Source organism: Mustela nivalis (assembly GCF_964662115.1).
Source record: "Mustela nivalis genome assembly, chromosome: 10".
NCBI lineage: Eukaryota > Metazoa > Chordata > Mammalia > Carnivora > Mustelidae > Mustela > Mustela nivalis.
In genome coordinates this window covers 82639308-82782953 of record NC_139029.1, presented here as the reverse complement: position 1 = coordinate 82782953, position 143646 = coordinate 82639308, and the positions used below count along the sequence as shown (strand labels likewise).

The following is a 143646-nucleotide window of genomic DNA, read 5'->3' as shown; positions in this document are numbered from 1 at the left end:
CCCGCCCCCACGCCACCGGCAGCCTCTAGCGCCCCGGCCGGCCGCTGCCGCAGCAGCCTGCTTGCTGCCCTGCGCCCGCCTCCCCCCAGGGGCGCCCCACGCTCACCTCCCGCGCAGCTCCACCGGCTGCGCGCACCCCGGGCGGCGACTCGGCTCCGCCCGGCACCCGAGGCTGGCCAGCCCGCTGGGTCCCCCGCGACCCTTGACGCCCTGAGCCGCCGGCTCCAGCCGCCTCAGCCGCCGCGAGCCTGGTGCGGCCCAGGCGTTTCCGGGTTCCCGCGGTCCCGTCCCCCAAATGCTCCGGCTTCCGCCTCGGCCCGGGCAAACGCGGTTCCCGGCTCGGCTGCGGCGGCCCCAGCTTGGCGCTTGCCAGCTCGGTCCCGGAAGGCGAGGCACTTGGGCGACTCGGCGGGCAGCCCCCGGTGTAGCCTTCACCGTCGCGTCGCCGCCTGGGGCACTGCCTCCCGCTAGTTCTGTCCCGGGTGGGAGAGTCGGATAGAGTGGCTCCCGCCGAGGGCTTCTGCGGGGCTGTCCGGTCCGGTCGTGCCGGGTGCCAGGGTGTCCGACTGCGAAAAGAAAGGCAAAGTCCTTTGGGGCAAAGGACCCTGAGAAGGGAGTGAAGAGGAGGATCCAGGAAAACAACCCCAACTGGATATAGCTGTTACTGTCCCTGAAAACAACGTTAGCCCTGGCACAGGCTGCCACCCAGGAGTCCAAAAGAACGCTTCTTGAGTTGGAAATAACCACTTTCCCATCCTGGCCGAGACCTTGAGTTTGAGGAGAGCCCCTTAATGCTATTAACCGGGGCCGGGGAAGGAACAATCAGCAAGAAAAAGCAAACGGGGCTAGAGGATCTCAGAGTTCTAAGAGACTTAACCCCTTCCTGGCTTCATGGATCCCTTGGGCAACACTAACTTTAGAAGGCCGTCTGATTTCTTTGTTGGAAATCCTCCAACCACCAAAGCCCAGTCGGATGATGGACAAGCTAAAATTATTATTCTAGGTCCAGTTTGATCATCAAATTGCATTTTAAGGGTTTCCCTTTCTTCTTACACAGTGCCGCTGTAGATGAAGCCTACATCTGTTTATATTGCACGTGATTAAAACTACCTCCATAGAGACAGAGAGCAGGAAAATAAAATTAAATAACTGTGTTAGAAAATAACTGGCTTTGGGCGCCTGGGTGGCTCAGTGGGTTAAGCCGCTGCCTTCGGCTCAGGTCATGATCTTGGGGTCCTGGGACTGAGCCCCCCATCGGGCTCTCTGCTCAGCAGTGAGCCTGCTTCCCCCCCCCCCCTGCCTGCCTCTCCATCTACTTGTGATTTCTCTCTGTCCAATAAATAAATAAATAATCTTTAAAAAAGAAAAAAGAAAAATAACTGGCTTTAAATTTTTCTGTGTTGTGACCTTGAGAAAACCCCTGGATGTGGAAATTTATATTAGATCTTAATGTTTGTCCAAATATTTTGGAAACAAAATACGGCTGGTACAAAATAATAATAGCTAGGCACTATTCTAACATATCTACTTTTTTTTAAATTCAAAAATAGTAGGTATTCAGTAAACATGTGTGGTTGTAAGGGGAAAGAAAGATAAAATGTTTTAAAAATTAACCAGCAGCAAAAATATACCTTAAGACATGAAAACATTTTTTTAAAGAAAAGCCTTCAGTTCTCTCAGAAAGCTTTAAAATGAGAAAAATGAGAAGTGGAAGCACTTATAATTATGAAACAGTAACGTGGACATCTGGGACAGGCATGAAATTGAAAATAATCAAAACTCTATACAAAAACAACAACAACAACTTGGGGCGCCTGGGTGGCTCAGTGGGTTAAAGCCTCTGCCTTCAGCTCAGGTCATGGTCCCAGGGTCCTGGGATTGAGTCCCGCATGAGGCTCTCTGTTCAGCAGGGAGCCTGCTTCCTCCTCTCTCTGCCTGCCTCTCTGCTTACTTGTGATCTCTGTCTGTCAAATAAATAAATGAAATCTTAAAAAAAAAAAAACCTCTGTACAAACAAAAGCAGTGATGAAAATAGAGGGCCAAATAAAAAAGAAAGAAAAAATAGAGGACCAAATATATGAAACTCACAATTGCTGCAAAGTTATGCTCCCTAACACTGATGACCAAAAGAAAGTAATAACTTTCATTAGCCTTTTCTAGGTTTACAATTTATACTCATACCTACTGAATTGCTTTGAGCTTCCCTGTGTATACCACCCATAGGACATGTTGCTATTTCTCATGCTGTTCACTAAGTGTAGAATATGTTTCTACTACTCCCACATATATATATATATATTTTTATAGCAAGCCCATTCCACTTTTAATTCTCTGCTCAGGGATTACCACAAACTTGAAGGCTTTTCCAGCCTCCTTCCTCCCAGGGGTCTGATTTCCTTCTCTGAGGTCTCAGTGTCTTGAGGCACTCTGTGCATACCTAGGTAATTTTACTTCATTGTACTGTGATCTGTTTTCATATCAATTCTTTCTGCCTAACTCTTTCCTTGAGATCTGTGCTATCTCATTTATCTCTGGATCTTCAGCATTTAGCACACTGGTGAGCCCATGGTAGAAACTCAATACATATTTCCTAAACTGAACTGTTTTTGGAATGATGTCAAAGACAAGCCAGATAGTATAAAAGCTTGCCAGGGAAGAATGTGAGCAGAGCCTGAACTGCAAGTCTAGGCACCCAACACCTTCAAAACAGTTAAATCAGTACCCAACATCTAAAAGTCTTCTAATAATAACAATAAAGATTGTCCCTTTGAGTAGCTTGCCTGTATCATCTCATCTAACCTTCAGAACAGCCCTGTAAAGTAGGCATTCGTGTCTCTCTTTTGCAGAAAGTGAAACTGAGGCTTAGTGACACTCAGTAACTTACTGAAGTTCCCAGACTTACTGAAAGATAAACTGGGATTCAAATCCTGATTTGTCTGCTTTGAAAGTCCATGCTCACTCTAAAACACTACATTTAGTTGTTATAGAAAGAAAAAGTGGTATAGGAAAAGAAAGAGCCAGAATAGTAAAAAGGTGGCAGACAGCAAAAGTGCCAATAGAGTTAATAAATGTCAGTAAAGGGACGCCTAGGTGGCTCAGTCTGTTGAGTGTCTGTCATCAGCTCAGGTCATGATCCCGGAGTCCTGGGATGGAGTCTCATATTGGGCTCCTTGCTCAGTGAGGAGCCTCCTTCCCCTTTTGCCTCTCTCTCTCTCTCTCTCTCTCCCTCTCTCTGAAAAATAAATAAATAAATAAATATATATATATATATATATACATATATATATATATATATATATTTTTTTTTTTTTAAGTGTCAGTGAAGAACAGAGATGGCCATGAAGGAAGGGAGAAAAACAGCAACCCGGGACGGAGGACTAGCTTTGGCATCCCTATCATAACAGCTCTGAGAGGCAAAATTTTGGCTACTTAAAGATAAAAAAATTTGAACAACATATGGGCCTGAGAGTAGCCAGTCAAACAGGACTAGGTAACTCAACAGAACTTCATTAGAGTTGCCAAATGAAATACAGGACACTTAGTTAAATTTGAATTTCAAATAAACAATGAATAATTATTTAATATATGCAATATTGGGGATATACTTGTACTAAAAAAATCATCAGTCTATCAGAAATTCAAATTTAGGACAGCTGGGTGGCTCAGTGGGTTAAGCCTCCGCCTTCAGCTCAGGTCATGATCTCATCTCAGGTTCCTGGGCAGCAGGGAGCCTGCTTCCCTTCCTCTCTCTCTGCCTGCTTCTCTGCCTACTTGTGATTCCTCTCTGTCAAATAAATTTAAAAAATCTTAAATAAAAGAAGAGAAATTCAAATTTACCTGGGTATCCTGTATTCTTATTTGTTAAATCTAAGAATCTGATTGAAAGCATGAGTGGTTCCCAGGGGTTCCCCACAGAAATTAGGACCACATCAAACTATATTTGGTGCTGTTGACATTGCAAGCATTATGCACACAAAGTGACAGTACCCAGATCAGTGTCTTTAGGCAGAATTAGTAGTTTAGGGACTCTTTTTCTTTTTAAGTTTATTTATGTGCTTATTTATTTTAAGATTTTATTTATTTATTTGACAGAGAGAGAGAAAACACAGGCAGGGTGAGCAGGAGAGGGAGAAGGGGAAGGAGGCTCCCTGCTGGGGGTCATGACCTGAGCCAAAGGCAGACACTTAAACAACTGAGTCACCCAGGTGACCCTATTTATTTATTTTTTTTTTTAGTAATTTCTACACCTACCATGGGGCTCAAACTCATGATGCTAAGATCAAGAGTCATGTGCTCTTCCCACTGAGCCAGTGAGGCATCCTGATAAGATTCAGTAGGGAAAAAAGGGAAGGAAAGACAACAAATAAGAAAGAAAGAACAAAGATTATGGTGATATATGTTTCTAATGGGTATCTGTCCAAACAGTTAAAAAACAAAACATTGCAGTGCTTAGAGATAAACCTGGGGTTTCCAGGTGTCACTCGTAGTCTGTTCCTATGCTATTTTAACTCTTAAAATTATTGAATTGAAATCACAGCTCATGAGTAGGAAAAACTAGTTCATTCTTTTAAGTTGCCAAATTAGTTGAATCTGGCATGTTCTTAGTTCTTCAGGTCAAACAACATATATGCAAAGAAAGCTGGAGAGGATAGCCAAATAGCCAAAGGCTATTTACTTGTCCACCATTTACCTCAAAGAGGAGTTGAAGGAGGTCACTTGCATATCATTAATAGCTCAATGGACATGTGATCCGTTTGCTCTGGGATGGATCTCTAGAGTTTAATACTTTATAGAACATCTATCAGGGTGGTTTGAAATGAATTTACTTTCCGTGTCCTCCGTTAGCCAAGAGGGGTTCTCCAGTGGCTTCTGCTTGGCTTTTCCTATTATAACAGACTTAATCTTTGAGTCAGGGTTCAGGGAATGGTTTTATGAAAGTAAGCCCATCTGCCCTACCTATACATTTAAAAACTCGGGAAATTACCCTAGATCGCTGCCCCATGAAGCTTATTAACTCTGGCCAAAGCTTCAGTTATGACCTGATACTCTTAAGTTCCTAACTGGTGGAAAACATAGTGGTCTGGCCATCAAAGAATTGGTTTCATCTCAAAGTCAAGGCCAATTGTAAATAGAAGTTTTGGGGACTTCCCCTTTACGTGGCATAGTTACCTGCCGAAATCACCAGAATCCTTTGTGGAGGAATGGGACAGAGTATGTACTTATACTTGTGCTATTAAAGCTGGTCAGGGGGCGCCTGGGTGGCTCAGTGAGTTAAAGCCTCTACCTTCAAGCCCTGCATTGAGCTCCCTGCTCAGCAGGGAGCCTGCTTTCCCCCTCTCTGTCTGCCTCTATGCCTACTAGTGATCTCTCTCTCTCTGTCAAATAAATAAGTAAATAAAATCTTTAAAAAAGAAAAAGCTGGTCAGGAGCCTCTTAAGCCTGGAAATGGGTGAGGGGTTGCAAATCTAGTGAAGTTGAACCTCTATTCAGCAGTCCTTGAGTGCATCGATGATACAGAATTAATATGCAGTTGGATTATGCTGTTCACCAAATTTTGCTGCTCTCTACCTTCAGGACATGTGATAAGTTGCACTTCCCGGCTCTCTTGTGGTTGTGTGAGACTATATGATTAGTCTGGTCAATCAGTTAAAAATATATTATGTGTGTCATTCAGGTCCATAACACTGAATTGTCAATTTGTGACCTTCCAAAACCTTGCTCTCAGCTTCTGAGTCTGGCAACACTCACTTCATCAGTCTGTGTCCTAGAATGACAAGATGAAAAGTGAAAGCCCCAGCAACCTGCAGTAGACCCAGAGCATGAACCAGAAATAAATCTTTGTTATTATACTAAGATATTATTTTATATTATATTATATTATATTATATTATATTATATTATAATTTCAACAAAACGTAACATATATTGATTGATACAAATATTGATGCCCTGAGATGAAGTGTGGCGTGTGTTAACAAAACCAAACTTTTGCGGCATTGACTTAGAGTGAAATAAGCTTATTTTAGAAGCTGGAGGAATGACAATCTTGGCTATGCACTGGAATATTTGATACAACTGTCACCTACAATAACTTGATAGGTAAATAATGGACCTCATATGTTTATAGCTCTAGAAGAGACTAGAAAACAAATGTCAGGGGCACCTGGGTGGCTCAGTGGGTTAAGCCGCTGCCTTCGGCTCAGGTCATGATCTCAGGGTCCTGGGATCGAGTCCCACATTGGGCTCTCTGCTCGGCAGGGAGCCTGCTTCCCTCTCTCTCTCTCTCTCTCTCTGCCTGCCTCTCCATCTACTTGTAATCTCTCTCTGTCAAATAAATAAATAAAATCTAAAAACAAACAAACAAACAAAAAAAAAAAAACAAATGTCAGTAACACGTGTTGGTTAATGTTGGCTGTTTGACAAGATACTTCATAAAAGAGAAGTACTCAAACAATAATTGATTAATTTATAAGCAGAAATGGAAAGGAATAAAGAGAACATAAACATTTGGGAACTTGCTATGTTGGGAGTAAGTAGTAAATGTCTTTCATCCCCAACTGGTAAACTATAAAACTGAGTAGGCTTTTAAACAACAACAACAACAAAAAGCCATCAGAACTAGGCCTATAGGCAAGGATAAAAAATAGCCTATCTCTGTCATGCCCATCTTTAAAATTTCTGAACAGATTGCAATGCCACTCAGTAAATCCTTTCTTTTCTTTCTTTTCTCTTTTCTTTTTCTTTCTCTTTTCTCAAAGATTCTTTTGTCTTTTCTTTTCCTTTCTTTTCTTTTCTTTCTCTCTTTCTTTCTAAATTATTTGACAGAAAGAGACACAGCAAGAGAGGGAACACAAGCAGGGGAGTGGGAGAGGCAGAAGCCCACCGAGCAGGGAGCCCGATGAGGGGCTCAATCCCAAGACCCTGGGATCACCACCTGAGCTGAAGGCAGACGCTTGATGACTGAGCCACCCAGGCACCCCTCAGTAAATCCTTTCAATGGGTGAAATGGCTCAGGAAGAAGGGAATAAAGGTGTTGCTTTCCCACTAAACTTGATGGACAAAAGAACCTAGAATTAAATAGATAAACAAATGGAGATGTGTCAAGAAAAGAACTGTGGTATGACTATTAACAAAAGAAAATCACGGGAATCAAATAGAAAAGAAGTCTGTTGTGCTGATGAAATAATTGTGCCACCAAAGCAATCAAGAGCATGGACAAGACTTAAAATACCTCTTTGGGTGGGGGGTGATGGCGGCTGCCTTGGCGGCTCAGTCAGTTAAGTATCGACTCTTGATACTGACTCAGGTCATGATCTCAGGGTCATGACATGGATTCCCCGCTTCAGCTCCCTACTCGGCGGGGAATCTACTTGAGATTCTCTCTTTCTCCCTCTGCCCCTCCCCCTGCTCTCTAAAATTAATAAATAAATCTTTAAGAAAAAAAAAATACCTCTTTGCCTCTAGTCTTCTATAACCAAGAAATGAGTTCAAAACACTGCTCAGCCTCCAAAGAGTGTGTACTCTCAAGACTACTTCAGATATGACCAAGGAAGATAATAGAAAAGGAAGGACCCTCCCCTATGTTGAAGGACTTAGAAAACAATGAATTAGGCAGCCTCTCTCTGCAGAATTAGCATCAAGTCAAGAAATAAGCCCTACACCCATGGTGGCAGGACTTGATAACATTCTTATCATGAAACAGTGTCAGCTCTGTATTTCAATTGGTTCTCCTCCCCCATGTCTTTTTTTTCTAATGACTCTCTCTCCCACCCCACCTACCTCAACTCGTAAGGTACTTTCTGCACTCTGTCTATTCTAAATACTTCAAAAAATGTTATAAAATATTTGTCCTTTTTTATTTGGCTTATTACACTTAGCATGATACTTTCAAAGGTCATTCATGTTATCGTATGCATAAGAACTTCATTCTTTTTTACTTATCCATTCATCCATTAAAAGACGTTTGGGTTATTTCTGCCTTTCAGCTATTGTAAATAACACTGCTGTGAACATTCATGTACAACTATCTGTTTGAGTCTCTGTTCTCAGTTCTTTTGAGTAGATACCTAGCAGTGAAATTGCAGGATCATATGGTAATACCATGTTTGATTACCCAAGGAACTGCCATATTGTTACAAAATAGCCGCACCATTTTATATTCCTACCAGCAATGTAGAAGAGTTGCAATTTCTGCACATCCTCATCTCACCACTTTTCTGTTATTGATTATACTATTCTACTCGGTGGGAAGTAGTATCTCATTATGCTTTGGATTTGCATTTCCCTAATGACTAATAATTTTGAGCATCCTTTCCTGTGCTCATGGGACATTCATATACCTTCTTTGAAGAAATGTCTTTCACCCACTATTTTTACTTATTTATTTATTTGAGATAGAGATAGAACAAGAGAGAGAGTGAGATCATAAGTGGGGGAAGGAGGCAAGCAGAGGGGTGAGGGAGAAACAGTCTTCCCCATGAGCAGGAAGCCCAATGAGGGGCTTGATCCCAGGACCTCAGGTACCCAGGATCATGACCTAAGCTGAAGGCAGACGCTTAACTAAGCTTAACTAAGCCACCTAGGTGCCCCAAATTTAAGCACCTTTCCATAAGACTTGTAAAAATTACATTGCCCATTAACACAAAAGATATTTACTTTCAAGTTAGATAAATTCTGATTCAAATATGAATACCGCCTGTGGAAAACAAAACTTGTGAAAGTATATCTCAATAGGTCACACCAACATATCAAAGTTTCTTGAACTATTACAAAAGGTATAGGGTCCAACTCTGGTTAGATGGCATAAGGATATTCTATATTATTTCTTGTTTCAATAAAACCCTAGAGAATTTATGTGAAGCAACCAACTGAGGACTCTGAAAAATAAATAATAGCAGACAAATATGGAAAGAAATTAATACTCAAAGACCAACAAATGGTGAGTCCCATATTTTTTTCCTTCTTTCATCCCTTGGTTTAGTCTCAAGGCATCCCAAATTCTGGAACATTGCAATGGGCATGGCCAAGAGAATATCTCTCTCTAATCAGAGGAAGGAGATGAGGTACACCCGAAGATTGCAGAGAATGAGGGAAATATCCTGTTTTTCTTTCCTTCCGTGGCTTTGCAGGACTCCAGTTCCAAAGCTGCTCTCTCCATGGGCAGCCAGTTGCATCAGCAGCTGAGCCTCCTGATGTGCCTTGAAGGGAGATCCAGTTGTGGGAGACGTCTGACAGCATAGGAAGACTGAAAGCCAGGCATTCTTGCCGGGAGGATCAGGAAAAGGAACCCCGGGAGCCAAAGAGTGTTGTAGAGATTTTGGACAGGAGAGAACTTAAGAAGGGAATTTTATGGATTTGTGTTTGAAGTTCTAGGATCACCTTGAGGGACTCATGTGTGAAACTAACCTGACATAGAAAACCAAAGGTTTTGAACACTACTGTATGGTGTAGACCACCACCCACACCTCTTTAGCCCCTGAGAAAACACACACAGACCAGATCCAAATACTGCCAGGGTCCAAAAACTGATTATTTTGGAACCATGACCCACAGAAGGCAGGCCAAGACTTTTGGCCTAAACCTAACTAGGACAACTAGCTGCTAAAACAAGACAAAGAAAACTCTAACATTCTCCAGTGGATTTTGACAGGATTGAGTCTCATAACATAGCAGTTAAAACATCCAGGAGACAGGGGCATTCTAAGAGGGCAATCTAAGAGGGGACCCATGACCTCCACCCCTAGAGTCACGCCCATGATTAAGTTATGTTATATAACAACATCGAACGTTATTTAAGCCTGCAAAATAGTGATGCTTAAGAAATCTCCCAACCGTTCGTCTTCCAAAATTCCTTTACTCTTTTATGTTCTGAGAAATAGTTTGCCCTAGAGAACCACTTTTTCTGACTTAAATAAGATTTGCTGTCCAACTTGTTCATGGTTCTCCTAAGACTTCCAGATGTCTCCGTTGTTTATCTACAATAAGCCCCTTTTCTATGAACCTGACCATGTGGGCAGACTCAGAACATCTAATTTCCATTCTCTGTCTCATGGTTGATTAGCTGAGATTCGAAGTATTTGTCTGCCTGAAACTCGCTGTCCACAGAGCAAAACATTTCCTGTTCAGCTGAGCAAGTGAGACCTCCCTCCACCTGCAAAACATCTCCAACTATAAACTATGCCCTATGCTACTTGGTTAATCTCATTGTTTAATCAGTTCAGGCTGCTATGACAAAATACTATAGCCCAGGTGGATTATAAACAAGAGAAATTTATTACTCACTGTTCTGGAGTCTGGGAAGTAAAAGGTCAAAGAGCTGGCAGATTAGGTGTCTTTTGAGAGCCTGCTTTTTGATTCATAGATTGCACCTTCCAGCCCTACTATGGTTTGGGAGTACTGTGAAGTCTTTTTTGTAAAAGCCCTAATCTCATGCATGTGGATTCCATCTTCAGGACCTAAGCACCTTCCAAAGGCTCCAGCTCAACTGGGTATTAGGACTTCAACATATGAATTGGGGGTGGGGAGGACCAAAATAGTCAGGCCAGGACAGCTCTCCTAGAAGCTTGAAGCCAAAACCACCCCCTCAGACACTCTGATCTTTACTTAATAGAACTGAAAGATTGTGTTCACACAAGATCCTGTGTGTGAATATTAGGCTCTTCCTAATATTGTCCCTCATTTTATTTTAATTAATTAATTAATCAATTTTATTTTCCTTGAATAAAATCAATATCCTCATCTGTCCAGGGTTTGATTTCGATGGGGGTGGTGCAGTGAATCAGATAGGATTGCATCTCACCTTCAGTCCGTCTTTGTTCCCCCCAGGCGAGGAGGACTCCTCAAGCCTTTGTGGTCACTCCACTCTTCATGGGCAGTTCAGGGAACCCGTTGGCAAGTCCAGCTTTTGGTCCCGTGTCGCAGTCCCCTGTCCATCAGTGTGGCACAGTGAGGATTTTATGGGCTTTATTCCTGGTGCTGGCTACTTTTGGGTCTGACCTTTTGATGAGCTCCAGAAGTGATTTAAATGATTTATGGAAATCTCACCACTGTGGGTGAAAAATAGAGAATCTGGTTTATTACTCTTTTCTGTATCTATTTTGTCTGTTTTAAACTCAAATCAATTAAGGATTCGTGCAATGGGCACAGAACCCCTCTTTTATATGAGCCAGTGAGTTTTGTATTTCTGCTTGGCTGAAATACAAAAGTGGATGCAATTTTTAAAAAGGATTTTATTTAAGGGTGCCTGGGTGGCTTAGTCATTAAGTGTCTGCCATCGGCTCAAGTCATGATCCCAGTGTCCTGGGATAGAGCCCCGCATCCAGCTCCCTGCTCCAAGGGAGGCCTCCTTCTCCTGCTCCCACTCTCTCTCCTTGTGTTCCTACTTTCACTGTCTCAATCTCTGTCAAATAAATAAATAACATCTTTCTTCTTAAAGATGTTATTTATTTATTTGAGAGAGAGAGAAAGCATGCCCATGAAGGGGGGAGGGGCAGAGGGAATCTTAAGACCACTCTGTGCCCAGCATGGAGCCCAGCCCCAGGCCCCTAAGATCATGACTTGAGCCAAAATCAAGAGTCAGATGCTCAACCAACTGAAGCTATAACCTCTCTATTTGCGTCTATATGTGTATTTTTGTGTCTGTCATTGTATAGTCTTTCCTTTTCCTTCATGGTACTACCAGGTTAGATTATAAAATTTCTTAGAAGAGTGCTTTTGGGATTGATTTAGAGGTAAGTAAGCCTTATATAATTTCTAGAATTCCCAGAAATGAAGGAAATTGATCCTTTAATAATTTCAATGTATGTATATACTAACTCAAATGGTTTAAAAATTCAAGTTCATATGATTTGGGTAAATTTTTGGCAAATGAGACTAGTTTAGTCCTATTGCTTTAATGAAAACACCTACATTTTTGAGTTACTAGCATTAATTATAAGACAAGCATATACTTTTTTCTAATTGGGTATGCTTTTCCTAGACTTGTGCAAGTTTATTGATCAAATAAACTAACATTACATCCGCTAGGTGTTTAAGATGTTTTAAAATGCAAATTGCGTTTAACCAAATTGAATCATCATTCTGACAAACTTTATCTCAACAATATTGAGGTTTGTAGTATGTCAGCTTGAAAATGATTTCCCAGATCTTTAGGTAACTTAAACTCTTGGACTGATGCTCGGTTGAGATAGTGGATACTCATTAGATGCCTAGATCATTTCTAAATAGGATAAGATACTGAAACATTCATTGCAAAGCAAAATTTTTAGCTTATGTAAGCTTTATGTACTTTTTGCCTCTCATTTTTATATGATACAGAGAGGTCATATATTTGGATCTGTTAATGAATGTGTTGATTTTTGCAGCTTTGGGCTGTGTATGGCTATGAAAATAGTCATAAGCTCTGTTGGCCTGCTAAAAATGCTAATGTATTGCAGTCAAAATTATCTAACGTCTTCATAGTCTCTGTAAAATAGAAATGACTGTAGGTTTTTTTTTATATATTTTAATTTTTATTTTTTTGATCTGTGATTTTGTTTTTAATTATCTTAAGCCTTATCACATAATTTACAAATTTGTGCTGATGATGTTTCTCCTCTATTTTAACCCTACTAATGAGTTTGCAAAAGGACCACTACCAATCATACATATATGGTATTTCCACAGATATTTTTATTTTTTAAAGATTTTCCTTATTTATGACAGAGGGGGGGGGGACACAAGCAGAGAGAGCTAGAGAGAGAGAAGGAGAGCAGGAAGCCCGATATGGGGCTGATATGGGGCTCCAACCTAGGGCCCTGGGATCCCAGATGCTTAAGGACTGAGCTACCCAGGTGCCCAGGGACTGTGGTTTAAAGTCATAGTCAGTGTATGTGAATGAGTCTCAACTCAGCAATAGGGACACAGAGAAAAAACTATGCAGGGCTTGCATGATGAGTTTTGTTAAGCAAAATGAGAGTAGTTTTGTCCCAAGGTAATATGACTGTACCATTATGGGAAGGAAGGAAGTATAGGAAAAAATCTGAATGGATATGTAAAGTTGTAGAAGGTTCTCAGAAAGGAAGTTTTATTTGTGGTGAAGGTGGATAAAGCTTTATTTACAAGATTCCCAGGAGCTGCTGGGTGGCTCAGTAGATCGGGTGTCTGATTTCAGCTCAGGTCGTGATTTTGAGCTCCTTATCAAACCCCACATAGAGTGCCCTGTACTGGCTCCCTGATTTCAGGGAGTCTACTTGTCCCCCTGCCGCTCCCCCTGCTTGGGCTCTCTCTCTCTCTCTCTCAAACAAATAAATAAAATATTTTTTAAAAAGATTATCTAAGTTTTAGTAATAAATAAACTGATGTAAAACTAGAAACTGGTTTTCTCTCTGTTCAAATGATAGTCTTCTTGTATTATTTGCCTGATTTATTTAGTAAAAGATTGTCAGGGATTTTTCTTTTTCTTTTTTTTAGATTTATTTATTTATTTATTTATTTGAGAAAAAGAGAGAGAGAAAGAGAGAACACAGGGGGAGAGGAAAAAGCAGGGAGCCCGACATGGCGCTTGATTCCAGGGCTCTGGGATCATGACCTAAGCTGAAGGCAGTTGCCTAATGACTGTGTCACCCAGGCACCCCGAGATTTTTCTTTACCTTCTGAATACTTTGTCTATATAACAAAGATTCTATATCTTATTAGAATTTTTTCCTGTGCTGTATGTTAATTTTATCATGTTCTTGGTTATTTAAGAGAACAAAGTCTTCCTACTTTTGAAAGTGCTAAGGTTTTTTATAATCATAACTATCTCCTATGTATATCTTTTAAATCTTTTATTGCCATTTTGGTTGGATAGGTAGTCAAGCATTTCCCAGTCACCTATGATCGATCCTATTTTTTAGAAAAAGATTTTATTTATTTATTTGACAGACAGAGATCACCAGTAGGCAGAGAGAAAGTGAGAGGAAGAGAAACAGGCTCCCTGCTGAGCAGAGGGCCCGATGCAGGGCTCCATGCGGGGCTCCATGTGGGGCTCGATATGGGGCTTGATCCCAGGACCTTGGGACCTTGACCTGAGCAGAAGGCAGAGACTTTAATCTACGGAGCCACCCAGGTGCCCCTGATTGATCCTATTTAAACAAATGTTAAAACATCCTGATAACTTTTGATATTCTGCCTTCCAAAATCAAATCCTAAATGATATGATTTGCACCTAAAACGTATTTCCTGGGGCGACTGGGTGGCTTAGTTGTTAAGCATCTGCCTTTAGCTCAGGTCATAATCCCAGGGTCCTGGGATCAAGCCCCGAATGGGGCTCCCTGCTCAGTGGGAAGCCTGCTTCCCTTTCTCCCTCTCCCCCTCCCCCTGCTCACATTCCCTCTCTCGCTGTCTCTCTCTCTCAAATAAACAAAAAATTAACAACAACAACAACAAAACGCATTTCCCAAAGGACCCCTGAAAAAAATCACAAAAAATTTGTTCTTTTGCCTTATAAAAATAGAGGTTCTAGAAATACTTACTTACTTGATATGTTACTATTGATGAGTTGCATAGGAAGAGTTCTCAAATCAGAAGAAATGCTTAACCTTCCCTAGGCTATATTTGTATCGGTAAAATGTTATTAATATAAATATTTTAGAAATTGTATGTTCTCTGGGGCTCCAGTCAGTAAAGCATGCAACTCTTGATATAGGGGGTTGTAAGTTTGAGCCCCATGTTAGGTGTAGAGATTAATTAAAAATAAAATCTTAAAAAAATTGTATGCTATTTGGAAGTTCCTAGAGATTTGCCAATATCTCCATTGTCCATGGTATATGAATTATATCCTGTTTATCAGAGCCCATGGCTGCTTTGCTTGATATTTAGCAACTAATGTACAATGAATACAATAATAATTTCAGTCATTTTTTTGAACATTAAATTGGTCATAACTTTATTTTTTTAATATGGCTCTAGCATCTTCTAGTCCAAAAGTTTTAATCTGGGGATTCGTATCATTTAGCTATGGAGTCTTATGAATATATAAATGTTCAGGATTTACTCCATTCTTTTTTTTTTTTTTAAGGACTCACTACATTCCTGCTAAATTTCTTTACTTGACAAATTTGATATATCCTTGGTATAATCTAACTATATACTTGGTATATCAATGGTATATTATGTCCCAGGATTATTACATGTTAAATCTGAAGAAAGTTTTTTCTCTATAAATATTTTCATAAAGTAAATATAAAATTCACTCCTTTTTTTAAAAGGTTATTTATTTATTTTTTTAAGTATCTCTATATCCATCGTGGGGCTTGAACTCACAACCCTGAGATCAAGAGTCCCATGCTCTTCCAACTGAACAGCCAAGTGCCGCACACTCTCCTTGAAAACAAAATTAATCATGATGTTTATAGAGATGTTGTCTAAACCTTTTTTGGATTGACTTTATTTTGTTTTGCATGTCACAGAAACAGCCTTCTTTGCCAGTTTCATCATTCTTATAATGAACATACCCAATCTTTTCCTTCTGAAAACCATCAGTAATAAGTTAACTGTAGCTATTTTTAATCTTCTGTCATCTATCTGTGATGTGGGAAACAAAAGCAGAAGAAAAATTATTAAATTTCCTTACTATCTACAGCCCACTGACAAGCCCTTGAAACAGGCAGAGTGACTTTCCTCTTGGTACTCAGCTGCCTTGATGCTGATACTTTGTCAAGGGCAAAAGGCAACCTTAGCTGGACCCCCAGGACCCTGTAAGTCTACTTTAATATATACAAATTCTTTTGGAAACTTCCTTTATCTCTACCCCCCAAGGTACATGCTGGGGGCACCTGGAGGCTCCCATCATGATCCAGCCCCACCTTAAGGTCCCTGCTCAGCAGGGAGCCTGCTTCTCCCTCTCCCAGACCCCTGCTTTTGGGTTCTCTTCCTCTCTCCCTCTCTGTCAAATAAATAAATAACGTCTTTTAAAGAAAGATACATTTGGTAATCCTCCTCCAAGTTATGACCCACTGATCCACATCTGAAGGGTCTCATGGCTGAGGGTTTACTGAACAATAATAAATGACTTTTCCCAATAATAGCTAGCCCCCTCAGGATCCTGAAAACATTGTTTCCAAAATACCAGGGAGGCTTTTGCTATCCTTAACCCTCTCCCCACTGGAACGTATATAATGGGCCACTCATGACCCCAGTGCAGCTCTTTCTGCCCACAGGTCCTGTCCCTGTGCTTTAATAAGACCACCTTTTTGCCCTAAAGCTGTTTCAAGAATTGGCTCTTGGCATCAGCTTCAAACCCTAATGTCTTTCCTATATCAATCTACAGATAGTTTTTTGTTTTACCCTGATGCTTCCCAGGCCACAGGCCAGAGTGCATCACCAAAGATGGACAGTCTCAGAGCTCTGTGCCCAGATACTCTGGGGACAGACTTCTGATGGGGTTGCTTAAACTTGAGTCCATACCAGTGGGTTGAGCTCAGAAACAAGTGGGGTCCTGAGACTGTTAACCCAAGATGGAGTGGTATAAGAATTAATTATATGGGACTGAACAAATTGTGGGTTTTGTTTGGAATATTGTTGATATCAACGTTATATTTTCTGGGTATAAGGAACCCTTTTCTCTGTCCTCTTAAGCTATCTATAACTCAAAATAATTTAGTACACCCAGCTTTTGTAAACAGAAGCATTTATCTTTTTCTCCCTGCCAGACCCCTCCAAAATTTGAAAATTTATTGTGTTTTCTTGTTTTCATGACAATATAGTACTTGCACAATTTCAGTAAGAGTTTGTCCTCTTCATTGATCAGACTTAATTGAAAACATTAGTTATGCAACCAAGGCCTTGTCTGGAATGTCCTATTTGAGAATAACGCACATTTAGTCAGATATGACCACTTTTAAGGAACTATGGGTAATTTCCTGACATTAACCCTTACAAAACGTGCTTAGGAAAACTAGACTGGTATCTGGCTTCAGGGTGAGTAACAAAGGTCACTTCCTTGCAGCTTAGGAGCCTTGGGATATTTTAGGGAATCTGAGACATTACCCGAATTTACAGTTACCACAGGTGGCCTGGCTCAAGAGGCTTTTATTTATTTTTTTAAAGATTTTTAAAAATTTTATTAATTTATTTTTGAGAGAGAGGGAGAGAGAGGAAGAGAGAGCACAGGAGTGTGGGAGAGGCAGAGAGCGAGGGAGAAGCAGACTCCCCACTGAGCAGGAAGCCTGATGTGGGACTCCATCCCAGGACCCCGGGGTTAACGAGCTGAACTGAAGGCAGATGTTTAACCGACTGAGCCACCCAGGTGCCCCTCTTTGTGATTTTCTTTGATTAGAAGGAGAATGATTGTAGAGAGAAATTTTGCGTTCGTGGAAAACTATAGCACACTCTCCTAACTGTAAGCCCAAGTGAGCGATAGTTGGAGTTATCAGACTCTAGCCCTGTTCATTGTCTTGACACTGCTGGCACACTTCCTAAACTGCATGTAATTGACAGATTTGCAGACTGTCTTCTCTGGTGGAGAGTTAAATGAATTCTCCCTGCCCGTGGAAGAAGCCTTTTGGGTACCCACCTGCAATTTTGACTGGATGGATCTTGTTGGCTTGCACAAAGATCATGAACCCTCACCAACTGCTCAGTTCTTCCAGATTCCTTTACTATCTGGCTACGACTCTCTAAACGAAGCTTCCCAAATTTTCTGCATCCTGCCTGACTCAGTGTACTCAAGAACTAAAACCTGACTGCCCGTAGCCCTTTTTTGTGCTGCAAAGGCCTTTCCCTTCAGGATCCCAAGAAGCCCTATGGGTGGGCTGAAGTCCAAGTGGCTTCATTTAAACCTTGAAGGGCTCAAGGACTTATATGCGTAACAGACCAAGCAGGGTTAGATTTTTCCCTGGACAAGCCACTGTCTGGGCCAATAAGGAAGCTTGGCAAGATACTGAGTTACGCCTGCCCTTACATAAGAGGTAAGCAAAATCGTGGACAACATGATCAAGATTATGAACACCTTAGCCTCAGGGAACTCAGTAAGTTGTGCTCCACCAGCTTCATGGAACCCACTGAACTGGTCTACCCTTGGGTCTGGCTCCCGAGGCTATTTCCTTTGGTGCAGATTTTCACCTTGTTTCCCTTTTTCATTCCAGGCATTCCTCTTTCAAAGATATCTGATGTCCAGGACTTTAAAACAACTGATTCTTTCTATGACCTCTACACTGATGGCTCAACTGATTTTATAGAAACATTACCAAATAGAGATTTTAAGAGATTATTTCTTGGATCCTACTTGGCCTCGTTTAGGAATTTCTTCACACATCTGAGTTGTTGAGCAAAAACTGATATTCATTCATCTTGAACAAGAGACTGAGTGCGTTGAACTTCCCCGGAGCCTTCTGCCCTTGGAGAACAGCAAGCGTTAAGACCGCCCCTCCTCCCCGCACACAGATCTTTTGTGTTCCAGGAAAGGGCTGATGGCAAAGAAATATCCTTTTCCATGTGACTTGGATAAGACTCAGAGTCCACACTTTCTCATGATCCCTATAAGACTTGAGTGTAACTCTAGTATTTATCTATGACAAGGCCAAATTCACACCTTTCCCTTTTTTTCCCACAAACTTGCTGAGAAAGCCAAACTAGATCTTCCTATGTCTTGTTCTTTGTCTCATGATTGATTGGCTGAGATTTGAATTGCTTACCCCTGTAACCAGCTATGCTGGTGAATTTCACGTGTCACCCGGACTGGGCTGAAATGCTCAGAGAGCTGGTAAAGCATTTCTCTGTCTGTGAGGGCGTTTCCAGAAAAGATTAGCGTTTGAATCGGTGAACTGAGCAAAACCGGGTGGGCTGGGTTGGTGGGAGTCACCTAATTCTTTGAGGGCACAATCGAACAAAAAGGAGAAAGGAGGGAATTAACTCTCTGCTTGAGTTGAGAGATCCATCTCCTTCAGTCCTCTGACCTCACAGCTCCTGATTCTCACAGGCTTTTAGACTCAGGTCGGCTTTTACATCATCTCCATGGTTCTGAGGTCTTTGGACTCAGACTAAATTATATCGCCAGCTTCCCTGATTCTTGAGACTGCAGATGGCAGACTGTGGGTCTTCTCGGCCTCTGTAACCGTGTGAGCCAATTCCTTTATTTTATTTTATTTATTTATTTGACAGAGAGAGTGCAAGAGAGCATAAACAGGGGGAGCAGCAGAGGGAGAAAGAGAAGCAGGCTCCCCACTGAGCAAGGAGCTCAGGGTTTGATCCCAGGACCCTGGGATCATGACTTGAGCTGAAGGACAATGCTTACTGACTGAGCCCCCCAGAAGACCCAAGTGTGAGCCAATTCTTCTTTTTTTTTTAAAGATTTTATTTATTTATTTGACAGAGAGAGATCACAAATAGGCAAAGAGGCAGGCAGAGAGAGAGAGAGGAGGAAGCAGGCTCCCTGCTGAGCAGAGAGCCCGATGCGGGACTCGATCCCAGGACCCTGAGATCATGACCTCAGCCGAAGGCAGCAGTTTAACCCACTGAGCCACCCAGGCGCCCCCAATTCTTCTAATTAACCTCCTCTTATCCTGTTCTTTCTTTCTGTCTCTCTCTCTCTCTCTTTTCTCTCTCTCTATGCGCTATTGGTTCTGTTTTTCTGGAGAGCCCCCACTGATACACTAGCATAGACTCACAGGGAAATAAAACATCCTGTTCGGCTACCTGACAGACTATCCCTGCTTGCAAAACCAGTTGAACCAGAAACCGCTCCATCTACAACTTGTTTACTCTTCTTTAGGAAACTCTAAGGCAGGGGCGCCTGGGTGGCTCAGGTGGTTAAGTATCCTTGTCATAGACCTGCCTGGGGGGTCCACTCTGGCATGGAACTGCAGAAGGCCTCTTGTTGGCCGAGTACCAGCGGGAGAGTGGGGACTTCAGCGGTACCCAGCGGGAGAGTGGGGACTTCAGGCCTTCAGCTGCTAGGAACTGAATTGTGCCAACAAGGTGATAGTCTTGGAAAAGTTCCTCAAGCCCCAGGTGAGAACTGCAATCTCGCCAACACCCTGATACCCACCTAGAGGCCAGCCAGAGATCCCGACCACATCATGTCGGACTTCTGACATACAGAATTGTGAGTGAAGAAATGTGTGTTGTTTTAAGTTGCTACATTTGTGGTAGTTTATTACATAGCAATGGAAAACAAATACAACCCTTTAAAAACCATTCTTTGTCTTCATTGATCTATACCTCTTTTCCTTTCTCTGTGGTTAGTACCTCTATGCTACGGCCCCTCCCCTTTCTGCACCCTCAGAAATGTCTTAATCTACTGATTGCTCATGTTGTAACTCTTCTGTGCTTCATTCCTCTCAACGTTTAAATATGCTCAAATCTCTACTGTAAAAGCAAAACCAAAAACCTTCATTTGACCTCATCCTATACCGATCTCTTCTTTTGTTGTTGTTGTTGTTGTTGTTTTTAAGACTTTCTTTTATTTATTTGAGAGACTGAGAGAGCACAAGCCAATGGGGGTGGGGGGAGGCTTACCAACCCGATCTTATAGTGGGGCTTTTTTTTTTTTTAAAGATTTTATTTATTTATTTGACAGACAGAGATCACAAGTAGGCAGAGAAGCAGGCAGAGGGAGAAGAGGAAGCAGGCTCCCCGCTGAGCAGAGAGCCCGATGTGGGGCTCGATCCCAGGACCCTGGGATCATGACCTGAGCCGAAGGCAGAGGCTTTAACCCACTGAGCCACCCAGGCGCCCCTTATAGTGGGGCTTTTAACCAAACATACTACCAAAATTGTTCTCAGCCAGATCACCAGTGACCTCAATTTTGTTAAATTCCGTGAATGCTCATCACACCTTTTTTCATCATCACTCTCTTTTTCCCCTTGTGGAGGGGCAGAGTTAGGTCTCAAGCAGGAGCCCAGAAACTGTCCGCTGAGTCACTTCCAGACCAGGCGCCCCCAGACACAAGTTATCTTAAAGGAGGTTTCCAAAAGTGAGGCCCTGGGGCCAGATTAGCTCTATGTACATTCCACTGGGTGAGAGGTCAGGCTGAATCTCCATCTGTTCTAGCTCTTCACCATCCTGTTTATGTGTGGACTGGGACAAGCCAGACATCCCTTCTCCTCCTTTGCTGAATGCTCCTTTATCCATACTCTCCTGGTTTCCACAACACCACTCTCTTATCTTTCCCCTTATTTCTCTGATGATTCCTTTGCTCCTTCTCATTGCCTCTAGAGGGGGGCTCTCTTTCACCCACCTGCTCCACGTCTTAGGATCGCTCAGATGTTTAGGGGTTTTGCACTCCCTTGGGACTGCAAGCTCGGCAGACAGCTACACACCTCGCACACACATTTGTGCCTGCACCCTGCCCCTGCACACGCACACCCCCCTTGCAGCCTTGTCTCTCCCTGGGACTCAGACTTACAGTCCCATGGAGAAAAATGGAAATAGAGCCCATTGACGATCGCTGAAATGTTCTCAAAATGCTGCTCCCCTCTAATGGGGAGGTTCTTCTCAATTCTTACTGAGTCAAGTTCATTAAACGAGTTCCTCAACTTTTAGGAAGAGTCTGTTCCTAGGGCCCACCTAAGACCCCGAAGGCAGAGAGCTGTTGGGCCTCTCCTACCATCACATTAGGTAAGTCCTGATACTTCTGAACTTCCTCTCTAGTGGAGACCAGGGAAGAGCTTCTCAGATGATCCCAAAGAAGGACCAGTCCCTTTCCCCCCAAATCATTTTGGACTGATGCTCTTGGTAAAATAAAATAAAAAGGAACTGCCAGAAAATGTGATGGAAATCCATCTGATGAGGGGTACCTGGGTGGCTCAGTTGGTTGTGTCAGACTCTTGATTTCAGCTCAGGTCTCCATCTCAGGGTCGTGAGATTGAGCTCTGCGTTGGACTCCACACTCAGTGCAGAGACTTGTCCCTTTCCTTCCTTGAATACACTCTTTGCTTCTCTCTCAAATAAATAAATAAGCAAATAAATAAAATCTTTAAAAAAAATCAATCTGATCAGGCAGTTTCAGACTGCTATGAAATTTTCTAAGTGTCTGTACTCAATTTTTGTATTTCTTTACTTGAAGACCTGTAAAATACAGTTTGTTTGCCTACAATTATAGTTTATGAAGCATTTTGAGTAGTCCTGGTCTCTGGAGAGAAGAAAGGCCAAGAGACAAATGTTGTCTGCCATTTTTTTAAAATTTATTTTTTTATTGTGTTATATTAGGCACCATACAGTACATCATTAGTTTTTGATGTAGTGTTCAATGAGTCATTATTTGCATAGAACTCCCAGTGCTCATTACAACACATGCCCTCCTTAGTACCCATCACTGGGCTACCCCATGCCCCGCTCCGAAACTTTCAGATTGTTTCCTGGAGTCCATAATCTCTCATGGTTCATCTCCCCCTCTGAATTCCCCCTCTTCAGTCTTCCCTTCCTTTCCCTAATGTCCTGCATGCTATTCCTTATGTGCCACATATGAGTGAAACCATACGAAAATTGTCTTTCTCTGCCTGACTTACTTCACTCAGCATAATCTCCTCCAGTTCTATACATGTCAGTGCGAATGGTGCGTATTCATCCTTTCTGATGGCTGAGTAATATTCCATTGTATGTATGAATCACATCTTCTTTATCCATTCATCTGTTGAAAGACATCTTGGCTTCATCTTGGCTACTGTGGACATAGCTGCTATGAACACTGGGGTACATGTGCCCCTTCTTCTCATTATATCTGTATCTTTGTGGTAAATACCCAGTGTTGTCTGCCATCTTGAACCATATCCTGGTTACTGTTTTCCAGGATTTATTTTTTCTTCCAGCTTCTGGTGAGCTGGGAAGATGATTACCATCTTTCCTTCGTTTGAACTCTCGGCTCTCTGTGTGTGCCAAGCTTTCTACTTTCCAAATTATTATTATTTTTTTTTAAATTTTATTTATTTATTTGAAAGACGGAGATCACAAGTAGGCAGAGAGGCAGGCAGAGAGAGAGAGAGAGGGAAGCAGGCTTCCTGCGGAGCAGGGAGCCCGATGCGGGGCTCGATCCCAGGACCCTGAGATCATGACCCGAGCCAAAGGCAGCAGCCCAAACCACTGAGCCACCCAGGCGCCCCTCCAAATTATTTTTTTAACATAAACGTTGCTCAAGGTCTCCTCCCTTTAGTTGATTGCTCCTTGGTAATGCTAACATCTCCACTGGAGAGTATGAGAGGTATTTTGTAGGGAGTTAAACTGAATTGTCAGCATTTTTTTTTTTTTTTTTTAATAGCAGCGCTTGCTAGAAGTTAGGGTTAAGCACAAGTTTGAACATAACTTGTGAATTTTATCTCACTTTAGAGATAATATGGTCCTTGATCTGAAGGACCATCCTTCAGAGCAAGACTCAGTTGAGGGAGGACAGAAATAGTCACCTAAGCAGGTAACAGATGCAGGGCTGGTGGACACTGGATCCCTTTTCATTGACTCTCCAAAGGTTCTCTTTCCTTTCCCAATTTTCTCCAAGTCTTTATTGTGTACATCAGCTTAGCCTCTAGAGCTTCTCTTTTTGCCATGCTCTGGATTTTAAATCATAACGATATGAGATCCCCAATTCAGAAGAAATGACAAGGAGGGAAATGTCTGGAGAAGCCAAGCCATATTCACAATTGTTTTCTTTTATTTTTTTATATTTATTTATTTATTTATTTTTAAAAGATTTTATTTATTTATTTGACAGAGAGAAATCACAAGTAGATGGAGAGGTAGGCAGAGAGAGAGAGAAGCAGGCTCCCTGCCGAGCAGAGAGCACGATGCAGGACTCGATCCCAGGACCCTGAGATCATGACCTGAGCCGAAGGCAGTGGCTTAACCCACTGAGCCACCCGGTCGCCCACAATTGTTTTCTTTTACATATGAATCTCTGGGTCATGAGTGTGAAAGTAATGCTAGACCTGAAGCTTCTTCACTTTTACTATTCAAAAACACCAACTTTGACTAGAAACTAGAACACTCAAGAGGGATTTGTGATCATTTTGAGGAGAAAACAAATCAACAAAACCCCTTCAAACACATCCAGGATCTTTTTCTTCTCTTCCAATACAAAACCAATGGATGATATCCAAATTCTCCCTGTACAACTTGTTTGAAGAGGTTTAAAATGCCAGTTTTAAGAATGCTTCCAGGAGGGGTGCCTGGGTGGCTCAGTGGGTTAAACCGCAGCCTTCCGCTCAGGTCATGATCTCAGCGTCCTGGGATCGAGTCCCGCATCGGGCTCTCTGCTCGGCAGGGAGCCTGCTTCCCTCTCTCTCTCTCTCTGCCTGCCTCTTCATCTACTTGTGATTTCTCTCTGTCAAATAAATAAATAAAATCTTAAAAAAAAAAAAAAAAGAATGCTTCCAGGAAAGAAAGGACTGGGGTTATGGATCTCTCTTCTTAATAATAAATTGTCATATTTTGGGGCGCCTGGGTGGCTCAGTGGGTTAAAGCCTCTGCCTTCGGCTCAGGTCATGATTCCGGGGTCCTGGGATCGAGCCCCGCATCGGGCTCTCTGCTGAGCAGGGAGCCTGCTTCCTCCTCCCTCTCTCTCTGCCTGCCTCTCTGCCTACTTGTGATCTCTATCTGTCAAATAAAATAAATAAAATCTTTAAAAAAATAAATAAATAAATTGTCATATTTTATGTATGGTCATGTCTCATATTTAAAAAAAAATTCTGTAGACACTTGTGCCCTGAAAGTTTCTGAGTTTAGTAGGAGAGACATTAATCAAAATTGGCTGAGAATGAAACAGGACATGATTGAATTACCTTGTCAACTAAAGGGAAAAGATTAAGAGTCATCAAGCTGCTGAGACATTTTAGAGTCTAGAGAAAACAGAACTTGCCTTTTAACCTCTCCAGCTTCCAACACTTTGCAATGAGGAAATGTCTCCCACGACTGTACTCGATTTCCTATACACCCTTAATTATAGGAAATAACTTGAAGGCAGTGGGAATCTCATCTTCCTGACCCAAATTGGCTACATAGAAATACCTCACCTCTTAATACTATAGTAGACATTGTTATCCAAAGAGGCTTTCCACAAAGATGTTCCTTATTTCTCCCACACTGTTACTAAAGTGAAATTAAAATCTCTTTACTGGTTAAAAAAGAAAAAAACTTCAATTTTCTCATGAATTAAAATGTCAAACTATCTATTGTTAAAATAGATAGTATTTAATTTTGGATTTGGGGCCTAGGTTTCATTTTTTCCCCCAGCCTTATTCTGATATAATTTAAAAAAATTTTTGTTTATTTATTTGACAGAGAAACAGTGAGATAGGGAACACAAGCAGGGAGAGTGGGAGAGGGAGAAGCAGGCTCCCCACCGAGCAGGGAGCCCTATGTGGGCCTGGACCCTGGAGCCTGGGATTATGACCTGAGCCAAAAGCAGACATTTAACAACTGAGTCCCCCCAACCCGCCCAGCAGTCCCTATTCTGACATAGTTGACATATAACATTGTATAAGCTTAGGGTGGACAATGTGATGCTTTGCTATACATATATATTGAGGAATGATTACTACAATAAGGGATTTCTTTTCTATAAAGATGCACTAATGAACGTACTGATAAAGAGACGACACAATTGCAGAAATTACCATGACATCATGAACGTAAACGTGAAGATTTTGTAATTTCAGAGCTTTCATAACTGGCCCTCTTACCGAGTGACCTGCTAAAAGAGCCATCTCATTTCCTTTAAAATCAGTTAACTCCTTTCCAGGGCTCCTGTCACCAATCACAATGGGCAAGTCTGATCGGGAGTGTTTGGAAAGGCTTATGTAAAGCGGGATAAGACAGAGCAGAAATTATTATTATTATTTTTTTAAAGATTTTATTTATTTATTTGACAGAGAGAGATCACAAGTAGGCAGAGAGGCAGGCAGAGAGAGAGAGGAGGAAGCAGGCTCCCCGCTGAGCAGAGAGCCCGATGCGGGACTCGATCCCACAACTCCGAGATCATGACCCGAGCAGAAGGCAGCGGCTTAACCCACTGAGCCACCCAGGCACCCCAGAGCAGAAATTATTATGCTCACTATTGATCCAAAAAGTTCCCATATTTTCATTTATATTAAACTTACTATAAAGTTAGATTTATTATGTACTTTAAGGAAAGCATATATATACACCCTGATTTCGGCAAGCGAAGGTCCGAGTTAGGGTAATTGATGTGGTTTCTTCTGCCAGAAAGAAAGGCTCAGACTTTGCCGCGCTGTCCAGGTGAGTCTGGCGGTGAACTGAGCACACACTGCCCTCTGGTGGCGAGAACGTGCCCAGCCTCCAGGGCAGCCTTCAGAGGTCCGCCGCAGTGACCGGCGCACTCCTGCATCGTGTACACTATTCCTGGCTTTTTTTTTTTTTTTTTTTTTTAAGATTGTATTCATTTATTTGACTCAGAGAGAGAGATCACAAGTAGGTGGAGAGGCAAGCAGAGAGAGAGAGAGAGAGAGAGAGAGAGAGAAGGAGGAACAGGCTCCCTGCAAAGCAGAGAGCCCGATGTGGGGCTCCATTCCAGGACGCTGGGATCATGACCGGAGCGGAAGGCAGAGGCTTTAACCCACTGAGCCACCCAGGTGCCCCCTATTCCTGGCTCTTATGTGAGCTTGCAGAATGGCCTTTGGAAGCCCTTCTTTTTACAGTGAAACCGTAAGTTTAAGAATCTGGCAAAAATAAATGAATGAATGAATGAATGAATGAATGAATAAATAAATAAATAATAAAAGGGAAAGCACCAGGGTATCTCAGTTAGTTGGGTGTCTGCCTTCAGCTCAGGTCATGATCTCTGCTCAGTGGGGAGCCTGTTTCTCCTCTGCCTGCTTTTCCCCTCTGCCTGTGCTCTCTGACAAGTAAATAAAATCTTAAAACAACAACAACAACAACAACAACAACAACAAAGTATGTGAGTACTGCACACATCTAGGAGACAATGAGCTCACTTAAAAAAAAATTATACCCCGGGAAGTGGTAAGAATATTCTTTGTCCATTAGTAGCTCCCTTGGTTCCTGATGACCGTGGAACCAGTGTATCAGCCTTGGTTCACACACTTCTGCAGTCTCACTTAGACCACTGTTCTTTGGGTTCTGTCACATGCCATCAAACTTAACCCTGATACACTATGGGTAAACTTCATGAATGTTTACTGCCCTGAAGAGTATGTATTTATTATTATTCTTGTTTTTTACAGTTGAAGAAACATGCTCAGAGGGGCAAGGAATCAGCTTGGGAAAGAGTGAAGTGTCATCGTACCAAGACTGGAGAGAGAATGGGCCAGATTATAGGGGGTCCCAAATGTCTTCTGAGTGGTGATGCGATAGAATCAGTGTTCAAGAGAGGTTTTCCTCATAGTTCTATGGGGAATGAAGTTGTGACCAACTAAGAAATCATTTTGTTAGTCTAATGACAAGAGTGTAAAGAGAAAGATGGGGAATAGGTGAGAACCTAGCCAGGTAAAAGTGAGACTTTGTGATCTATCAAATGTGATGTGGTAGTCAAGATAAATAATTTTTTAAAAAAGATTTTATTTATTTGACAGACAGAGATCACAAGTAGGCAAAGAGAGAGAGAGAGAGAGAGAGAGAGAGAGAGAGAAGGAAGCAGGCTCCCCGCTGAGCAGAGAGCTGGATGCGGGGCTCAATCCCAGGACCCTGGGATCATGACTTGAGCCGAAGGCAGAGGCTTTAACCCATTGAGCCACCCAGGCGCCCCAAGATAAATCATTTTTTTGAATGTTATGATTATGTCTAAAAAGACTTAGTGCTTAGTTTTGCACTTTCAAAAATCTGTCAGTTATAATAAATGTTAACAGTAAACATTTGCAGAATGGAGTGCCATATGTTAGTGAAGCACTAACTGTAACTTGGTTCCTTTGGTATTCTCCCTGCCTGGGGGTGAATCTTCTAGGTTTTTTGTTTTGTTTTGTTTTTGAGTCTTAACTTCTTACTAAAGTTCTCATGTAGCAACTTTGACAGCTGGCCATCTCTTAACATTCTTTTTTTTTTTTTTTCCTTTTTAAGATTTTATTTATTCATGAGAAAGAGAGAACACAAGCAAGAGGGGAGAGGGAAAGGAAGAAGCAGGCTCCCTGAAAAGCAGGGAGCTCAACACAGGGGCCCTATTCTAGGACCCTGGGAGGATCATGACCTGAGATGAAGGCAGACACTTAACCAACCAACCCAGGTGCTCCTCTCTTAATCATTCTTATCCTTGTTGTCTCTGACTTTTTTCTGCCTCAACTTGATAAGACACATATATATGTGAATGTAATCAAAGTTGTGTAACCTAACCCATGCTTGGCACTTGGGGTCTGAATATTTAGCCAAGAGATCGGTTAGTTACCTTATTAAGGCAGATGGGTGCAGACACAGCATTTTGACCAGGTGATACCGGATTATGCTTAGACCCAAGCAGAACAAGATCTAATGTTCTTTGTAATCAGACGGCAACTACTAATAGCCATGCTTGACTTATGGATGGATGGTGGTAAGAAATGTGAGGACAAGGACAGAAAATTGCAATTTTGAGGGTCTTCGGAGAGATGATTTCTAGTAAGAAGACGGTGAATCTTGGTTCTATAATTTATGTGTTGTGTGACTTAGGGCAAGACACTTCAGCAATGTTCTCGTTTATAAAATGGGTATAAAACATTTAGTGTAAAATTGACTGTTACATGGTAGGGGCTCATAAATGTTTATGAAGTCTGAATTTTTTATTCCAACTAATTGGCTATTAAGTTGGACCAAAATGGATTACATACATAATAGCAGCCAAAAACATAAGAATTAGGAAGAATTTCAGCAAGCTAAAAACTGTTTTGAATAAATTGAGACAGCCTATGTTCCTAGATGAGATTAAATATGGTTAGTGTCAGTTCTTACACATTAACTTACAGTGTGAACAAAAGTTTAGTAAAAACAGTTAAGGGAATACTTTTTGGATATGTAAAAGTACTTAAGAAGAACAAAGGGAGGATATATAAAACAGGATTCTAAAGAAGGAGAGTAGGAGATTGGTAAGAAATAGCTCTAAAAATATTAAAACACAATTATTATAATAGTTAGGTGAGTAACTTCAATAGTATAGCACAGAAATTAGATAATTAAGAAATGTAATCACTATAAGTCATATTCAATTCACGAGTTTGGAATGTAACAGTTTGGAAAAAACCTAAGTAATGTCTTACCTCATTGCTGGTTACTGTTATAAAAAACAACTATTAAATCAGAAAAATTTTTATTAAATTATTGAATGAGGTCGCTTAAATTTTGAAGAGATAGAAGAGTTCACAAAGATAAACATGAAGAGATTTGATTGAAGAAAAATTAAAAGCTTTTGTAAGTTAAAAAAAAAAAAGCCTCTGACCAAAAATAACAAGGCAAATATTAGGGGAAAAACGGTAGCCAAAAGGATATAGTATCAGTATTAATAATTCAAGGCCTGTACAAATGGAAAAAACAAACAACTTGCTTGACTTTATTATTTTGGCACATTGAGGATCTATATAAATAAGTTTGTCAAGTTTAACAAATAAAAACTGATAAAAGTTTGGATTTCTACGTAATTCTTATCTGAAGATAGAGATAATTATCTGCAGTAAAAATGAACCAACAGTAATTAAAGGCAAAGACAAAATAGATTAACTTTGGTCATTTGATGTTATTTTGTTTTATATTATAATTGAAAACAACAACAAAGAAAGTGGAATGGAGCATGTGGGTGGCTTAGTCAGTTAAGCATCCAGCTCAGGTCATGATCTCAGGGTCCTGGGATCAACCCCCACTTTGGGCTCCATGTTCAGCGGGGCATGTGCTTGAATTTTCTTTCTCCCTCTCCCTTTGCCCTTCCCCCAGCTCACTCACTCTTAAGTAAATAAATATTAAAAAAAAAAAGACACATAAAACAATCTTATGGCCACTTTTAGGAGGTACACATCTGTTCTGGCCTAGAGTATTAGCCTTTAGCAAGTTGATAAAAGGCAAATGAAAAATTTATGGAGGAGTACAAGGTTTCAAGAAATACTAGAGCCTAAAATTCTTCCTTCTCTTTTTGCCCTCCCACATCCCACAAAAAAAATAAGTACTCCAAATAAGCAAGCCCTAAGTGGTAGTGGTCAACAGATTAGTTAATTATTAAATAATGGAATGAAATAAAATATGGTCCTTTAGAAAAGATTTTTATTTTCTTGGCACACAGACATAAAAATGACTTTTTTTTTTTACTAGATATAGCAGTTGAAGACATATTGGAAATGAATTACAGTTCACTAGGTTATAATGTCCACAAATATGATGACAGGTCTCATGTTTCCTCAACTATCTTTGAAACATTAAATTATTACAGCATACTGGTTATACTGGTAAACATACTTCTCCTGTTAAAGAGGAAGGTTGATCTGGATTACTGAAAAACCAAGGCACAGAACCATCACCAAAATGTAATATAATTGTACCTCATCCAACATCACTCAGGAATGAAGCATTTTATTTAGGTGTTCTTCAAATGACATTTATCCCTCTAAAGTCTAAAACTGTTATTTTAACTACTTTTGATGGAATAATGTCTAACATGCTTTCTTAAACTTTAAAATAGACCATGCAGATAATCACAATGTTCTTTCCCTAATAGTACTTATTGGAATATCAACCACTTAATTTTCTAGTATAACATGATACCCTTAAAAATTACTAAGGTGGCTAATTGCCTTTCAACCCAATATGGCTATGTCTTAGAAATTATCAACTTTTTTCTATCTATCTATCTGTTTATCTATCCATCCATCCATCCCATTTAACAGCTATTACTTAATTTCATTAAATACATTGGTTTTCAGTTATTTTTCTTACCACCTTTAATATAAGAGGTTAAGGTAGAGCAACATAATTGCAAAAAACCTTTGACGACTAATGGTTCACTCTTTCAAGGTAGGTCATTCCTTGTAACTGCAAAGGTTAGAAAATTTATACATTGAACAATGAAGAAGGAAGGCACATTTGGAAACTGATGCGTTTATAGATAGTGACCAGACAACTAAATTTGTAGGATTTAATCTGCTTTAGGTTGGGAAACCAAAAAAGCAAGCTGTTAAAACTATTTCTAAAGTAGGGCCAGCTTTGAAGAAGGGTGTGCAGGACACATTAAGTTGCAAGAGCTTTTGAATGTGGGAATCTGACATCTTAAAGTATTCACATATTTTTGCGACCTAGAAGTTTAAGTTACTTGCTTTTCTTATTTTTATTTCTTAGTCATACTGAAGATGGTTGGGTATGTGACCTTTAACCAAGAAAAGTGTTACAGTACCATATTTTATTAACTATAAATATACGACTGAATAATATTAAATAGTAATGAAAGGATTTTTGCAACTATTTTCTTTCAACTTAAAGTACAGTGGTCTTATTTAAGTGTTTTCTTGAGATAAGAACAGTAAAACGATAAAAATTCCATCTGGAGAATAAAGTATTATTCAGAAATATCAACTCATATAAATGTTAAAAACCTATTTCCTTTTATGACTTCAGAATTACGGTCATGAAAAACTTTTTAAATGATTCTACTGAATTCAAGATAACTACTAAATTCATATATTTTTACTATATTAAGATTGTTCTCAATGCTAAGCTTATGTAGCTTTCAGTTAATAGGAAACTAGCATCTACTCTGACCCATCAATACACTCTTACACACAAACCAAAAATAAGTTTTAGAAAAATTAATTTAGCATGTTTTTCTTCAAAGTTCTCATAAATATGACCAACAAATGCATTTTGAGAATGTAAACCATCTCATAGTAGGAAACAGGAACTCAAGATTAATTTTATAAAACTTTATAGGAAATAAATTCCTAAATGCTTGTCTTTTTCCATACATCCTATGTATGCATTATTAAAATAAAATTATGGCATTCATTATATTAAAAACATTAATATATTAGTGAAATAAAAACACACAGTGAACATCTGTGCTCCATTTCTGAACATAACATTGTAGATAGGTACTTCCGTGATTCAATATTTGGTTACTATTTATCAAATGCAGTGTGGAAGGTGCTAGGAATAATACAGTAAAAGGTGAGAGAACATTATTTAACTATAGCATATTCTGCATGTATTATTACTAAAGAAAATATAATACCACAATTTGAAGATACTTTTCCATTTCTTTCATTATTACATTCTCATATTTCATTTTTACTTATGTACAGTAGATTACATGATTTTTCTTTTTCAAACTCCAGATCAAACTCTTTATTCCTAGGCATTTCAAGAATTCTTTCTGAATTCAAAATAAAAACATCCTTTTGTTTATGATAGTTTTTGTTTCTGATTCAAATCAAAAGATACCTCTGTACATTAAAAAAAAAAAAAAAAAAAAAAAAGAACAACAACAAAAGAAAGACCAGAGCTTTTGAAGTCTTACCTAACTGGGTATCAATATCCTGTGAGTAATATTTTTTTAAATGATTCAAGCTTGTGCATATAAAACATTTACATTATATTTTGACCTTGCACTCCATAACATACTTAATACATATCCACGAATCAACTATAAGTCATAAAGTGTTTCAAGAACAGTAGCAATTGACCAGGCTTGTGTTTCACAGCTGAATGGACAGTACTGGCCATTCTCATTGGTCAGTTCAGGAAGTCCTTTCCAAGGGGATCTTAAAAAAAGAAAAGACATTTCATGAGCTATAACACATAAATTGTTTGTATCAATGAAATAGGCAATACACTTGGTGCTTTTTCCTTCTAGTATAGTTAAACAATCATAGGTAGTCATTTGCTACAAAATAAAACAGATATCCTTATGATCTATGTATAAAGAATTTAGATTGAAATTATTCTTTAAGGGTTGCCTGCGTGGTTCAGTCATCTAAGCGTCTGCCTTTGGCTCCGGTCAAGATCCTAGGACTGACTCCTATCAGGCTCCCTGCTCAGCAGGAAGTCTGCTTCTCCCTCTCCCTCTGCCTGTCGCTCCCCCTGCTTGTGATCTCTCTCTGGCTATCTCTCTCTCTCTGTGTCAAATAAATAAATAAAATAAAATAAAATAAATTTTTTTTTTAAGATTTTATTTATTTAGTCATAGAGAGAGAGTGAGAGTGAGCACAGGCAGACAGAGTGGCAGGCAGAGTCAGAGGGAGAAGCAGGCTCCCCGCGGAGCAAGGAGCCCGATGTGGGACTCGATCCCAGGACGCCGGGATCATGACCTGAGCCGAAGGCAGCTGCTTAACCAACTGAGCCACCCAGGCGTCCCAAAAAAAAATTTTTTTTTTTTTTTTAAGTAATCTCAACCCCTTGGGCTTAGACTCAACCCCAAGACTAAGAGTCACATACTCTATGGACTGAGCCAGCCAAATGTCCCTGGATCTGGGCTTTTAAATAACATTCTTCATAAATACAACAAACAAACAAAAAAGTAAACAAACCAGGGATAGAGAATTGCCCAACTAGACTGGGGCAGGAAAAGTAAAAGATGAGTTTAAGACATTTTATTGGGCCAGAAAGCAAAGTTCTTCCACTTCTGACAAACATCAAATAGCAGAGACAGTATTTCCCTCCTGCCTGAAACAATCAAAATACTGGACAAGGAATATGAAGCAATAATCTTTAAGATACTGGATATTAGGCAACAAAGAACAGTGAGCCCTAAGAAATGAGAAAAAAAATGAAGGAAGCCCTATGACTACCATACCTTACAGCCTGGAGGGAGTTTCCAGGACTTGGCACAGGGAAGGGAACACAGGTAGAGCCTTGCAGACTCCTTGAGAGTCCAGGAAAAACACTAGAATTTTCAGGACAGAGTACAAAAAAGGAGAGAACTCTGGAGATATGCAGAGGGTCCCACTCAAGTACTCACCTACCAATCAGTCAACACATATGAGGAAACTAATGAAAGACAGGGAAGGAAACTAACAAAAGATGGGGAAAGAACCTCCTGAAAGAATTAAAGTAGTACCTGACATTTAAACAGGGTCAGCAACAGTGCTTATTTCCACCAGCCAGGTTTAAAAACTTAATAATTTTAGGGATATGGGATAGAGAACTCAGATGGGCCATGACTCATTAGTGGAGAATAATTAGCCCTCGACTAAATGCTGCTCTAGGCAGGCCCAACAAAGCTTAAAATCAGGGGTGCCTGGGTGGTTCAGTCAGTCATGCATCTGCCCTCGGCTCGGCTCATGATCCCAGATTCCTGGGATAAGGCCCTTCATGAGGCTCCCTACTAAGTGGAGAGCTGCTTCCTCCTCTCCCTTTGCCACTGCCCCTGCTTGTATGCTCTTTCTCTCCCTCTGTTGAAGAAATGAAATTTTAAAAAAGTTTTTTTTTAAAAAAGCTTAAAGTCAAAACCTGAAAGGATCAAACTGTTTCCAAATAATTTAACTGCATTCCAAAACAAAGTTAAGATTATTTATAGAAATACAAAAAAATCTAATACCAAGCAAGGTAAAATTCATAGCTGGAATCCAATAAAACACCAGCAGGTGATAAGTAGGATAATACAACCCATAAGAAGAGAATAATCATAAGTGAAACTAACCCAGATATCAATTACCAGACAAAGACATTAAAATAGTTATTGGAACTGTATTCTATATGTTAAAAATATTAAGCAGAGACATGGAAGATAGAAAAAATGACTGAAATCAAACTTCAAAAGATAAAACTACAATGTATAAAATAAAAAATATACTTAATGGAAATAGTGGCAGATTAGATATAAGGATGATAGATTACCAGTCAAAACAATGCAAGATTTCAATGCACTGAAAGAAAAAAACTTGTCAACATTTAATTCTAAGCACAACAAAAATATCTTTCAAAAATAAAGGCAAGGGGTGCCTGGGTGGTTCAGTGGGTTAAAGCCTCTGCCTTCGGCTCGGGTCATGATGCCAGGGTTGGATCAAGCCCCACATCGGGCTCTCTGCTCAGCAGGGAGACTGCTTCCTCCTCTCTCTCTCTCTCTCTTTCTGCCTGCCTCTCTGCCTACTTGTGATCTCTAGCTGTTGAATAAATAAATAAATAAATGATCTTTTTTTAAAAAAAAAAGGCAAAATAAAGACTTTTCTGGCAATATAAGAGCTTAAAGAATTTATCATGAGCAGGCTTGCACTATAAGACATGACAGAGGAGGGCGCCTGGGTGGCTCAGGTGGTTGAGCTGCTGCCTTCGGCTCAGGTCATGATCTCAGGGTCCTGGGATCGAGTCCCACATCGGGCTCTCTGCTCAGCAGGGGGTCTGCTTCCCTTCCTCTCTCTGTGATCTCTTCCCTTCCTCTCTCCTACTGTGATCTCTCTCTGTCAAATAAATAAATAAAATCTTAAAAAAAAAAAAAGACATGACAGAGGAATTCCTTAGGCAAAAGAAAATTATACCAGATGGAAACAGAGATATTCACAAACAGATGAACACTGGAAATGGCAACTATGTGAGTAGTTGTATAAGACCTCTTTCTGTATTATTTAAATATCTTTAAAAAATAACTGATGACATAAACAAAAAGTAGTAACAATGTTGTGGGGGAACTATAACACTATAATAACTATATGTGCAACTATATATATAACTATAATATGCAAAGCAAAATAGATTACAATAATAGCACAAAAGCCTGAAAGGGAGAAGAGGAACTATACTATTTTAAGATTCTTATACTATACCTGAAGATAAACCATGATAAGTTAAAGATGTATATATAAACCTAACGCAACCATTTTAAAAAGTAGCAAATTAGCCAACAAAGGAGATAAAATGGAATAAATATATACTGAATAATAAGTATCCAGTCCAAAAGAAGCAGAAAAGAGGAAAAAGCTAACAAAAATGAAAATAAACAGAAAAAAATAGATTTATACTTAACCATATAAATAATCACATAAAGTGTAAAGGGTCTAAACTTTCCAGCTAAAAGTCAGAGATTATCAATCTGCATTAAAAAAAGCAAGACTGCCATTATATGCTGTTATGTACAAGAAACCTACCTTAAACATAAAGACACAAATAGGTCAAAATTAAAGAATGAAAAAATATATACCATGGTAACAATCAAAAGAAATCTGAAGTGCTTATATTAATATAAAACAAAGTAAATTCTGAAGCAAAGATATATTACCAGTGATAAAGATGGTCATTTCATAATAAGAGGGTCAATTCATGAAACAAACAAAATAACCCTAAGCACTTACACATCTAATAATAAATTTTCAAAATACATGAAGCAAAATATGATACAGATGCAAGGAAAAATAGACATCTGTAATTACAGTAGGAGATGTCAATACTATTCTTTAGGTAATTCATAGAACAAGTAGATGGAAATGCGTAAGTACATTGTACAACACTATCAAAAAACTTGACCTAGTTGACATTTATAGAACATTCCACCCAAGGACAGCAGAATACACATTCCTCTCCCCCCTGCCCACTGGAAAATGGATTAGTAACCTAGACAGAACATATCCTGAGCCTCAGAACAAGTATCAGTAAGTTTAGAAGGATTAGCATCATATAAAGTATATACTCTGACTAAAATGGAATTAACTTTGAAACCAGTAACAGAAACACTTCTGGAAAATTCCTCAATATCTGAAAGCTAAATAACACCATTCTAAATAACCCATGGGTCAAAGAAGAATCAAAAGGTAAAGTAGAAAGTATTTTCAACTGAATGAAAATAAGAACACAACAAACCAGAATTTTTGGGATACTGTTGATTTAGTATTTAATGGGAAGTTTATAGCATTAAGTCCCTTATTAGATAAGAAGAAAGGTCTTTAAGTCAATGACCTCAACTTTTACCTTACATTAGAGAAAGACTAACAAATTAAACCTAAAGTAAGCAGAAGAAGAGAATAATAAAGAGCAGGGTAGAAATCAATAAAACAAAATCCAGAAACAATTGAAAAAGATCAATAAAGCCAAAAATTGGTTCTTTAAGAAGAGCAATAAAATGAATAAACTTTCTAGCTAGGCAGAACAGGAAAAAAAGAGAGAAAATACAACTTACCAGTATCAAGAATGAGAATGTTGGTATTGCTACAGATTCCATAGATAATTAAAAGAATAATAATTCACTTTAGATAAAATCACTTCTTAAATTGTAACAAGTATTTTTGAACTATCTTTTTGAACTATGTATTTAATCATGACAGCAAATAATGAGCTATTACCATAATACAGAGGAAGAAATTTATTTCAGAGTGGTTAAGTAATTTGCTCCAAGTTATATGTAAAGTAAGTAACAAGGACAAATTTGAAATCCAGTCTTGACCCAAAGCTCACACCTGAAGCTAGTATGCTATCAAATGTAGCTATTAGGAAATAGTAAGATATAAAAAAGCAAAGGTAGTTTGAGAAAAAACTGTGGAAAGTAAGGAATTTGCATTTCATTTTGTAGGCAATAGGGAATTACTGAATAAACATAAGACTAAAATTGTGAGAGTTATATTTCAAGCAAATTAATCTTGTTTGAGGTAATATGACAAGATGGAGAGAGGGGGAGACTGGAAGTGTGGAGGCTACTGCCTAGTTCAGAGAAAAGGCTCTGAGTTACAAGTTAGGCAGCAGCAAGAGCAAAGAAGATGGGCTGTTAGAAAGCAGAATATAGCAGAATCAAGTCTTGGCAACTAACTGGATGTTCTGGAGAAGTAATGGGGTAAAATTCAAAAGTAACTGGGATATTTGAGCTTGCAGATCATGCATAATGGTAATACCCTAACAGCAGTGGGAAAAAAATCATGTGTGTGGGAGAAGATGAGTGAGGGCAGAAAGATATCCAAGGTAAGAAGTGTATCAGGTAGTTTAAAAGTAGTAGTGAACCTTATGAGAGAATTCAAAATTTGCTAGAGAATGAAGACATGGGATAGATGAAATATAACAGGAGAAAATGTAGATTTAAAAAAAAGGAAGATTAAGGACAGATTTTTGGAGAGTGAACATAGGTGCCAGGAAGAAAAGCCATTAACAACAGTAAATCGAGATAATAGTGTAGTAGTTAAGAGCACAACCTATAAAGCAGGTTGTTTAGAGTTTAGTAACAGCTCTAGCAGATTACTTGCCATTTTACTTTGTAGAAATTACTTAGCTTTCTTAGCTTCATTTATAAAATGGAAATAACTAATAATAGCTCATAGCTAAGTTAGTATCCTGTCCACATGACAAGTACTAACTAACATATTAATCCTCAAAACAATCATGGTACATCCATTATATGAGGAATCAGGCCCAGAGAAGTCAAGTAACCTGCCCATGGTGACACACCTAGAGAGTGGAGAAGTGAATAATAATAATAATAATAATAGGATAATCAGAATGATAATAGCTATTTTATATAGTTTCTGGATTAAATGAGTGGTATCATATAAATGCATTTAGAACAATGCCTGGAACACAGTAAGTACTCGGTAAGTATTATTTCCTATTATTATAATTGTTATTAGCGTGAGGTAAACAAGGGCAACTTAATACAGATGGCATAAGGTTTTTTATGAAAAGAAGAAAGCAACAACTTTAAATAGTATAGGCAGGTCAAAGAAGAGAACTTGGAAGGAAGTCATGGGATCTGGGAATGAGAAAGGATCTTGTTGAAGGGGCGCCTTCGTGGCTCAGTCAGTTAAGCATCTAACTCTTGGTTTTGGCTCAGGTCAAGATCCCAGGGTTGTGAGATTGAGCCCTGCTTTGAGCTCTGGAGAGTCTGCTTGTCACTCTCTGACTCCCTGCTCCTCCCCTACCTAATGTAAATAGAATCTTTAAAAAAAAAAAAAAAGAAGAAGCAGCGAAGCAAAGGAAGGATCTTGTTGAGTGGTCACAGAAAGCAAAAGGAATGAGGCTACTCCTATAGGAAGTGTGCTGAGAAGGAAACAGAATGCTAGGACACAGAAGTAGGAACGGTATGAATGGACTTTATTTAGGATGGGATGACGAATTTCTTTCTAGCTTAAGAAGAAAGAATCAAGTGGAATACCAAGAGAGGATAATTAGTAGAGCGAGATCAGGGAACAGGTGGGAGGAATGGGATCATGGGTAAAGTAGAAGAATGATCCTGGCAGTGCAAGATGATTTTACTTCTCACAGACAAAAGAAAGAAAAATAAATGCAAACAAAAATAAATACTGTGGGGCAATAAAGATAGGTTATAAGAATGTTCACATCACATACAATCAGACTCAATTTCTAGATGAGGAACAAGAATTATGAAAGGGTTGGGTTTTCTGTGACTACATTCAAGTGAATAAAATCAAATTTTGAAAAAAATAGAAAACAACATTCATAGTGATGGATGGCAGCCCTTTGTATTCATATAATCAAGGAGATAAAATTTATGCTGTTTATGCATAATTATTCTGAGCAATAAGCTGTACATATACAGGCATGCCTTGTTTTATTGTCCCTTGCTTTACTGCACTTTGTAGACACTGTGTTTTTTACAAACTGAAGGTCTGTAGCAACCCAGCATCAAGCAAGTCTATTATAGGCCCATTTTTCCAACAGCATTTGCTCACTTTGTCTATGTAATATTTTGGTATTTCTCACAGTATTTCAAACTTCATTATTATTTTATTTGTTATGATGATCTGTGGTCAGTGATTATGATTTGCTGAAGGCTCAGATGATAGCACTTTTTAGCAATAAAACACTTTTAAACTAAGGTATGTACATTGGTTTCTTTAGACATAATGCTATGGCATATTAAAATAGATCACAGTACAGTGTAAATGTAATTTTGACATGCACTGGGAAACCGAATAGTTTATTTGACTCACTTTACTGTGATTTTTGCTATACTGCAGTGGTCTGGAACTGAACCCACACTATCTCCAAGGCATGCCTATATTTAGGTTTAATCTAGATTTGGGAAATTAGGATAGCTTTTGACTATATACATATATATCATCTTACAAAGACATATAACTCTGACACTATCTCTAATAATTATGACAAAGGAGGTGACAAATGGATTTGAAATAATAGCAAAAACCAAACCTGATATTTTAATTATAGTAAAACATTTCTGAAAATTATTCATTGATATATCTTTATTTTTAATTTAGTTTTAAATTAGTCTAAATAAAAAATTAACATACAGTATTATATTAGTTTCAGTTATACAATAGAATGAACCAGCATTCTATACATTACTCAGTGCTTATTAAAGTAAGTGCATTTCTAACCCTTTTCACCTATTTCACTCATCCTTCCCCTGCACCTCCCCCATGACGACCACATATGTCTTTAAATCATTTAACTCAAAGGGCCCGGCCTGAATACTTTTAGTTTTTGTATTTATTCTGTTTTAGTCACACCCCCAAATATCCACTGTATTTAAAAAATCAGACTATTCCACATGTATAAATCATGCAATATCATCTTCAAATTAAAATAAATAGTAACCTAAAATAATTAAAGGAAGGTGACAATTATATCATTGAACTTGTCATACTAAAAGAGTAAAGCTTTCAAATTTCACTGGGATACCTAGAGTATATGGAAATGAATTTTAAGGAATTGTTATTTACCTAATATCTAATAAACTGACTAAACACTAGTTATGGAAATTACATGACCCCTGATGACTTACCTCTCAAGATGAACGTAGTGTCGGGAAAGAATGTTTTTAACCAAAAACACAGTCTTGGCATTAGCCTCAGGACCCATCAATTTGGAAAAATATAATTTTGCACGAAGAAAATACCCAACGGGCCACAGCCACTCCTAAAAAAGGGTGATTTAAAAGTAAAGAAAAAAAATAAAAACTGTGAATACCTTTAAAGCTATTTGAAAAATAACTTCAACCGAAAACTCTGAAAAGAGAATGAAATTCTTACAGGTCCTTGGTGATAATTGAAACCTTTAGCAAGATTGTAGTTGTCATTGTCTAAGGCATTGTCATAAATTCCACAGTAAACCATATCACTGCAAAATGATTGAAATTTAGGTTAGAAAAAGATCAGTTATTACACAAGAAGCATTAGAAAGATTTTTCAATAGCAAAAGTAAGAGAAATAATAAAATTATTTTGCCTTCCAAATCTATAGAATAAGCTCATCATCTATCTAACCTTAAATTAGTATATACTGAGTTTAGAATACTTTGGGGTTTTTTTACAACCCATTTAAAAAATTAATTAAATAGCTAATTAACTAGTTTCTAAGTAAGCTCTACACCCAATGTGGGACTTGAACTCATGACCCTGAAATCAAGAGTCACATGCCCTACTGACTGAGCCAGCCCAGCACCTCCAGAATACTTTAACAATGTGTTAGGAAATGATTAACAAATAGATACTGGCTAATAAAAAAAAGATATAAATATGAAATAAAATAAAAAATATAAAATATATATAGTATTCAGGTATCTTGCCTTCAAGGAGTTAGTCCGACACTAAATATTAGTTAAAGTCAATTATTTTACTAAGCTTCTCATATACTGATGATGACTAAAATACACACAAAATAACTTTAATTAGTAAACATTAAAGATACATTTTTATTAATTATTATATATGAAAGGTTTTTTTCAAAAAATATTTTATTTATTTATTTTACAGACAGAGATCACAAGTAGGCAGAGAGGCAGGCAGAGAGAGAGCCGGGGAAACAGGCTCCCTACTGAGCAGATAGCCTGATGTGGGGCTTGATCCCAGGACCCTGAGATCATGACCTGATCCGAAGGCAGAGGCTTTAACTCACTGAGCCACCCAGGTGCCCTAGGTTTTTGTTTTTTGTTTTTTTTTTTTAAAGATTTTATTTATTTGATACATAGAGAGAGATCCCATGTAGGCAGAGAGGCAGGCAGAGAGAGAGGGAAGCTGGCTCCCCACTGAGCAGAGAGCCCGATGCGGAACTCAATCCCAGGACCCTGAGATCAGGACCTGAACCGAAAACAGAGGCTTAACCCACTGAGCCACCCAGATGCCCAGAAAGGTTGTTTTTTAAACTTTTCCATGAAGTTGTTTTAAAACTAACTAAAATTGGAATAAGTTTTTTAAAAAAAACCTAATTAAAATAGATACTTATCAAATTACAAATAGCAACCAAATAGACATAGAAAATTTATATACTTAGAAACTTAAACTATTACAAACTTATAAAGACACATAATACAGATATGTTTTTGTAGACATAAAGAGATAATACAAGAAAGTTATCTGTAGTCAGTTTAATAAATTGTCACTTTTTTCTTTTAGTGAGAGGCAGAACTTGCTACATGAGTAAGCTTGAACTGTAGGTTCCAGTGGTTCCTAACACCCCTGAAATTATGAAGAACACCTCAGAATGTAGATACACACAAAAAGTCTGCATCTCAAGACTGAAATGAGTACATAGTAAATTAGGAAAATTCTTCAAAGGTAAGGATATTATATAGAAAAGGGTCTCTGTCATATATTGATATAGAAAGCAAATTATGTTGGGTATCAAGCTTTAAAGGAAAACAACAAAAGACAAACAGGAAGGTCATTAGAAACTCAAGAAAAAACAAAAGTTGGAAAAGAAAAATATAACATGGCATAAACACATAATCAAAATAAAAACAAAGTCAGTTAATGGTTTAAATAAAAACAGTGGGGTAATTATATAGAAAGGATGGAAATGGTTGGTAGTAAGGTGAGGAGAGAGTTACTCTTTTATCTGTCATCATTAGAAGTAATCAATTAATGTCTAATATTTTTAAAAAACTCAAGGAACATCTGTATACACATAGTATTTAGAAATATGGAGGGAACTACTGGGAGTTAACAACTTGGAAAATAAAGACTGTCTCTAAGGAGACAATATGTCTATGCTTCCAATGTCCATAATAATCATGTATTACTTTTATAATCAGAAAACAATAGGCATTAGGAAATAGCCATAATGTATTAGTTTCATAAGCTTAAAACTCTTACTGATTACTCAATATAGGACAAGCATTATGAATACTGATATTTAATGAAGATACAGGTGGTATTTTTAAAAACTGTTTGAACGCAATTTCAGAGAGTGTGCTGACAACCAAAAAAATTAGGGCTGATGCAATATAATATCTACAACATTCTTAATACTTATACTCCAATTTACTCTGGGTCAAAAGTTTTCATGCCAAGATTAAATATAATTAAATATGATTATTTATTATATACCATATGAACAACATTCTTAAGATTTATATTTTAACTTACTCTGGATCCAAAGTTTTCATGCCAAGGGGACCAAGCAATTTTTTTTCTGCAATCTCCAGAGCTTTCCATGCTTTTTCTGCAGCAAAGAGCTCAGGGGCCTAATGAATGTCAAAAACAAATATTCAAACTTTCAAAGCTCACAAAAGAATTAGTTTTCACCCACAGTGGAACATAAACTATTCATAAACTTGGAAATGAAAACTATTTAAAAATTTAGTGTGGGTTGAATTGGTTTTGAGCACAGATGCCTAGCCAGATCTAATGGTAAGGGGCTGACTCAGAAGCACTGTTCTTGGCCTTAGAAGGTAGGAAAGATGCTAGAGGTGATTATTTCCTTGTGTCATTTTAAGAACGTGTATGAGCTCCAAAGGAAGTTGCCACAGCTACAATGAAGGCAGAGCACATGTAAACACATCTAATTCATTTTTCAGAAGATTTATAATAGCTTCCTTTAAGTGTATCTGGTAATTGTTTTTGCTTTTGGGGTTATAGCAAAAAATAGAAATAACTTGCATTCTAACAGCAGGAGTAAATTTATTTGTGATATGGAGAAGGAGAGAAAGCATATTTAGTACTCTTTTCGATAAGGTAGAAACAGCTAAGCAGGCACAGAAGGGCACACACCTTCTCTGTTTTACTGTCCTTATAGTTTACTTTTAGACTAAGTAGAGATAAAATAAAGGGAGTCTAGAATTCCTGGCTGGATAGAACACATTACAGCAATACAATGAAGGAAACCGAGTACGAGTTGAAGCTACTCACATTAATTCACCAGTCTAAAGCTTCCCAAGTAGGTGTTGAGGTACTACTGGTCATTGCACAGGTGTGCCGAAATACCCAGGCCTTCAGCTTTCCACGCAGGGGGTGGGCCCGTGGCTAACTAAAGCAGTTGGACCTGGCACCACTAACCTAATCCATTTTGTCCAGTATTTGCTGTACAAATACCATTATTTTCTATGTGTGCTACCATATGAAAAACACTGGGAAGCACTTTATTAGTTGTCATCTGTTATTTTCTGTTTTTTTGATGCTAGATGTTGTAGGTTAAGGGTGGTAGGCACAATGTTTTATTAATTTAGAAAGACTGTATTAAACTAGCTAGCAAACAGTATACTTTTTAGCAAGTAAATGAGTTTGAAAACAAATGGGAATAAAAAACTAAATATACTCTAAATAAATAAATAAAATCTTTAAATATACTCTATCATAACATTTCTGAAATTTGAAAATAACAATTCACTTACTACAACCATTGCTATGGTAAAATTAGGCCTGAGTTGATAGTCACACCAAGGGCTTGATGCTCCATAACTATCTTTGTATATGCCACGTTTGTGAACCAGATTAGGATGCTTTTCATTAGAATCTGAAGGGTCTTCTGACACATGAAACAACTTTTCGAAGTTGGCTTGTATTTTTCTGTTCCACTCCTCATATGAGACTGTCACAACCTTTCCTGAAACATGAGAAAAGACTTGGCAGTTTTAAGTATTCAAAGAAAGCCATATATTTAGTTACAGCCGAAGAGTAATATTTAGGCAATAAATTATCCACTTTGTAAAAGTATCAGGGTCTTTTGAAGGACAGTAGCCTGAAATTTAAAATTATCGTTCATTGTATTACCAGAAAGGATTAGATTCCATCAAATGATCCCAGATTTGTCTTTGTATCACTCTTAACATGTTTGATAAAGTTACATGTATTGTGCACTTGAAATGAGGCTAGTCTGAATTGAGAAGTGCCAGAAGTGTAAAATATATACCGGATTTCAAAGAAAATACTCCTCCCAGAAAAGAATGCAAAGCAGCTCATGAATAATTTCATGCTGATTACATGCTGAAATAACATTCAGCATATATTGAATTAATAAAATGTATTATCTTAATCAATCTCCCCTATTTCTGTCTACTTTTTAAAATGAGACTACTAGAAAATTTAAAATTATATATGTGGCTGAAAAAGATAATATATATGGCTCAAATTATATTTCTTTTGCATAGCACAGTTGTAGAAAAAGAGATGTAAAGATTTCATAAGTGTTCACAAAAATGCAACTTGCTCACAGTCACATTAAGGACAAAGAAAAGCATAGTAAGACAGTGACTATGATGCTTGTCATATCTCAGGTCAAAGTTGCTGCAAAAATATGGTTAGTCACCAGGTTTGTTACATTTATACTAGGAAATTAACGTTTTTTCTTTCTTCTTAATCTTAAGGGTTTCTAATATTAGTTCATAGACTCAAATGATGATCACACAGATTAAGAGTACAGACAGTATATTCAAAGTTTCTTTTTAAACAAAATAAATAGCTTACCATGTCTTTTTACTGTGACTTCATGATAAGGGAAAATTCTTTTTTTGGATAATTCCAGCAACCAACGGACAGCAGATTTACTCAGGCCCACAATTTCCACAGCAGACCCATCTCTAAAATTAAAATAAATTTTATTCTGGGAGTTGGAGTCATTTAAGCACTACTTAAAGGGCATTCAATAAAAAATTTTGATGAATTATATGCTATAAAAATAATTATCTATAAAAAACCCTCACTTTATGGAAATGTATACTACATATATAAGAAATCACTCCTCTTACTATTTTGCCATTGCATACCTTCTTAACAATTAAAAAAAGTTCTATGAAGTGGAATGGTGATTATGGAGTTTAAGGAGATGGCAGCTGGAAAAGGTAGGGGTGAGGAACCAGAGAATACTGAAATAGAGCACCAGAGAAAAGATAGCAAACTTGGGAGATAAGGCTGGATAAAGCCAGGGAAGATACACATAATCGGAAAGCCCATTTTTAAGAAAAATGAAAGGGAAGTATAAGATCTAATAATGTACCAAAATAAACATGTTTTAAAAACAATTTGCAAAGCATGTAACGACACATAAAATTAAATGATTTTTTTCACAAGTCTGACTGAAGATAAAATTTGGAATAAGAAAATAGTTTCTCAGACTTAATACTTTTTTTTTACTTAATTAATTTTTCACTTTTTAAAAGTAGGCTCCACACTAGGCATGGAACCCAATAAAAGGGCTTAAATTCATGATCCTGAGATCAAGACCTGAGCTAATATCAAGAACCAAATGCTTAACCAGCTGAGCCCTCAGGGCATCCCTAGTATGTAGTATTAAGCATTTGAAACCATAAAAAGAAATGATGGGATAAAAGATTAATAAAAAAAATTAGGGGGGAAAAGGGCTCAGAAATTAAAAGTATTCCATAAAGAACAGGATCTGGGCATTTTCTACATTTATAAACGATGGGCATAATGAAATATTTACAATGAAAGCAGTTCAGGTTAAGATAAGATCTTAATGACAGGGATAATGAGTCACAAAACTTTCCTTTGAGATGCTTGTAGAGAATCACCCATGAGAATTTCCAGAAAAGAACAAAGAGCTTTACTTGATGACTTGTAACAAGATAGTTATATTGTAGGAGAGAAAGGAGTGAGTGGAAGAGGAAGTAGGAGGGAGGAAGGGAGAGTTTGACTGATTGACTTTTTATAAAGATCATTTACTTATTTATTTATTTGAGAGAGAGTGTGTGCACTCGTGCGTGAGTCCGTGAGTGGTGGAGGAGACAGAATCTCAAGCAGATTCTGCACTGAGTGCAGGGCCCAGTGTGGCGGTGGGGGGCGGGGCAATGTGGGGCTTGATCTCACAACCCATGAGATCATAACCTGAGCCGAAACCAAGAGTTGGACGTTTAACCTACTGAACTGCCCCACATTTTGACTGATGACTTTTGACTGATGACTAACCATGAAGACTTCATGGTTAATAGAATAAAAGACTCCACAAGTGGTTTTAAAAAAGGTATTATTATACAATTACCATACAAATAAATATTACCTTGGAGTGGCAGGGATTCCTCTGTTTCTAGCTCTGTCACTTTCTCCCATTTTATCCATCCAGGTGCCACAATTTAAGCGATTTCCTCCATAAACAAATCCTGTTTCTTCGTCAACCCCTGCGGTTATATTAAAGCCTGAAAAAGCAAAATAGAACACTTATAAAATCTGATAGGGATATAATAAACTAGGAAAACTACTCTGGAGAGCAATGTGGTAATACCTTAAAAGTTGAAGATGCGCATATTCTAAGTAATTTCATTTCTAGATATGTACTTTAGAGAGATCCTTACCTATGTGCCTATGAAGGTATGTACATGGATATTCAATGCAATGTGTTTGTATTAGCAAGAAAATAGTCACTGAGCAGAGGAGTGAATAAACACAGTGGTTTATTCATATGTGGAAAACTCACTATACCATTTAAAATTAATGAACTGGATTTACAATGCATCATAACTGATAAGACCTCAAAACAAAAAGATCAAGCAAACAAGTTGCAAAAGGATATGTATAATAAGATACTTTTTCTTAGAAGTTTAGATATAGATAATACTTATATAACCATGTATGTTGATATGATTATGTCTAATATGGTAATACTTGATAAAATTTAAAAACATAAAAGTTATATGTATATATTATAGTATATTTATAATATACTGGCTACATACTATATAATATACTACGTGAATAATGTAGTATATAGAATAAATACTACATGATACAAATCATATGTAATTTACACATACTCAAACACAAACTCATAAAATACAAATACATACATGGCAAAAAAAAACCCTGATTATAGCATAGTCATTAATTCTAGAGAGGGAGGAAAGAGAGAGAGATAAAGATGAAGCTTCAGATACATTTGTGTAATGGTTTATTTCTTTACAAAACAAAAAAGAAAGATCTGAAGAAAATATGACCAAATGTTAAATATCTGTCTAATTTTGTTTCTAGGCTAAAGGTGTAATTTATATTATTATTTTCTCTTACTGAAATGTTCAGTAAAACCTAAAATCTTATTTAAAAACTACAATTATCCACAGATATCACAAAAAATGTTCTTTTAAATATAAAATCAATTTCTATTTTGTTCCCTAAGTGAAGGATAAAAAAAGTATCAGTGATTCTTACTGGTTCAATCATATATACAATTTGTATGTTACCACTACAAACACTAAATTAAATAAAGGGGGTTAACTACTGTTTAAAATATAATTTAGAACATGTAAGAAGGAATTTAAGTTCTTTTTTTTTTTTTTAAGATTTTATTTATTTTTTTGGGAGACAGAATTGGAGAGAGCACAAGCAGGGAAGAGGGAGAAGCAGGCTACTTGCTGAGCAGGGAGCCTGAAGCTGAGCTCAATCCCAGGACCCCAGGATCATGACCTAAGCTAAAGGCAGATGATTAACCAACTGAGCCACCCAAGCGCCCTAGAATTTAAGTTCTTCAGTCTAACATCAAAATTTGCCAATGAGTTAGTGAGTTACCTGAAATATCTGAAATAGATCACTTAAAATGATTATCATTTTACATTAAAAACAAAGATCACTTAAAATGATTATCATTTTACATTAAAAACAAAGATCACTTAAAATGATTATCATTTTACATTAAAAACAATCATGTTTACAAAAAAAAGTCCACAATCCTATTACCCCAACAAAACTATTACATTTATGTATTCCTTTCTAGTCTTTTCACATAATAATATTTTCATAAATATTTCATATCAACGATTTTTCATGTATTACATTCAACACCCATAAGTCCTTAATATTTTATAGTCCTTAATATTTACATTATATTAATATTATACAAATCATTTATTTATTAATTAATTTATTTTTTAATTTATTTGACAGCAAGCAGGCAGAGAGGCAGGCAGAGAGAGACAGAGAGAAGTGGAAGCAGGCTCCCTGCTGAGCACAGAGCCGATGTGGGGCTCAATCCCAGGACCCCAGGATCATGACCTGAGCCGAAGGCAGAGGCTTTAACCTACTGAGCCACCCAGGTGCCCCAATATTATACAAATTATAAAAATTATGATTTGTAGGAATTACAGAATTTTTCATTCAAGTCAATGTAAACATTTCCTGTTAAACATAAAGACTGTTTCATCCTTTTATGTGATTGTAAGCAATGTTATGATCAATATCATGTAATATCACTTTTTTATGTGTTTTAGATTATTTCATGGACTAAAGTCCCAGGAGTGGAATAAATTCATGAACAAAAACATGAATATTTTATATCTCATAAAACATATTTGGGTATCTATCTATCTATCTATCTATCTCCAGGTTGCTTTCCAAGAAGAATGAGTCAATTTACACTGTCATCTGTAGTATCTGAATACCTCTCAAAACTAAAAACAGTTATTTGTTACTGTTTGTTATGGACTGAATTGTATAAACACCCAAATTCATACGCTGAAGTCCTAAACCCAGTATATCAGAATGTGACTTTATTTGGAGATAGTAATCTAAAAAGTTAATCACATTAAAATAAGGTCATTAGCCTGGGCTCTAATCCAGTTTGACTGGTATCCTTGTAAGATAAGGAAATTTGGGCACAGACAATGCACAGAAGGAAGCTGATGTGACAATACAGGGAGAACCCCATGTAAACATGAACATGGCCATCTACCAGCCTCGGAGAGGGGTCTGGAAGAGATCTTTCTCTCATAGCCCTAGGGCCGAGTCAACCCTGCCAAGACTTTAATTTTGGACCCCTCACCTCCAGAACTGACAGACCATATTTCTGTCATTTAAACCACCCAGTGTGTGGTACTTTGTTACAGCAGTCCCAGCAAATGAGTACATTGTTTTTTGCTAATAGCAGACTTACACTACTATGTGCCATGCACTGTACTAAGTGCTTTAACATACTTATATCATTGAATCCTCATGTCAACTTTAGGAGGTAGGTGCTACTATTATCTTTCTTTTACAAAGACAGATGAGAGAGGCAAAGAGAAGTTAAAACTTATGCAACAGAGCACAGCTAGAAAATGAGTAGAGGGGAATTTTAAGATAGCAAGTCTGCATATGTTAGTTAAAAAAAAAAAAAGATAGCAAGTCTGCTTCTAGCATTGGTGCTTTCATTTATGCTATGCTCTCTCTTATGATAATTTACTGGGGAAAAGTGGTGACCCACTTTAATATTAATTTGTTTGAGTACTGGTAAGACTGAATGCTTCTCTTGTGTTTACCCCAGGACCCTGGGATCATGGCCTGAGCCGGAAGCAGATGCTTAACAACTGAGCCACCCAGGCACCCCAGGTCTAAATTTTTTAGTAGCTGAAATAAAGAAAACAGTAAAGGGACTAAATAGTAGATGGATATGGCTGAAGAATGAATTAGTGAGATGGAAGATCAGACTAAAAAATTTCCAGAGGCAGCAGGAATGGATAAGAAAAAAATAGATAAAAGGGAAAAAAATATATTTTTTCTTAAAAATATAAGAAAGGAGCTAAAAGCTGTGTGGGTAGACACAAACAAGAAGATATCCAAATAATAGTACTCCTTGAAAGCATAAAGAAAAGAAAAAGCTGAAGAAATAAAATGACAAATATTCCAGAAATAAGAGAAGATATCGGATTGAAAGGGCTCATAGAATGCCAAATGAAACAGATAAGAAAAGTTAGAATAAAATCCTGAATGAAAACAAAGAGATGGTTCTGAAAGCTTCAAGAAAGAAAGAATAGATCACTACTAATGGAACAAGATAAAGGTCAACAGAAAATAATTGGATGCAAGAAGACAATGGAATAATACTTTTTAAAATATTGAAGGAAAAGAACTTAAACTCAAGTGCATTATGTCATTTAAATGTGAGAACATAATAAAAAAATTTCCAGTCATACAAGGCCTCAGAAGTTCTGACACATAAATTCCAACTTTAAAAACACTTGGGATGCCTGGGTGGTTCAGTTGTTAGGCGTCTGCCTTCGGCTCAGATCACAATCCCAGTGTCCTGGGATGGAGCCCTCCATCGGGCTCCCATCTACTCCCCCTGCTTGTGTTCCCTCTCTTACTGTCTCTCCCTCTCTGTGAAATAAATAGATAAAATCTTTTAAAAAAAAGTAAAAATAAAAACACTCTTGAAGATAGTGCTCGTAACACAACAATGGAAACAACTATAACCTTAGAGATCACACATGCTTTTTTACTGGGCACTGTTCTGAGAGGTTTCATAAGTAACAAATAAATGAGATTAATTCATTGAATTAACTCAAATAAATAAATCTTGGAGGATGTTGTAAGAGAGATGGATAGAAAAGATGGTCAAAGTACATATAAAAGTTTATTGCTCCCTAAAAAAAGAAATAACCAAAGAAAAGAGAATGAAAAAGTCGAGTCAAAATAATTCATTAAAATACAGATGGGGCACATGCTAAATTACTTCTTTTGTTAGGAATCAGTTGGTACAGTTATATAGATATAGGTCTTAGGAACAAAAATCATAAGGACAAGATGAGTGGATTAAAACGGAATGTGTTGGTTCTTCTTTATTTGTAAAAGGCAAGCCTACAAAGTTAATAAATGTGAGATGTTATCTTTGTGACACGAGGGTGGGATAGGATTTCTGAAATAAACTACAGTGAAGGACATCATAGATAAGGTCAATTTGGCTTTTAGTGGGAATATAGACTAATGTAATCATTATGGAAAGAAATTTGGTAGTGTTTAATCAAAGAGCATACGAGTATAGTGTATGAGCTCTGATACAGTAATACCAAGTGAAAGAAGCCAAACACAAAGTACAAATACTGTATGATTCCATGTATATGAGGTACACAGAACAGTTAAATATTTAGATGCAGAAAATAGAATAGTGGTTACTAGGGGTTAGGGGATGAGAGAATGGGGTTATTGTTTACTAGGTACAGAATTTCAGAGTGGGATGATGAAAAATTTTGGAAATGGATAGCAATGATGGTTACACAACAATGTACTTAAAGCTCCTGTGTACTTAAAATGGTTAAAATGGGGGCGCCTGGGTGGCTCAGCGGGTTAAGCCGCTGCCTTCGGCTCAAGTCATGATCCCAGAGTCCTGGGATCGAGCCCGGCATCGGGCTCTCTTCTCAGCGGGAAGCCTGCTTTTCTTTCTCTCTCTGCCTCCCTCTCTGCCTACTTGTGATCTTTCTGTCAAATAAATAAATAAAATCTTTGAAAAAAATGGTTAAAATGATATATTTTATGGTAAAATGATAAATGTGCATTTTGCCTCACACACAAAAAACATCAATAGTAAAAAAAGAAAAAACCCAATAATCCAATTAGAAAATGGGCAAAAGACACAGACTTCATCAAAAAGAGATACAGATGACAAATAAGCACATGAATAGATAGATGTTCAATACCATTAGTCATTAGGGAAATGCAACTTAAAACCACAACATATAGTGGTATACACAACCACCAGAAGAGCTTAAAAAATGATTAATATCAAATGCTGCTGTGGATGTGGAGAAGGTGGGTCTCTTCAGTTTGTTCGGGGGAATGTAAAAAGATACAGCTACTTTGGAAAAAAGTTCAGCAGTTTCTTATAAAATAAAATACATATGACCCAATCATATTCTTGGGCATTTGTCCCAGAGAAATAAAAAATTTATGTTCACTCAAACACCTGTATATAAATGTTTATATTAGCCTTATTTATATTAACCAAAAAATGGAAAAAACCAAAATGTCCAACAGATGAAATGTTACATCCATGAAAGAGAATACTGTGGAGCAATACAATGGAATAAACTATTGATACATGCAACAGCTTGGAGGCATCTCAAAGGGAATTATGTTTAGTGAAAGAATCAATATCAAAACGTTGCATACTATATAATTCCATTTTTATATATATTCCTTTTTAAAAAAAGATTATTTATTTATTTATTTGACAGGGACAGAAATCACAAATAGGGAGAGAGACAGGCAGAGAAAGATGGGGACAGGCTCCCTGCTGAGCAGAGAGCCTGAGCAGGCCTCGATCCTAGGACCCTGAGACCATTACCTGAGCTGAAGGCAGAGGCTTAACCCACTGAGCTACCCAGGCGCCCCTCATCTATATATATTCTTAAAATGATAAAACTATAGAGATGCAGAACAGACTAGCAGTTGCCAGAGACCAGAGGTTGTTGGTGTGACTCTAAAGGGGTAGCATGAGGAAGACCTCTGTGCTTATGGAGCAGTTTGGTATCTTGACTGTGCTAGTGGTTACATGAAGCTATACAGAGGGCAAAATTACACAGAACCATATACACATATGCTCACACACAAATGAGTAATATAAAAATAGTTAAAACTGAATATGGTCTAAAGTCTAGTTAACTAATGTCAGTTTCCTGATTTTGATATTGTACTACAGTAAGATACACAGTAAGGTAAGATATCCTCATTAGGGAAACTGGATGAAGGCTTCAGAATATTCTTATCTATAATTTTTGCAACTTTTTTTCCCTTTTCTTTCTTTCTTTCTTTTTTTTTTTTTTAAGATTTTATTTATTTATTTGACAGAGAGAGTGAGCATAGGCAGATAGAGTAGCAGGCAGAGGCAGAGGGAGAAGCAGGCTCCTGCCGAGCAAGGGATGTGGGACTCAATCCCAGGAGGCTGGGATCATGACCTGAGCCAAAAGCAGCTGCTCAACCAACTGAGCCACCCAGGTTTCTAACTAGGTTCCACACCCAACCTGGAGCCCAAACCCATGACCTTGAGATGAAGACCTGAGCTGAGATCAAGAGTCAGGCACTTAACTGACTGAGCCACCCAGGCGCCCTATTTTTTGCAACTTTCTATCAGTCTCCAATTCTTTCAACATTAAGAAGTTAAAAAAATCTATATGTACATAAAACAGTATATGTTTTGCAGAACATAAGTAAATACACAAAAATGTATATGTACTGTATGCTCCGCATATGTCTGTGCATTACTTCCTGTTTCTAAAGGGTAATAAAATAAATTATCATTAGTCTTGCACTGGCTGGTGATGATAGTGTGCCACAAAAATAAGAATATGATGAACTTCTAAGAGGATAAAAAAGTGTATCTATTCTAACTCTGTAGATGAAACTTTTTACAAAAAGAATTTTCTAATAGCCCAAATTAGAGACTGATTGTAAATGAAATCTTAGTAGCTGTGTGACTCTACTGTGTGACTCTTAGCCACTTAGTAGCTGTGTGACTCTAGGCAAGCTACTCTGCTTCAGTCATCTCATCAGTACAAATGGGAACACTACAACTCACCCCCAATGTTCTTGGGAGTATAAATGAGAGTAACATAAGTAAAGAAGTTAGCATAATGCCTAGCACATAGTAAGTACTTATTATTATAATTATAAATGCAACCACAAAAATTACCTTTCAAATTAGCTGACAAAATATATTAAATTTTATTTTTCCTCTAGAAGCTAAACTAAACCCGTGAGATCAGGACTGTGTTAATTTTTCTCACTGTTATATTCTGAAGTTTTAACCAGCTGAGCCACCCAGGCGTCCCTTATTCTGAAGTTTTATACACAAATAAAATATTAGTCAAATATATGAACAATTAGAGGATTTAATTCCACATCATCAGTAAATCTTTACTATGTAAAGTTATGTACCTTCATCCTTCATGTTTCGATCTATCTGCGGACCAGCATTCCTTTCTCGGAATTGTATGCCCTGCATATGTCTCTGCATTACTTCCTGTATTACTTCAAACAATGGTTGATCCTGTTTGAGACATAATGGATATTAATTCTGTTAGAAATTACATTTTTCTTACCTTCTCTCAAATCCCACAACTGATTTTCTGAAACATATATTGTCCTTTGGGGAAGAAATGGGGATCATGGGTGAGACTGGGGAAAGAAGGAGCTCTTATACACCAAATCGTAGAATCAGCCTTTGGCATATGAATATTTAACATATTGTAGTTTTGACTATTCATGTCTGTGACATGAAATAGTTTGTAATTTTGCTGACACACAAAAATGATTCTTGTGAATTTGTGTAATTTCTATTAGAGCGAATTGTGTAGCTAATAAATGTATCTATCTTATACAGAGATCTAAACTTTCAATCAGCATTGCTGTTCTTACTCATTCACATATATAGTAAGGGGGGTAAATTACACACTAAAGTGATACTTTAGGTAAAAACTTTTTTGGAAGATGTTCTTTGAATATCTCATGATAGAAACATCATGGGGACACAGACCTCTGCTAACTCTAAGGTGGTTTAGAAGTCCTCCACAGTCACATACCAAACAAATTATAATATAAAGGTAGATCAGAAGTGGCAAAAGTACAGTATCATTGTACATTATTGACTGGGAAGAAAACCACTCAAAATGTTTATTTATTCTGTACTGTTTATAACATAGCCTCTGGACTCCCTGGATTGGTGATCAGGCTCTCCACAATTTGGTTCACCCTTTCCCACCTACTCTTACTACCTAGCAGGTACCCTCCATAAAAAGCCAAATCAGACCAAGCAGTATGTCCTAAACTGTGCTTCAGTCCACCCTGCACTTTATTTTTCCTTTCATCTCTGAAGTTTTCCCACACCTTCCCTCATTTCTGCTGAAATCCCACTTACCTTTTAAGGTTCAGTTTAGGTGAAATTTTAGCTACTTAATGAAGTCCTCCCTGAGAACCACCTACTAGATTATCTCTCTCCCTTTTACGCACAGCATTTCCCATGCACTTCCTTTTACAATGGCCATATTAGGTACATATCATATCTTCTATCATGTTGCAAGTTCTTTAAGCAAGAAGCAAGTCTTATCTGCTCAGAGACTAGCAGGTACTAAACATATACCATTGCTTGAAGAATTTTTCAGATTTGGATTCTTTATTACATACATTTTTATATTAGAGGCTAAGTTATTTTTCAGGAAAAAAAAATTGTTTGAAGAGGATTTTTACCAGTGTGCCGGCAGACAAAGGAACAGAATCATCTGTAGGATACATTCTGGAAACTGGGCACTTGAGAATGTCTAGGCCATTTGGAACCATTTTACAGTAATCCTGAATACACTGTAGCCACCACCACACAGCATCCCGGCAATTGTATCTGGCATAAGTTCCTTCACCCAGGAGATTAGGAATGAGACCGTGTCTCAGGGTACCAGCAAATGCTAAAATAATATTCCTAAAACAACAGAATTAAGTGGATCATTTGACATGAAAACAATCACTTAAAAGATTTAAGTCCCTTTTTGTGACTATTATTTCAGATGCATTTTCTCTCTTGTCCCTATTTCTTTGAATTTTCATGTAGAAAGCGGTCATAATATGAGAGATTAAGCACTGAATTAAAAGCCTGAAACCTTGATCCTAGCCCTGGCTTTTTCCTCTGACAATCTGTGTGGCTTACCCTCTCTGGGATAGTTTTTTCATTTGTGGACTTAGGTATTGGACTGGGTGGCTTTTAGGGTCCCGTATAGCTCTAGAGTCTACTTCTGAAATCTGTGGTATTTCAAAATTGAAGTAAATGCGACATAAACTGTATTATTTTAAATACTGAAGCAAATACATAAGAAAATAAATGGGTAAAAGCTGACCTTGGAAACCATGATTTATTTTCAAAAACTGGTAGAGAATATTTAATCTTTTAAAGTATTATTGTACCATCGTATACCAAATGACAACATCGTAGGATGGAACAGCATTTCTAAAAGGGGTATGAAAGTTAAGACTAGGGTTTAAAACCTAGCATTGCCATCTGTATGATCTAGGAAAAGTCATTTAAAATGTCCAGGCTTCAGTGCTTTTTGGTTAAACAATTTAGAAATTTAATTAATTTTGTGTCTCAGTTTAATGCCCACCTCTTCAGTAACAGTGCAGTTATTTGTATTCTGCAGTACAAGTGTTAATAGGGATAGTGACACTTCAATTAAGAAAAGGTCAGAATGCAGCAATCGTAACCATCCAGAACAATGTCATACACTTGAAATTTGAATAAAAAGACCTCTGTCCGTGAATATCTCTGCAGAAGGAGGAAGTAGAACTCTCTGTGGTATAGACAGCCTTGTGCCGGCCAAAAATGGCTTTCCTACATGCTTCAACCTACTTTTTAGGTGGCCATGGCCAGATCACTAGATTCTAAGGCAAGAAGGTGAATGGAACTGATGTATGTTAAGTGCATGAAACAGGTGTATTTTCCCCACTCTCTTTCCCTCTCTGCGAGCTGGCTGGAGAGTAGTAATCGGAAGCCCTAGGAGATGTTTGATTCTCAAGAAGAAGGAGCCTATATCCTTGAATCATTATGTGGGAAGCTGGCTCCTGAACACCCACATAGAACCAGAAACAAGAAATAAATTTCATTTGTGAAAAACCATTGAAATGTAAGAATTTATAATTTATAGCACCTAGCACTACCTTAACAAATACATTATCTCTCAGAATCATCCAAGTCAGTGTTGGCAAACTTTTTCTGCCAAGGATCAGATGTAAATATTTTAGGCTTTGTTGGCCATATATACTGTCCCAGTCATGCATCCTTCTTCTTTTTTAAATGACTCTTTAAAACGTTAAAAACTGTTCTTTGCTCCCAGGTCATACAAAACAGGTGATAGGCCATATTTCTCTGACCCCTGATCTAGATAGTTATATGTAAAATTAAAAAGCAGAAATTGTTGATGGTATACAGAAATGATAATTGGGAGCCAAGATAACAAGGAAAATAATAACAATGATTTATATATTATGATTTACATTTATATATGATGATTTATATATAATTTATATGTAATGATTTGCATTTATGTAATGCTTAGTATGTGACAGATGTTGTTCTAGACACTATAACTGTATTAGTTCATTGAATCCTCACTAGGGATGCCTGGCTGACTCAGTTGGTGGAGCATGTGACTCTTGATCTCAGAGATGTAGATTTGAGCCCCAAATCTACCTCTCTGAAGGGATGTACTCTGAAGAGATTACTTAAAATCTTTTCTTAGAAAAATATTTTATTTATTTGAGAGCGATAGCAAATGCACACTTGTGAGTGAGCATGAACAGAGGAGGGGCAGAGGGATGAGAAAACTCCCCACTGAGCATGAAGCCCTACACAGGGCTTGATCCCAGGATACTGAGATCAGACCTGAGCCGAAGTCAGATGCTAAAATGGACTGAGCCACCCAGGCATCACCCAAAAATAAAATCTTAAAAAGAAACCCTTAGAAAAACCCTGTAATTTAAGTACTATCATCGTTTTGCAGAGTACAAAGAGAATAAATAATGTATTAGTTGGTAGTTTGGAACCAGGATTAGAATGTGGCATCTGGCCCAAACCCAAGTTCTTAACCACTATACTGGCTGAATCCTAATGTTCCATGTTCTACTTCTTAATCACAGTTATTTAGAAACTTTTAAGGAAGAAGCAAACAGCCTCCCAAATTTCTATAACCCCACAATGGTCTCTTAAGTGAATAAGAAAAGGTCTTCTTATATTAGGTAATAGGGAAGAATGTAATACATTTCAGATGTCCACTTAGAAATCTTCAATCTAAAAAAGAAATTTTCAATTTTAAAAAGACCCAAACCGGAACTTTTGTCATTTGAAGAGGGAAACTTCAGGTTTTTCGAATGACATCAAAACAAGTATCATTTAAATGCTTTTTCTGCTGAAAGTTTTAACTTGCAGAGCAGTGCTGTCAAACTTTTGCCTTGGGCTGCTGAAGATCACCTGGACCCCTCGTAGAAACACAAATTTCCATCTGCTATTCTACCCTCCCCATCTCCACATTCAGAGCTCCAGCATAAGGACCAAGAATTTGCATTTCTAGCAAGTTCTCAGGTGATGGTGACTGCTGATCTGGGGTACTGATTTGTGCTGATTTGAGTGGCACTGCTGTACAGCCTCTCTTTTTTACCTTTGACAATTTCATTCATATTACTGTGACATAAGAAAACATTATTTTAAGACTAAAAGACACAACTGGAGGTTACAAGGCCTGACAACACATACAGGAAAACCTGATACCGTAATTCTTTCTACACGACTCAGCCTTCATTATAGAAGGGAAAAAATGATAAAATTCAAATTTTACCCAAAAGTTCATCTGAGTTCTTATACTCAATTCAGGCATAGAAATTTTACTCTTTAGTGAGTGATGTTAGTAACATGATTACACACTTTTTATTTTTACTGAGATCAATTAGCAAATGCTGAAGATAATTTGACCTATAAATGAAGGACTAGAACTTAATAACATCAAAGATATCCACCCCTTTGAAATTCTACGATCTTATTAAATAAACATACTAAAAAAAAACTACTTAAGGAAAACATACCTCCTAAATGTTATGAATAGATGGCAAGAAGGAAAGTTTGAAGAGCATGTGAAAAACATTTACACATAAACTTGCATTGCAACTTTTTAGAGATCTCCTACCTGGCCTCTACATAGCGTCCAGTAATCAGCAGTAGACCTCTCAGTGCAATAAAAGTATCCCTTCCCCAGCAGCGGAAAATACCAGAAGAAAAATGAGGTAAGCCTAATAGAAAATACAACAAAGTAATACGTTAATCTTAATAATACACACAGGCCTATGAACTCCATTACTGTAGGCCAGTCCCCCTAAGGCAGGGGGACAAGAATGAGGAGTCGGCAAGCCCTCTAAAATTATCTGTAAAATGTATGACTATACCTATGTCAACATTTCTGTGATGAGTTTCCATGTTCTTTTTTTTTTTTTTTTTTTAAGATTTTATGTCTTTATTTTTGAGAGAGAGAGAGAGCAAGAGCAGAGGGGATGGGCAGAGGGAGAGGGAAAAGCAGACTCCCTACTGACAGGAAGCCAGGCAGGGCTTGATCCCAGGACCCCCCAGGATCATGACCTGAGCAGAAGCCGGATGTTAAGCCCACTGAGCCACCCAGGCGCCCAGAGGTTCCTTATTCTTATTTTTTCCTTTTTATTCTTATTACATTCTTAAAGGAATCTGTGACCTCAAAGGAATTAAGAGTCAGGGGCAGAGAGGGGTGCTTATCTAAATGGATTAGAATGTGAGTCTTTAAACACAGATAAACTTTCTTTTGATAAATTAAGGGTTGAGATCAGAGATCTAATATTTAACATATAAACAAACACTTAATACAATATTAATGGTATATATATTTTCAGTGACACAAGTGGGAATGGTTACTAAAGCATAAAGTATACTCTCCAGATATAAGAGTGGAAGAGCTCAAGAGAGAGAGAGCTGTGCCATGTAACACTAATGATATATTTGAAAAGATTCTACCTGCAATTAGAGGCAACAAATTAAATATGAAATGATGATCTTAATGATACATAACTGAACATTAATTTATCAGTCTAGATTCAAACTTTAATACCAAATTTCTCATTAATTCAAAACTACTTAAAAGTGTTACAGGGATGCCTGGGTGGTTCAGTCAGTGAAGCATCTGCCTTTGGCTCAAGTTATAATCTTGGAGTCCTGGGATTGGGCCCCCCATCAGGCTCCTTACTCAGCAGGGCATTTGTTTCTCTCTTTCCCTCTGCCCCTCCCCCTACTTGTGCTCATGCTCTCTCCCTCTCAAATAAATAAAAAAAAAGTGTTACAGTTTGTTGGCCAGGTTTTACAAAAGAAAATAGAGATTTCAGGTACCAAATAACTTGAACGTTCTATGTAAATGTAGCCATTATGCACAAAATAAAATAGGGTGATTGATGGATAGAATCTAAAAATTTTTAATTAACATATACTCTATTATTTGCTTCAGGGCTACAAGTCTGTGAATCATCAGTCTTACACAATTCACAGCACTCACTATAGCATATAACCTCCCCAATGTCCATAACCCAGCCACCCTACCCTTTTCCCTCCAGCCCCCAGCAACCCTCAGTTTGTTTCCTGAGATTAAGAGTCTCTTATGGTTGTCTCCCTCCCCAGTCCCATCTTGTTTCATAAAATCTAAAATTTTACTTCTATACTGAGTTTAGTTTCTTATAAAACATGTCAAGAATACACCGTTACCTTTATTTGTACTAAAAACAATAATCAGTAGGAAAGTAAAGGAAATCAGCATTCTACTCAAAAAAGAAATATGCTAAAGCAAAAATATAACACATATTTCAGGAAGGGAAAACTAAGGTCTTAAGTAAAATGTATGCAGTATCCATTCATAACTATCTTCTAAGCATTTAACACTATTTGACATTATCTTGTTTTCTTGTTTTCTGGTTTGTTGCATGAGTAACTGTCTTTCCCTAGAAGAAAATAGGATTCACAGTTACAGAAATCTTATCTGGCTTATTTACTAATCTATCACTGACAATTGTTAACTGATATATAATATATATATATATAAATTTACTGAATGAATGAAATAAAAGGCTAATTATAAAAGATAAATTGAGAGGAAAAAGATTTGACTACAACAAAAGAACATTTTGGCCATTTAAGTTTCTACTAATTGGGTCTTTACCTTTTTTGGAGCAGACATTTTTTCTAAGAAGGATCAGAATTAAAGGTAACATCAGACACTTCTTTCCTAAACTGTCTCCAAAATAATGGTATAAAATTTCCCTAAACACTTTGTGCATTATTTATACATAGTTGATTATATATATATATATATATATATATATATATATATAGGTTTATATATAGTTGATGGTTATAACTTTGATGACGATGAGGACAGTAGTTGACATATACACGACTCTATGCCATGTAGACTTCCTGGTACTTTAACTCATTTAACACCTTGTATGAAATATGAGTATAGATAGATTCAAGGGTGATTTTTGAGTTGATATATCCCAAAGTACAGTCAGTTCGTCTTAAGATTTCAAAACTATAAAATCTCTAGCACTGATATGTGGAAATGTTTGCATTAACTTTTGACCTCTAAGAGTATATGACTTATAGATCACATATTTTGTGAGTGATTTCTACCTTGTCATTTATTATACAAGTTTATAATTATAATTTTTTATGCTACTATTACCAAAGGCTTGATATTCATTTTAAAATGAACCCCCCAAAACCTGTCTTTAAATATGTGCAGTTCTATACTTTGTTGGTATGGAGTGTACAGAACACTTCATTGGGATACTGGAAGAAAATATAAAAACTCCTATTTATATTTATCCATTTATCTTTATAGTTTCTATACCTGATTTATCTTTATAGTTTCTGTACCTGATTATAAGTATATTGAGTATCATATCTTCTATCAATATATCATTTATGATATCAGTATATCAGTGTACTTATTTTGGGAGTGCTTAACGATAGCAGTGAATAATCAAGAATGTTGAGATCACTATTTTGTGTAATAGGCTTCTAAGCAGCAGGCTTTAAAACCAAATTCTGCACATCAATTTTCTTTCCACAATGATACAGTTCAGTTTCATGAGAATCTTCATGGATTCATAGGGGAAATATAAGTACCAGGAGAAGATGAAATAGTTGAATGAAAATCTAAAACATAATTATGTAATAAAATATAATCATTCTAAATGAAAAGTTAATTTCTTTTTTAATTGTCAGATCTAAGTCTTTTTTCTTGATGTGGGTAGATGCAAATTTAAGAGGAAATCACATAAATACTATTACTTTCATCTTGCAATTTGGAAATTTTCAGTTTAGTTTGGAAAGTTCTAAATTCAGTGGCCTTAAATGTCAAGGAATCTATAAAATCTAAGGAATGTTAAGAAATCTATTCTTAGATTTGTTACCTGATTCAAGTTTTAACATTACTTGCAGGAAAGGATGCCAAAAAATATAGTTGAAAGCATTTGACTGCAATTAGACACATAAAAAATTATTTGACACTTGTTTTGTGTTTTGTAACACAAATCAAAACAAAGAGGATCTTTCTCTTATCTCTTGGTAATTTACAAGATTGAGTTCATTTTTTAAATTGGGAAAAAAGCATAATATAAAAGGGTAGTAAAACAAATCTGATAAAAAAATACAAAATGTCAAGAGTCAGGAAAAAAAAAAGTGCATAAGGATTGACCAGCCACAATGAAAAACACACATAAATAAATGCCTGTTGTACAGTATTAATTAAATAGTAAGCACAAATATTAGTTCTACAAGTAGATATGAAATTTTATTAAGCAGTCACATAAAATCTTGGATAACATCATATCTTTTTCTAAAAATAGTGATTTCCCCATAACTTTTCCTCCTTGAATAATATTGACTGACACATTTTAACCTGTATGTAATTTCTTACCTGCAGCTAGAGACACACAACACTGCTCCTTTTCTTTTGTGATCTCATTTAGCCTGTATGGTACATCCATAAGTGAAGGTGAAAGAAGTGGCAGAGAAGGGCACTTTCCTACTCCACACATCTGCACTGATCCCAGTGAAAGGTGTTTCACAAAGGTAGAGCCATTCTGAACAAAGCTGTAACAAAGTGGCTGAATTTAAAATACAATTTGTAGAAATACAACATTTTTTATTATTTATTTACTTAAAAAGTTTTATTGTGGTAAGAACACTTAACTTGAAATCTACTCTCTTAATAGATTTTTAATTGTACAATTCAATGATGATATTCTTATTTACAAGCACAATGTTATACAGCAGACCCATTGTTTCAAAAATTTTTAGTAGTATCATTTTAATTTGATTCTTTCCTTCAACTAGTCTCTCTACCAGATGTGTAACAATGGTAATACTGGCTGAAAATATTTCAGTTTAATTAGATTTCAGAACTGCTTTCATTTCACCCAATATTATGGCTGGTTTTAAGTTTGAGGCCTACTGTGCAATAAATGGAAGGGCTGAACCTTTTTTTTCAAATATTTTATTTATTTATTTGCAAGCTGGGTAAGGGGCAGAGGAAGAAGCAGACTTCCTGCCAAACAGGGAGCCCAAACTGGGACTAGATCCTGGGACTTGGGGATCATGACCTGAGCCAAAAGCAGACGTTTAACTGACTGAGCCACCCAGGCACCCTTGAAGTTTTGTTCTTTCTAAAATTATTCCCAAATCAGTTTGGTGGCTCTTCAGTGGTTCATTCAGATCTGTAATTTCATTTTAGGGAAATTTATCACTAAAGGCAAATTTCAGTCATAGTAATAGCAGAATAGTTTTTCTCTTAATAAAAAATTAGGAAAAAAAACTGTACGCATATTCTAAAAATTATATTTGTTAACAAGTCAAAGAATAAATAGAAGCAAATAATATGAAACAATTAAATTTTCCCATGAACATGAGTTCTTAGCTTTACTGAACAGATTTTAATACCTATGTTTGTTTTTGTATGCTCCAAATTAAAGGATGCAAATACTATCCACTTACAAACTTTCTCAACTCTATGAATCTATGACAGTTCTTTATGCTTTGGTCTTTAAAGAGTATATAAACTGACTATATATGGTTTCAACACAAACATGCCTATTTACTCAAGCCTTGTTGGATATACCTTGACATCTGCTTCCATGCTATATCCAGAAGAGTGGTGTATGCACCAATTAATATAGCATCGAAGTAACATGGGATGAGATAACGTGGGATCTGCTTCAGGTAGAAGAACATAGCCTGCAACCATTTACCAACCTATTATAAAAATAATTTTAAAAGTTATTTTGGTGTGAATAGCCAAACTATGGAAAGAACCTAGATGTCCATGAACAGAAGAATGGATAAAGAAGATGTGGTATATATACACAATGGAATACTATGCAGCTATTAAACCCCCCTGAAATCTTGCCATTTGCAATGACATGGATGGAACTAGAGGGTATTATGCTAAGCGAAATAAGTCAATCAGAGAAAGACAATTATTATATGATCTCTCTGATATGAGGAATTTGTGAGGCAGGGTGGGGGGGTCGTCAGGGGCAGGGAGGGAAAAAATGAAACAAGATGGGATTGGGAGGGAGATAAACCATAAGAGACTCTTTATCTCAGGAAACAAATGGAGGGTTGCTGGGGGGTTGGTGGGGAGGGATAGGGTAGCTGGGTTATGGACATTGGGGAGGGTATGTGCTATGGTGAGTGCTGTGAATTGTGTAAGACTGATGATTCACAGCCCTGAAGCAAATAATACACTACATGTTAATTTAAAAAAAAAGTTAATTTGGTGTGTTTACAGGCTAGGTGCATTTTAAGAGGTAAATCCAAACATGCAGCTCTACTATCTAGTAATCTATCAACCAGCTTTCCATTTGTTAAAATGGGAAGATGATGAAGAAGGGAGGAGAGGAGGAGTTTTCAGGTTAGAAAACTATGTTAATTTTATATACACCATAGTAATATAGTTTTTATTGTTTCCTCGTTTTATGAACTAGAATAGACTTTTACTTACTTCAGCAATAGTTCCTGATCGTGAAATAAGTCGGTTACTGACATAATCAATCATCCAATCTCCAGATCTCAAATTATCACAAAAGGGATGTCCCAAGTCATTCTTTGGTCTTATTTCTGCCAAGACGGACATTAATCCTGAAAATTCATAGAAATATCATGCTGTTATTGGCAGAGGCAATTTGTTCCCATAGCCTGGGCTACTGCTGTCTCTTAGTTATATGGGATGAACACATATAGAGGTAGACATAGGGGCTGTTAAGACCACAATTGCACTTCCCATGGTTGGAGATATGTGCGGCCACATATCTTTGCCCTGAGATACAAAGACATACTGAAGGAGACTACTGTCGCAGGAGCTATGTAGAGCTTTCCAAGATTCCTAACTTCTGAGACTTGTCATGTTCTTCTGAATTTAAATATTATAATATTCAAAGGCAACTAACTGGCATAGTTTCCACCCAGCCCTAAGGCATTGGGGGGAAAATTGATTAAGTCTGTATCTTCTCATGTTAAAAAGTGGTAGAATCATTAATATTCAGGCAATCACAGGAGTGGTTTCAGAGAGAGCAAGAGTATCTCTGGTGATAATAGGCCTGCTTCGGAAAGGATCTTTGAATTATAACAAGAGGGAGTTGGAACTAAACAAGCTACCAAGGTGAAGTATATGAGCATATTCTTAAGTAATATTCAAGCAGAAACATTAGAATTTCTATGCATACACAGCAGTTTCTGTTATTTCAATGACGGAACAATAGTACTTCTTTCATTACCCAATAACGTAATAATTTCCACATTAAAAATATTATATTAATAGCCCCACCAAGTCCATTTTGACTAATTTTATTTATATATTTAGGATTTAATTTTATTTTGTATATAGCATGTCTTGAGAAATGATAAATATATAAATTTAAGATGTAGTTCTTTCTCTCAAGAGGCTTATAACCTTCTTTGGGAAACAAAGCATAAAACATAAAAAAACTAGAAAACAAGACAATACAAAAAATAATGCTCCACTTTTGCTCTAACTTTTTAAAAAAATATTTTATTTATTTATTTGACAGACAGAGATCACAAGTAGGAGATCACAAGTAGACAGATGTAGATCAGAAGCAGGCAGAGAGAGGTGGAAGCAGGCTCCCTGCTGAGCAGGACCTGAGCCAAAGGCAGAGGCTTTAACCCACTGAGCCATCCAGGCACTCCTGATCTAGCATTTTTGAAGAAGGCAAATATAGCTCAGTAAATATAAGTTTCACTTGTTGAATAACGGTGACATGATGAAGCAGCATTTTAGAAAAAGAGATCTGATCAATGGAATGGAATGTTCTGTGGAAGAGGTAACAAGAAATTTAAAAACTGGTTACTTGGTTTTGCAGAGAGGACTTAGTCTTTGAATAGGGTATTAACTGCAAAAATAAAGAATATGGTATACTCTAGAGAACACAGAAAAAATTCAGTCACAATCACTGATTGAATACAGAAGATAAAAGGGACAGATCCAAAAACAGATTCCTGGATTCCAACATGACTTTTTATTATAAAAAGTAGAGAAGAAGAGAAGGGGGATTTTGTTTAGGGGAGAGAAAGTTAATGAAGTTAAGTCTGACTTAATTGGATGTTGCTATTAAGAGTCTGCTAGAAATATCCAGTGGAACAGTGGAAATACTAAACTGTCAGAGAAAAAAAGGGATTGATACAAAGTAAAAAGTAAATCAGGAGAGAGTTAGTAAAGAACTAGACTTAACTTTAAGAAAGAAAAGAAGTTCAGAACAGTGCGGTTTTTTCAGTCAGGGAGCAGAAGGAATTCAACAGCTCAGTGTGAAAATGGAGTAAGCAGCTGTCTAGGACTGGTAACATATACATTTCTCTATTTTGCACACCACAAAACATTTTTTGTTGAAAATGAGACTGTTTTAGAAAAAAAAATGTCAAAAGCACCAAAGTCTAGAAGAAAGTTACTGGGAGCTTTGTTATGTGCTTGGGTTTGTAGAAAGTACAAAAGCTAAAAAACAAGAATGCAAAAAAGGCAAACATTGTTCTTTCTCAAGGTGTAATTTAGTTAGTGGGGTCTTAAGGCTAACAATTATCAAGCACTAACTATGAACTGAGCATTGTCTAAGTGCTTTGCATGTATTAAGTCACTTAGTCCTTGTGGTAGGCACTATTACTGTTCCCATTTTACAGATGAGAAAATTGGGCCATGCAGAGTTTACTCCAAGGTTATAAAGCTAGTGAGTGTAACGCAGGGAATCTAGAGCCCATTCTTAACCACAACAATAAATATTCACAAAACACTGTACTAGGTAGTAAAATATCTTCCAAGTAAGATGGTGTAGCAAGTAAGAGGCATAGTAAATTAATGCAATGGGTATCCAGGGGGACTAAGATCTTACCGTGAAAAATAATAGTTAAAGGAATGTTTTGTGGAAGATGTAAGAGTCAAACTCATCCTTAAAGATCGATTAGATGGACAGAGAAAATGAGTTGCAAAGGAGGCATGATATGTGGAATATTACATGAACTAGGAATACATGTGTGATCAGCCACATTTCCCAGATAAAATCCAAGAAAATATTTCCAACCAGCTGGGTTAAACTGAAAATTAAATATTTAGATCCTATGTCCTGTCTCACAACTACTCTAACTACATAATGTTTTACTATAAGTTCTCTTTTTGGATAAAACAAATATGCAATGAAACAAAGTTTTTGATTAGATGAAAAAGGAAGATGAATGTATTATATTTACAACCTATACCATTTGGGGCCCAAATAAATAAATGTTCTCATTTAGTCTTCAAAAAAGCCTGTGAGGTTCATTTTGTATTTCATTACCGAATACAAATCAACAAATTCACTATTTGTATAAACCAAATAAAAATACATCTTTTAAGCCTAAAAAAAACCCTATCAATTATACAATACTATTCACATCTTATAAAGGCAGAAATGGGCACAGAGAGGTTAAGTTACTGGCTGGAGGTCAATGAATGAGTGGGTGGCAGGGCCACAATCTGAACCCAAACAGTTGGGTTCTAAGCCCACCCTTTAATTCTATAAAGAAGATATCATATGACCCTAAAAAACTCCCCAAAACACAAAAGCTTAACTATCCTTGTATTTGCTTACCTTGAAGACCTGCATATTTAAGAGATGACCAGTTTGGTATGTCATAACAGCCTCCACCATCCTCTTGTTCTTCGGCCTCACATCGGTAAAGTACCTGATTCAGCTCAGCCAAAGTTAATTTTGAGGCAATGCTAAGAAGTGGAAAATAAAGAGAACTGGTAAATACAGTAAAATGCTATCAATAAAGAAGAAAATCTGAATCATAACCATAAAATACCTTAACAATATATGTTTTAGTACCTCAGCACTATAATATACATTAAAAACAATATATGTTATAAATAATAATTAAAGGATAAAACATGCTAAAGATTCAGTTAGAAGTAACATTTCTTCCAAGCCAAGAAATACAAATCAATTGCCAAATTTTATTACTTGGAAGTATCTTGGAAAAATATTTTGGTTGCTACAACCTTTTTCTCACAAATTTGCTTTTTTTATTTTTCTTTTTTTAAAAGATTTTATTTATTTAGTTGACAGAGAAAGAGAGACCACAAGTAGGCAGAGAGGCAGGCAGAGAGAGAGGGGGAAGCAGGCTCCCCACTGAGCAGAGAGCTCAATGTTGAGCTTGATCCCAGGACCCTGAGATCATGACCTGAGCTGAAGGCAGAGGCTTAACACACTGAGCCACCCAATCGCCCCACAAATTTGCTTTTTTAATCTTTCTTGATGGGCTTGGTTTTTTTCTCTTCTTTATATTCTTTTAAGTAGGACATCAATAACATTTTTATGCTAATTATCCTAAAATTGAAATACTTGTCAAGGACCAGCAAAGGGATAATCAAAATTCATAGTTAACTACCTTAGAAATCATGTAGTATTTTCTCTCCTCTCTTAAGATGGCACTGCCCTTTAGCTCGGATATTCAAGAAACCAAGATTTTCTTAGCTAAGGATGATTCTTGATAATAGTCAGAAAGAGGTGTCTGTCATGGCTTTGATTTCTCCTTGGTCCGGGTAGCAGTGAAACTGTGTAACTGACCACACTTGAATACAACAAAACCTTACCTTTTTAAAAAAATAATTCTAGCTGTTCCAGTCATTTCATTCTACAGAACTGAATACATATCCTCTTGAATTTTATGTGAAAATATAACCTCTTAAATGTACTTCCTTCTTTCTCTTTTAGTTCTGTCTCAACTGAGAAAATTATGGTTGGCTGGGCTTTGTTCCCTGTTTCTGCCAGACTCTGTCCTCATTGTTGGGACAGACTCTTCCTTCATCCACTATTTGTGAGTCAAGTTTGAGCAAATCAATCACCAGTCTCAGTACCAACTCCATTCTAGGCAAATGCTTTCTGACACATAGCCAGTGAACTTGCATATGAATTACCTGGGGAGCTTATTAAGATACAGATTTCTTGGCCTTACCCTGATAATCTGAGTAGGTCTGAGGATGAATATGCATTTTATAAGCATGCCACAGAAACATAAAACAGCTTCATCACAGATATTTTTATTTTCATTTCATTGCATTTTATTTTTTTGAATATTTTATTTATTGATTTGACGGAGAGAGACACAGCAAGAGAGGGAACACAAGCAGGGGGAGTGGGAGTAGAAGTAGACTCCCTCCTGAGCAGGACTTGATGCAGGGCTCGATCCCAGGACCCTGGAATCAGGGCTTGAGCCAAAGGCAGACGCTTAATGAGTGAGCCACCCAGGCGCCCCACCACAGATATTTTTAGAATGCAAATACTTTTCTAATAGTTTGAGTTGAGCTGAAATCCTTAAAGATAAAAGCTCTTATAAAAACAAAAAGTTGAACACAATCAAAAAATGGGTTAGTACATAAAATGCTATTTCACTGGATAAATACACAGCCAATGAACAACAAAAAATTTAACTTGGGGCACCTGGCTGGCTCAGTGGGACGAACATGTGACTCTCGACTTCAGAGTCATGAGTTTAGGCCCCACGTTGGGTGTGGAGCTTACTTCAAAAAAATAAATATTTTAAAAAATAATGTGGAAGGGGGCGCCTGGGTGGCTCAGTGGGTTAGGCCGCTGCCTTCGGCTCAGGTCATGATCTCGGGGTCCTGGGATCGAGTCCCGCATCGGGCTCTCTGCTCAGCAGGGAGCCTGCTTCCCTCTCTCTGCCTGCCTCTCTATCTACCTGTGATCTCTCTCTGTCGAATAAATAAATAAAATCTTTAAAAAAAAAAAAATAATGTGGAAGGAATATAGCATATGCAACTTAGCCTCAGTTCAGAAAAATTGTGTGCACATGTGTGTGTATAGAGATGCATGTGTGCATTTGTGTGTTTGCTCATATCTATAGCTACATATAGAGAGTGCATGAGTGTGAGAGTGCACATGCAAGCACACATACAAATGATAAAGCAACAGGACATGTGAACAACAGAAGATGCTAATATGACTACTGGTTCTTGGACCACTGTCTGAGTAGCCTGGACATAGAGGACCCTTAAAACTGCTTAAATCAGGCTTGCAGTAACTTACCAGTTATTAAAGTGGCAAATCTTCATAAACTAAGCTGTACTTACAAAGCAAAAGGAGTTTTTAATATAGGATCTGAGTTGTCAACAGCAAGGCTTCCAGATTTAAAGTGAGGACTGAACTGTGTCAGATGATTTCGAAGAATTCCAACAGCAACTTGTGCATGTGGATCAAGACTAACTCTGAAAACGTTAATTTAAAAAATGGTTACTTTTTAGGAATCATTTATTCAAAATTAACAGAATATGTCATCTATTTTACAAGCAAAGTCAACAGTTTGAACTCCAACATACCTGAATATAATAACACTTCCTGGAGACAAATTTTCAAATTCTATTTCTTGAATATATTCATTGGGTCCTTTTGTGGCAACTCCAGTTTGTTTAACAATTTTACTTTCACTAAGCTTGAAAAAAATCGTATAAAACCATTCAATCAATAATTCTAATGTCTTTAAGACATTAAACATGGTAGTAAGATGAGAGTCCCAAATACCTGAATATGTTCTCTAATTTCTACTGTGATGTTTGGCATTCCATTGATCGCATGCTCATCCTTCTGATAAGGTTTTGTATTTCTCTCAACAGTTCTGGCTTCAAGAACTACTTCTTCAATTTTGCCTATGAATAAATAAAAATATTAATGAAATTTCACATTAAACCATCTGGAATTAGGAAGTGCTAATTCAATTTAATTCATTAAACTTAGAGTTGAGTATGAAATAGCAGTCTGAGAGTAGATCATTCTACCCAAGATGCATTTTTTACTCAATGCTTTGTTCTTAAAATTATAAATTAACAAAGACCTCTCTGAAAAAAGATCTTATCAAGTAATAATGGCTTAACTCTCAGGAACAATCTATAACCTTCCTAATTTTGAGCAGAGAGTAAATAAATCCCTTGAAAATTTTATTTAAAAAAATGAAAAATTTCAGAAATACAAAAAGTAGGGAAACATTTTAAAAAGTCAGATCCTATTTACTAGCTGAAGAAAACATTACAAATGTGTACCCTTTCTTTCCCTTCAGAGGTAACAGTCACCTGCAATTTGGCATTCCTAAATCCTGTGCATTTTACTACATATATCTGTTTCCCAAAACAACATACATTATTTTCCATATTTCCAACCTTTATTAGAGTAGATCCAAATTATATATATATATATATATATATATATATATATATATATATATATTTCTGCAACTTGCTTTCTATTAAACAACACTATCTTTTAGATTTGTTCACATTGCTACATAAGCTGCAGCTCATGCTGCTGCTCATTTGTTTCAAATGCCAAATAGTATTCCATTGGGTGAATACACCAAATATATTCCTGTTTGCCCGTCTTCTAATGGAACATATGAGAGTTTTTCAGAGATATACCTAGGAGTAGAACTGCTTAGTCAAAGGATATGTAAAACTTGAATTTTACTATTTAAGTAATTTGAGCCATTAATCTGACAATAAGAAACAGTACCTTTTGATCTAGAAATTCTACTTCTCAAAATAATTACTAAGAAATTATTCAAAAGAAAAAATTATTCCTAGTGTATATTCATTGTTAAACATACTAAAGAATATTAAAGATGGGATACTAATATAATAAAATGTGAAATATTTAACATAATGAAAATCACAATTCTATTACAAAATGGAAATGTTTTAATGAAGACCAATGACCAAAGCAAAACCCGAGATAATATTGTTCACACTGATGGCAACCATGTGAAACTGTATACGTACATTAGCAATAATCAGACAAGATTACTGACTATACACTTGCAAGCAGTTAAAAATAACTAATGAACATTTAACCTTGAAACTATTCAAGTTGAGGGGCGCCTGGGTGGCTCAGTGGGTTAAAGCCTCTGCCTTCGGCTCAGGTCATGATCTCAGGGTCCTGGGATCAAGCCCCCCATTGCATCGGGCTCTCTGCTCAGCAGGGAGCCTGTTTTCTTCTCTCTCTCTGCCTGCCTCTCTGCCTACTTGTAGTCTCTGTCTGTCAAATAAATAAAATCTTAAAAAAAACCCCAACTATTCAAGTTGATAATCTTCAAAAACTGGAGTTTATATATTTAATAACTAGCAACCAATATAGAATATGATGATTTTTATGGGAATCTTCATCCCCTCAATTAATTGCCAGACTTGGACAGTTGCTATATGCACAGGAGAATGTTTTGCTATAAAATATAACAGTAAGGAAGAAATAAAATACACACATCTAGGAAAAAAATCTAGCAATAATAAGGATATGATTTAGGGGTACGTTTTTATTTATTTATTTAATGATTTTATTTATTTATTTGAGACAGAGACAGAGATAACGAGAGAGAGCAGAGAGGGAGCACAAGCAAGGAGGAGAGGGAGAAGCAGACTCCCCACTGAGCTGGGAGCCTGATGTGGGTCTTCCCAGGACCATGGGAAATTAATTTGGGGTAACTTACATTTTTACTACATGGACAATACCGTTATGGAAATACTCTCAAATATTAACATTTTCTGAGTTGTGAAATAGCTTTATTTTCCTCTTAATTTACTTCCTATTTCCCATTTTGTTTAAAACAAACATATTTCCTTTATACCCAGGAAATACGTATGTACATTCATGTGTTTATATATATGTATATGTATGTATATTTATAGTGTGTCTGTTTACTTGTGTATGAGCATGTACACACACACACACACATATATAAACCAAAGTGGAAAATAGTTTAATATTTAAGGCTTTTCATAATCCATCCTCAATTACCTTCCTAGCCCTCTTGTCACTCCACTATTTTAAGCAAATAGATATTTTCATTAGTCCCCAGATAGTCTTACTAACACCTATTAATATGAATTTTCTTTTTTACATCTTTCAAAAACTATAAAGTTCCACCTCCCTTGAGAAGCCTTTTCTAAACACTCAGTGATTTCTCTCTTTTGTGAACATATAGCAATTATAGTCTCTCCACATCTCTTCTTTGACAATTATAAAACACATCCCAGGGTGCCTGGCTGGCTCAGTTGCTTGAGTGTCTGCCTTCAGCTCAGGTTGTGATCCCAGTCTTAATTTCTTTCTTTAAAGTACACTCTATACCCAACATGGGGCTTGAACTCATGTCCCCAAGATCAAGAGTCACATGCTCTACCAACTGAGCCAGCTGGGTGCCCCAAGTTATGCAAAATTTTGAACTCTTTTTCTCAACTACAACCACACCAGTACTGTGTTATAATCACAGTAACATTTTTTGGTTGCATTACCAGGGATGCACATTTGAGGCACTTCTTTGCTGTAAAATGAAGTCTTAGGATTCCTGAAAGCAGTTCTAGACACAGATACAACAGACTGATGAATGCTGGGTGAATGTCTTGTTACTGCCACTATGTCTTCATCAACCTGATCCACATATACCTGAGAAACAGAAAGAGAAAACATGTTAGCATTCAAACTGGAAAAACTGACTCTGAAACTGAACCTTAAGAAACTTACAAAAAGTTAGTTTCTTGCCTGAATGAAACCCTTGGCCCCAAGTTCTTGATGAAGTTTATTGATAGCACATCTGGCTGCAATAATTCCACTTTGGAAATTAACTTCACCTTTATCTGATGGAGATGCTCCAGGATTCCACTTCGTATAAAATCGTTCTTCAGAAACCACTGAAATCTGAACAAAGTTAAAACTCAGCCATGTGTACATTTTAATTATAATGAGATCTTTTAGTAAAAATGCTCAAAGTTGTTGGCCGTGTGGATTTAAAAAAAAAACACCACCAAGACATACCTGGTGAGGCACTAATTCATCATAGCCTTTAGTACTTCCACTAGCACAACACGCCATGGAAACAATCGTGGTACTTGGCAGAGCATCATATTCTGACCTATGCTAGAAAACAAGGAAAAAAAAACCCACCAGGGTTTATTTTCCTTCAAATGCAAAGTGCCATCCTATTGCATAATGAAGTAAAGGACAGTTACATAGTTACATACTGTAAGACATTAATTGGCTTTATTTTATTATTTTTTGATATTAATTTGCTTTAGAATTTAACAAAACATTCAAAAGCTATGTACCACAATCACGTATAAATCTAAGACATGATTCTGAAGCATGTGGATATTGCCACTAAATATCGGATCAAAAAATTTATTTTTTCCTTTTTCAAGTTTTATTTAAATTCCAGTCAGTTAACATAGAGCGTAATATTAGTTTCCGGTATAGAATTGAATGATTCATCACTTACATACCACATCTAGTGCTCACAAGTGCCCTCCTTAATCCGCCTCACTCATTTAGCCCATCTCCTGCCCTCCTCCCCTCCAGCAACCCTCAGTTTGTTCTCTTCAGTTGAGTCTGTTTTAATTTTTTTCCTCCACTATGTTCATCTGTTATGTTTCTTAAATTCCACATACAAGTTCAGCAAAATAAGTAAATACAAGAAACAGAATAGATGCTTACCACAATGGGACACTCGTTATCGTGGGTAATATCCATAAACAGGGCATGTGCAATAGCTGGCATTAACGGCCTCAGACAGGGCTGAACAAAAGATCCAACAGGTTCTCCTCCATATCTGTAAACCAGTCTGCCCTCTTCATGGCTATTATATGCACTCATTGCCTCTGCAAAGCATTACAGAATATTTTAACTACCTTGATTATTACTGGTCAAGAAGAGGTTAGGTTTCTTATCATGGCTGAGTTTCCAAAAAAAGACCATAAAATATTATCAAAAATAAAACTGCTTTAAACATTTAAACAAATGTCTATTAGTTTAAGTGACCAAAATATCTTCTCTATAACTGGCCACAGAAATGGCTCATGTAGGTAAAAGGGAACATATGTTGTTTATTAGGATGTTAGCTACATAGGATCTATGGGAAAAAAATCTAAGATTCAATCTTCTATCCAAGTAGGAGATGAAAACTAGATTTGTATATTTTCAAAAACAAAAAAATGCTGTTGTTCATGAGTCATCAATTCATTCTACTCATCTTTCAATTTAAGAGGAGATGTTTTACCCCAGGAAAAGTGGAAACTTTTCCTGATAAAAACAGACTGAGATAGAGAAAAGTTGGTGTAGAGTATTTAAGAGAACATTAACTATGTTGAAAATTATTAAACTTTGTATATAATGCTATTAAATGCCTTTTAATCTACTTATACAAAAACTAAAGTTTTAGATGGGAAATACACATCAACAAGCCTACCTCTTATTAGGGAACTAATGCCCAGTCTAGTAACAAAGATATTGTCCAGCTCTTCGCTTCCTGTGAACAGTTCGGCTACTACATACAAATTGGGTTGCAATTTTCTAGCAGCATCCAACATGTACTGCAAAAAGCACAGTCACAAATGTAACATAAAGAGAAAAGCAAGTGGGGGGTAGGAAAGGAGACAAGACTAGGCATGGATTCGACATGAAAATGTCATGGAACAAGACAAAATGGAAATCCGAGAAGAATTTCCAAATAAATTTAATTGTGCATATGTAAGAAAACATAAAAGGAACACAGGAAACAAGAAAATTCATAAAGAGATTAAAACAGTTAAAAAGGAAGATTAGATTTTGCAAAGATACAGAGACACAAAGGAGGAAAAAGGAAGAAGAAAAATGTTAGTGTCACATTAAAATTATAAACCATAACACTGTGATTCTGCTAGGCTTTCACCCTGTTTTATGTGTGTTTGTTTGTAATACCTCTAACCAGACTATTAATTTGCAGGCTTTCGACTAGGCCATTATTGGTAAATTTCCTGCTGGTGAATCATTTAGCTATTGCAAAGATTAAGTCTAACTACACTAAAAGCCAGATTTTCCTACAAATGATAATCAGCTCTTAATCACAAATCAAACTGGTTCCAATTTTCTTAATATAATGTTTGCACAAAGGTTAATAAAATAATTGAAATTCTGTCAGCTAACAAGTAGGGTCCTAGAAGATTTTGTAACTTAAAGATTAACAAATTGAGTTTTAATTTTCTGTTTTGCCACAATGTTGCAATAGTTATATATATATATATATATATATATATATATATATATATATATAATGCAACAGCTATATAAATATAGCTGTTGCTAAGAGCACAATAAGGAAAAACCTCTGCTTCTACCGCCTTAACTAATGTTCACTAAATTCTTCCATATTAAATCAATTTTTCATCATTGGACTCAAATCATATTCATTATAATACTGCATTAAAATAACAGAAATAGATATTTTCCAGATAAGCATACATTCCCAAAGAACACTAAGTTGTCACTAGGAAGCTATCAAAGATCTTATAAACAGGATGAAAATTGTGTTTATAAAGTTGTATTAGATAGAAGATACTGCTATAAATTTCGGCACTGCCTCAGTTTCTATAAAAAGCCCAAAGAGGGATAAACAACCTTTATGTTTACAATTACATTTTTATAATCAATAAAAATGGAATCAATGAGGCTAAAGCAAGCTTCAATACACTGTTAGTGCTTAAATAATAATATGTAACAAGTGACTTCATTGTCTATTAATATATTAAGAGCAATCAGAAAATAATAAGAATAAGATAGATACTTGCATATTATTAAAAGGTTAATATTAATCCTTTAAAAGTTAATAATAAAATATTAAAAATATTTTAATAATATGCATGGCGATATGGGTATGTATATATCATCAGAGACAATATAATCTATTTCCCTAAATTGAGATAAAAATATAAATGCATTAAACATTTTATAGCCCAGATATCCATAACTACTGCATCAAAAGATTTTGTTAGAATTGTGAAGTTATGCTTAAGTATTAAATACTACCACCAAATCAATGCTGGTCCAACTAGAAAAGAAAACACATACTTGCGTATTTTATTTAAGGAAAGCAAGGAAAAAGTACTACATTTCTTTGCTTAATGCAGATGAATTGTTTTTCTGTACCTCAGCTACATGAAGAGGTGTTGAGTGGCAGTTATCAAGACGCACTCCTTGGAAATAAGTTGCAGTTATCTCAGTGTATTTTTTCATGTGTGCCCAGAGAAAAGGACAGTCCTCTGGTTTATTTCCATAGCGTAATTTAACACTGTCTCCCCAGCAAATAAGTTCTCTCCTTAGATAAACGTCTGAGCCTGTTAAGAAAGGAGCTTGCTTTCAACAGTCCAAGAAATAACATGAAAACATTTACTTCAAGGAAACATTGTTTTTTAAAAAATCGTATTGACTATTTCTATCACAAACCATACACTGGTTAAAATTATGTCTAAAATGGTAGGGTTATTTGAATCTATAAAGTTAAAAAATTAGTATTAATTTATATCTCATACTGATTTTGTTAAAATTTGACCTAGAGTCTCTTCTAAAAATGTGTACTTAGTGTAAAAAAAATCAAGTTGCTTCTTTTATTTTTTTTAAATATTTTATTTATTTATTTGAGAGAGAGACAGTGAGAGAGAGCATGAACGAGGAGAAGGTCAGAGAGAGAAGCAGACTCCCCATGGAGCTGGGAGCCTGATGCGGGATTCGATCCCAGGAATCCAGGATCATGACCTGAGCTGAAGGCAGTCGTCCAACCAACTGAGCCACCCAGGCGTCCCAAGTTGCTTCTTTTAAAGAAAATCAGTAATAGTAATATCACAGGCCCTTTGAAGACAGCATTCTACCAAAAACATTTCTTCTTCAAAGATTTAGTTATTTATTTGAGAGAGAGATAGACAACATGAGCAAGAGAGGCAGAGGGAGAGGGAGAGAATCTCAAGCAGACTCCCAGCTGAGAGCAGAGCCTGATGCGGAGCTCAATCCCATAACCCCGAGATCAGGGCCCACGCTGAAATCAATGGTTGGACACCTAGCCAACTGAGCTACCAAGGTGCACCTCTACCAAAACCATTTAAAGCTGTGTTTCTACCTCATTACGCATTTTGGCAATAGGTTACATTAAATCCATGGCATGCAGTAGAATGCCTTTTTGCATTTAGAATGGAGAAGGAGATAGCATTTAGAAAGGAGAAGGCAGAGATACTTAAACCCAAAGTACATTCTTTAAGAAAAATGAGATTTTGAATTAGAAAAAGACTTCTCATTCAAAAAGACTTCTAAATGTTGAAAAACATATTGATAGGTGCCCAGCAAAATTCTGTCTGACAAAGAAATAGTTGTAGAAAAATAAAATGCTGGGAGTGAAAGGGAAACCGAAAATTAGTTTTTAGTGTAATTGCTATTCAAATACCTTAATACCCCCTGGCTAATGAATGAAAATATTTCTTATGGCAATATAATTGTAATAGCATGGTCTTGTATGTATTTTTAAAAATGCAATAGATTAAATTTTTAACCATATAAAAATCTTATTTAGAACCATTATATAAAATAGATAAAAGCCATTCTGGTTGAGCATATAAAGACTAGGAGGGGAAAAAGGGGGAAAGGAAAAAATGAATCCCACTCTTCCTGTTCATACCTTCTCTTCGCTCTCAAACTGTATGCACTCGACATCTCTGTGATGAAACAGTTTTAGAACTATTACCTTGGTAGGGAAAAAAGTCAATGAAACAGTTTGTATTTTGAGTTTGCTGTAAACTTTTCTCTCCCTATCCACAGAGAGGTTAACAAAAATGATATACCTGGTTCAGCAAAGTTTCGAAGGGGATCATCTCCCATTACCCATCCATTATGTGCCATCAGAAAACAAGCTTTATTTGGGTTATGAATCATAGATTCTTCTGCGGAGAGAGTCATTTCTTCATATGGGAACGTAAAATACCTATGGAGATACAATTAAATATTAAATCCATACAGAGAGATTATTTGGAGAGAATTCAAATTAGTAATATTAAAATTAAAACTCCTCCTTAACAAATAGAATAAATTAGTCTTACACGATAGGAAATAAACTTTTTTACAGGTCAAAAATCTTCAGAAGACTTTCTGAGTAGATCTACTAAGATTTGAGAAATGGGAAGTCAGCACTATAGCATTATCTGGTTAACAGTTTAAATAAAAAATTAAAAATTTAATAAAATTACTAAGAAAATCATTGAAATATTGGTGTTACTTTTGCAAAAGCTTTTACTACCCTTTAGTTGCCTAATCTGTGCTGCACATTACCTACAAGATAAGGATCTAAATGCTGGCTCAATTTGATTAACTTTGAATTTACTAGTAAGTATATAGTCCTCCAGAAACATTAATGTAATGTTTATAAACTGATTCATACTGATGATAGTTTCTTTAAGGACTGGCCTACCAAAGTTAATATTAACCCTAGTTACCAAATCAAAACTTCTATTTCAGTTAAAAAATGTACTGAAGTCACACATGGAAGGAAAACATTCAGATTAATTTAAAAAGTTAAATCCAATATTCAATTTTTAACCTTTAATGAAAAGAAAATGAAAATGAAATACCTGGTAACTAGAGGATGTTTTCTAGTGACAGGTCCTAATTTAGGGCCATGGCCAGCCAGTCGTTCATAAAACACATTTCCCAAAAGGCAATTAACTACCTGAAACACATTAAATTATGTATCTCAGTAAAAACAACCACAAACACTATTAAGACTCAAAGAAAAACAGCAGTTAAAAGTAGGTGAAACCTGTTCCTGATGATAGTTCATGAGTTGATGCTTCTCTGAATTTAACTCCTCAATTCTCTTACGGAACCAATTACAGCATTCATCAATTGCAGCTGGGCCCTTGCTAGAGCAGAGAGAGCAATACATGCTGAATATTTAATGGTTTTAAAATTCTACATTTAAAACTTTTCTAACAAGGGTCACAGAAACTTTATTTACTTATTTGAAACATTAAACATATTCATCAGGATCTTAACTAATGGCTGAAGAAGTTTTCCAAGTGTAAAAAATATTATATAAACATATAGGAACATGGCCTACCACACAGAAAAAAGAGGAAAACATCATGCATTTGAACTAGCAGAATTATGGTGAATTACTTTTTTTGATTTTCTATTCAGGATTTTAATACTAGCTGTAAAGATCTGTAGGTAATATTATCCTTTATCTCATAGGAAAAAATTCATAACATACTCATGTGGTATGAAAGTTGCTAGTGCAATGTTCATATCTACAGTACAGCCAAGCCTTCTGTATTCAGAATCCTGAATAATCTTAAGGTGTTCCTTTGGATCAGGCTTGGTTGTTATTTTCCTATTTCCTAAAAGAAAGAAGAGATGATATCTTAAATGCAAATATCCACAGGGAGATTTTAACTGTTACTGATATCCAAATTTTAGTATACAGTATTTTTTTACAGAAAATAAAACAAATATTTATTTCACAAACATCCTTCCTACCTCCCCCCATCTTCTTACACACCACCTAACACACACACACACACACACACAAGATGGGGAAGAGAGAGATTGGAAGGGAGAAGAACATTATAGAAGAAAAACACAGGGATTCCTATCACTTCAAACTCTGCCCCACTTCTCTGCCTTAGTCAGCTTTCTCTTACTATAATTTTTAGGGCATTAAGGATGTTGGTAGTACAAATTTTCCTTCTAGGTGTTACCAAATACACTAATATCAGGAGTTCCTTCTCTTCAAAGATTACTTTCTATTCAGAAGTCAGTCTTATTAATGACTTTCTTTGCATACTCTGAAAGAAACACACTGGCTAGTTTTTATACTTTTTTTCCTTTTAACCAATAAGCATATTCCTTATGTAATAATAAAAAATACAAATGTAAATAAATGTTTTGTGGGAAGAATTTTTATCCCTTTGCTGGAACTTGTTCCTGATAAATTAGATGTTATGCAGGGTTGCCTCCACTGGGTTTGATTTTATTAATTTATTATTATTATTCTTTTTAATGTTTCTTTTTAAATTTCAAATCAATTAATTAACATATAGTGTATTATTAGTTTCAGAGGTACAGTTTGGTGATTCACCAGTTGTATGTAACACCCAGTGCTCATGACATTCAGTGCACTCCTTAACTGGGCTTGCTTTTATATTAACTAGCTAACATTTGACTTACTCTAAAGAGACCTTGAAGTGGCTTATAAAAGCACAAACAAAATAAATAAAATATAAATAGATTCTCAAGATTTAGTTTCTGAGGTTCATTTGGAAGAGTATATATATTACACCTACCAGTGGAGCACCTAGGTTGCTCAGCAGATTAAGCGTCTGCCTTTAGCTCAGGTCATGATCCCATGGTCCTGGGACTCAGCCCTGCATTGCGCTCCCTGCTAGGCAGGGAGTCTGTCTCTCCCTTTGCCCCTCCTCCTGCTCATTCTCTCTCTCAAAATGAATGAAATCATTAAAAAAAATAAAGAAAAAGGAAAAAAAAACTGCCAGGAAGTGTTTGAAAAAAAGAGAAGCTTATACAATCAGTGTAAGGGATAAAAAAAGTCTTTAGTATTGATAGAATGGAATAGTACACATAACAAATCCACATACATTTAGTATATGACTACACTATGAAGTCTTTATGGTGTATCACAAATCAGTATAAAAGGATGGATTATCAACTCAATGCCATTTTTTGAGTAAAAATATTTATATAATACACAAAAATAAATTCTAGGTGTGTAACCATTTCTTTATTTATTTTTAAAGGTTTATTTATTTGAGAGAGAAAGTGTGTGTTTGTGGTAGAGAGGTGCAGATGGAGAGGGAGAGAGAGAATCCTCAAGCTGACTCCTTGCTGAGTGTTGAGCCCAGTCCTGGGCTGGATCCCATGACCCTGAGATCACAACATGAGCCAAAATCAAGAGTCAGATGCTTAACTGACTGAGCTACCCAGGCACCCCTTGAACACTTAAATATAAAAAAATAAATAAATAAGATTATTAGAAGAAGACAGAATTTTTTTAAGAAAACAGAATGTTGACGGAAGATTTTTTGTAAGCGTGATGTGAAATTAGAAGCTATAAAAGACTAACATTTTTGAGTATGCTGAAAAAAAAAAACCCATATCAAGAATTAAAAGATCAACAGCATACTAGGAGGACATATTTGAGGCCAGCATAACAATTACCAATATAATAAGTCAATGTGAAAAAGTCAAACAGCCCAATAAAAAATAGGGAAATAGGAAAGAACATTAATAGACAATTAATTAAAGACCTGTAAGTGGCAAAGCAACATGTGAAAAGGTAATTCACTAATGAGCAAAGAACTACAAATTAAAATAATGTTTTGCTTGATTGACAAACGTTATAAAGATTAATGGTGTCTAATGCTAATGAGGGTATAGTTAATGATAATGTAAACTGGTACAAATCATTTTGAAAAGCAAGTGGACAATACTTCTTGTTAATTTATCATTAAATTTGTATACTCTTTGACCAGGAAATTCTACATCTAACAATTTATCTTAATTTATCCTGCAGATTTATTCACCTAAGTAAAGATAACACATAGAAGGATATATAGAAGGATATATCCTTATAAGGATAACACATATAAGGATATATAATATATATATAAAATATATATATATTATTTATATATATATAAAATATATTTTATATATATATTATATATATATATCTCCACATATAAGGATATATATATAATACAGTTTATAAGGATATAAGTTCTACAAAAGTAAGGGCTTGCTATGTTCACCACTGAATCCCCATGCCTGGAAGATTGCCTAATATGTACTAGGTAGTTCAAAAGGTATGCATTAGGGTGCCTGGGTGGCTCAGTTGGGTTAAGCAACTGCCTTCAGCTCAGGTCATGATCCTGGAGTCCCGGGATCGAGTCCCACATTGGGCTCCTTGCTCTGTGGGGAGTCTGCTTTTCCTGCTGACCTCTCTACTCTCATGCTCTCTCTCTCTCTCTCTCTCTCACACACACATAAAGAAATAAATAAATAAATAAATAAATAAATAAATAAATAAATAAATAAAATCTTAAAAAAAAAAAGGTATGCATTAAATGAATGAAAGAGTGAATGATGAAGAAAACTGGAAATAATCTATCAAGAGGGCTAAAGAGAGATGCCTGACTGGCTTGGTTAGTAGAGCATGTGTTGGGGTTGTGAGTCTGGGTCCCATACTGGGTGCATAAATTATTTAAAAATAAAATCTTAAAAAAAAAGGTTAAGGGGACTTGGGTGGCTCCGTCAGTTGAGTGTCCGACTATTGCTTTTGGCTTGGGTCATGATCTCTGTCTGGGTCATGGAATCAAGCGCCACATCGGGCTCTATATTAAACAGGAAGTCTGCTTGAGATTCTCTCTCTCCGCCTTTCCCTTTCCCTCTGACTCTCCCCCTGCCCCAATGCTCCACATCTCTCTCTCAAAATAAATAAATCTTAAAGAAAATAAAAACAGTGTATTCCTCTCTAGAGGTTATTGGCAGCTGCAGTAATCTGCTCACTTACCTTGCACTCATGCACTTAACAAACATATATTGAGCTCTACTATATTCCGAGTATTGTGCTAAGGAACCAATAGTAAGAAACAGTCCCCAAGAGAAATAATTATGTATTATTATGACATGCCCTTTAGATATCTCTGCTAACTCTCAGGACTACATTTTATAATAACACAAATATATAATAATAACATATTTAATAATGTCTTAGCCAGAGAAAAGAAGGGTTATCGCTTTAAGAGTAATAATAAATTTCTTAAAATTGCTAGAAACATTCTAATGTATATCCTTTACCTTGTGTAAGAAGTCCTCTAAATTGCTCAACTGCTTTGTAAACATCTACTTGGAAAAATTCCCAGAGCTGAATTTTTGGAAAAATATCTTCCCAAATTACTTTTCGAATGCACTGAAAAATTTCAATAGTTAAAAAAAGATATATTTAAAATATTTTCACTAAATATTATTTTTCAAATTAAATATAGACTCTAAATAATTTTCAACCATACATTTACTTTGTATTTTAGAAATTTTGTTATTCTGTTTTAGTGTGGTACTCCTCTATACATACTGACATTCATTTGATGATCATTTTCAATCAAAGCCGGTACTCCTTTTTCTTTGTATTTCCCTTCTGCAACGTCACAGGATAAATGCCACAGTGCTCTGTCTAAGACCCAGGCAGGCTTTAAGTGTGGAGAATTTACAAGATTATATGCACATTCTGGATGTTCTTGGATCCATCTACTATTAGTGGCTTAAATAAAAAGGAAAAATAAAGGAATATCTTGTAATTAAAGTGAAGTTAGTATCTATGTTAAGTTTAAAGATGAAATAAAATATCAATATCCACCACTCATTGTCTTATATATTAGACAATATTTAAATGTCATAGTATATTATATAAACTATATATTAAATTATTTCATCAAATATTTAATATTTGTTTCTTATAATTTATGATATTGTAATGTGAAAAACACTTTTTTGGTTGTGGTATCCTGTCATCCACTTCACCATACCTTTTTCCTTTCTGTTGTAGGAATTTTTAATTGTTGTAAGATGCAATTCTGACTTATTAACACTCCTGTAAAAATAAGTTTATTATTGTGGGAGTTAAGAATGGCCTTGTCCTTGGCCCATTTTAATGATCCTTGAGTCAATTACATTTTGGAACATTCCTTCTAAGCTTGAAAAACATCTTTCCCTGAAAGCCAGAGAAGGCTTCTGCCCCAATCTTCAGAACTCCAGATGTCATTTATGCATTTTTTCCTATGTAATCATTTCTTCCTGTATTTTGGGGGAGGTGGGAAGGAAGGTGAGATCCTCTGGATCTTTAAATACCATTATATCTCCCTAAGGCTAAGAATACAAACAAATATACATCCCATTGAAACACAGTTATTTCTCTGCCTTCTATAGTCTGTTAGTTTCAAGACCAAACGTCTAGAAAATCCGACCTGTATCTGCCGCTTCCACCTTCTCCCCACAGTCTTGTTCCTTTTCCACTGCAATCTGCTGCTGCATCCAGCACTCCACTGAGGTTACTCTAATCATGAAATTTAGTGCAGCTTTCTCAACTTTATCCATTTAACCTCTATCACATTTGCCATTACTGATTACTCCATCACTGATTTATAAAATACTTCTTCCTTGATGTACAAAAGGTATCATTATCTTGGTGGGTTTTTTATTTTTCCTTCTCTCTTTTGGTCCTTCCTTTCTCATTTCCGCTAAAACTTTGAGGGAGGTTTGGTACATCTTAGTCCTTCTCTTTCTTTGAACAGAGTCCTTCTCTTTCTTTTTCATCTCACCACCTCTTCTAGTACCCACATCTCAAACCAGTTCCAGCTCCAACAAGGCCCAGGCACATCTACCCAAGCTTTTGATGGGTAGCATTGCCTGAGGACACCATATTAACTCAAAATCCATTCACATGTTTACATATGTCTACACTCAGAATGTGATCTATTCCAGGCACTGTTCTGGGAGATGGATATTCTGCAGCAAAAGTGAACAAGGCTCCTGTCCTCATGGAGCTCCTGTCTTCATGGAGCTTTTTCATTCTAGAGAGGTGAGTTGGTTGGCTTTGTTTTGTTGTGCTTAGACAATTCTGATGGAAGAAAACTCTCTCACAGGCAACTTCTTTGCATAGCTAAATTTGAATGGTTAATGAGATACATTGTTTTAGTAAGACTGATAAAAGTGAGGCCAAGAAATTGCTCTGTTTCTTTTAAAAGGGTGTAGCTTACATCTTATCCATTCATATCAGTAAGTTCAGAATCAGAATCAGAGGAGTTCTGCAAGGTATTCCACCTATTTACAATAGTAAAGAATATTTGTTTTAATTTTTAAATAAACAGAAGTTATACATATTCTGTTTCATCTTTAAAATAGAATAATGAGGGCGTCTCAGTGGCTCAGTCGTTAAGCGCCTGCCTTCGGCTCAGGTCATGATCCCAGGGTCCTGGGATCGAGCCCCACATGGGGCTCCCTACTCAGCGGGAAGCCTGCATTTCCTCTCCCACTCCCCCTGCTTGTGTTCCTGCTCCTGCTGTCTCTAACTCTCTGTCAAATAAATAAATAAAATCTTAAAAAAAAAAAATAAAATAGAATAATGCCCCCGAATTTATACTGAGGAGCATGAGTGGTTAATGTACATGAAACAAAAAGTAATAACAACTATCGAATCCCCTACCATATGCCAGGTAAGTATACTACTTTATCAATCCTCATGTCCTACCACATGATGTAGGACTTACTGTTATGTTCCTTTAACAGACGAGGAACTGAGGCACAGAGAGATAAGCAACCCAGCCAAAGTCATATAGCTAGGAATGAATTTAGGAAAAAGTTTCTTCAGAAAGTTTCTTCAGATTCATCTGCAATCTTAACCAGATGAATGTGTTCATGCCTCAGTCAGCTGAGCACCATTACAATTCTTATAGAGTTTAAAAATCATTATTATTTTTAGTTTCAGTCATTTAGTAAGTAATATAGTACATAATTTATTTTTTAATTATTTATTTATATCCATAATAAACACTTAAAGACAGGATATATAAGAAACAGAGATGTTGTAATAACAGTTAAATTAATAATTCTCAAAAATCAATTTAAGCTGGTTTTCCCTAGATTCATCATCAGTTATTAGAATTCAAGATGTGAGAGAAAAATGTAATGATAATTGTATCGTCTGGATTTTCATTTATTAAGAACCCTAAAGCTATCCTAATTTTTAAATGATAAAATCTGGAAACTTTGTTACTTAATTTTTTTGAGAGAATATCAAGTATAAAATGAAGGAATCCTAAACCTTAGCTAATAAAGTATTATTTCTAATTCTGCAATAAAGAGAAGCCAACCTAAACTATATCTTAATATACACCAAAATTAAAAATGAAACATGGATTTCTAAAGTGGTACTGTGAGGAACTTAGCAGACATTCTCCCCAGCACAACCACAATTTAAATAGCAAAAATTTTAAGTATAATCATTTAAAGTCTCTGGAAATTGTCTTAAGGGCATTCAGCATATGGAGAAACACTTATTCAAGAAAATCTACTAACTTTCAGCAAGAAAGCAAGAGTCTGTGGCATTTGAACTACAATCTACTCCCTTAACCTTCCCAAACAGCTATGTGTTAATGGAAGCTCTGTGCCAGGTGCTCTATTCTAGGCAGGCATGGCCAACATGGAGACTTCCTCTTCCTACCATTCCCAGTCTGGGGTTAAAGTTTCATGCTGGGAGAGGCAGGCTGCCCATGTTCTCACACTTCCTCTAGCCCCATTTTGTAGAAGCTCTATTCCAAGTAGGCAGGAAAAGAAAATCTAGTCTCTTTTCCTTCACTTCAGCCACCCCTTCCTCTGCCCCCTGGTAGGGTGGACATCCCACGTAGCTGTGGGAGGCCAAGAATACTGAGACTCCAATTGCCTCTGAAAGTTGAAGCTTACTTGTAGGATGAAGGTCCCACGTGGGAGGACAACTGAAAAGATCAGGGATTGCTACCTCCTGCCTTGTGTGACCCCAGAATGAGATGGTACCTGGGGAAAAGTGATCTCATCCCCAGCTCTGGAGCAGCAGCACAGGTGTTCCGCTCAGGGAGAAAGACAGGCCATGAAGATGAAGGGCTCTGCCTGAAAGGGCTGAATTTGTTTGGAAGAGTGAGTGAAGAACTCCATGCATAAGGGCATTACTGAAAATTATGAAGGCCTTGGTGGGGAGCAGTTGAAAGAATGCTGGTAGCTCCATGATATAAGAAAAACATCAGAGCAAACAAACAAGTTTAACAGCATCTGGGAAAGCAGGGAAAGAGAAAGCAGAGGTCAGCCCTCCTGGGCTGCATCCACTCAGAAGCAATTCTATAGGACGTGGGAAAGACTTGAAAAACATTCCTTAGATCCTACACAGACCCATCAACAGAGGACAACTCACTAGCAAAGGGGCTTAAAGACAACCTCTACCCAAACATTAAATGAACACTAACCTACAGTGACCCAGGGTGAATCCTAGGAAGCCAGGTTTAAAAATAAAATCACATTTACCTCTGGCAGTCTGGAAGACCATATGTATGCCCAAGGCTGTGTGATCTCCAGAGCAACCAGAGACGGAACCTCCAGGGTTCCGGTCCTTGGTAAATCTTTATCCATCCTTTTACTGTGAACCTCTTGGTATCTTTGAATGTAGAGTGTGTTGCCTGTAGACAGCATATAGTTGGCTCTTGTTTTTCCAATTAACTCTGACAGCCTCTGCCCTTCAAGGTACAGGCACATCTTGGAGATATTGTGGATTTGGATCCAGACCATTGCAATAAAATGAAAATTGCAATAAAGCAAGTCAAACAATTTTTTGGTTTCCTGGTGTATATAAAAGTTATGTTTATATTATATTGTAGTCTATGAAGTATGAAATAGCATTATATCTAAAAAAACAATGTATATACTTTAAATAAAAAATACTTTAATGTTTAAAAATGCTGTTTTCGGAGCTTTCAGCAAGTCATAATCACAAATCCCTGACCACCATAACAAATATAATGATGAAGAAATCTGAATGATGAAAAGCTTGGCAAAAGTTACCAAAATGTGACACAGAGACATGAGGTCATGAGGTCAGCAAATGCTGTTGGAAAAAATGGCATCAATAGACTTGTTTGATGCAGGTTGCCACAAACCTTTAATTTGTTAAAAAAAAAAAATCAAGCAGTAACTGAGAAGTGCAAAAAAAAATGAAGCACAATTAAAGAAGGTATGCATTACATTACAAATTCCCTGGATCTTTGGCTTACAAATTTTTTACTATGCTGAGTAAGGCTATCTTTGTTAAGTTACTTAAAATACACTGAGCTTTAGGACACATATATTAATTTTTTTTTAAATCAAATTTTAAAGGTTGGGAAGCTTTCAGCCATTACTTCTTCAAGTGTTTTTTCTGTTCTTTCCTTTCCTCTTCTTCAGATATTTCCATATGCACGTTAGTATGTTTCAAGATGTCCCACCTTTCATTGGAACTCTATTCATTTTTATCTTCTTTCTTCTGCTCTTCAAAATGTATAATCTCTGTTTACTGATCCTTTATTCTGTCAACTCAAATATACTGCTGAATATCTCTAGTGAATTTTTAATTTTGGTTATTTACTTTTCAACTCCAGAATTCTCATTTGGTTATTTTTTAAAATTTCCATTTACTGATACTCTCTATTTGATGAGATAGAATGATCATTTCTTCCCCTTTACTGCTATAACCTGTTTTCTTTTAATTCTCTAAATATATTTATAACAGTTGCTTTGAAGTCTATATTGGCTAAGTAGGACATCTAGGACTTTTTAAAGGCAATTTCTGTCACCTGCTTTTTTTCTTGTGTATATGGGTCACACTTGCTCTTTCTTTGCATTTCTCAATTTTTTTTTTAAAAGATTTTATTTACTTATTTGACAGAGAGAAATCACAAGAAGATGGAGAGGCAGGCAGAGAGAGAGGAAGGGAAGCAGGCTCCCTGCTGAGCAGAGAGCCCGATGCGGGACTTGATCCCAAGACCCTGAGATCATGACCTGAGCCGAAGGCAGTGGCTTAACCCACTGAGCCACCCAGGTGCCCCTGCATTTCTCAATTTTTTGTTGCAAACTGGGCAATTTAGATAGCGTACTGTAGCAACTCTGGATATTGAGTCCATTCCTTCCAGGAACTGGAAGGAATTGGCTGCCTCTTTGTAACTTGGTTAGACTGCTCCAGTGACGTCTATTTCCCCTACAGTGTGCAGCCACTGATGTTGCCACTCAGAGGACACAGCTGGGGTCACGGGCAGTGAGCATGGGATGAGAGTGGTTTTTAGCACGGTTCTCTTAACTGTCTCTTTCCCTGAACTTTGTTAAGCTGCTTGCCTCTGCTGGAATCACACTTAGCTGTTACTCTCTTGTGTTATTATTTTTGATAATAGGCTGGCACATAAATTGCTCCACAGTCTGATCCAATTAAATTTGGACCCTTTGGCAGGGATAATCCCTGAGACCAGTCTCTGAGACTTGTCTGACCCCAGGGAAACTGTTCTTAGCTGTCTCTTTCCCTGGTTCTTTTGGTTAAACTACTGGCTGGCCTATTATTTAGTATGCTGCTCTCACTAGGGATACCAGCCTCTCCTTGTTTACCACCAAAGTCTCCACTATTTCCAAAAGTGTCCCATGACAGATACCAAATAACATCAATTTCATTCTTAGTCTGTTCTTACTGCACATCTCCTCCTCTGGGTAGAATGCTTATGTCACTGCTCTATAACTGTTGGCAGGAACTGTAGCCTCTGGTTTTTTTGGCTTACCTCTCTAGGTATGGAACCTCCATCCCATGAGCAAGCTGAGGCAAGGACACCTGGGGCCCAGTATTCTTGCCCTGCCATGCCCGGGGTAAAGTTTTTCCCCTCTGAGTGGAGTGGGGTTGGATGAAGGAAGGGAGCCCAAGACCTCTCAGCTGTTCTTGCCCAGAATAGAGTTTATACAACAGAGTGCTAGATTTGGGAGGGGCATGAGAAATGCTGGAAGCATGCCTATTTCAACTGTAGCCCTATGCTGGGAGTTGAGGAGAAAAGGAGCTTTGTGTTTCCAGCTGTACCTGTCAGGAGTAGACCTATCATCATTCTGAGCTGGGGAAGGGAGAAGCAGGTCCTGGTTCAAATGTCACAGACTATCACTGCTCCTACTGAGAGTTAGTAGATTTTCTTATATACTTCTCCATATGCTGAATCCCATTAAAACAATTTCCAAAGACTTTAAACAGTTTTTTAAAAAATAACTTTTATCAGTTGTTTTGCTGGGTAGAGGGTCTGTGAAGCCCAATCTGGAAGTCGACTCCCCTGGACAGTAACTTTACAATAAAAACCTGTTTTCACAGAAAGGACATTATGATTTATAACACTTTCCAATTTAAGGCTGAAGCAAAGTTCACTTTTTTATATTGCACAGACTCTCTCAAATGCCTTAGAAATACAGTCTCTGATACAGACTGCTACTGTACCCCAATTTTTTTCTCCCCTGTTTCTTTAGTAACAGAATTCCCAAGGTTCAGCTGTACATACAGCTGATAGGCTACACTGCAAGACTCCTTTGCAGCTAGGTGTGACAAGAGAAAAAATCCTATCTGACAAAATGTAAGTATGTGTGTTTGTGTGTGTGTGTGTGTGCACGCGCATATATATATATATATGTATATATTTATATATATATTTATATATATATTATATATATATTTATATATATATATAAAATATATAATACATACATATTAATATAATATATATATCAGATCATGCCCTTAAAAGGTATGATTTCTCTTTCTCATTTCCATTGGTTGAGGGTGATATTGGGAACTAAATGGCCATATTTGATTAAGAGTTGGAAGCAAAGGGTTGGAGATAGAGCAATATAAGAGAAAGAACCTCGTTCCCTATTACCATTGAGCTACTATATCAGTCTTGGGATGCCTAGCTCATCTTTTATAAGAAATAAATACAGATTCAGTCTTGTCTCTTTGTTTTTATCTCTTGTTTAAAGCTGCCTACACCATATCCTAACTATATATAATGCCATTATGTAGCTTGATAAGAATAATATTATAGATGATAAAGTAATTATCAATAATGTCAACTTTTCAAGTGAAGAACACTGAGTTCTTATATATTAGGAAGTTTTCACTGGGCATTGAGAGAAGATAATATTTCCAAGGCACACTGGGTTAAACTGAAAGCTGATCATGGCCAGAGGCTTCTCCAGGCCCAGCTGTTTTGACAGGTGATTGGACCAATCATCTCCCTGAGGATCACCAGTTGGGAAGCTCTGATACATTTTATATTGGTAAAGAATCTTGGGGTTCAAATGAGTTAACTTTAATAAGTCCTTTTAGCATGTAAGGGGTATAATTTTTAGATTTAACTTCTAAGAGTTTACAAATAAGAGTCATTAGTTTTTTCAAATAAATACTATAGTACCAGAGCTGTTGCTACATGGGATTCACATGTTAGTCTGCAAAGTATTAATACTGCAAGTTGAAATATGTGATCCTATGTCTCTTCTATGATCATTCTCTTATTTTTTAATTATCACATTGAAAATACATGCTGACTTTATCTTCAATAACACTGTTTTCTTTGAAAGAAAAAAAAGTGGTACTATATAAAGTGATTTATAAATTGAAGGACACTTGTGCATCATTTGTGTTTTCAAAATTTATGTTATATAAAACCATAAGAAATAAAATAACCAGACTATAATATTTCCATCAAAATTAATGGAAGTAGTTAATGAAGCTCATACCAGTATGGTTGTAGACAACATCAGTAATACAAAGAATATGCCATTCCTTTTTCAATTTTTCCACTAGTTGTCCAACATCATTCCAGGTATACTTTTTATTAGGTCTTGAAAAGTCAGGATTTAATTCTAACTGGTTGGCAAGGGAGTAGCATGATCTAGATAGTCCAAGCGTCTGTAATGGGGTAAAATGAATCATGTTGTAACCTGCAACACAAGAAAATAAACAAAGACCACTGTTAGAAAAAAAAAAAAAAAGACAAACTAAAACTAAGCAATATATAAGTTTAAACTTCCTTAAGTAATTCTACCTAGCAAGGCAATCATGAAACTAGAAAAGGAGTCAAAGACTAGGGTTCAAATCCTACCTGTACCCCAAGTGACATCAAGCAAGTCTACTTACATCTTTCAGAATACCAGTGTGCTCATATATAAGACAGAGATAGTAAGAAAATGCATTTGAAAAAAATCATGGTACACAGTGCCTAGTTATTATTAGGAGTTTGATTTATATTTGTTGGATGTATATATAATACATGTAGAAAATATATTTTATATAAGTATATCAGCATGTCTTGCTCCTACTTTTAATCCTCCACTCTACTTGTGTTCTGTTTCAATTATGTCAGTGAATGTATCTCTTTCCTCATATTATATTCAACTTGAAAAAAGTAGAAAATTAATATTATTACCCTTTGCATATACCCTTTGTATATGGGGTAGCACATACTTTCTATATGGAAGATAGTTACTCAATGTTGAATTAAAGTTATATACAATAATAATACATTTTCCAAAACATTTTAATAATTTACTGCTAATTCTTATATGTCAAAGTAAAGTCTTATAGACAATAATGATCTCATTTTATTATTAGAGTTCCTTAGTTTACTGAGTTGAACCATATAATGTACTATTCTTGTAGGTTAAAAGTGGTTGTCTTAACAACTTTATATGATTCTATTTACATTACTAAATATACAAGAAACAAAATTAAAAGGAGATCAAAGCTTTTGAAATCTGTATCACAGAGGATAATTATATTTATTTTAAAAAAGAAAAGAAAGATAGCTGGCATTACCTGATTCTTTTGCAACCCTAAGTCTGCTTTCCCATTCATCAAAAGGTCCCAGACATTTGGCTAAAAACGTCTGGAGTGTAACACAGTCCAAGGGTAACACACGATTATCAGCACCAACATGTAAAACAGGATCCACAACTATGTAACCCCCACCACTTTTCTCATTTCTAAGGAGAAAACAAAACAAAAACTTCTCAATTAATGATAGAAAAAAAAAATCCTCATCTGATAGTCTGAGTTTTCTAATGAGAAATGGAATTGTCCCATTTAAAAATATATTTCTACGAACATAAAATCATTTACAAAGTTGCAATGAAACTCAATGGGAAAGTCTCATTTTATCTTCTTCTAATCTCTACATAATAATATAATATATATAACATCTAATAATGCTGCTTTAAGGAAAAATAAGTGTACTAAATTCGTCAGTAATATCAACAGCACTCAAGCAAAGAGCATCTTATAATGAAGTTATATGAAAAGACTAGAATTTTCAAGCGTTTACCTAAAAAAAATACTCTGAATCTGCAATAAGTCTTATAATTACTTCCTCGGAATTAAAAAATCATATTCTATTTGCATCTCAAAACATCCCGTAAAAATTGCACTGCCATGGTTTATATAGTAAGTAACTTTTTACAAGCTGGATAATTTAACTAGATAAAATAAATTAACTTTTATCCCACATTTCCCACATTAACTTTTATACCCACATACAGAGCACCTGACTTACCCTTGAAGGAAGTAATACTGAAATGATCCAGCTTGCTGAAGATTAAGTTTACAGTATTTATCAGAATCATCTTCTCTCTCTGTTGGATTTTCCCATTCCAGGGAACGAAATTTTTCTCGATTAAATGCTTCTCCAGGAAATGGGTAATTTGTATACACAGTAACAGCTTTTCCCTGTAAAGTGGGGCCTAATCGGAACTGTAGTTCGAACCCTAAACAAAAAGCACATTTCAATAAACTCGTTGTAGGAACTTAAATCACCACATTAAAAAAATAGATGTTTTATTTAAAGTATTACATAAACTGATTTCTCAACTATGTTTAAATAACTCCTAGGGACGCCTGTGTGGCTCCTTCACTTAAGTATCTGCCTTTGGCTCAGGTAGTGATCCTGGGGTTCTGGGATAGAGTTTCGAATTGGGCTCCTTGCTCACTGGGGAGTCTGCTTCTCCCTTTGCCTGCTGTGTGCGTTTGCTCTCTTGCTCTCTCTCTGACAAATAAGGAAATAAATAAAATCTTTTATTAAAAGATTTTATAGAGGCGCCTGGGTGGCTCAGTGGTTTGGGCTGCTGCCTTCGGCTCGGGTCATGATCTCAGGGTCCTGGGATCGAGCCCTGCCTCGGGCTCCCTGCTCTGCGGGAAGCCTGCTTCCTTCTCTCTCTCTCTGCCTGCCTCTCGGCCTACTTGTGGTCTCTGTCTGTCGAATAAATAAATAAAATCTTTAAAAAAAATAATAAATAAATAAAAGATTTTATATATTTATTTGAGAGAAAGAGCAAGCATGAGCAGGGAAGAGGCAAAGGGAGGGGAAAGGGAGAAGCAGGCTCCCCACTGAGCAGGGAACCCGACAAGGGGCTTGATCCCAGGACCCTGGGATCATGACCTGAGCTGAAGACAGATGTATAACCAACTGAAATAAATAAAATCTTTAAAAAGATAAAACAACTCCTAATAAATAATGCTGATTTGAAACTATTTTGCATTCTAATTTGGCTGAATTATATATTTTAACAAACACTTTACATCATGGAACTGCTTGCTCTATACTGTCCTTCTCTTCTCCTGGAAACTGATTACTATTTGCAAGGCTACTCTGGAATATGCAAATTCTTTTTCCTCTTCTTCTTTTTTTTTTTTTTCTTTTTAAGATTTTTTATTTATTTATTTGACACAGAGAGAGAGAGACTGCACAAGCAGGAAGATCAGCAGGCAGAGGGAGAAGCAGGCTCCCCCTGAGCAGGCAGCCCAATGTGGGGATCAATCCCAGGACCCTAGAATCATGACCCGAGCTGAAAGCAGACGTTTAATTGGCTGAGCCACCCAGGTACCCCTCTTTTTTCTTTAATAACATGTCTTCAAGTTTATTGAGAGTACTTTTAGAAAACTAAGATAGCACTAAAATTAAAAAAAAAAAGAAATTTTACTGAACTTGAAATCTTTCTTTTTTAATTTTAATTCCAATATAATTAACATATAGTGCTATATTATTTCCAGGTATAAAATATAGTGTTCAATGATTCTATATATTACTCAATGTGTGTACTCTTTTTTTTTTTTTTAAACCTATTTAACCCATCCCTCCACCTGCCTCCTCTCTGGTAACCATCAGTTTGTTCTTTGTACTTAAGAGTCTATTTTTTGGTTTGTCTCTTTTGTCTTCATTTGTTTCTTAAATGCCACATGTGAGTGAAATCATATGGTATTTGTCTTTTTCTAACTGACTTATTTCATTTGGGATTCATTCTCTAGATCCATCCATGTTGTTGCAAATGGCAAGATTTTGTTCTTTTTTATGGTTAACACCACATCTTCCTTATCAGCTCATCTATGGATGGACACTTGGGTTTCTTCCATTTGGCTACTGTAAATAATGTTGCAATGAACTTATGGGTGCATTTATCTTTTCAAGCTAGTGTTTTGATGTTCTTTGGGTATATACTCAGTACAGGAATTACTGGATCATATGGTAGTTCTATTTCTAACTTGTGAGGAATCTCCATACTGTTTTCCTCAATGGCTATACTAGTTTACATTCCTACCAACAGTACACATAGGTTTCTTTTTCTCCAGGATGTGCAAAGTTCTTACATTACCTCATTTCCCATAACCCCTCAACCTTTCCAACCCCTTGCCCCCACCTATGAATTGACTGCCCAAGGTGGGCATCTAAGTACTTGGAGACCTTTTCTAGTCTTTATCCAAACAGCAACAGAGAAAGTGAGTTTCTCTCTGGTGTCAGAGTTTATGATAGTATGCAAAACTTGGGAAGTACCACGGAACAACCATCTCACCACAGAGAGAAAGCCAGTCTTTCTAAGAGAAGACAACCTTTAGATAGGCAGTTTTCAGATTTCTAACAGGAGTTCCAGAGGCATTTGAGCCCCTAATACTGTTCTGGATGTCTGCTTAAATCCACAAGTGTGGTAATAAAGGGTTAACAAGTGGCTGTATGAAATTGGGGATGAGGGTTGGGAATGCTGAGCCCTGACTGAGCAGTGTTTGCTGACTGGGGGGAAACAATCTTGCTGTGGTCAACCTTAAGCTACCAATGTGATATCAGTGAGCATGGAACTGGGAAGACATACGCACAATCAGCTCTTGTGAGTCAACACAAGTGATTCCAGCAAACTACTGCCTCTATTCCTACTTCTCATGGTTTAGTATTTAAAATTTAAGCCTTTCTTCAAATTCTGAGGGCCAAAACATTGCTGCTTTTACTTGTTAGGCTATTTCTATTAAAATATATCTGAGACTTCTATAATGTGTTACAAGTATTTTGCCATGGGATGAAAAAAATCAACACATATAATTTTACTGTGAAATAAAAAATTGTGGTTGGTTCAGGGCAGTTTTAAATCTTGAATATAATTATTAGAATGTGAAAATTCTGACTATAGTAAAGTCTGTTAGAAATATAAGGAATGTAAGACTATATTTATCATGATGAGCACTGAGTAATGTACAGAATTGTTGAATCACTATATGTACACCTGAAACTAATATAACATTGTTTTATTAGTTAACACTGCTAACTATACTGGAATTGAAACAAAAGCCTAATAAAAAAAGAAATATAAGGCTTGTAAATTTTAATCATGAATGTAACATTTCAATTAGTAAAGGGTAATAACCAATGAAAGCAGGAAAATTTAGTTTTGCTGATTATAATCTTTAAGCTTAAGGGAAAAATTTTTTTTAAAGATTTTATTTATTTATTTGACAGACAGAGATCACAAGTAGGCAGAGAGGCAGGCAGAGAGAGAGGAGGAAGCAGGCTCCCCATGAGCAGAGAGTCCAATGTGGGGCTCGATCCTAGGACCCGGGGATCATGACCTGAGCTGAAGGAAGATTCTTAACCCACTGAGCCACTCAGGTGCCCCAAGCTTAATTTAAAAATTTTATTTATTTATTTTTTAATTATTGAAGCATATTTGACATGTTATATTACTTTTAAGTGTATAATATAGTGATTCAACAATTCTACACACTACAAAATGCTCCCCGCAATAAGGGTAGTCATCATACCAAGTTATTACAATATTATTGACTATATTCCTTATGCTATACTTTTCATGTCTGGGACTTACTTATTTTATAACTGGAAATGTCTACTTCTGAAGAAATTTTTTGAGAAGAAAGCAGCATACTAATATCTATACTTTTAATGTTTAATTTATTAAACATCTAACAAAGTATAGAAAATTATGTAAGGACTGCCTACCATATATTGGAAACAAAATAGACAATGATCTCTGTCCTGGTGGAGCTTGAGTTCTAAAGGGGGAAGGCAGCCATTAAACAATGAACATGACAAATAAGTAAGAAAAAACAGTATGCCAGGGAGGGATAAATGCTAAGAGAAAAAAGAAAAAATCAGAGCACTGTAAGGAAAATGGGGGAAGAGAAGAGATGGCGGGGAGGTGGTAGCAATTTTAAATAGATTGGTTGTTAAGAAGTTGAAAAGCTTGAGAGAAGCAAGGGAGTTAGCCTCATGGCGATTCATGGCCATCTATGGAAAGTATTGACCAAGAAAAGGAAACAGAGAGGACTTAGGATAGAAGCATGCCTGGTGGTTCCAGAAATAACAAGAAGCTCAGTATGTCTGGGTTGGAATAAGCTAGGAGAGAAGTAGTAGGATATAAGGAAAGAAAGGTAACAGGGAAGTCAGATCATGAGTTTGTAGGCCATTGGAAGTATATTGGCTTCTTCTCTGACCAAAATGAGGAGCCAATGAACAGTTTTGAGCAGAGACATCACATGACCTGACTTGTGTATTAAATCACTCTGTATATCCCTCTGAGTATGTCTGTTTCTGGCCTTAATGGAGTTAAGTGGTATTAGATTTGCCCTCTGCTGAGAAACTAGAAGAAATATAGAAGACAACTGTTTTCAGAAATAAGTATTGAAGCACTGTGATACCCGAGAGAAGGGTGATTCCTATGAACCCTCTACATTTCAGACTGAGTAAACTTTCTGGGCTGTGACACAGGGAGCAGGAACAGTAGTCTGAGTTGAGGACACAGAGATTATAGAGTTTGGGGAGGATGAAGAAACTTCAATTTTCAGAGCAGAGTATGGCACAGAAGAAAGCTATGCAAAGAAAGAGTTCCAGAAAATTACCTAGGGTCATCTTGAATCTGCCTGAATGCCAGGCTGACATGGGAAGTGTTTGACTACAGGAGGCTGGGCAAAATATAACTACTAGAAACTATCAATTGACCAGTTCCCAGAGCTTACTCAGGCCTGGGAGACATTGCAACTTTCAAGCAGCCAGAGTTAAGAGACGTTGTTGAACACCTGTTGTATTCAAGAGTCGCTTTTATGTAAAAGGGCTAACATAGCCCTAGAGTAAGAACTATTATACACTTACCCTGTCAAAGCTTAAAATAGCCCCAAAAGGATAAGCTGACCCACAGATAATGTATATGGCTGCTAAAATAAAAGGCATCACTCCTTTTAATGGAAGACAAAAAAATCCAGAGATACAATAATAGAACATTCACAATGTCTACCATCCAATAAAAACTGCTAAACAGAAAAAGGAGGGGAGAGTGTCAATGACACATATATCTGGGGGTAGGGCATTCCACACAGAGGAAACAGAATATGTAAAGGACCTGAGATTCCTGCTTCTGGTAAAGACGGAATGGAATGAATAAGAGAGATTGGATTTACACTCTTCCTTGAAACTTAAAGGAAAGAAACCAGGAAAAAAAAACAGACAAAATATATGAAATGATAGTTTTCAAGTCTGGACATCAGGCAACAAAGGGCAGCGATCCCTAAGAGACAGAAAATAAGCAAAGTGAACCTTACCAATGGCCCATCTTACTACCTTGGAAGTTCCAGGTTGAGGCACAAGGAGAATGAGGTAGAGCTCAACTAACTTTCTGAGCTGAGAAGATGGAGCTAAGAATCTGTAGAGACCAAAGCAGCTAGTTTGCAGAAGAGAACAGTTAGTGAGGAAGAGAAAGCTGCACAGAGACAGAACTCCAGAGATTTGATGAAGGCCTCCCTTCAATATTCAGCAGAGTACTGATCAGAGCAAATCTGAGACCAGGAAGAGCACCTGTTTTCACCAGCCAGATTGGAAAAATTAATAATTCATGAGGCACTGGGGAGACAGTTCAGAGGCTCTTGTTTTAGTGGTGGAGAATAATGAGCCCTGGACCAGGCACAGACTAGACTAGCTTCACAAATCATAAGAGTAAAGCTCAAAAGTATTAAAATATTTCCAAGTAACTTAACTTCATTACAAAACAAAGACAAAAAACATTTATAAGAATCCGAAACAACCCAGCATCCAACAAGGTAAAATTCATAATGTCTGGCATCCAATCAACCCAGGAATGACATAGATGTTGAACTAGAAGATAAGGAAGGACATCAGTTATCATAACTGTATTCCATATGTTTAAAAAGTTATTCCAAGACATGGAAAATATTGAAACACAGAACAAAAGATCCAAATAAAACTTTAAAAAATGAAAACTATAAGGTCTGAGATGAAAATTCTGCAACATGGAATTAATGGATGGTGAGACATGGCAGAAAAAAAAAATTAGCAACTTTCAAGACACGGGAATAGAAATATGCAAAACAAAACAGAGAAAAAAGAATCCAAAGATTGAAAAAGCATCAGTGATCTGTGGAACAAGTCAAATGGCCTAATATACAGGTAATTAGAGTTCTAAAAGAAGAGTAAAGAGAGGGGGGATATCAAATGTTTAAAGAAATAATGGTAGAAAAATCCCCAAATTTGACAAAAACAACAAATTAACAGATCAAAGAAGTTCAAAAAACCCTGTCAAGAAACATGAAGGAAATCACACCAAGAAACATCAGAATCAAATTGCTCAAAACCAGTGATAAGGAGAATATCTTACAAGTAGCCAGAGGGAGGGAAAATGTTACAGTAAGTTCAGAGGAAGAATGATAAAGATGACAGAGTCTCCTGGGACACACTAAAAGCAAGAAGACAGTGGCGCAGTATCTTTAAAGGTACAGTAGATTCTTGGACAATATGGGTTTGAACTGTCCAGGTCTGCTTACACATTTTTTTTTAACAGTGCAGTACTATAAATATATATTCTTTTCCTCATGATTTTTTGGGAAAATATTTTATTTATTTGAGAGAAAGAATGAGTGATGGTGAGGCACAGAGGGAGGGGGAGAAGCAGACTCCCCACTGAGCAGAGAGCTCTAATCTCTGGGGCTAGATCCTAGGATCTGGAGATCATGACCCCAGCTGAAGGCAGAGGCTTAACAGACTAAGCCACCCGGATGCCCCTCCTTATGACTGTCTTAATAACATTATCTTTTCTATAGCTTGCTCACTATTAGATTGCAGCATATAATATATGTAACATACAAAATATGTGCTATCTGTAAGGCTTCTGGTCAACAGTATGCTATTAGTAGCTAAGTTTTAGGGGAGTCTAAAGTTACACTTGGATTTCTGGCTACGTGGGGAGGTGGGTCAGTGCCCCTAACCTCTGCACTGTTTAAGGGTCAATTGTACTGAAAGATTAAAACTGTCAGCCTGGAATTCTATACCTGGTGAAAATATCTTTCAACAATAAAGGTGATTTTTCAATGTCAGAAAAGATGTTACAGGGGCGCCTGGGTGGCTCAGTGGGTTAAAGCCTCTACCTTCGGCTCAGGTCATGATCTCAGGGTCCTGGGATGGAGCCCCGCATCGGGCTCTCTGCTCAGTGGGGAGCCAGCTACCCTTCCTCTCGCTCTCTCTCTCTCTGCCTGCCTCTCTTCCTACTTGTGATCTCTGTCTGTCAAATAAATAAAATCTTTAAAAAAATTAAAAAAAAGAAAAGAAAAGATGTTACAAATAAGCAAGGCTGAAGCTACAATGAACCCTACTGTGGTGGATATGAATCAGAGACAGCAGTGTCCGTATCAGCATCAGTTTGATTCAAAGCAAATCCTGAAATGAAGATCATGTAGATGTTTCAGTCATGTTTAAAATTGCTCTTTGGTAGAAGTAAACCCCTCCCAGTGATGTTTGACAGATGGTAAATTCTACATCACAACATTAAATACCAGGTAAGCTATTCTTTGTGAACACAAGATTTCAATAAAAGACATTATGAGAATGCTGGACTCTTTCAATTTACTGTAATCCAATTAAATATCTCTATTTTGCCTAAAGAAATACAAATACTGTGTTTTGCATAATGCAGACAATGTGAGGAATGAAAGTTCTAGGCATTCCTTGAAAAAAGTTATAATTTAGTGGTAAGTACTGCTAACCATTCTCTTGGATTGCACTAAATTATGAATATAATTTTTTTATAGCAAATGGCTTTAGCAAGTAAGAAACAAATTATCCAAATGGCATTATTAAGTAACTGCAAAAATCTAGGGACTCGCTTTTACTTCTTACATTGTACAGGGAAACTTAAATTTCTTTTCCAAGTAGCTATATACACAAATTTTTCTATATTTAATTTGGCATAAATATACTAAGTGTTAATAAGGCTTATGTTTGACTCAATAATTTCATATACATGTATATTTTGTGAGGAATTAATCAATGGTGGAAACACAGGATATATTCATAACAGCTTTATCTACTACAATTAAGTAAACTGACAACAAACTAAATATCTAATGATTGGGAATGATTAAATAAATTATGGCACGAATTATGGTCTTATCCAAGCTAGAATATTATGCCATTATAACATTATAAGTCATGTCATCTAAAGATATTTAATAACATGGCTATTTTTATTCTGTTTTGTTCATTTTATGCATCTACATTTCAAAAATCTTTTGAAATCCTTTCTGGATAAAAGCATGGCTGAAATGTGTCAACCAGGAGGTGGAACTCATACACCATTATACTTTAAGCAGGTTTCAACTTGCTTGTACAGTATAAACCCAATTTTGTTTTGAAACAATGACCATAGAGAAAAGGCTTTTTATACGCTGTATAATTTTATAATTGGGGAAACATCATTTTAAAGTTAGAGGCACAATTATGAAGAGATAGTGTGAGAAATAATTGCTGAAGGAATTAAAACACAAAATTTTAATGCTCAGTGACTGTGAGAATCATAAATATCTACATCTTTACAATAATGATTACATTTATTACAGAAAAAGTGGTATCATTTTGAACAGGTACAAACATCAGAGATTAGTTGTCTGAGAATATTTAAACAACCTGTCCCCTGTTCAGTTTATACAAATATTGTTTTTATCATTACACAAGGATTCAGAGAATTTGTGGTACAAAGGTTAAAACTCATCCAAAATCTCAAAACAGTATTTGGATCAGCGGTATACCCTCAGAAAAAAACTGATAGCATTCTCTAAATATGAATATTTATTTATAGAATACACATGTAGGATGATTGAATAGATTACATAAATTACAAAATAAAATTGGGATGAGATATAAATAAAATAAGCAATATTTTAAATAACTAATTCTATTTATTAATAAACAGAAAAATTTTTTTTAGCTCTCAAATATTGATAATCTCTGTCAGTGACAGCAATGTGATTAAATAAATTTCATTAACTTTGTCTTGGTTTAATATTTTGTGATAAAGTAATTTAAAGATTTCAACATCTGTTTATTGTTATTTGGCTTAGTGTCCTCAGACTTGAAAAAACACCACAAAAAATACTCAAATTCAAATGGAAGAAGCTCTTGGTGGCTATGTTTACTAATCCATGACATTAACTTTTTAATCTCATTCACCAATTATGTAAAGATTTTTGTTGAAATGTCAGCAAACTATATGCAGCGTATTTCTTTAAATAAAGTTTTATTGGAACACAGCCACACCCATTCACTTATGTGTTGTTTATGGTTGCTTTCATGATACAATGGCAGAGTTGAGTAGTTGCAACAGAAAGTATATGGCCTGCAAAGCTGACATATTTGCTATATTTGCTATCTGAAGCCTTACAGGAAAAAATGTGCTCGACTCTGTTCTATAGTATTAATTTTCATCAAAAAGCAGTTAACTTTACGTCACAAATTATGTTTATTTTTTCAGAAGTTTTTTTTTTTTTTTAAAAGATTTTATTCATTTATTTGACAGAGAGAAATCACAAGTTGATGGAGTGGCAGGCAGAGAGAGAGAGAGGGAAGCAGGCTCCCTGCTGAGCAGAGAGCCCGACGCGGGACTCGATCCCAGGACCCTGAGATCATGACCTGAGCTGAAGGCAGCAGCCTAAACCACTGAGCCACCCAGGCGCCCCCAGAAGTTCTTTTTTAGAAAATATTTTCTAAGTATTGCACTATTGAAAGCTACATGTCATCCCTGAAAAAGACAAATCTCAAACAATAAATATCAAACACTTTCTAGCTCATCTTCAAGTTTGACAACCTCTTGAGGTAAAAGAGGCATTTATGGTTATCCTACCTTTTTTTTACGAAGTATTATACAGACTCTACTATTTAAGATAATATTATTTATATCTGTACTTAAACCAGGTGAAAGTACAGATACAGGTTAAACCAGGTTAAGTACAGATACAAATAATATTATCTATAATATTAATCTATATAATAATATAATACTAAGAATGTAACCCGTGGCAACATACTGCAAGCAAACCAAAAGTGGTGTGACTGTAAAACCCTTCCAGACCTACAGGCTCTACTCTTTTCTCAGAAAATGTCCTTTTTGTTTATAACTTATCTGACACACAAACAAAAAGCACCGATGTCAATTTATGGATTACCAAAATGTAACTGCTTTTTTAAAAGTCTTTTTAAAAAAGTTATTTATTTATTTTTTAGTGATCTCTATACCCAACATGGGGCTCGAAATCATGATCCTGAGATCGAGTTGCATTCTCTGCCTGAACCAGGCAGGTGCCACCAGATTTAATAACTTTTTTAAAAACAGAAACAGATGAAACAAAAAAGGGAAAAGAAAGGAAAAATTGCGGCACCTGGGTGGCTCAGTGGGTTAAAGCCTCTGCCTTCGGATCAGGTCATGATCCCAGGATCCTGGGATTGAGCCCCACATCAGGCTCTCTGCTCAGCAGGGAGCCTGCTTCCCTTCCTCTCTGCCTACTTGTGATCTCTGTCTGCTAAATAAATAAATAAATAATCTAAAAAAAAAAAAAAGGAAAAATCATTTACTTTTCCCATATATTCCAGTAGATAGATCAGTGCTTTACCCTCAAGGGCACATAGCCATTCTGTAGACCTCTAGTACATCTCCCTGAAACTAAAATTTTTATATACAGTACATGAAACATTAGAATACCTAGAGTACGTCAGATTCCATAATTACTCAGTTTACGTATACAGTACATGAAACATTAGAATACCTAGAGTACGTCAGATCCGATAATTACTCAGTTTACTAAAATTAGCTTAGGTCATAGCAGTACATGGTGTGGCTATCTTATGCCTCATAGAACACTAGGAATACTTTACTCAGATTAGCCATTCCCTCCTGTAGGCAACTAGTAAAGTGAGTGATTAAACTATTAATATAAACTAAAATTTTCCATCTTGTTCCCTCCACTAAATTTATATAAACTCAAACTCCTAATCAAGAAACCTTTATAAATATTTTCTTTAAAAAAATTGTAAGTTGAAATTTGACCAGCCAATATAAAAATGGAAGAACTCCAGGTTTGGGGAAAACTGATTTTGTTCATTATTCTGCCACTGAATGAAATAGGAAATATAGGGGAAGGCTATGATTTGGCTAGAAAAAAATCATTATTTCGTCTTGTACTTGTTGAATTAGAAGAATCTATAGAGATATTAGCCTTGAAAATGAGGAGGAATCCTTTCTTAGGGAAAAGTGAAAAGAAAAATGAAAGACTCAGTGACCAATTAAATAGGAAAGAACCCCAAACTGTCAATTTCTTCACACCTAATTGGTCACCAAGTCCTATGAATTTAAAAATGTCTCAAACTCTATTCCCGTTTTTCTTATCTTTAACCAGACATCTTTTCAAAATAGCCTTCTTGATGATTTCTTGTCTCCAACATCCCTTCATCTTTCACATTATAATTATCTTTTATAACAACATGATCACCTTATTACTGTACCCAAAAAACTGATATGTTCCCATTTACATCATTTGGTTGAATTTACTGGTTTTAACTATAGCTATAGACTGAACCACATCATTCTTATTTTATAAACCCTTCATAGTTCCCTCTTCAAATAAATTGGCTGAATTTACACTTTTTGCTAGCTTTGACTTGTGTTTTGGTAATCAGTTAGCAAGGATTTACTAACTATTGTACATTGTACTAGGTTTATAATACTTTCCCGATCCTCACAGATCTTAAACTCTAGCTGGACACTATAAGACCGATAAGCTTTAGAAACTGCTACGTTGTTCAGGACTTAATTGTTCTGTGACTACTGTGTGATTGGAAATCAAAGAAAGGAGAGATAACAAAAAGTTAAGGAAAGACCTCATGGAGGAGGCGGAATTTTAGCTGAAAGTTGAGAGGCAGGGGACACACAGAATGATAGGAAAGGGATTTAATAGATATAGAGGAATCTGACCAGGTGAGGGTGTCAGGAAAGCTATGAGAAAAGCCAGGGGTAAGGAATTAACAAGGGAACTATAAAGATGTAGAACACTAGTAATGGGGAGCAGTGAGATAATCACCTTGGCTAGGGAAGATGGATTCCATTACAGAATGTCTTGGAAGCCAGCCAGAGGTATTTAAATTTGACTTTATATACAAACATCAATACATGAAAAGGGAAGAGATGGCATAAGAAAATTATTCTTTTTTTCATTTTTAAGATCTTATTTATTGGTCAGAGAGAGAGAGCATGTGTATAAGAATTAGGAGTGGCAGGCAGAGGGAGAAGCAGGTTCCCCACTGAGCAAGGACCCTGATGCAGGGCTCGATCTGGGGGCCGTGGGATCATGGCCTGAGACGAAAGCAGCCACTTAACCAACTGAATCATGCAGGGCCCCAAGAAGATTATTCTAGAATCCATATTTAGGCATATGAAAGATAGAGGCAGGCAGAGAGAGACATTTGGAAAGAAATTAATACTACTTAAAGAGACTGCAGTTAAAGAGAAGAAATTGTCAAAGAAGAGTACAAAGTTTCAAAGGCCTTGAAACTATAAAAATGGAGATATCACTAAAATGAACAGGATGGGAAATAAACAAGGTTTGAGAATGGGGAGGAGAAGATTTTGGATGTTAGACTTAAGCATCTCCAAGTCGAGCTATCCTGAGTCTATTCTATCTATAGTGTAATACCTGGATGAAGCCAAAAAACCAGGGCAAAATAGATAGGTATAGTGATCTATCAATGCCTTTTACCAATTTAGGACTTTAAAACCATATATTAGGGGGTGCCTGGATGGCTCAGTTGGTTGGGCGGCTGCCTTCAGCTCGGTCATGATCCTGGAGTCCTGGGATCTAGTACTGCATCGGGCTCCCAGTTCCACGGGGAGTCTGCTTCCCCCTCTGACCTTCTCCCCTCTTGTGCTCTCTCTCTCACTCTCTCTCTCTCTCAATTAGAAGAAGGCAATCTTGAAAAAAAAAAAATAAAACCATATATTATTAATTTTGAGGTTCAAAATCCAGGAAGGTAGAGGAGCAGAAATTAACATCTTCACTTCACAAATAAATGTTAATAACTCATGGATTTTCCCAAAGCCAAAAAAGCTGTTAGCAGCAGAGCCAAGAAAATTCTAGTTTTGTACTCTTGCCATTATACTCCTGGCTTTCAAGAAACAAGCAAAATTCAAGGCTCTTCTTCCAAAAAGAGCCGTCAGCATAAAAGCAACAAATGAGGCTATGAGAATGTGTAATTCTTTAAGGGCATTAGAAGAGTAAAAGAAAGGATTTCTTGCAGATAGACAGAATTAATTAAAATGTGGAAGGAAGTGCGCTCAACAAGAGACACCAGAAAATTGACAAGAGTACTCAAGATGGTGGGGAAAAAAAATCAAAACCAGGAAAGTGCAGAGTCAGGAAAGCCAAAAATGGAGTAAGTACTCAGTGATCTTAAATGCCAAAGTTGGAAGAAGGTTATTTGGCATGGCAATAACGCATTTGATGGTTGAATTTTTTTTTTCTTCAAATATTTAACTCAATATAATGGGGGGAAAATCCTTCAATGTTTACTATCAATGTCTGTTATACTATTAAAAGGGGCTTCAATTTTATATTTCGTACATTAAATTTCTACTTCACAAGTTATATTAACATAAATGAGTGTGGAATGTTTTTCAATCTTGAAAAAGTATAAAGTCTTAAAAAAAAAAAGGAGCTTAAATATATTTCAACATAACCTGATCAATTTTTTCACTTTTTTTTGGCAAAAAATATTTTCAGCTTTTTCTTCGCCATTATTTGAGAGCCTTTTGAGAAACCTAAGTAATAGTTTGCCTTTTGCTGTGATCCATTTTACTAAGTCAAAGTTCCAGTAAAGGAAAAGATGAGGGCTATAAAAAGCAAAACTATACATATACTCCAAGTAAAATTACAGATGAAGTAATTTACCAAGTTTTTATAATAATTGTTAATAGAAATAATACGGTCAATGTCTTGATCCTACATGCAACTTCTGTCCTAAGTGGAAATTACCATGGAAAGAAAGTGAGCTACTTTATCCTTGTTCTAACATGACAAACAAAACATTTTCAATTTTATAACTAAAATTAACTCTCATTAGTGATATTTTTAGAATACAGCACCATCTTTGCACTGATCAAATTTAGAAAGGTCCTTGGCAATTATATCTATCTTAAAGTTAAAAAAAATTAATATGACATTTAATTAAAAATTTAAAAGACACATTAAAAAAATTTAAAAGGCCCAGAGCTAACTAAATCACTTGCTACTGACCTTGTTCAAGTCTGAAGAGGGTCTTTTCCAGCTTTTCCATTTCGTTCAGAAGTAGAATTCTAACCTGTTTACTGTGTCCCATTTTGGCTTCTAGAAGACTTCAAATCTTTCAGAATTAAAAGAACTCCGAAATCGAATGAGTTACCCCTATGAAACAAAAAGGAATTAAGATAAAGAAAAGAACTACCATCTTAAATTCTTTAAGGCTGACAGCCGCACTTACATGTTCTCAATGTGTTTTAACCGTAGCAGAGCAAAGAGAAAGAATGAATTTTATAAATAAGACCGCAGAAGGCAAATCAATAGTTGTTTCCACCCTTCGAGCACAATAGGACCGAAGCAAAACTACTGCATTATAGATTCTTACAATTAAAACAAAACACAAAACTAAATCATTCTCAGAGAAAAGCAACACGTTTTGGAAAGCCTGGATTTGGGCCGGAGGGGTAAATTCCCGGTCCCAAGCCAAAAGGCTCTGAAAACCACAAATGGCACTTCTGCTTGCAAGAGATTAGTCTGCTCAAAGATAACAGGTGGGAGAGTTCCCCATTCCCAAATTCGGGTTGGAAGCCACCAATGGGGAGATGAGAACAGAGGGAAGCAGGTGTTGCCCCTGGAATAGCTGCTGCAGACATAGGATGTACAGACAGAGCTATAGATAGAAAGAACGCATTTCCCAGAGAGGCCAGCGGCATTCCCCGCACTTACACTGAGCAAGTTATACGTGCAGCTTCTGGGACGCTGCAGGACCCGCCGCTCTGGTGTTGGAGTCGGGGGAGGAGGCGTGAAGGAAAGCAAAAAGGGAAAGGCAGGCTGTCCAGGCGCTGAAAGCAGCCCCAGACTAGGAGGGCCGGGCGCCGTGAAGGGCAAAGGGCGGGGCGGCGGCCGCGGGGCCTGGGCCGAGGCCGCTGTGTGAATGGCAGAGAGCTTCTCCGTGACTCCGCCTCGCGCTGGTCCCTCCGGAGACCCTCGACCCCACCCGGCCTTGAGTGCAAACGCCGGGGTGGGAGCTGTCAGATCCCCTCGCCCACTTCCGGGAGGCTCCGCACCCGCTCGTCGCTACTGCTAGTCTCGCGAGACTGTGGTCAGCGGGGCCGGGGTCCGGCTGCGGCCCAGGCAGGGAGCCTTTTTTTTTTTTTTTTTCTTGCGGCTAGGGAGGTGCGAGGTCGGGCTCCTGTACTTCCTTTACCCGCCCGGGAGCTCCTGTATGAACCTCAAAATGGTGCGGTAGAAAGCTGCCGCTAGCTTGAGCTGCACAACACGGTCGTTTTGTGGAACGGCTCAATGGTGGGAGGCAAGCGACCTGACTTCTGGTGCTGCTTCTACACGATGTGTTTTGTGTTTTTGTTTCATTTAAAAAAATTTTAAAATGTCTATTTATTTATTTATTTATTTAAATGTGGCTCAAGTTTGCTTGGCCCCAGTTCTCGCAATCTTGATTTCCCCATGTCTAAAATAAGGGGCCTGGCGATGGTCTCTGACATTGCATCCTTCAAGTGTCTACCAACTCTCGTGCTAACACAGGACTCATCTTGAATGCAGACACGCAACTACTAGGTTGGTGAAGTTGGCCAGTTTACAAACACTTGAGGGTGTAAATACCACTTATACAACGTCTGGTTGTATCTGATGTACATTGCATAGACCTGAAGGTTGTATAGGATTAAGGATAAGGAGGGCACCTGTAGAGATGAACGCTAGGTGTTACACACAACTGATGAATCCTTGAACACTACATCAAAAACTACTGATGTACATATGCTGGCTAATTGAACGTGATAATTAAAAAAAAAAAAGAAGACAGGAGAGCAATTGTTATACAGTATGGGCTCAATAAATATAACTACAATTGCTTAAAAAAAAATCTATATTGGCTATTGCTGCACATATTTTAGGCCAGAAATTTAAGATGTGGTACAGATGCCTATGGAGATTTAATGCAAAAACCTGTCTTCTAGAGTGTTTTGAGGACACCTAAGGATCATGAGAAAACGCACAAAGGTTTCGCGTGTGGAGAAAAATCTTGCTTCCCTTATTGTGGAAATACTGTAGGTCTAAAAAAAATAATGGGTTAAAAACTAAAGATCCTGAGAGGCTCAGAAAGCAGCCATTTGTTTCATTAGATTTCTGAGAATGGTAGTTGCAAGTGGTCCAAAACGGAGTTTGGGAACCTGTAGTTCACTTATTCATTTGACTAGTATTTATTGAGCACCTATGATTTGCCAGGCATGGAAGTGAAACAAATTCACTGCCCTCATGGAACTCCTACATTTTATTTGTGGGAGATTGATAAATAAGTCAATTATATAAGATAATGAAAGGTTGTAAGAAAAAGAGAAGTGAGAAGTGTGGAAGAGTCAGGAGAGGGAGGTTTGCAATTGTAAATACAACAGTCAGTAAAGGACTTGCTGGTAAATTGAATTTGATCCCCACAGAGTAAGAGGAAGGAGGATATGCAGGGTAGAGAGTTACACACAGAGGTACCGAAGTGGAAAGGCCATGAGGTAGGAGCATATTTGCTGGGTTCAAGGAGTCCACCATAACTGATTGGAGAGAGTTGTAAAAAATTAGGACAGGTAATGGGGGTGGGGGAGATGGGCAGCCAGATCTTATAAGACTTTGTAGGTGATGGCAAGGGTTTGGGTTTTTAATCTGGGCAAAAGAGACATTGGAGGATTTTGAACAGAGGAGTAACATAATCCGATAGAACTTTTTTTTTTTTTTAAGATTTTATTTATTTATTTGACAGAGAGAGATCACAAGTAGGCAGAGAGGCAGGCAGAGAGAGAGGAGGAAGCAGGCTCCCTGCTGAGCAGAGAGCCCGATGCGGGACTCGATCCCAGGACCCTGAGATCATGGCCTGAGCCAAAGTCAGCAGCTTAACCCACTGAGCCACCCAGGCGACCCCTGATAGAACTTTTAAAAGGATTACTCTGCAACTTTATAGAGAATAGCTAAATAAACTGAAGGGTGTGGTGAGGAAGGAAGCAAGACCAGTTATTTCAGTTAACCAAGAGAGCAGTGTGTTTGTGTAAAAAGAAAGTAGAGCAGTGAAGGTGATGAAGTCATTAAATTACAGATCTATTTTGAAAGTGCAATTTTTACTGATGGAGAGAAAAGAGTCATGGGTGATTTTACGGTTTTTAGCCTGAGTAAGCAGAAGATTATTGTCCAATAGAAATATAATGAAAAAAGAAAAGAAAGAAAAGAAAGAAAATGTACCATATAGGTTAAAAAAAAATCTTCCAAGTAGCCCCCCAAAAGTAAAAAGAAACAAGTGAAAATAATTTTAATAATATATGTTAATACAGTGATTAACATAATTTAAAAAAGAAAAGAAAAAATATTTTAATATATTTATATTCAATTTAATAATAAATTTATATATACACATATATTTAAATTTAATAATATATTTTTTCCTACCAAGTCTTCAAAATTTGGTGTGTATTTTGCAGTTCTAGCATTTCTCAATTACAATAGTTACATCTCAAACACTCCATATATTTGTAGCTAGTGGCTACCATATGGAGAGTGCAGAAGAAGCTGCCATTTAATGAGAGAGGAGTAAAAGGGAAGGAGCAGAACTGGAGGATGAAATTCAGGAGTTTGGTTGAAGACTGTGAGTAACCAAGTGAAGGTAACTATTCATTTGTTTGACCTAACCGTCAAACATCCAAGTGAAGATATTGAATGATCACTCGTAGCCTTGGTCTCTGCAGTAGTGTTTTTCAAATTGTAAATAATAACCCACTGAAGGTTGTAAAAGTAATTTATCTGTTGCAACCAATGATTTTTTAAAAATAAAATTGGAAAGATCTGAATGCAATGCACCTGGTAAGTCTATTATTTCAAAAAACTTCTGTTTCTATTATGTTTTGTTGTATTGGGTCATGTATTCCTCCTGGGAGTCATGGTCAAAAACATGTTTGAGAGCCACTGCTCTAGGATGTATGCTGTATAAAAGCATAATAATTCATGATTATGAAATGTTCCTGGGTTTTCAGCCCAGCTCTGCCACTAACTAGCTGTGAAGCTTTGGAAGATACTCAACCTTTTTGTGCTTTGGTTTTTACAACTATAATATAGGGATAAAAATAAAAGCTACTATTAATTAAATGAGGACTTAGAACTGTGCCTGAGACATACTAAGTACTATGGAAGTACAGATAGTAGATTGGGATCCTAACTGATGGGAAACACAGTTCATGTTCATGTTTGTGTCAGGCTTTCCCACCCATACCTCCTTCTCCTTTCAGTCTGTCCCATGACCCTTTCATTGCACTGTCCTCCTGTTCATCACTCTTCTCCAGGACTCCAAAATTAGCCTTTCTTGCTGTCCCCCAGCAAAACTGTCACATTAGTGCCCATTATTTCAGCGAGAAATAAGGAGTAAAACAGACTGACAAAATGAATTCCTTTAGCAGGGAATTATTCTGACACAAATGTTTGGATTTTAAAAGATCTGTCAATCCAAATGATCTTGATTTTGGAGTTTTCATATTGTGAAAGCAAGTGAGGAATGTTAAGTAATGAAAACCTTATGATTCAAAGTGCTGTGTCTCCAAGATTACATTTACAAGCCACATAGTGCCCTTTTTTAAAAAGAAGAGTCACGCTAATGTGCTATTTGTGACCTTGGAATGCCAGTGAATTTACATTCTAGGGCTTCAGTGGTGCCATGTGCTGCTTTCATTCTGGCAAACATTTGTTGTGAGCCTATCCTGTGCATAGCAGTGATCTATATATACACAATAATCTCATGCTGGAGTTGTCAGGAGAAGAATCTCCTTGAGGAATAGCTGGTGAATAATCTCAGCTATTTGGCAGTGACTCTAGTGTTTTCTAAAACACTGATATTAACATATTTGGGGAGTGGGAGAAGGGCTGTGGTCAGGAGGGTCGGAAAACATTACAGTGTTTCTTAAGGTCTGTGTATGTGTCTGTCTGTTTTTAGAAAAGAAAGGAGTTATTTGGGTATTATGTATGGTATGGTCCCAATCCTGTAATAATTAGTGTCTGAAGTGGACAAGTCTGCCTCATTTGGTTTTTATATCCATAGCATTTTCTGGTGTATTTTATTTTATAGCAATAATATAGTGACATTATTAATAATTTTATTTTGCAGAATTTGGACTTGTGTTTCCAAAATCTCTTCTAAATTGAATAATTTATTCTGCACCTTTTTGAAATATCCAGATTTAGCCAGTGAAGAGAAGAGAGGAAGATAAGAAAGGAATATAGTTGATGTCAGACAAATAGAAGGACTTAATATAATGATATAGAGATATGGAAGCCTGATAGAGATTTTTTGAAAAGGGGATAGTACAATATAAAGAAAAAGGACTCTGGGGATGCCTGGGTGGCTCAGTTGGTTAAGCGGCTGCCTTTGGCTAGGTTAGTGATCCCAGGGTCCTGGAATTGAGTCCCACATCGGGCTCCTTGCTCAGCGGGGAGCCTGCTTCTCCCTGTGCCTCTGCCTGCCTCTCTGTCTGCCTGTGCTCACTCTCTCTGACAAATAAATAAATAAATAATCTTAAAAAAAAAAAAAAAAAGGACTCTGGAAACAAACCAGGGCTTAGTTTTAATCTCTCTGAATTACAGTTGATTCATCTGTAAAATGGAGAGAATAACATTTCACTTAAAGGGTCATTATGAGAATTAGATGAAATAATGAAAGCATTTATCAAAAATCAGACTTTTAATAAAAAAAATAGGTAATCTAAAAAGAGAAGGGCTGATGGCTAGATGTCTTTGCTGGGTTAGGAATGGCAGTTAGACAAAGCAGATGATGAAGAAGAGGCTCCCAGAGTGTGGGAATCAAAGGACGTAATAAAAAGGTGTCCTATTCAGTGAAGAGGGAGGATAAAAATGAATTCATAGACTGAAGTCAGAGCCCAAGGTTTTAGACTAAATTATAGAAAACAGAGGAAGGATATTAAGAATGAAGTAAGGTTTAGTTGCTGTATAATTAGTATTTGTTAGAAAATTTATTGAGATGTTCATATACAGAGGTAGAGTTGTATTTTACTTATTTTTATTTTTATTTTTTTTTAAGATTTTATTTATTTATTTGTCGGAGAGAAAGAGAGCACAAGCCAGGGAAGCGGCAGGCAGAGGGAGAAACTGGCTCTCCACTGAGCAAGGAGCCTGATGCGGGCCTCAATCCAAGGACCCTAGGATCGTGACCTGAGACAAAGGCAGACACTTAACTGACTGGACCACAACTGATCCCTGATAGTTGTATTTTATTTAAAAACAAAAACAAAAACAAAAAATAGAGATTAAAACTTGGGATCTTAGAGCTTGCATAGGAAAAGGCATTTAAAAAGTCCTAAGCATTAGGGCACCTGGGTGGCTGAGTTGGTTAAGTGCCTGCCTTTGGCTTGGGTCATGATCCCAGGGTCTTGGGATGGAGCCTTGCATGGGGTTCTCTTCTCAGCACGGGTTCTGCTTCCCCCTTTCCCTCTGCCCCTTCCCTTGCTCTCTTTCTGTCTTTTTCTCCCTCTCTCTTTTTTTTTTTAAAGGTTTTTATTTATTTGACAGAGAGAGAGAGAGAGAGAGAGAGAGAGAGAGAAAGAGCACAAGTAGGCAGAGCGGCAGGCAGAGGAAGAGGGAGAAGTGGGCTCTCCCCTGAGCAGGGAGTCCAATGAGGGGCTCATCCCAGGACCGTGAAGGCAGCCGCTTAACCGACTGCACCACCCAGGCGCCCCTCTCGCTGTCTCTTAAATAAATAAATAAGTCTTTTTAAAAAAGTCCTAAGCATTGATGTAACAAATTAACCAATAACAGTATATGGAATGCTTGGAAACCATGATAGGAGGAAATTGGAGATGGTTTTTTAATGGTGACTTTTATTTTTCTAATGATAGATCTTTTAAAATGTTCTTTGGCCCCCAATTTAAAGCTAAATCATTTTACTTTTATTCTTGCGAATAAATTTAATTTCCTGTCGAAATCCTGACTCCAGGGGCACCTGGGTGGCTCAGTGGGTTAAAGCCTCTGCCTTTGGCTCAGGTCTTGATCTCAGGGTCCTGGGATGGAGCCCTGCGTCGGGCTCTCTGCTCAGCAGGGGGCCTGCTTCCCTTCCTCTCTCTCTGCCTGCCTCTCTGCCTACCTGTGATCTCTGTCTGTCAAATAAATAAATAAAATCTTAAAAAGAAAGAAAGAAAGAAAGAAAGAAATCCTGACTCCACAGTTTCCCTGTAGTAAAGTTTAGAGTTGGGAGTCTAGTTGGGGAGAAAGGATGAGAGGAAGGCTTGAGCTGATTTTCCATATTTGTAAGGACTACTTCAGCTGCATATGACAGAAAAAAAAATACAAAGCAACAGTGGCTTAAAAAGGAGATTAATTTGTTTCTCCCATAAAAGTTTAGAGATGAGCAATTCAAAGCTGGTGTGGCAGCTCTGTAAAGTCATCAGGAACCCAGGCTCTCTCCAGCTCACAGCTTCTTCCCTTTTATTACATGTGTGGACCTTATCATAGTACAAGAAGGCTGCCAGAGCTCCAGCTATCATATCCAAGTTCAGACAACGTGATGGAGGAAGAGGAAAAAAAGGATACACTCCCTTCCTTTAAGTATTTCTGAAGATACCAGACAACATTTCTGCTTCTATTTCATTCACCAAAACTTGGTCACGTGCATCTAGGCAGCAGTGAAATTAGTCCAAACCCAGATTTTGTTATTAGGGAAAGAGAATGAGTAAATAGTGTCTGCTACAGTTTGCATGGTATTTTATTTTTTATTTTAATTGTTTTTAAAGCAAAAGAGTTTGGAGTAGGAGGATGGAAGTCTCAGGAGGAATGTCTCCAAGAAAAAAAAAAAAATAGAAAAAAAGGAGGGAGGGGGCACCTGGCTGGCTCAGTTGGTAGAGTGTATAACCCTTGATCTCAGGGTTGTGAATTTGAGCTCCATGTGTTGCGAAGAGATTACTTAAGAAAAAGAAAAAAAAAAAAAGAAAAAAATGGAACCGATTGTTTAGTGTGCTTGATCACACTGAAAGATGTTTCACAAAAACCTTAGTTTTCTTTCAGAAAGCTTAGGGATGATGAAGCAAACAAACTTGCCAAAAAATTGAAAAAGTCCAGTTGGAGACTGCACTTATAGATCTGTCAACCAAATGAACTTGCTACAACTAAACTCCAGAACCAGCCAACTTACCCTCCCCATCACGGACAGACTGGGGAAATCATGCTCACTGCATATTTACTCCCGAGGAAGAAGGACAGAGGTGAGCCAAGCTCACCAGTTATTTTCCCCAAATTTACCCACCAGGTAAATCACTCCCCCTCCCCAGGAACGGAGTAAGTTAACTAGAGCAAAGAGAAGCCAAAGGTTTTTAGGGAAGCTCTGTCTTCCAAAAAAAAAGATAGAATTAGGGAAAAGCATTCATCTTCAGGCATTTTGCAAGTCTCAACCTTTTTTGTGCTTTAATTCCTAAGCTGGAATTTATTTTCCAAGGATACGCAAAAATTAAATGTCTGAAAAGTTTCAAAAATTAATATATACCCTATAAATACTTGATAACAGTTAATATTTAAAGGACATCTAAGAGGTGCCAGGCACTGTTCTAAGCCCGTTATGCATACTAAACTCAATTCCCAAAACAACATTATTAATTACCCCTAGTTTAAAGATATGGAAACTGAGCGCCCAAGCTTAAGTAACTTGTTTAAGGTCACGTAGTGGTCAAGTGGAAGAATGTGATTTCCACTGCATTCTCAGTGATTCTGTTCAGTAAACTAAATCTGAGGGCACTGATGTTATCCCATGGCCTGGAAATCAATAAAAGCTTTATAAATTGAATTTGGATGTTGTTGACTTTATACATGTCTGTGTCAACAGTGAGTGTGTTTTCTTTTAGGAATATTCTGGCTAATCTAATACTCAGTGATCTCAGGACAGCTCCTTCAGGAAATCTTTCTGACCTTGCCCTTTCTACCATGGGTCTGGATTAGGTGTGCCTCCTTCATGTCCTCTGTTGTATGATATATCATGTGAAATGATGACTGTCTTTTTCTCTTCTCCCTTTCTCACTAGAATTTTTGAGGCAGGGATTGTGTTTTCTGCTCTGGCTGATAGAGTTGTAAAATTATTTACACTTCTTAGATTATACTATGAAAATGATCTTCTTTCAAAATAAATAAGCACTCTATTTTAGAATAGTTTTAGAGTTAAGAAAATAGTTGCAAAGAGAGTATAGAGCAATTCCCATTTTTTCAAGTCCAGGTTTCCCTTTTGTTAACATCTTAAATAGTATGATCCATTTGTTACGATTAGTGAACTGATATTGACATACTATTACAGTCCCTAGTTTATTCAGATTTCCTCAGTTTTTACCTACTGTCCTTTTTCGGTTCTGGGTTCCCATCAAGATACCATGTTACTTTTAGTTGTCATGTTTCCTTAAACAGATTTTGGCTGTGACAGTTTCTGATACTTTCCTTTTTTAATTTTTATTTTGTATATTTATTTATATATTTTTTAGATGATTTATTTATTTGAGAGAGAGAGAGAGAGCATGAGCGGAGGGGAATAGGGGTGGAGAGAGAGGGAGAAACAGACTCCCCACAGAGCATGGAGCCTGATGCAGGGCTTGTTCCCAGGACCCTGAAATCATGACCTGAGCTGAAGGCAAATGCTTAACTGACTGAGCAACCCAGGCACCCCAGACTTTCCTTTTAAAAAAAAATTTTTATTGATATATGCCATTATGTAAGTTCAAGATGTAGGATGTGTTGATTTGATACATTTATATATTGCAAATATGATTGCCACGGTAGAGTTAGTTAACACTTTGCCATATCACATAATTATTTTTTGCAGGGGGATGAAAACCTTTAAGATGTAGTCTCTCTGAAGTTTGTAACACAGTATTGTTGTCTATAAACACTGTGCTGTACATTAGATCTCCAGGACTTACTTATCTACTGGTTATAAGTTTGTAATCTAAACGACATCTCCCTAGATCTCCAATCCTCTAGTTCCCCTGTCCCTTATATCCTTTTTATCCATTCATCCACTGATGGACACTTAGGTTGTTGCCGTATGTGTTTTATTCTTAAAAGCTGTTCTCATCTCCTTTACTGCTCCTCATCTGCTAGATACGCGTGGGAAAACAGAAGTAACTTTAGTCTACTCTATTTGAAAACTAAATCAGATCCAATTATTTAAATAATCTCTTTAGCCCTATTTCTATGAAATAATTGTTTTATTGCTCTCATCCCCATTCCTCTCCCTACTTCTAAATTGTGTCTCACATGAAATCATCACATCAGAGGAGTTGAACTCTGTGATCTTGGACTGGGCATGATGAAGATGGGAGATGAACTCTGTGACCTTGGACTGGTGCAGAGGCTGATGTTCCCTAACGTACCTCTGTGTAGTCCTGTTCCTGGCTCTTCTGTTGATGATGGCTACTGATGTCTACAGCTGATAGCTTCCTGGTCCTTCTTTCTTGGTGTGGCCAGAGTATAGGAGCCCTGCCTGCTGTCTCAGACTTCCTTGATGTTCTACTTTCACCGCAGACCCATCCAAGTATCTGGAGTGTTCTCAGCCTGGTCCAAGGCACAAGACATCCATTTCATAAGCCTTTGCTGGAACCACCTCACCTCTGCCGTGGTGGATCCAGGTACCATGTGCTGGGGATGAATACTGGGTCCTGTCTCTAACTGATGTCCTTGCTATACCCTCCTAATCGTGCTGCGACTCCCCTTTTTGGACCCCTGCTCTACTATTTTTTTTTTTTTTTTCCGAGCATAGCACTCTTCATCCAGAGCTCAAAACAGCAGAACAAAAAGTCCTCTATGCATTTGACAAATACTGTACCTACTGTGTGCTAAGCACTGTTGTGGGCACTGGAGGTGTGGTAGTGAACACAGCAGACAGAATACTTGACCTTCTGGAGTTTATTTTCTGATAATGCCCTGAACCTCTCTGACCTGTTTCCATCAGGACATATCAAACTGATTGTCTCACCTCCCTCTCTCTTTAGATGGTCTCATTTTCACAATTACTCAAAACCCAGAAGGACTGGATTTCCCTTTTTTTTTTCCCCTACCAGGAGCTAGCCCATTAGTCTCCACCTCTAATATGTTAAATGAGAGATAAAAGAACTTAGAGGGACTCCTTGGTGGCTCAGTCACTTAAGCGTCTACCTTTGGCTCAGGTTGTGATCTTAAGTCCTACTGGGCTCCTTGCTCAGCAGGAAGCCTGCTTCTCCTTCTGCCTGCTGCTCTCCCTGCTTGTGTTCTTTCTCTCTGTCTCTAACAAAAAATTTTTCTCTATAAAAAATGCCTGTAGTCTTGCTGCAAAATCCTGTTTTGGATGTCAGGTGTTTAACATTAGCTTGTCTTTTTCTTTGCATTAATTCTTTAACAATCCAAGTCCCCTACTGAGGCAGGTGGGTGTCGTAGGCCTAATGGGAGAAAGTCTTGTATGTGGCAAAGGCAAATGAGAAAGGCACAATGATATCTTTGATTAATTCAAAATGGATCAAAGACTTAAAACATAAAACTAAATAACTATAAATATGTATATATATAATCTATAAATATAGTTTATAGGGTTATAAACTATAGAACCATAAAACCTTTAGAAGAAAACATAGGGCAAAAGTCCTGATACTGGATTTGGAAATGATTTCTTGGATATGACATAAAGGCATGGAAAATAAAAGAAAAAGTAAGCATATTGCACTTCATGAAAATTAAAAACACTTGTGTAAGAAAAGACACAATCAACAGAGTGAAAATGCAGCCCACAGAATTAGAGAAAATATTTGCATAACTGTATTTGATAAAGGATTAATATCCAGAATATATGGAAGAAATCAACAACAAAAAACTGAAGAACTCAATTCAGTGATTGGCAAAGGACTTGAATAGATAGTTCTCCAAAGAAGATACATAAATGGTCAACAAGGACATGAAAATATGTTCAGTATCACTAATCATTAGGAAAATGCAAATCAAACCACTGTGAGGTACCACCTCATACCCACAGATGGCTACTATAAGAAAGAAAGAAAGGTTTTCTACTGTAAGATAATATACTCTGTGAACAGAGATAAATTTACTTCCTTTTAAATTTGGATGTTCGTTCATTCTTTTCTTTCCTTTCCTTTTCCTTCCTTCTTTCCTTCCTTCCTTTCCATAATTGCTCTAGCTAGGACTTCTAGACTCTATTGAATAAAAGTGGTGAAAATGGGCACTTATGCCTGTTCTCTTTTCTCTTTCTTTTTTTCTGTTCTTCATCTTAGAGGAAAAACTTCTAGGCTTTCACCATTGAGTCTAATGTTTGCTGTGGATTTCCCAAACAAATATTTTGTTAAGGTTGTTTCTTTTTTTTAACAATTTAATATAATTTTATTTAAATTCAATTACATCACTTAAAAAGTATTATTAGTATCAGAAGTATAGTTGAGTGATTCATCTGTTGTATATAACACTTTGTGCTCATTATATCACATTCCTTCCTTAATGCCCATTACCCAGTTACCTGAGCTCCCCTTCCAGCAACCCTGCTTGTTTCCCATAGTTAGGAGTCTCTTAAGGTTTGTCTTACTCTCTGATTTTGTCTTATTTTCCCCTCCCTTCCCATATGAGTCCCTGTTTTATTTCTTAAATTCCACATATGAATGTTGAGTGTTTTTTCATAAAAGGGGGTTAAATTTTGCCAAATGCATTTTTTCTGCATCTACTGAGATGATATTTTATTTCTTTGAAAAAACATGCCTTCCCCCCACCAAATAAATAAAAACATGCATTTCCTTTTCTTTTTGAAATGTCACAGGGTTTGAATTTGTAGTATCTCATGATAGTATGATAAGTCTGTAACTAGCATGCTGCTAACAATGTTGCATTTGATGCCTTTTCAAAAGTAGCACTCATTAATTTTGGTTAGGTTTTTAAATTTTCTCAGACATGAATAGGAGAGCTGGTTTTGTGGGTCTTTTGCCTAACTCGAAAGGATGGAAACAAACCTCCTAAAACAAAGGTTTCAAAATGGAAGAATGCATACGATATCCTGACAATAACAGTTATAGGCCTTTCTCCAGAGAGGAGGGCGGGAAGTATCCTTTTTCCTAACTCTCAGTGCCCAGAATTGGAGATTGTTCCTTGAGGTATATAAAAAACTCTTCATAAAATACCCTGGGAGGAAATCAAAGCACAATGGTATATCCCTTGCCCATTCTCCATCTCCTTTCTCCAATAGAGATTGCATCAAACTCAGAAACTTTCATGTAGTTAATCTACTATGAAATATAAGTCTGAAAGAGTCCACGTTCTATAAATGGGACTAAAGTGAGCAGTTATGCCATTTGAGTCAGTATTGTTGAATTGAAATGTTTATATTTGGTATTAAGAGAGAACTGTACTCCTTTTGTCATGTTATTATTGATTGTTTTCTCATTTTTGAGCTCTATAGACTCATGCATTATTCAATTCTCAAAGGTTAAGTTGATAGACTATCTAAGGGTAGATGGCCAAACAGTAATGTAAAGTCGGAACTGGAAAATATAGGCCCTTCGACTGACCCATCAACATAGGTCTTTATTTAATACAGAGCATCACGTAATACATTGGGTAAAAATAAAATTAGGTGAAGTATAGCTGTGAGTTAGACCTGCTATATAGATTCTCAGTTTGTTGACCAACACAACCTAATTTACCAGAACACTCAACCTTAGTATTTCACTGCCAATCAAGTAAACTCAGAGGAAAGGTCAACAGTATAAGACAGAGGCCAATCTATTTTAACTGCCTAAGGGTTTAAAAAAAGCCCTCTTCTCAATTTACAGTGACTGTGGGCGTCGTTTTCCTGCTTACACAGTGATTACAGGCGTTATATATCATGAATGCTGCACAGTGGATAATCAGCAAAACTTTAAGGTTAAACTAAATTAATTAGCACTTTGGAAAGTTAATTGCATGACCATAGGTTACCTGTCCTGTTGACGCAAGTGATTGCTTCTTTGAAAAATACTAATAAACTTTTATTTTCTGTTTTTTAAAAAGTGTTTTACCAGGAAGAATTTATTTAGAGATTCAAACATAGTGACGTTACGTTTTAAAAATATATGTGGTTTAAATTTGACAATAATAGTATTTTTGAAGTATAAATATATGTGATGTACATTAAATTTAAAGCAGATTCGTTATTTTAGTCTGAACTGATTTTGCAAATCATGCCGTATTCAGTTAACATATTCTCTGGGATCCATCTTGACTTCTTTTTCTCTCCTTCTCAGGGTTTACTGAATCTTTGATATTTTAAAATAAGTTTTTAAAAAGTAATGAAAATTTGAGGTGATTCCTAATTCCTTTATGTTATATCTTAATAATGATTTTTTAAAAGATTTTGTATATTGATTTGACAGAGAGAGACACAGCAAGAGAGGGAACACAAGCAGGGGGAGTGATGTAGGTTTCCCTCTGAGCAGGGAGCCTGATGTAGGGCTTGATCCCAAGACCCTGGGATCATGACCCAAGTCGAAGGCAGACGCTTAACAGCTGAGCCACCCAGGCACCCCCCAATAGTGATCTTAAAATCAAGATGCCAAAGAGTATTCTTATGTTCATAATTCTAGACTTTTTAGGAAACAAGTTGACATAAAAGGTGATTTGTAAGCATATTCAAGTTTGAGAAGTGCCAGTCATATCTTTGTGCTTCAAGTTCATGTCTTCCTAAACTCTGTTTTCAAAGACCCTCTACCTACTACTTTTCTGAAATCTGTAGGCCATCAACGAGCCAATTCAGCTGGGTGAGCTTGAACTAAAAGAATTTCTCAGAAATACTGAGAAATATTTAGAGAAATAAGGGATGATTTTCTATGTAAATACTGTGGAATCAATGTATGCTTTTTATTTGAATTTTTTCAAGATTCATTCACTTATTTGAGAGAGAGAGAGAGAACATTTGGGGGAGGGAGGGGCGATGCAGAGGGAGAGTTAGACTGTGCCGAGTGCGTAACTTGACTCAGTGCTTGATCCCATGACCACAAGACCATGACCAAAACCGAAACCCAGAGTCAGATGCTTAATGGACTATACCACTCAGGCACCCCTTTTATTTGTATTTTAAAATTTTTCTATGTTGAAAAATGAATATAGACTATATGAATAATTTATAGCTAGTTTTACTATAGGTTGCGTCATCTCTGGGTTATAAAGTTCTTTGGCACTTTAATTATTTAGTATAATATGTATCATGTAGCTACAGTGCATTGTCTTGCAATATATTGATCTAATTGGTTTATGATATCAAAAATAGAAAAAAATCAAAATTACATTAGTATAGAATTAGTTTTCCTACAAAGAATAAGTGAAACAGAATGTTGTGACCAACAAGCTCAGTAGTCAATGTTTTGTTAGCTGGTGCCTAGAGGAGTACTTAAACCTAAGCAAGATAGTTGCATTTTATTTGGTAGCATAACCACAGATAAAGTTGTCTGCTTAATCCCTGAGGTTAGTTTAAGAGGGAGAATGTGATGTTACTTGTCACTTCATTACTCTAGGTTTGGAGAATTTGCTTCTAAAAGTTGTTTATTCATCTGCTAAACTAAACTTGCAACATCATTGATAATATTTGATGCTTTGTAGCACTTTACAGATTTTCAAAGTGTTACAATATTCATAATTCTATTGAATCTTCACAATAAGTTTGTGAAGAAGGCAAGATAGTTGCTAACTCCACATCCCTGAGTTACAGATGAGAAAAATGAGTCCTAGTTGATAAAGTGATTTCAGTAATAGAATCTGGCTAGTGTGTGGTGCTCCCCGGGTGAGTATATATGGCCTTATCAATGCTTCTGGAACTGTCTGAAAAATAGCACAGTTTAAAAAAAAAAAAAGATTTATTTATTTTAGAGAGAGAGAGAGTGAGAGCAGGGGGAGGGGCAGAGGGAGAGAGAGAGAGAGAGAAATCTTAAGCAGGCTCCCTGCTGAGTGGGGCTGGACACGGGTCTGAGCTCATGACCCTGAGATCATGACCTGAGCCAAAACCAAGAGTCAGTCCCACAACTGACTGAACCATCCAGGTGCCCCAGAACAGGCATTTTTGTGATAGAGTTATGTTCATAAGTTTGATTAGTATAAAGCAAAAATGAATTCAGTGACTCATAGGTAAAGTGAATAAAACCTTTTTCTCCATGCCACCAATTTCCTTTTCTTGTGATTAGGCCACCACAAAAGGACCAATCTTTGTACATTTCTATGACTGAATGAATATTTGGAGAATTTTTATTTGGGTTTCTTGGATGCTATGTTAAGTTGGGAGTTATTAGTACTCTGCTGTTCAGAGTGTGAGCCCAGGACCAGCAGCATTCACATCACTTGGGAGCTTATTAGAAATGCACTATTCCAGGCTGAATACCAGACCAAGAGTGTACTTGAATAAGTTCTCCAGGTAATTTGTAAGCCCATTCAAGTTTGAGAAGCACCAGTTATGCCTTTATGTCTTAAGTGCATACTTTCCCAAACCTCCACTTTTAACTTTCCTGAAATGTGTAAGTCATCAGGTAGCCAATTCATTTGGATGCTTTTAAAATTTTAATACCTGTAATTTTGTGTGCTCTAAGTTGTTCTTCCCTTATTTGTCGGAAAAGGTACACTTTTTTCTTTTGCATTCTTTACATTTTTTCCTTCTTTCCTCTTGATGATTTTTGCTTTTGGAGGCAAAGTGTTACCTCTGGCTTTTAGGAACTATTTTCTTGCTGATCAACTTGAAGATTTTTGTCCATGGCATTTCCCTCAACAACACTGAGATACTGTTTCTGTTTAATATGGAATTTTATCAGAAAGGTGAGCGGCCATGAATTCCAATATTGTGTATTTCTAAGTAGCTTTAGAATACCTTTAAAAATAAAACTGCCAAAAAATAAAAAAATAGAACTGCTGAGGAAACTACTTAGTGACTTTCTCTGCCATGTTCAGCTTTTTTTGTTTGTTTGTTTTGTTTGCCTTTTCACCACATTACAGAAATCTTTTATGATCCAGTAATTCTCCTATTAAGTATTTACCCAGGGAAAATGAAAATACTAACTTAAAAAGACATACGTACCCCTATTTTTTGCAACATTATTTACAATAGGCAAGACATGGATGGAAGCAACAAAGTGTCCATCAATAGAGGAATGGATAAGGAAAGTGTGTGGGATATCTATATCTATATATCATGGAACATTACACAGCTATAAAAAAGGTTGAGAATGTGCCATTTGAGACAACATGGATGAACCTAAAAGGGATTATGCTAAGTGAAATAAGTCAGACTGAAAAAGACAAATACTGTATGATTCCACTCATAAATGGGATCTGAGAAAATGAATAAAAAAAAAGCAGAATCAGAAGTATGAATGCAGAGAAAAAACCTGATGGTTGCCAGTGGGGAGTGGGACACAATTAGTGAAGGGGAGAGGGAGACACAGACCTCCAGTTATGGAATTAGTAGGTCGTGGGAATAAAAAGCAGAACATAAGGAATATAATCAGTGGTATTGTAATAGGGATGCAGTGGAACAGAGGGTGGGTATACTGGTGGTGAACACAGCATAATATATAAACTTGTCAAATCACTAAGTGGTACACCTGAAACTAATGTAACATTGTGTGCCAACTATACTCAAAGAAAAAAAAAAAAGAAAAAGAAAAATCTTGGACCTGATAAATTTTATCTCTCCCAGTAGTAGTTACATTTTGTGTATCTTAGCTATAAGTCTTCTATTATTTTATTCCAGAATTTAGAACCGATTAAAGGAAAATTTGTATTGGACATTTTCTCCTCTCCAATCTCTTAGCTTTGTTTTCTTTTTTCTCCCCATCTTTGTTATAAAAGGAAAAAAATTCCTCATGAGACATGTTGCCATTTTGAAGTTATGTATGTATGTATATACTATTTTTGTGTGTGTATTGGAAGTCAAATACAGAAATATTCTTTGTAAGTTACACTTAAACCTTTTTAGTTGGTAAATGCCAACAGCATTGTTTCATAAGACTGCTCTTTACTTTGAAACCATATCCTCTATTTCTTCATTTTTCTCTAAAAACCACACAGGATGATGAGGAAATAAAGTGAGAAAAGTATGCTGAATTATACATACAACAAACTATGCTAAATATAATTTATTAAATGATATGTAGAAGTTCATGGTACAAAGTGTAGGATTTTCTGAATTTGACCCTGAGAGTTCATTCTTGGTTACCTGAACCACTGGGGCATTTGGAACCAGGAATACCTTTGAATCAGTGTGAGAAGCCACACTTGAACCCAGTGTCCTCAAAGTCTATGGCATTATTTTACCTTCTTGCAAGAATTACAACTTTGTATGGTCTCTACTGCCATTGGGTGCTGAGCATTCACAGTCACTTCCTCTAAATAGATAGCATGCAATCCAGACTGCCTAGCATTTAAGTTCTCTGCTTATGTCTTCTGAGAAGGTTGCTATCATGCTTGCCCTATAAGAAAGAAGAACAGCAGTGGGGAGGGGTCTTTTTCCTGGAGTACTGGGCTGGGTGTCCTTCAGATGGTTTGGGGCCCACATATTTCTTCATGGGAAGAGTGGTAGGATCAAAGGACCTGTGACTTTTGTTGCTGATTCCTTGAGTTTTCTCAATAAAACCTATTTTTTAAACCTTTCAGTATGATACCTGAGCTCTGGTGAACTTCAGGTGGGCACCACAGAAGGACCCAGCACATCAAAGCTTTGCTCTGCATACCATGCTTTGGGCAGTTCCTATCTCAGTTTGCATATTTGTAACAGGGATTGAAGTCACTGGCCCCATTCATATTTTGCCTTGGACAAAATGTCCTCTTATTTGTCTGTTAACTCATGCATTTTCTTCTCAGCCATTTACCTCCCTTATTCACGTATCTCCTTGCCCAGCTAAGATGCCATAATGTATTGTTCAGTAATACTTCTGCTAGTTCCCTACATTCTCTTCCCCCTCTGTCTTCTTTGTGGCATCTGCCAAGGCTGCAATCATCGATAAACCCTAACTGCTTTCTCTACATCTGTGCCCGAGCAGCCAAGCGCTGCTTGAGAGAGTTACACAATAGAACATGTTGATTTTACAGAAAATTAATTAAAATCACTTCAAATTGTATACTAACCCTGAAATGATTGTCAGTCAACCTCTCTCCCACTTTCCCTAAGGATTAATTCAAGCCTGCTCAAACCTTCTTCCTCTCATCTGCTATGATTCTCGGAAGGCGGTCTTGACTTTCATTTTATAGAGATGATAGAAACCATTAAATGGGAACTCCATCACCTGTCCCACACAGGGACACCTGTGTGTCCCATTCCCAGGACACACAACCCTGACTGCATCTCTATTCTTACTATTCCATTCCCCTTCTGTTGCAATTATTTCTCTCAGGCTAAATCCTCCTCTCCTGCTTTTATTTTACCTCCTCTCACCTTCCAAGGTATCTGAAGTTATAAATTATCTTTTCTCTAATCTGAATATTCATACTCTCTCTCAGTTGAAGCTTTTAAAAAGGCTCAAGTTTTTTCCCAACTAAGAGAAAGAAAGAGAGATGCAACCATTAAAAAAAAAAGAAGAAGAAGAAGAAGAAGGAAGGAAGGAAGGAAGGAAGAAACCTTGCTTTTTGCAATGACATGGATGGAACTAGAGGGTATTATGCTAAGTGAAATAAGTCAATCAGAGAAAGACAATTATCATATGATCTCACTGATACAAGGAATTTGAGATAAAAAGGCAGAGGATCATAGGGGAAGGGAGCGAAGATAAAACAAGATGAAACCAGAGAGGGAGACAAACCATACGAGACTCAATCTCAGGAAACAAACAGGGTTGCTGGAGCGCATGTGGGTAGGAGGGGTGGGGTGGCTGGGTGATGGACACTGGGGAGGGTATGTGCTACAGTGAACGCTGTGAATTGTGTAAGACTGATAAGTCACAGATCTGTACCCCTGAAACAAACAATAGATGTTAACTTAAAAAAAGAAAGAAAAAATATTTTCTAAATTTTAAGAAAAAGAAAAGGAAAAAGAGAAAGAGAGCAAAGAAAGAAAATCCTCACTTGATTCCTTCATTCTCTTTGAGCTACTGCCCTAGTTCCTCTTTCCTGGATAAATTTTTGAAAAATTTTCTCTATGTACTATTTCTGTTCCTCTCCCACCAGCAATCTCTAAACCATCTTCAAGCTAATTTTGTCCTCTGTTACTCTATCTCAGGATTTCTTAACCTTGGCACTATTGGAATCTCAGTCTGAGTCATTCCTTTGTGGCGCCATCCTGTACATTTAGGATGTTTAGTTACCAGCATCCCTGTCTTCACTCACTAGATGCCACGAGCAGCCCTGTCCCTCCAGCTGTAACAACCAAAAATGTCTGTCGACATTGCCAACTGACTTCTGTGGAGCAAAATCACCTCTGGTTAGGAATCAGTACTCTAGCCCCATGGCACCTGTAAGGTTACTGATGACTTCCATGATGCTACCTTTCATTTTTTATCTGACTTGAAATTGCAAAGGCATCGGACATTGTTAACTTCTCTCTTCTTGAGACAACGTTCTTTTCTCACCTCCAATGACTTAGTATTTTCTTGATTTTCTTTTACCTCTCAAATTGTTTGTTCATTCTCTGTCTCTCTCTTTCTGTCTCTCTCCCCCCTCCTCCTTTCTCTCTCTCTTTCTTTAAATCTCCCTTGCAGTTCATCCTTTGCCAATTGATAATTAAATGTTGGCATTCTCTTCTTACTCAGCTCTCTTTCTGGGGAATCTCATCCCCATCCAAGGCTTTAGTTTCCATATTTATACTTCTGCTTCCACCTATAAGGAAATCGCCTCCGTGTGGCGAACAGGCCAACCTTCCCACCAAAGCAACAAAAAAACTGGGTACAATAGTTTATCCATAGCTTGTGAGTCTTATCTCTGTGTGGTAACCTTGTCCTCTAGAGAAAAAAAAAAAAAAATCTCCTAGGTCTACCTTTTGAAAGGTAAGAAAATTACTTCTTTGTTTTAAAAAAAGGATTTTATTTATTTACTTGAGAGAATGAGAGCAAGAGAGAGAAAGAGAGAGAACAAAGGGAAAGGGAGAAGCAGGCTCTTCCTGAGCAGAGAACCCAACATGGGGTTCAATCCCAGGACTCCAAGATCACCACCTGAGCCGAAGGCAGACACCTAACCAACTGAGCCACCCAGGTGCCCCAAAACATTATTAGTTCTTAATGAAAATAATACGGATAAAGATGGAAGTGCTATTTCTTAAACTGGCCTAGAAGGGCTTACATAATCTGCCTCTGCCCCTGCTTCTCACCCCTGTACCCTCCCTAAACTCATCCTCCATCACTGTCCCTCTTGTGTTCCTACTCCTGGCATTGGCCATTGTTCAGTCCTTTGCTGATGCTCCAGCACAGGACTCGTTTTGCCTAGAATGCTCCTCTTGCCCGCCTCTGCCTAATTATCTCATCCTTTGGGTCTTGCCTCAAGCAGACTTCCTCAGGCAGCCTACTGTGACCTTCTTGACCAGTGCTAGGCCCCCATGATGGAGGCTTTTAATGGTCCATCTCCAGACATCTCCTCATGGCATGACACAGGAGCAGTTTTCCATTTACTTGTGTGGTTAATGAGGCAGCAGAATACAATTTAGTGGTTAAAAGCAAGGATTTGGGGTCCAAGAGTTTGCTCATCTTTAAAATGGGGATAGTAAAAGAACTACCTGTAGGGTTATTGTGAGTCTTGAATGATTTAGTGTGTGTACAATGCTTAGAATGATGCCTGGAGCATAGTAAGCATAGGTAAATGTCTGCTGTAGTTTTTAAAAACTTAGAATTTTCATCTGTCTCATCCACTATTTTTGTTCATCATTTTTTACTCAGTGCCAACATAGTTTATGACACATGGCAGGCATGTGGTAACTGCCAGAGTAATGTGTAAATTAAAGTTTGGAAAAAGAAATGCTATATAAATGCACAGCTAGTTTGTAGAGATGAAAAAATAGAGATTCTGCATTGCTTTTTTAAAAAATGATTCTACTATAGTCATTCATTGTCTTCATTTGCACAATCTAAGCTGAGAGGAAAATTCATGATTTCTTAATTTTAGGAGAATTTAAATAATATTTTGTGCTTGTTGAGTTCATTATAACAAAATCAGTGAAGTCAAAGTCTTTGAATTAAGACATCAATTTGTTGGGGTGCCTGGGTGGCTCAGTCGTGGATAGGTGGATAGAGCTAAGGGTATTATGCTAAGCAAAGTAATAGCTCTTCTCCTAGTTTTTAGGCAGCCATCTTCTCAACTGTATCATCACATGGCAGAGAGAGGGCAAGCTCAGGGCTCTCTTCTTGTAAGGGTACCAGTCCCATCAAATTAGGGCCCTACCCATATGACTTTATTTAACTTTTACCACCTTCTCACAGGCCTTCTCCCCGAGTACAGTCACGTTGGGGGTTAGGACTCAGCATATGAATTTTGAGGCGACACAGACATTTAGTTCATAACACCATTCAAAAGAAGGATAGAATATGATTTTGGTGACTATGCCAAAAACTTTTAGAGAAAGAGGCTTTTAGGACTGAATTCAAAGGATTTAGACTTGTAGAGTTGGAAATGAAATAATACCATGATCTAAATATTATTTGTGGAAAGCAGAAGGAATATAAGATTTGTGTGTGGCTAGTGAGAATTTGTTTGATTGGTCTCCTAGTGTGTGAGAGGGAAATGAATGGAAAGTAGGTGAATTTTAAGTCATTGAAAAATTCAAATGACGAGCTGTGGAGTTTGTACTTTAATTCATGAGCAGTAGGAACCCATACTTTTAAAAAGGAGTGATATGATCACAGTTGTTCTCCCAGAATATTAATCTGAGAGAGACTTGAAGGGGCTGAAATTGATAGCTTAGTACTGGTCCGGTTAGGGAATTGTATTAATAGGAAGGAGGTAATGAGAGCCGAATCTATAATAGTGGTATCAAGTACTCACTGTGAGTCAAACATTGACTCTTCCTCAATAAGACAGCTTTGTAGTGGGGAAACATACAAAGAAACTAATAATTAAAATATAATGGGATAAGTGCTAGGATAAGATTCAATCCACTAGTAATATTTAATAATTCTAAACTTGTATATACCTAATTAAAATACTCAACACTTATGAAGCAAAAATGGATAGAACTACAGGGAGTGATTGACAAGTTCTCAATGAAATATTCACGGTGGAATATTTCAACTCATATCTCAAAATTAATGATAGGCTGAGCAGACAAAATGGTAATAAAGATACAGAAACAGTAACTATATTGACATTGGTCCAAAACAGAAAATAGTATAGGCCCAGAGAATAATGTATGCAACAACTAGAGAATATATCTTGATGCTGTTTCTCCTTTCCCCAGATTCTCTTTTCACTGTCACCGTTTTTCTGCTTTTCAAAAGAAGGAAACACCTCTTGTCCATCCTAGGTCTCCCATGATGTATCATCTCGGGACATACAAACTTCAGAGGTCCAATATTGGCGTTGGAAAATTCTCTTTTAATCATAAACCTTTCATAGGTCATTGTCTTTTCCTGTCTTACATGAATCTTTGTTAAGGGTGAGTCATGTCTTTAGGAAAGCAGTAATTTGACTGGTGTTGGGATACTCCAGATTCAGTAGGATGGCACCGTGGGAGCCATGACCATTTTTCTTTAACTGCCTCAAATCTTCCATGTTCATATTTTGTCAAACAGTGATTTACTGCTGAGGGAGTCACATCAGAGGGTCACACTCATTCTGGTGGGTCAGAGAGGCAAGCAGCAAGACCAGGGGTGCTCTAGCCCCAGTGCTGTGCCTGTCGCCTTGTCAGTCAGAGGGCTGGGGTCTCCAAGGGCTTCGCCTGGTGAGAAGCACCTCCTGAACAACAAACTCGGAGGAAATGATAGATACCAATTATTACCAATAATGAAACAGAAAGAAATTTATCTGAACTATTAATAATAAAAAGAAAATGTACCAACTATGTTGAAGAAAAGTCTCAGTTATCTTTCTCTTTTCCCTATGGAAAATGATACAGAAAGGCATTGCCATTTGAAGGGGTGATTCAGAGTCTTAGCCCAAAACTGTAGAAAAAGTGTTACAGAGCTATGTTAAGAATGACGTTTTCTGTTCTTCTAGGTCATGTGATGTTTGTGGACTTCAACATCCTTTTACAATTTATAATTTGATGTGATTTCATTCTTGTATTACATAAATATTTACTTTTATACCTATATTTTAAAGTAATAATATTGTATTCTTTTTTTTTTTTCAAGATTTTATTTACTTATTTATTTGACAGACAGAGATCACAAGGAGGCAGAGAGGCAGGCAGAGAGAGAGGAGGAAGCAGGCTCCCTGCTGAGCAGAGAGCCCCATGCGGGACTCGATCCCAGGACCCTGGGACCATGACCTGAGCCGAAGGCAGAGGCTTTAACCCACTGAGCCACCCAGGCGCCCCTATATTCTTTTTTTTAAAGAGGTCTGCACCTCAAGTTATATTTGAACAAAACCTTAATCTATCCCTAGAACTGATATTTTTTCTCTTTTTCTTTCTGTCTCTGTTTCTCTCATATTGTTTTTCATGTTCTTAAAAGCAGGACTGGGGCGCCTGGGTGACTCAGTGGGTTAAAAGCTTCTGCCTTCAGTTCAGGTTATGGTCTCAGGGTCCTGGGATCAAGACCCGTATCAGGCTCTCTGCTCCGCAGAAAGCCTGCTTCCCTCTCTCTCTCTCTGCCTGCCTCTCTGCCTACTTGTGAACTGTCTGTCAAATAAATAAATAAAAACTTAAAAAAAAAAAGCAGGACCTACACTGATATATACAGGATGTAGAGCAAAGTATTCCAAAAATATCACCTAGGATATAGTGCCCTAAATTTTAGAGAAATGGCTTTATTAAGTTAAGATTAATTCCTCCCTTTCCAATGTTAATATATTGTTCTAATTATTAGATACAAAATAAATACTTCATATATTTTAAGTTTTGCAAACAGAACTTCTGTTCTCATCTACTTGTGTATAAGAACAATTTTTTTTTAACTACAAGAGGTTTAGATAAAAAATAGGAATAGTTAAATCCTGACTTACACTAGCAATAAAATACTATTAACCCATGGATAAATAAACCTTCAAACACATTTTAAAATATTAGGTGGTCAGCTTAAACATCCGTGGGGGATACCCAACTTTTTGTGTTACTTTTTTTTTTTAATTAATTTTTTATTTTTTATAAACATATATTTTTATCCCCAGGGGTACAGGTCTGTGAATCACCAGGTTTACACACTTCACAGCACTCACCAAAGCACATACCCTCCTCAATGTCCATAATCCCACCCCCTTCTCCCAAACCCCCTCCCCCCTTTTGTGTTACTCAAAGGTTTGGAGACAACTGATCTGGACAGATAACTATGGAAGGCTATATAAATCAATCATGCAACTCCTTAAAGGGAGCCACCATCTATTTTTAACTCTCCTGTTGGCAGATTTCAGCAGACAGCTGTATCCGATGGAGTGAGGCTGCCTGACAGTGTGGAGGGACGCTGTGTTGGCTCACCTATTTTCAGCTGTGAAACATTCTTTCCAAATCCCAATATTTAAAAGATGTCTTTGAGACTAACTTTTTTTGTGGTTTGGAAAGTGGAAATATCTCCCATTAATGTTATTTAATAGATAGCATGGGAATTTATGGGAGTCTGCTGACAGCAGTTCTGGTCAATTTCCTCAAGGCCCTCCCTCCTTTGACCTGTCTGAGAATCCTGTGTACTTATTATTATTTGTGTACACCATACACAAAGATAAACTCAAAATGGATAAAAGACCTCAACGTGAGACAGGAATCCATCAGAATCCTAGAGGAGAACATAGGCAGTAATCTCTTCGATATCAGCCACAGCAACTTCTTTCAAGATATGTCTCCAAAGGCAAAGGAAACAAAAGCGAAAATAAACTTTTGGGACTTCATCAAAATCAAAAGCTTCTGCACAGCAAAGGAAACAGTCAAAAAAACAAAGAGGCAACCCACGGAATGGGAGAAGATATTTGCAAATGACAGTACAGACAAAAGGTTGATATCCAGGATCTATAATGAATTCCTCAAACTCAACACACACAAAACAGGCAAACATATAAAAAAATGGGCAGAAGATATGAACAGAGACTTCTCCAATGAAGACATAGAAATGGCTATCAGACACATGAAAAAATGTTCATCATCACAAGCCCTCAGGGAGATTCAAATTAAAACCACATTGAGATATCACCTTACACCAGTTAGAATGGCCAAAATTAGCAAGACAGGAAACAACATGTGTTGGAGAGGATGTGGAGAAAGGGGAACCCTCTTCCACTGTTGGTGGGAATGCAAGTTGGTGCAGCCTCTTTGGAGAACAGTGTGGAGATTCCTCAAGAAATTAAAAATAGAACTTCCCTATGACCCTGCCATTGCACTCCTGGGTATTTACCCCAAAGATACAGATGTAGTGAAAAGAAGGGCCATCTCTACCCCACTGTTTATAGCAGCAATGGCCACGGTTGCCAAACTATGGAAAGAACCAAGATGCCCTTCAACGGATGAATGGATAAGGAAGATGTGGTCCATATACACTATGGAGTATTATGCCTCCATCAGAAAGGACGAATACCCAACTTTTGTAGCAACATGGACGGGACTGGAAGAGATTATGCTGAGTGAAATAAGTGAAGCAGAGAGAGTCAATTAACATATGGTTTCACTTATTTGTGGAGCATAACAAATAGCATGGAGGACAAGGGGTGTTAGAGAGGAGAAGGGAGTTGGGGTAAACTGGAAAGGGAGGTGAATCATGAGAGACTATGGACTCTGAAAAACAATCTGAGGGGTTTGAAGTGGCGGGGGGGTGGGAGGTTGGGGTACCAGGTGGTGGGTATTAGAGAGGGGTCGGATTGCATGGAGCACTGGGTGTGGTGAAAAAATAATGAATACTGTTTTCCTGAAAATATAAATCAGTTTAATAATAATAAAAAAAAGAAGGTCTCAAGTTACCTTAAGCAAAATTTCCCTCCTTATGGGTTTGCTAAGAGGATAATGAATTCTCACATACCTGTTGTCCAAAGCTGAGGGTGTTTTGGCCTTACAGGTGTGTAAGTAAAAAGGGATATTCAGTTGACTTTGCAGAGCAAAGCCAACCATCCCCTCCCCCAAAATTCTAGTTATGTTCTGTTTTTTCCTATTCTGGGATCAGAGGGCAGCCAAAATAATAATGCTAATGGTAATAAAACTGAGCTATCCATAGCACAGTGCTCTCTTATCCAGATAAAACTGGAAACACTCGGGGCGCCTGGGTGGCTCAGTGGGTTAAGCCGCTGCCTTTGGCTCAGGTCATGATCTCAGGGTCCTGGGATTGAGTCCCGCATGGGGCTCTCTGCTCAGCAGGGAGCCTGCTTCCCTCTCTCTCTCTCTGCCTGCCTCTCCGTCTACTTGTGGTTTCTCTCTGTCAAATAAATAAATAAAATCTTTAAAAAAAAATTGTTTAAAAAAAAAAAACTGGAAACACTCTGAGGGAGGAATGGAAGGCTTGAGTTCCACCTGCGTACTTGGCCTCTCCCTTTGCTTACCAAAGCCCCCTTCCTCCCCATCGTATCTGATGGCATATTTCTTTTTGAAAGTTTGTAGAGTCAGGCACCAGGGTGGCTCAGTCAGTTAAGCATCTGCCTTCTGCTCGGGTCATGATCCCGAGGTCCTGGGATCCAGCCACGCGTTGGGCTCCCTGCTCAGTGGGAAGCCTGCTTCTGCCTCTGCCTCTGCCTACTGCTCCCTGTGCTTGTGCTCTCTCTTTCTGTGTCAAGTAAATAAATAAAATCTTAAAAAAAAAAGAAAAGAAAGAAAGTTTGTAGGGTCAGTTTGAAACATGTGTTTCTCTGCCCCCCAAATATGCTGCATCATATTCAACAAACTTATCTTGAAATAATTCCAGCACCTCACCTGTTACCATTTTGTTCCCAAAGAACTCCCTCCCGGAACTCTCTTTCCTCTACTCCCTTCAGGATGGATCACTGTCTAGGCTGCTGAGGGGGGTCATGGTCATGGGGGGGGGGGGTCATGGGGATATTCACCTGCCTAGTCCCCTGGAGAGTCTAAATTCAGCATGACAAGATATCAGGTGTAACAAGATATTAAGTGAGATTTTTTCCCCCTCTTGTCCCAGAATTATATAAAGTACACATGTGAGGAACAGAGACATTTAGCTTTCCACATTCCAAAGAGAAACACCAACTAAGCCTCATACCTGCTTTCCAGGGCTTGAAGGAAGACTGGAGGGGTAGAATTTTCTCAGAGACAATAATCCAGCTGAGATAATGTACATTTGATTGAGCTCGTGACAGTAGAAGTGGTGCGAAGGGGTCAAATTCTGGTTATATTTTGAAGGGAGAGTCCATTGGATTGGATGTGAGAAAGAGAGGAATTAAGCACGCCTTCACATTTTTAGACTACTGAAAATTGAAATTGAAAGTATGAAGTTGCTGTTAAATGAAGTGAGGGAAATGATGAGTGAAGCCGGTCTGGAGAGGAAGACTGTGAGTTTAGTTTCGGACTTGTTGAATTTAAAATCTAAATTCGAAATCCAAGTGGGGATGTCGAAAGGCAGTTGGTATACGTATAGGAATCTGGTGTTCAGTGTGGAGATCTGGGGGCACTGCTCTCATCTTGGGAGTCCTTAATTTTATAAATGGTGGTAAAATCCATGAGATTGGGTGTGAGCTCCACTGAGATGCAGGTAGAAAAGAGAAAAGGTTCATGATGTCAGCTCTAGGGACACTCTGACATTGAGAGGTGGGGATTCAAAACAAAACAAAACAAAACAAAACAAAACAAAACAAAACAAAACAGGAGAAGGGAACGGAGATGAAACAACCAGGGTAGAGTTTGGAGGAAACACAAGAGAGCACAGTATGCTGGATGAGAAGCAAAGGAAGGGTTTCTGGGAGGGGAGTGAGGGAGGTGCTCCCAGCAGGAGCACCTCCGCAAGAACGGAGATACACCTGGTGACCCAATGAGCCCAGTTCGTGGGGCTGAGTATCTGATAGGTGGAGGAAGAGAGGAACGGAGGATGTCCGTAAGACAGCCTTTTCAAGGAGGTTTGCCCTAAGAAGGAACAGAAAAAAGATGGTAGCTGGAGGAGGAGTGTGACAGTAAGACCCTCTTTCTGGTTTTTAACATCAGAGGAAGAACAGCATGTCTTTTTACCATCCGTGGGACTCAGTGGAAAGGTAAAAACTGATGATTGTAGGAGAGAAAAGGGGGATGTATCAGTGTAGATTGAAGCAAAAAGCAGATGGTGTGCACAAGATGGGTCATTTGAAGTCTTAAAAGGGATTATTTATGAGATGCCTGGGTGGCTCAGTGGGTTAAGCCTCTGCCTTAGGCTCAGGTCATGATTTCAGGGTCCTGAGATCCATCAAGCCCGGTAGGTATCCGGCTCTCTGCTCAGCAGGAAGCCTGCTTCCCCCCACCCCCCGCCTCTCTGCCTACTTGTGATCTCTGTCAAATAAATAAATAAAATCTTTTTTAAAAAAGGGATTACTTACTATAAAAAATTATGGTCAGAATATAAGGAAAGCAAAGGGATAGTGCAGTACCCTGGGGTAAGTTACAGATTGGTATTAATACCAACTAGGGGAGGGGAAAAGTTAGTGAAATCCGGAAAAAGGGAGCTGTGGAGACAGACCTATTTGAACCTTTTGGTGGATGGACTTAGCCAGCTTATGGAGAGAGAGCCAGAAAAATGAATGCCCCATCTCCACCTTCCTCCCTCCTATACATTCCATATCCTTTCCTGGGCACCCCCATCCTTCTCACTGGACAGAAAAGTCTGGAAGCTGGAGGGCAGGGGAATCTGTTGATTCAGAGTACACTGGCAGAGAGTAGGAAGAAAATGCATCTGAAGGGGCCAACAAAAAGTTCTGCACAGGAAGAATTACAGAATTGAAATGGTGACCTTGAGTGAGAGAAGAAGAACCTGGTGTACAAGTGGAGGGATTAGCCATAGCGTGGGACACCTGCCGTTCATGCTCAAGACGGGCGAGAAGGCAGAGGGCCAGGGTGCAAATGCTGGTAGGTTATGTGATGTGATGGTAGGAAGTTAAAATGTTTTCTGCTTTGATTCCTCCAGCTTTCCCAGGGAGATAAGAGGCAAGGTCATCAGCTTCAGCATGAAGTCTTTGTAGGTGTGTGGTATTAAAACAGCTGGGGAACGCTTCCAGTTATCAGTTGATTGCTAGCTGGGAACTGCTTATACTTCTGCTCTTCCGCCATTTATTTTTATTTTTTATAAAAGACTTTATGAAAGAGAGAGAGAGAGAGCACGTGTGCGCACGCGCATGTGCACAAGCATAGGTGGAGGTGGGGGAGAGAGACAGACTCCCTGCTGTAAGAAGCATGATCTGCAGCTTGATCCAAGGACCCTAGATCATGACCTGAGCCACTCCATCCCACTCAGTCATTTCTCTTCAGTGCACAATACTTTAACCTGCAATGAATGCCACATACTTCTGGCTTTGTTTTCGAGTTGTTACCTGTTGTTCTTGGACTCTGAACTTGATCATAAAACCATCTATGGCAAGAATAATTTCTTTTTGTCATCCTCCCACGGTGATGAGTATGGACTTGTAACAATTGCTCACTGAATAGTTATTATACTCAGTTCCTAGTCAGAGCCTGCTGCAAATGTGTGGTTTCTAGGTTGACAGTGAGTTTAATATAATATTTGTTTTTTAGCTATGTAATCCAAATGACATTGTGATGACCACTTGAAAGGAAAAAAAAAAAGTCTTTTCCAATGGCATTTAAAAAAATTTAAATAAGAGATTGTAGCTAAATATGAACCAGGTGCATTTGCTCAACGAATTATAATTATTGCAGGAAAATAGTTGAAGTTTGTTACAGTCTTGTAAACCAGAGATTCTCAATCCTGGTTGTATTGGTTGTGAACCTGAAGGCATTAGAAATTGAGCATCTGGAGCCAAACACAGGCAGCTTAAGAGACATTTGACTGAGAATGGTTCCTCTTCTGGGTATGGCCTCCCTTCTTGCTAATTCCAGTGCAATTAGTCACCAAGTTCTGGTTCTAGGTCTAGACTTAATTCTCTGGGCATCTGACATTCAACCTGTCCCAAACCAAACCGTCATATTCTCCCTAACATGCCCCACTGTCTTCTCATGTTCTTACACTTTGAAATAATTCAGGATTCTGTCTCTCATCTGCACAATCCATCCATTCAATTCTGTCAGCTCAACCTCCAAAACACATTGTCATTCAGACCTCATCATTTGTCTCGCTATCATTCTATTCCAGTCCTCTTGATAAATATGAATCATAGATTTCATGTGTATGAATTATATTATATTTAACAGAAAACGTCTTAGAGCAATCATTTAAAACCATGAATTGTATTGTTTCCCTACTCACAAGCCTCCACTGGCTTTCCATCACACCCAGAGTAAAATCCGTAGCCCTTTCCTTGGCCTGCGAGGCTGGGTTCTCCCTCTGACCTCACTGCCTCCCACTTCTTCCCTTTCTCATCTCCCTCCAATTTTCCTTGAAAACACTGAGAGTGTTCTTGCGGCTTTCTCATGCTGGAGTAAGCTTTTGTCCATATTTCTGTGGGGCTCACCTCTTCAGTTAACTGAAATCTTTGCTCACATTATTAACTCCTCAAATGATTACATGTGATTGTGGTTTGTGTGGGCATAAAACTGGCAGAGGACAATATTAGCATCATTCCTCCAAGATTAGCTAACTATTTGTCATCTCCGTGACTGTTTAGGTTTCATAAGGCACTTTCAACTTTCTACCTCTTCGGCTGTTTTGTTTTTTTTTTTAATATTTTATTTATTTATTTGACAGACAGAGATCACAAGTAGGCAGAGAGGCAGGCAGAGAGAGAGAGAGAGAGAGAGAGAGAGAGAGAGAGGAAGCAGGCTCCCCACTGAGCAGAGAGCCAGACAACACGGGGCTCAATCCCAGGACCCTGGGATCATGACCTGAGCCGAAAGCAGAGGCTTTAACCCACTGAGCCACCCAGGCGCCCCTTGGCTGTTCTTTTGACACAAAGAAATGTTATATTACTTGGGGAAAAACCCCTAAAGATAGGAGGCTTTTTTTTTTTTTTTCCCCAAAACCAAACTGCCCTGTGGGATATCCCAAGATCGAATAACTCTTAACAATGCGAGCTATTAGCCTCTCTGGGTGCGGACTGTTAAGATGTAGGACAATCAGAATGAGTCTTATTTAGGTTTTTTAATTTATACATATATTCAGGTAATAAAAATCCTCTGATAATAACACCGATTTGGAACAGCTATACAGTTATTTCTGTTTTGTTAGTGCCAGATCTATTTACTCTTACTGGATAATGCTATGAATTTCTGTACAGTATGTGTGTAAATATATGGGTATGTTTGTGGCCATGTCTACACAGCACTAATTCTTTCTCATTAATGTCTCTCATTTGTAGAAATAATATTCCCCATTTTATTTGATACTTTTCTTTCCTGGGATTTCTCAATAGTGTCAGTTCTGAGCTAGACTGGCTTTACATCAGACCAACTATGATACTTTTAATTAATGTCGTGCAGACTCGTTGGGCTGTTAGTACTTAAGAAGAGAAGTCTTTATGAGTGTGTATCTCAGGACACCCTATTCCTTCTCCCTGAGACTCTTACCACTGTTCTAGGAACTGTGGGAAGAATACAATGAACTGTGTGGATCCTTCCTCTTCAGGGCTAGTGCTTTATGCATAGTGCTTTGAGGGTGGGTGGATAGAAAGATACCAGTTACCTACCTCTCCTTCCAATGATCAGACAGAAAGGAAACCACGGGTTGTCACTGAGAGAGAAATGTGCTTCTCTGTACTCCCAGGTGCTGAGAATATTTCAAATTTCCTAGCATCTACTGCCACCATGTGGGTATTTATAATTACTGCATTTAAACTTGAGTGTTGCCCTGTTTAAGGCTGGTCCTGGGCTGAAATATACAGAATTTAAGTTTTAGTGTCCTTTGGCCTCAGACTGACTCCTGAGTCCCCTCTAGCTTCCCTGTACTCTCAGACTCATGATGAGTTTCCATTATTACTTTTCTCTTCCCTTACGCGGCACTCTGTTAAAGCAGTGCTAGTCAGGCTGCTGATACTCTGAGGACTTCTAATTTTTGATACTTCAGTTTGAGACAGAGAGACCCCAAGATTGTCCCCAGTGAGCTCTGTTTCCTGAGTCACACATTGGTTTCCCGAGTCAGCAGCTGGGATGGATCTGTCAGCAATGGAAAAGAGGAGGTTGGTAGTTCTGGACAGTTCCGGGGGCAGACTTGATGGGTCTGTAAACTGATCCTCTTGATGAGTGACTTCTGTTCAAAGCAGAGTACACTCCAATATCCAGCCCCGCGCTAGATTCTTCCTGAACATAAGCTTGCTTATGCTTTGTCCTCTGATAGATGAGTCTTTATTTGCCCCTCTCACTGCTATCCCTGGTCTAGGCATCTCGAAACAAAACAATCTCCATTGTCCAAAAAAGTGTAGAAAACTTAGGCCAGAGGCAATATTTAAATTTAGAGGAGGCGTCATGATGATTCCAAAGGATTATTTTGGTGCAGAAGAGAGAGAGGCACAGACAAAAGCAGATGCACAAACTGGGCCAACATAACAGACACAGAGATGGGTACAGGTGCATTATTTATGGAAACATATATGCCTGGTGTAGGAGTGATGACAATGCCGATCTCATCTTGTTCATGTTTGGTCCATGCCTTCTCTTGGGACTACATATTCTGGGCCCTTTGGAGATTAATACCCATAACTACTTTAGAAATGCCTGCCAAGGCCGGGATTGAGGGAGGCTTATTGTGGCCTCCTGTGAATTTGTTAGAGATGACGTAGTCTTTTCCCTTCCTGATGCACAAGTGGTACCAAGAGATCTAATGAAAGGTTAGCTGCTAGTTAGGTGCATATGAGCCCTTTGAGGTGTGTGTGACCCCTTTGATTTCATGAGAGTGCTCCTCCCCAAATGTCCCCTTGCTCTCTATAATTTGTGGGCCGATGTCTGGACTTTGCGGAGAGTAACCATGCAGCTGCCATGAATCACCCTCCACCCAATCCCCTCCACTGTTAGTTGCCCTGAATAAAACTGTGGAGGCCACCTGGAGTTGCCTGCTTCCTGTTCCAGTCTCAAAGAGCCTTTTCAGTTTGGGGGATGCTTTACTGTCTCTCCCCCACCTTCCAATACCTGGGACGCCCCAAACGGAGTCCCCCTCTTGGTGGGTGTCCAGCCAAAAGACATAACTGAGCCAAAGCATTGGGAAAGGAAGAATCTTACAAGTAAAGGAGGACCCCAGGGATGGGGGATAGTTCCCAAGGCAGTGTTTCCTCAAACAGCAAAACCCGGGAAGTTTTAAGTTAAGGATGCATGTATATTCATGAAGGTGGGCGTGTTCAATGGGGGAATTCAGCATGGGACTGGGGCAAAAGCCATCTTAAGGTGGACTTAAGAGTCCAAGTTTTAGTTGATTGAAATTACAAGGGCTGGCAAGGG

General features: G+C 37.4%; 2 protein-coding genes across 4 annotated transcripts in view; both read right to left on the bottom strand.

Annotated features, from left to right (window-relative positions):
- SLC35A3 (solute carrier family 35 member A3) overlaps positions 1-240 on the bottom strand; it is a 52485-nt gene extending 52245 nt beyond the window's left edge. Inside the window, exon 1 of the mRNA XM_082686528.1 lies at positions 107-240. The gene's annotated coding sequence lies outside the window, so the exon portion shown is untranslated. The remainder of the gene's footprint in view (positions 1-106) is intronic.
- Positions 241-30115: 29875 nt separating this feature from the next.
- On the bottom strand, positions 30116-110252 carry AGL (amylo-alpha-1,6-glucosidase and 4-alpha-glucanotransferase; the record flags this gene model as incomplete). 3 transcript variants are annotated; one of them, XM_082686474.1, is made up of 34 exons in its annotated part: positions 109818-110252; positions 109110-109256; positions 94774-94984; positions 94041-94207; positions 92963-93166; positions 84739-84920; positions 84461-84572; positions 80859-80985; positions 80406-80508; positions 80218-80315; positions 79435-79574; positions 77756-77943; positions 76041-76164; positions 75290-75453; positions 74615-74716; positions 74342-74497; positions 74095-74245; positions 71342-71466; positions 71140-71252; positions 70894-71028; positions 68390-68520; positions 65260-65396; positions 64375-64508; positions 63175-63350; positions 59371-59473; positions 55898-56123; positions 54590-54701; positions 46977-47112; positions 45428-45540; positions 44356-44567; positions 43112-43209; positions 40779-40866; positions 40532-40665; positions 30116-32618 (listed from the first exon to the last, which is right to left on the bottom strand). In XM_082686474.1, the coding sequence occupies exons 2-34, from the start codon at positions 109189-109191 to the stop codon at positions 32501-32503; spliced, it is 4602 nt and encodes a 1533-aa protein (XP_082542600.1). In that variant the 5' UTR covers positions 109192-109256; positions 109818-110252. The 3 variants fall into 3 exon arrangements, with proteins under 3 accessions (XP_082542600.1, XP_082542601.1, XP_082542602.1); XM_082686475.1 differs by lacking the exon at positions 109818-110252 and adding an exon at positions 109333-109605; XM_082686476.1 differs by lacking the exons at positions 30116-32618; positions 40532-40665; positions 40779-40866; ... (1 more) ...; positions 44356-44567; positions 45428-45540 and having other exon boundaries at positions 46973-47112.
- Between the last annotated feature and the right edge of the window lie 33394 nt (positions 110253-143646).